The sequence below is a fragment of the Indicator indicator genome, chromosome 22 (genome assembly GCF_027791375.1).
Source record: "Indicator indicator isolate 239-I01 chromosome 22, UM_Iind_1.1, whole genome shotgun sequence".
In the NCBI taxonomy this organism is placed as follows: Eukaryota; Metazoa; Chordata; class Aves; order Piciformes; family Indicatoridae; genus Indicator; species Indicator indicator.
This window is the reverse complement of record NC_072031.1, coordinates 5,347,059-5,484,793: the sequence shown is the minus strand read 5'-3', so window position 1 is coordinate 5,484,793 and position 137,735 is coordinate 5,347,059. Positions and strand designations below refer to the sequence as shown.

Genomic DNA, 137,735 nt, shown 5'->3' with positions numbered 1-137,735 from the left:
CTGTGGAAGCAGCCAGATGCTCTGTCACTGCACCAGGGCTCCAGGCTTTTCATGCCAGCACCCTGCCTGTAGTGCTGCAAGCCCATCCCTGTCCATTCCTGTCCCATGGGTGGCACAGCACCTGCCCACAGCCCTTGGGCTGGCCAGCCCCAGCACTTCACAGATTCTGCTCTCTGCCCTTCATGTGGCAGATGGGAGCCCATCACCCAGCCCCTCTGTGGGTAGCTGGTGCCACATGCCAGGCACTGATGGAGCCCCTTGTCACTCTGTCCCATCTCCCTTGCAGGGACCCTGTGATGCTGGGGGGGGGCCACAGTGGGATGCAATGGAGTCCTCCAACCCACCCATCCCTGCACCAGAGCCCTCCTCTCCTGCTGGTACCTTGGAGCCACGCTCTTCACCCAGGGTAGGCTGTGATTAAAGAATGATTCATGTCTCACATGCAGGGTCCTTCCAGCCATCCATCTCCTGGATGAGTTTCTCCAGCACAGAGGGGAGTAAATCAGGGGGCTGGCGGTGGGCCCAGCCGGACAGTGTCACCCAGGGCCTCCCCAGGGGTGATGGAGGGCTGCAGTCAGGGCTGCGGGGGGCAGCTTCTGCCCAGCAGGGATTGATCATTCCCCGAGCTGCTGACACAAACACAGTTCAGGGAAGCGGTGGCAGTGTAATTATTCTGCAAACATAATTAGGAACAGATGTAGTGAATAAGGAATACTAAAATTTATTTATTTCCCTCTATTCTCCCAACTCCTGCAGCCCATTAAAATGTGTTATGATGATAATTTGTCAGGAAAATGACAACATTTATTAATGCATTAAAGTTAATTCCTAGTAAATTAGTAATTGGCTAAACAATGGCACTCAGATTACAGTCCTGGGGCTTTTAGCAGGAGAGAGAAATGCAAGAGGAAAACAATTTGTTTTCCATGGCTTCTCCCTCTCTCCACCACAGCAGCTGCAGCTCGGGGCAGCCGGGTGGGTGAGCTCAGCTGGCCACACTCCCAAGTGCCCAGACTGCCAGTTCAAGCTGGGCTGCCAGTTCAAGCTGAGCCACCACTTCCAGGCACATGCCAAGGCCTCAGAGATGGCTTCTCAGTGGGACAGGAGCACCAGCACTGGAGCAGAATATGCTGGGGCAGCTGAAGGGCTATTCCTGAGCCTGCAGGGATGTGTTTCAAAACATCTTCCAAGGGTATGGCAGCAGGAAGCTTTGGGGAAGGTGAAGCTGGCACTGGATGCAGCCCAGCAGGCAGCTTCCCTCCCTTCTCCTGACCAGTTGTTGATGGGGATACATCTGACCCTCCCATCCTCCCATTAGATGCTGGGGACAAGCTCATCACCTTTTTTTTCCTGAGTTGGCACCATCTGCTCAGTGCTGGCACTGCTCTTCTCTCAGAGCTGCCAGCACCAGGGATGCTGGGGAGCATGTCAAGCTGCCAGCACTGGCGATACTGGGGAGCAGGGAGAGCTGCCAGCACTAGTGATACTGGGGGGCTGTCTGGGAGAATGAGACAGCACCCAGGTAGACACAAGGTCTCTTTGCCCTGCCAAGCCCACCTGGCCATCCTGCTGCCAACAGGCCAATAGCACAGGAGCGGCTGGTGGAAAGTGACAGGGATTGTGGCAGAGGGCCTGGGGAGCTGCAGAAGTGCTCAAGTGAAGGAGAAGGAGGTGGCTTGGTCATGGTCTGATAGTGCTTCCTGACGGATTTGCTGTCCCAGAGGCTCCAGCACCTGGCAGCTGGACTCAGCTTGGGGACAACTTCTCTCAGCCCAGCAGTGGTGGAGCATGGCACACACCTCCCTGTCCATGGGGACTGGGAACAGCAGGGATCCCACTGGAAGTCCCAGTGCAAAGTTCTTTCCAATTCCTGAGCCCATTGTGGCAAAGCCCATCCCCAGCTGACTGCTGATGTATCGACTGAAAAACCCAAAATGTTGAAACCCAGAAAATTAGGCAATTTTTCATGTACCCAACTGGAAATATTTATTGCAAAAGATAAATGCAAACTCACATCGGCAGCATTGCTGCCGGCTGCCGGGGCCCTTTCCCCTGACTGCAAATGTAATCTTAGCAGGGTTGTTTGGGATTTAAATGTTGATGTCATTTCTGTTTGAACGCAAAGAGCTTCAGCTATTCGTTAAGTCCAGCTCCTCCAGCCCTGGCTTTCCATCTTGTTTATTATACAGAAAATAACCCGGTGATGTATGAGTCATCTGCCCGGCGCTGGGAAGGGAATTTCAATTACACTCTTTCTTAAAACATTCACACAAAGGAAACTCACGTTCTCAGGAACGTTTGTGACGTGCAGCCTGCAGACCCAGCAAGAGGGGGCCTGGCTGAGGATTCCTCTCAGCACAACCTCAGCTCACAGCAGCAGTCAGTGAGCCTCTGAAAACAAAATGCTTTGTCCACACCTTGCTTGCCCTGCCAGTAGCAGCAGGGGAACAAACATCAAAGCCCTGTGCCAAGCACAGTTGTCACATCCACCCGCAGCAGTCCTAGGGCAAGGCATCCCTGGAGCCTGTCTGCTGCTCACTCCCCTTCGGACCCACTGCTCCTCCCTCCCAGCTGGCACTGGTACAGAAGGCAGGCAGGGAAAGGGAGGTGGGCATGCTGGGACCAGGGCATGGGGCACTCACAGAAGCTTTTCCTGATCTTGTCTCACAGAATCCTAGAATGCTTTGGGTTGGAAGGCACCTCAAAGCTCATCCAGTTCCAACCCTCCTGCCATGGGCAGGGACACCTCCCACCAGCCCAGGTTGCTCAAGGCCACATCCAACCTGGCCCTGAACACCTACAGGGAGGGGGCATCCAAAACCTCCCTGAGCAACCTGTTTCAGTGTCTCCCCACCCTCACTCTAAAGAATTTCTTCCTCATCTCCAGTCTCTTTTGCATTGTCTTCAACAACAACAGCAGCCCCCAAACACTCTGTTCAGTTCATCTGAAGATGAATTCTGTGAGAACTGCCCCTGTTTTCCTGGTTAATTTTGCCTGCTCTTGGTTTTGTCCCTCAACCATGCTGCAGCTGCAGCTACCATGGGGACACAGCAGCTACTGTGGGGACACTGCAGCCATGAGCAGCAGGTTGGGTGGGACAGCTTGATCCCTTGTGCAGACAGCCCACTCCCTAGGGGGACAGCCCAGTCCCCAGAGACCCCACTCCTGCAACCACTCCTTGCTCCTGAGGAGGACACGGCAGCAGCAGGCAGGCACCGCAGGCCCAGGTGTCTGCTAACTGATTGAGAGTGACATTTGACTTTACCACATAATAAAAGTTCCCACTTATGACCTTTTCTACATTTATTCCACACGCTCCAAGATTTCATTCAGAAAGGTCACCAACGATCTTTCATCCCCAGCAGCAGTGCACAGATGCTATATTTATCATACAGGACTGGCATTCCAGCTTCAGATGGTGCCAAACCTGGGAGATGCTGAACAACAAGGTTGCAGAGGTGCCTGTGAAGGCAAGAGCCCTCTCTTCATAAATCAGTTTCCCTGGCTGCTAATGCCTCCTGCCCACTGGTGAGCCCATGAACCACCACAGCAGGGTGGGGACACCAGCTGTGATGGGGAGCAGAGCAATGTGGTTGAAGGCCACAGATTGTGCTAAGAAGGGACAAGCAGAAAGCCACATCAGGGCTCCAGTCACTGCCAACACCTGAGCCACCTTTCCAGCTTGGGTCTTCTGTATGGGAAAGGGGCTGCTCTGCAGGGCCACAGGGTCCCCAGGCAGGCTGGGGACAGCAGGTGCCACAGCCAGCTCCACAGCCTGTGCGTGTCGCCAGGGCAGGATCGCTGCTGGGACACCACCATCACCCAGGCCACTCTCCAGTCACCAAGGTGGCTTCTTTACCTCTGTCTGCCCCCTGTGAGGTCCGGAGGAGGACACATTGGGCCTCTTCTCTTAATTACAGCTGTTTCCCCCGCCGGTGTGCCTTGTGAATCACAGACACCTCGGCTGAGTAGCCCCAAGGGCAGGACCCAACGAGCCAGCACTTAGTCTTGGCAGCAGCAAGAGGCAACAGGCACAATCAGCAGCAGGTAATCGACCTCCTCTAGTGAGAGCACCAATCACAGCCTTGGATTTGGGCTAAGTAACAACTTTCTCCAGCTCTTTTATTCCACTCATGCACAGGGACTCATTAAACACTCCCCACCCCACCAGCTGGGGCGAGAATGGGAGAGACAGATCTGAGTGAGGTTTTCCACATTTGATGTGCAAAAAAGTTCATGAAAAGGCAGAGGTGACAAGGGTCTGAGCAGTGCACCTCCACGTGCCCAACCTGCTTATGGTTAAAGCCAGGCCATGCCACACTTGTTGGTGCCCCAGGGCCTGACCAGGGCAGCAGGAGCCATTCAGGAGGGCAGTGGTCCCACGGCAAGCTGGGACTCTCCATCTGCTGCTGAGGAGAGGGGTCTGTGCCCATGGTGAGGGCAGCTGCAGGCAGGACCTCCAGCAAGACCTGCTGGCCAGAGCCCTGCTCTCCACCACGACCCCTGGAGCGGTACCAGGGCGATTTCCTCGAGGGCAGGAGGCTGCAGCAGCACAGAGCTGGGCAGGGCAGGCAGAGCGGTCTCTGTGAAAGTCCACTGCTCCCTAGTGTTCAAAGCACAGCACTTGGCGGGCAAGAACCTCAGTCAGGAGCAGAAACTGCTGCTGCAGGAACCAGGGCATTTGCTACAGCCCACGGGCCTTGGCCATCCCCACCCCAGCTCCAGGGCTGCAACTGCTGAGGGATCAGTTTCAAGAATTTATTAGGGACTCTCATGGTCACCCTGTGCCTATCAGCAAGAGCTGAGGAGTACCACACCATGCATTGTGCCTATTTCTGTTGCATCTCTCTGACAGTACAAGTGGAAAAGGCTTCATTTTGCACCAGGGTGGGTTTAGGTTGGACACACGGAACAATTTCTTCCCCAAAAGGGTTGTCAAGCCCTGGATCCAGCTGCCCAGGGCAGTGGTGGAGTCCCCATCCCTGAAGGGGTTTCAAAGCTGTGGAGATGTGGTACTGAGGAACATGATTTATTAGTGGTGACCTGGTGCTGGCTTAACAGTCAGGCTTGATGATCTTCTAAAGCTCTTTTCCAAACAAAACCATTCTGTGATTCTACAACCTCCTGCTCCGGCCACACACCACAGTCACTGCCTCACTCTGCAGGTGACCCACTGCAGCTGTGTCCCCTTGAGCAGCAGCTCTCCAGCTGAAACCATGATGGAGTTGTTATTGCCAACCCGGGCTGGCTGGACGCTCTGACCATGCTGGGGTCTTGGTCAACTTATCCCTGGGACCAGTGAATACAGCTGTGACACACCTGATGTAGGCAGCTGGCTGTGCTTGCTTGAGGGAACAGCCTTCAGTCAGTGGGAAGCCCTGGTGGTTTGTTAGGCACCAATGGCTTTGGAAGTAACAAGGAAGAATGAAGGGGATTGACTGAAGGATACAGAAATCAATAGCCCTGAAATATTTCATCCAAAGCCTCCTCCATGTGACTGCAGAAAATGTAACATCTAAATCAGGTTCCCAGATGGCCCAGGAACCAATATAAGTTGTGTTCCTTGCTAGTCCCTCACACTTTTAGACGAGCTGTGATTTAAAGGGGTTTATGCTGAGAACGAAGGTGCTGACAGGTGTGAGCCCATGGGGCTCCATGGCTCTGGCTCCACGGCTCTGCGGCTCCCTGGTTTCATGGCAGTGGTGCCTATGCCCAGTCTCCAGCCCGAAAAGCAGTCAGAAGGCTCCTGCTGCTGGGAGCAGGGGTCACCCACAGGTCCCCTCAGGAGCCCCAGCTTGTCTTCAGCAGAAGGGCAGCAATCATCTTTCAGCCAGGCCCCAGAGAACTTCACAGAGAAGATGCATTTAAAATAGTTCCCCTAGGAATTCTCTGCCTCCTAGACCCCTCTTCTGTGCTTTGCCAGGCTCCCAAACCTATGTTGTGTTTTTCAGGGCTCTCATACCCTCTCCATTCCTTGCAGGGCTCTCAAACCCTCCCCGTGCCTTGCAGTGCCCCTGACCTCACCTTGTGCCTTGCAGAGCCCAGAGCAGGCCAGCTCCTGGCTGTACTGCTGTCATCTCCCCAACGTGGTGCTGCTGCCACCTTTCCTCATGGAGCCTCTCTCAGTGAGCGCCAGCAAGGCAGAGCGAGCACCACACCATCCTGGCCTCCAGGGGCAGGTATGGTCAGGGCTGTAGGTATGAGCCGTCCCACACAGGGGGAGGACCAGCTGAGCTGGGCAGTGATGGTGCCCGGGCAGGAATCCCCATGCTGTAACCATGAGTCATAAAAGGTCATGGAGCAGGAGAGTGGAGGTGATGGAGGACACTACAGCCCCATCCTGGCTCTCCAGATGAACTGGTATCAAAGGCTCACGAAAGGCAGAAGTGGTGGCTGGCAACAAGAGCCCACCACGGCCAGACCCTTAAACCTGCAGACATCGTGCATCCCCACCCAGCCCCGCTCCTTGGAGGATTGTGAGGGCTGCATGATGATGCTCTTGGTCTCCGACACCACCGTGTGGCTCAATGGGAGCGATGCCACGGACCAGCCTTGGAAAAAAAATTCCTTTGAATACACAGACAAGGTGAGAAAAGACCTAGAAAATGTCAACAATGGGTTTGTTCTTTCAAAACACAGCAACCAACAAGAAGAAAAATCCAGCCAACACCGTCATTCCAACCCCAGCGAGCCATTCCCAACCCCCTCAGTCTCGGGAACCGGAGGATTCCAGACACCCAGCTTCCGTTGAACAGGCATCAGGGCTTGAAGCAGAGCTCTCGTTTGGTCAGAGCCCATCTGCAATTTCACAGATTCAGAGTCATTGACTGCACTGGGCTGGAAGGGACCCTCAAAGGTCATCTTGTCCAGCTGCCCTGTAGGCAGCAGGGACACCTCCACCTAGATCAGGCTGTGAAAATCTGAGTGAATTCCTGTGTCTGGGGCAAAAAGAAAGGTTATTTTATTTTTTTCTTTTCTGTTAACAACTGTGATTGCTTTATAAATTTTATAGCTTAGCTATAAATTTTAAAGCTTAGAGTTTTATAATTTAATAAAGGCGGTGGTATTTGAGGGCACTCTGCAGTGGCTAGAGCTGGTAGCGGAAAGGTTAGGGAAAGGCAGTGTCAGCCGGGCTCGGGACAGAGGGCGAAACGCGGTCGCGGCACGGCCCCTGCCGGCCGCTGTCGTTGCCTCTTGTGGCCCGTCGTCGCCAGCCAATGAGAAGTGACTCCAGGTCAACTTCCGGCTACAGTGTCCTGGGAGCGGAAGTGGGTGCCCGTGGCTCTCGGGGACGATGCCGCTGCACAAGTATCCGCCGCGGCTGTGGTCCGCAATGCGGTTGCGGGAGGGCATCTGTGCGCGGCTGCCAGAGCACTACCTGAAGGCGCTGCAGGACGACACACCGCCCACTGCTGTGCACTGGCGGCCGCTGGGCGTGCGCTACCGGCGGAACCCGCGCACTGGGGAACGAGAGCGCGTGCAGGACGTGCCGGTGCCTGTGTACCTGCCGCCCGCCGCACACGAAGGGCTCTGGGGCGGCGAGGGCTGGATCCGCGGCTTTCGATATGCGCGAAACGACAAGGTGAGCACTCCGGTATTTCCGTACCGCAGGCTGGTGATACCGGGCCGGCAATGCCTTGTGGGGGGAAGTGACTGGGCGACTAGGGCCTCCTGGTAGTGGCCTCTATTCTCCTCCTGCGTTGTGGGGCCGCGCCTTGAGGGGGCTTTGATGCAGCCTCAGCCTGCTGTTGTGAGCAGCAGAGTCCCTTGGGGAAGGTGACAGCCCTAGGTGCTGAGTGCCAGTCTCTGCCCAGCTTTCCACCAGGCTGCCTAAGATATGGAAGCCGCAGCTCTTCAACCGGCAGTTCTACAGCGAGATCCTTGACACCACAATGACCATCACTGTCACCATGAGGACGCTGGACCTTATCGACCAGGCCTATGGCTTTGACTTCTACATCCTCAAGGTGAGGCCCTGGAGCAGTTGGGACTTGCTGTGCTGCAGCCTCAGCAAGGCAGGGCTGCGCCTGTGCAGCCCCTGACTGGGGCCTTGCAGGTGTCTGCTGCTTTGAATGTATCAAAGCTTCCAGCCTGTCTTTCCCCTTGGTAGTAAAGTTCACAACCGTAGTCAAATTACTTCCAGAACAAATCCAAGGGGTATTTCCTTTTTCATAATGTGTGTCCTGAGGACTTCTGTAGTGCATGGCTAAGCTGCCAGTGTTGTCTGCCTGCTGACAGACTGCTGTGTTCCCTAAGAGCTGGTCGCAGTGCAGTTTCACATCAGGCTTTACTTCCCCAGACCCCAAAGGCTGACATGTGCTCCAAGCTGGGGATGGATTTGAAGCGAACCATGCTGCTGCGGCTGGCACGCCGGGATCCTGCTCTGCATCCCGATGATCCAGCCAGGAGGGAGGCCATCTACAATAAGTACCAGGTGGGTGCCCAACCTGCAGCTGCTGCCCTGGTGTCTGCAGTGATGTTTGCTGCTTGTCCAGATTGATTAAGCCTAAATCAGCTTGTCACAGCACAAACCAGGGTTAATGCTCCTGTGTTTTGGGTTTAGGGCAGAAAAGATCTAAGCCTCACTTGACAGGTTTTTTTTTGTCTCTGTGCTGTCAGTTTCTGTACTGATCATTTAGGAAAACAAAACCCTGTCTTTCTGCTGTGATTGAGGCCAGTGAAGGTCTGCACTGGTAGGAGGTGGCACTTCCAACAGCAGTGAGAATTTGTACTGCTGCTGCAGCAAGGAGCCCAGGCAGCCTGTGTGCAGTGTAGTTTTGTGCAGCTGGTGGTGGCTGTCCAGCCACCCATGGAGCTGTGCTGAGGAGCAGCCCCAGAACTGCACAGAGGAGGGGCACAGCAGTGGGCACAACTGATGAGAGAGAGCAGGATGCTCACTGAAGGAAAAGAGAGAAAGGAGGTGGACTGTGGGTGCTAGAAGTGAGGAAAGAGGAGTTTAAGTAATATTTCTACTGAACTGCACATTTGTGTGAGATGGGCAGAGAGAGGATTTGCATCTTGGTCACCTGGTAAGACTGTACCACCTGCTGCTGCTTTTGTCACAGGAGTTTGCCATCCCAGAAGAGGAAGCTGAATGGGTTGGCTTGAGTTTAGAAGAAGCAATAGAAAAACAAAGGCTCCTAGAGAAAAAGGTGAGTTCCTGAGGCAGTGCTTAGCACTGAGGTGTCTGAGCTGCATCAGGCTGTGTGTCCAGCCGGGCACCCCTGAGCAATGGAAATGATGCTCTAAAACTCCTGAGCAGGCACGAACTGGCTTAAATTTGGTTGCCCTAAATCTGGGCAGCTTTGCATCATAAACCAGAGAGATGTTTAAGGGGATGGCTCCTGACTCGTGCCCTGTTGTGTGAACATCTTTGCCTTTGGTTTCCATCTACTATACCTGTGCTTTGGCCCACTCTGTGACCTTGTGTCACTGCAGCTGACTTGTTGGGAGCAGTCTGTGGAAGAGGGGGCACCACAGAGCTGCAGGGTTGGTGGGGTCTCTTAATGATGTTTCCCCCAGATCTGTAGGCTCTTGTGGCTGCAGCAGGAGGAAAGGTCAGGAGCACAACTGTGTGAGGTGGTGCTGGGCCCTGAATGCTGGGGCTCCAGCTTCTTCAGGGGCTGTGTGCTTCAGTGCAGCTCTGAGGGCGGCACAAGGAGGGAGGGAAGCATGTTTAGAAGGAAGAGGATCCCTGGGACATGCCTGATGATTCTCCTCTACAGGCAGAAGTGGGAAAACTGATGAATGTCCCACAATGAGGCAGGGGCAGAGGGCTGAGCAGCAGCTGGGTCTGGAGGTATGGCACAGCAGGTTGCCTTGTTCTGACCCCAGCCCAGTCATGCCTTCCCCTGGCTTTAGCTGTTAGCACTCCTGCAGCACTGGCTCCCTGGGCTCTCCCTTAGGCTTCACCTGTTGCTGCTGCTCAGGCTTTCTCCTTTGAAGTGGTTAACCCTCTGCTTTGTTTCAGGACCCTGTCCCACTCTTTAAGGTGTATGCTGAAGAGCTTGTCAATGAACTAAAAGAGCAGGCACTGCAGAAGCAGTAGAAGAAAAAATGCTTGGAGCAAAACCTCAGCTGCAGCTCAAGTTGTGGACTTGTGTTGGGTCTGTCTGAGCCACGTTGTATGGAAGAGTGTGCCCAGGAGGGTGTTGTACTTACTGAAGTCCAACTAAACAGCCTGAATTCAGTGGGGAGCCATTCCAGTGGGCTATGGAAAGAATTTCTGTCCTGTGGCATCTGAAAGCCTTCCTGTGAGACTGCCTTAGTGTGGTTCTTTGCCTGTACAAGTTGTGGGCTGCTGCTGAGAGCTCAGTCACAACATCCAATGAAATGCTGGGACTAGCAGTGAGCTGTTCTCTGGTGCTCATTGTGTTAGAGCAGGGCCTGTGAGACACAGTGGTGGTGTAACCTAGGCCAGTCCCCAGCCTTCTGCTTCAGAGACAATTGTGCCCCAAAAGCATGACCCCAAACCCTCCAGCTCAAGAGGTGCCCTGCTGGCAGATGGGGCTGAGCTCCCCACCTGCAGTCCCTGCCCATAGAGCTCACTAACTCCTGGGGTTCAAGCATTGTTTCTGCTGGGGACTTGTAAATCTCTTTGTTTTGTGAAAATGCAGCTGCAGTGAGTGGTGCAGCTTTTGCTTCTGCCTGCCAGCAGGAGCTGGGCTGAAAAGCATTTGCCAGAATGAACCATCATGATGTATCACTGGTGTCATCTTGAGGCTTCCTGGTCCTGCAGTGGGTTTCTGGCTGGAGAGGAACCAGCCTCTCCTCCCCTTCCCTTCAGCTCTGAGGGGAGGGACGAGCACAGGGCTTACAGGACAAGACCCATTGTGAGCCCTGTCTCTGGATTGTTGCCTGCAGAAGAGATTATTGCCTTAGCCATGTCCTGGGATGAGACTTGCTCCCCCTCTCTAACACATTAGGTCAACTGCACTGCCTCAGTTTCTGAGCCACAGGACCCATGATGAGGGAGAAGCTGGTTTTGTAGAGCAGTGTGTTGCTGGGTCCCTCTGCACTGGAAGGCAGCAGGGCCACTGAGGAGCAGAAATTCCCAGTGCCTTGATGTCTGCCTTAAAGATCTGGGGGAGAGGTGCTCTGCAGGGAGTGACTGGGTGGGCACAGAGCCTCTGCAAGGCCATGCTGGGTGGCTGGGGATGAGGAGGTGGTTGAGGTGAATGTGATCTAAAGGGTAGTGGCCCATGAAGAGCAGTATTCTCTGCTGTTTTTTGGGGCCAGGAAATGACCTGGAGCCTTTTCAAGGAGTATTTTAGCCCTCAGGTGAGTGTAGCAGAGCCATGCAGCCCCCAGCCAGTAGGGAGGGTTTGTCAGGGGCTGCCAGACTGAGGCTGTGCTGTCTGTGCACAGGCCAGAAGGCTCAGCACTGCAGGGGACAGGCTGGGTGGCCAAAGCTGGAGTGTTTCCAGCCTGCCTGTATGTCTTGGCTCCAGGTTCTCACCAGCAAACTGGCACAGAAGGTCACATTTGCCTAATTAATGATTTTGTAGCTAGGCCAGCACAATGGCATTTGCTTATCTTCTCCCTCTTCTGCAACTGAGCTGAGTGGGAAGCTGCTGCCCAGCTCCTGGGGGACCCTGACACTCTGCCCTCGTTAGAGATAATTAGCTGGGACAAGCTCCTTGTTTGACAGCTCTGCTCATCATTAGGGCCAGCACAGCTCATGCATTTTAATGCAGCTTAGAGCAGAGCTGCAGACCCTGGCTCTCTCCTGGCCCCTTCCCTAGTTTCACTGGAAGCTGCTGGTGTGGGACTGGCTTCTGGGGCTGCTGCAGCTGTGGCAGAGTGTAGCTGGTGCCAGCCCAGACCCTTCTTTCAACCCTGGGGGGGTCTCCAGGATCCCCACAGCTCACTCTTTAGGGGTCTGAGCGGGCAGTTGCCAGCCCCTTGTGTCTCAGGGGTGGCCTCAGCTCTGTGTTCCACAGAGCACCCCTGGTGCTGCCTGTCCTTGAGGCTGTCCTTGTTCATGCCCAGTCTGCAGGACCTGCTGGCTTGGCCAGGTTTGGTGGGTGACCAAGGGTACTGGGAGCTTCTGGGCAGATGTGGGGGAGAGCTCCTGTCCCACTCAGGGCTGGGAGTGCTAGTGGGGGCACTGCAAGAATACAGCAGGGGCTGCAGAAGCTTCTCAGTGGGGAAGCTGTTGGGAATGTGGTTAACCCTGACTTCTGACTTGGAGCCCTCCATTCTCTCATCCTGAGAAACCTTCCCCTTGCTCCTTTCCCTATCCTTATGTTGGATGTGGCCAGGAGCTTCCCCCCAGGGACACACTGTCATGGAGACAACTCAGCTGATGTGAGGAAAACTGGAAACTCCACTTGTGAACCAGGGGAGCTGCAGCTTCAGAGAAAGCAAAGTTGAAGCATGCAGGGCTGGCTTGTCCTGCTAGGCAGAGTGGCAAACATTTCAAGGTGTGCAGCCTTTAGGGTGGTTTGGGCTACAATACCCCCAGACAGGTACCCTGAGAAGGTGGAGGAGCTCAGGGCCTGATGTTAGATGTGTCCTGGCTTTACACCTGCTCATTTGCAGAGCTTGGTGCTGCTTCTGTGGTGTTTTTTACCTGTCTAGGTCAGTTCAGTCTGGCAGATACCAGGTTCCTTTGGTGCTCCAAGGGGAAATCAAGGGAAATCAAGGGAGCTAGTAGTTTGCCATAAAAACCTCTTCCCAGGAAGCTACAGGTGCCACAAACCCATGGGTACAAACTGGGTACTGTCAGCTGGAGGCTGCAAACCCACCCTGGGACAGGGTAAGGGCCTGGCCACTGAGCACAGCTCTGAGCTGAGTGTTGCCTCAGGCTTCAGCAAAGGTCACCAGTCTGGTTCTGGACCAAGGCCAGGTACTGTGTGTCTGATGCCAGCCACCACAAGGATCCCAAGCACCACTGCAGCCTGCATGGCAGATGCCAACCTTCAGGCTGGGAGCAGAGACCCAGCAGCTTGCAAGTACCTGACTGCAACCAACAAGCTGCCAGAGAGCTCTGCCTGGGGTCACCTTGAACGTGGCAGCTTAAGGCTGGGGTAGTAGTGGAGGCTTCTCAGGAGGGGAAGCAGTGGGAGGGAAAATCCCAAGGTAAAGCAGCAGGCCAAGGTTTGTGCTGGTCTCTTGAGTCACATCCCAGCCAAGGTGGCTCCCAGCTGCTGCCTTGACTGCAGAGCCAATTGATGTTATTTTCCTGCTCAGGGGCTGCAGCTGGGGGGTGTGTGGGGTGGGATGGCTTCTGAAAGGGCAGGAAAGCAGGGCTTGTCCTCCAAACCCAGCTGCAGCCTTCCCTCCAGCCCCAGGGGTCCTTGGCAGCACAGCAGCACAGCCCTGAGCCCAGGCAAGGGAAGGGCTCGAAGTGTGCCATGTGTTGTGCCAGGGCTGCCCATGGGCTGTGAGTTACAGATGCTGAGGGCTGTTGCAGCTGGGGGAGTGTGTGCAGTGCTCACCACCACCCTCCAGCTTTGCACCCTGCTCAGGGTTTGCTTTTTGGTGTTTAGAGGTTAATTGAAATGGGAGCAAAGGTTCTCATGGGCTCTGCCAGTAGGTAATATCTGTGACCTTCTGGGTTATGAGGACCAAGTTGGAGCCTGACTCAGAGGGACACAGGGAGGGGCAGGAAGCCATGTTTAGTGACATGGCTGGACTTGAGGGAAAACTTCTTCCCCAGGTGGGTGGACAGCTCTGGGACAGGGTCTGGAGAGGTGGTGGCACCTCCACCCTTGGAAGCTTACAAAAGGACAGGGTGAGGTCCTGAGTGACCTGCTCCCACTTTGCAGCCAGACCTGCTTGGAAAAGGAGGTTGGACTGGAGACCTGCAGAGGTCCTCCCAGCCTCACTTTTTCTGTGATGCAGTTCCTAGTAGCTACTCCACCTTGTGAAGCTCCCTGCAAAACAGCCATCATCTTGAGGAGGGGTGGGGGTGAGTAAAGAACTGAAAGAGACCTTCTACCAAATGCTGGCTGGAGGGGAAGGGTGCTGTCCAGGCAGGAGGAGATGGACTCTAATACTTCTGCTCCCTGCCTGTGCTGGGGTGTGAACAGTCCCCATCCTGCCTGAAACTCTCTGCAGTTATATCCTGTGCTCTCCTTTCTTCCATCTGCCAAAGGAAAGCCTCCAGAGATGGCTGCAGGCAGGGGTGGCAGGATGGAGCTGCTGGCTGCAGGCAGGGGTGGCAGGATGGAGCTGCTGGCTGCAGGCAGGAGGGGCAGGATGGAGCTGCTGGCTGCAGGCAGGGGTGGCAGGATGGAGCTGCTGGCTGCAGGCAGGGGTGGCAGGATGGAGCTGCTGGCTGCAGGCAGGAGGGGCAGGATGGAGCTGCTGGCTGCAGGCAGGAGGGGCAGGATGGAGCTGCTGGCTGCAGGCAGGAGGGGCAGGATGGAGATGTCCTGTGCTGTGCTGGTGTTTTGTAGCTGTCGCTGGATTATTCATCCCTGTAAGCAGCAGGCTGTGAGACCAGCTGGCTGGTGGGCACTCAGGCTGGATTTTCACTTCTGTGCCTTCCTTCTAGCTGCTGTTTAATCCTCCAAGGTTGTCCTGTGAGATGTTTTTGCAGCTCCTGCCAACCAGTCCTCACCTTCTCACACTGATGAACCAGGTACCATCAGCCAGCCCCATCACCTCCCTTTTCCCAGTGGCTGAAGCAGCATTAGGCTTTGTGAAGAGTCCCTGGGGGCTGCCCTGCCCTGGCCACTGCTGCAGAATGCCCACTCTGTGCTTTAATCAGCTCTGCAGTCACATCAGCTCTTGCCCACTTGTTCCAAGGCATCTTAATGTCCTCGAGAGCTCTTGATAAGGACCTCTCCGGAATGTGTTGTGGGACCTTCCCAGCAGGGTGTGAAGTGACTCTGACCTAGTAGCCCATTGCTATCTATATGTCAGCTCCTTTTATTCCTTAGGGTGTTGCCCATCAACTTCTGAGGCTGGTCAAGGACCTGAGCTCAGTTAAATCCTTCCTTTGGAAAGCCATGCATGGGTTTGGGAGGTTTCAAGTGGTGAAGAGTCTTTACTCCTAGCTTTAAGCTGCCTTGCTCCAACTCTGGGAACTGAGCCTTGCCACACTCTTGCTCCCAGAGCAAGGCTTTGTCATTCCTGGTGTTTTCTGCTTTCTCCCTATAACCTCTCAGTCTGTTTAAGATCAAGCTTCAAGACTTGCTGGAAGGCTTATTCTCTAGAAGCCATTAACTGTGGCCTTCTCTTTTTGCAGCAGTTCTCTACCACAGTTTTAAAATGTGGGACAGGAGCTGGGTACCAACACCAAAACATAGGGGGAAATCTCTGTGGGTGCAGGTGCCAGCCTAGCAGGCTTTCACCTGGCCAGGTGATGCTGGGATGTGCAGAGCTGGCTCCTACCCAAGTGCAGAGGTGGGAAATTGCCTGTGTAGAGATCCCCTTGTCCTGCTCAGCTCTCCTCCCCTCCTTTGGTGCCAGACTCCTCTTGCTGTTACTGATTTTCCCCTTTTCTCTGTGTGATATGCTGCAGAGAAAGGAGAATCCTGGCCTTGCAGAGCTCTGGGGAAGGGGCTCTGCAGAGCTGAGCTGCTCTCTGCAGCAATGTGTGAGAAGGTGGAGCCCTTGTGGAGGGGCCAGGAGGTTCCAAGTGATAGGAGAGGATGGCAGTGGTGGGAGGAGAAAATGGAAGGTGATGAGACCCTGGTGAGGGAGCTGGGACAGTGGGCACAGGATGTAGCTGACGGGCACATGTGGCTAAAGCTGTGATGGCTCAGGAGCCTGAGAGTTACCATGGGAACCGCCAGAGGATGCTCGGGAGGGCAGCGCAGCTCCACCAGCCTGGCTCCATGGCTTCTGTGGCTCTATGGCAATGATGCCTGTGCCCAGGCCCCAGCCCCAAGTGCAGGCAGAAGGCTCCTGTTGCTGGCAGCAGGGCTCACCCACAGGGGTCCCAGCTTAAGCAGAAGGGCAGTGACCCCCTTTCAGCCAGGCCCCAGAGCACTTCACAGAGAGGCTGCAGTTGGAACAGAGAAAGCACAAGTAAGAGAGCAAACACAGCAGGACCAGAGCGTGGTGGGACCTGCAGCCTCACAGCAGCACCTGGGCTGTGCTGAAGCTCCCAGTCTCAGGCTCCCAAACCCTCCCCATGCCTTGCAAGGCTCCTGACCTCACCTTGTGCCTTGCAGAGCCCAGAGCAGGTCAGCTCCTGGCCCCATGGCACAGCTGGTGCCGTGCAGCAGATGCTCTAGAGCCAGCACTGTGCCACCATCCCTGGGGTGGCTGCATGGTGTGGAACTGCTCACTGCCCTGAGGTCTCCATGTCCCCTGCTCAGCTGGCTGGTGAGTTTGTTGAAGTCAAGCCCTCCCAGCCACCTCCAGCCTGTTGACCTGAGTGTGGGCAGCAAGAGCCCAGCCCTCAGTGCCTCCCTTTGCTCCCCCCTGCCCCCATGCAGGCCATTTGCCTGGCACTGGGACTAGCTGCATCAGCAGTGGCTGCTCCAGGCACCAGCCAGCCCCTTTGCCCAAGATGCTTCACTTCCTGGAAGCCTATGGTAGCAACACTGTGAGCAGCCCTTGGCACCCCAAGAGGGCTGTACTGCTGCCATCCCCCCACCGTGTGCTGCTGCTGCCACCTTCCCAAGCTGGCTGCTCTTAGAGGCCTGGTGTCCCCTGTGCTCCCCCAGGCAGGGTGCATTTACTCAGCGTCTGCTTCCAGGAGCATCTCTGCTGACTCGCTGTTGCTGGCCTCCCTTTCCTGGCTCTCCCTGTAAAATGTGATGTGGAAAATTGTTGTCACACCTGCCAGGCTCCAAAGTGCTCTTTGCAGGGGCAGGAAGGTAGAGCTGCATGAGGATCAGTTCATCCTCCAGTTCCTTCACAAGCCCTGGAGGTGCCTCCTACCTTGATTTCACACTGTCATCTGTTGTCACCTCTGTCTCCTCTGCTTCCCAGTAAGAATGGTGGAAATCCTCCAGTTCTCCCATCAAAGCAAGGACCTCAGGAAGCATCTCCTGTAGCTGCCCTGATGGACTCCTCTCTCTGGATGGCAGTGAGGAGGGAACAGGAAGATGACCTTGGCTTCCTTGCCCTTTCCCTCAAGCCCACCCTGCTCCTCCTCTCAGCCTGTAAGCTCCCTGTTTTCCCAGGATTTCTCCAGCCCTTAGATTCTTTCTAAGACCACTTTCCCCCCATTTTCCTGGAACTGCTGACTGGGGCCAGCAATGACCAGTGGGGACGGAAGCACCCTGCAGGTCCTGTGTGGGTGTGCCAGCCAGTGAGGCTGAGCTGGGTGCCTGGTTGCTATTCTCTGGCTGCAGCATCCATCCCTGGATAGTGAGAACAGAGCCAGGACCAAAGTCACACCTGCCTGTGGGACCCACCTGACGGCAAGCACAAATCCTGGTCCGTGCTCATGTGTGTGGTGATAGGACCTGTGCATGTTGCTCTGTCCATCATCATGAAACACCCTTCAGGAGTAACAAGAGGCTCCATGTCTTGAGCAAGGCAGAGCAAGCACCACACCATCCTGGCCTCCAGGGGCAGGCATGGTCAGGGCTGTAGGTATGAGCTGTCCCACCCTGGACAGCTCTGCTGGCACATCCTTCAGAGCCAGGGAAAGGACCAGCTGAGCTGGGCATGATGGTGCCTGGGCAAGCATCCCCACGCTGTGACCATGAATCATAAATGGTAGCCATGGGGCAGGAGAGTGGAGGCGGTGGAGGACACCACAGCCCCATCCTGGCTCTCCAGATGAACTGGTGTCAAAGGCTCATGAAAGGCAGAAGTGGTGGCTGGCATCAGGAGCCCACAACGGCCAGACCCTTGCACCTGCAGATGTCATGCATCCCCATCCAGTCGTGCTCCTTGGAGGAGGAGGATGGTGAGGGCTGCATGACGATGCAGGAAAGGCATTGTGCGATGGGGAGAGACTGGTCAGGGGGGAGGCACCGCTTCCTGCAACAGCCTTCAAAGAGTTTTCCTTAAGTGGTGCTGCTCCTTAGGGCTTCTTCCTCTGGAGAAAAAAAAAAAAAAAAAAGAAAAAGAAAAAAGAAGGGAAAAGAGGTGCAGAGGAAGAGCAGTCCCTGGGTGTGGGATGAAAGCAGCCCTGTCTTGACTATTTACCCAGCAATTATAAGTAAATCGGTGGTGCCTAACGGGGCTGGTTGCCATAGTGACGATGGGATGGAAGGACCAGCATTTGGTCCTGGCCGCAGCCAATCAGGCTGGGAAGCCCAAGCTGCAATATAAAGTAAAGATTCCCATCTTCCAGCCACGCACTTGCCAAGAAAGGGAAATAGGTTCAAGAGTCTGGGGGGAAAAAAAAAAAGTGCTGCGGCCGGCGGCAGGCAGGGCGGCTGCTCCCGTCATGGCGGACTGCGAACGCCCGGGCAGGTGAGAAATCCCAACTCCCATCTTCCCGCTCATTGTTCTCCCGCGCCGCGGCCCCCTCCGCCGCCCCACCCCACCCATGCCGCCGCCCCGACCCCCTCGCCCCAGCACCCACCATGAACCCCCCCTTCGGGCGAGAGACAAAGAGAGGCGGTGGAAAAGGCTCCACCGTCCTCCCCAAATGGCCATCCTAGGCCTTTCAAATCAAATTTCGCAAAGCAGCTTCATCAAAGGCCCCCAGCTGAGAGCCACGAGCCCCATATTCCTGCTTCCCCCCCGGCAGGTCTGGGTGATCCCACAACAAAGTCGGTGTGGCTCCAGAAGTGTCTTTGCAAAAAAAAAAAAAAAAAGAAAGAAGAAAAGGATAAAAAAACCCCAAAAAATCATAGAGGGGGCAGAGATGGAGATTAGAAAGGCAAGCGAGAAAGAGCGGCGCCTAAATTGCTCATCGTGTCCCCATCTCATTACTGGCGACTTCTGAGGAGGGATATTTCCAAAGATTGCTATGAAAGACTTTGAATGGAGCCCCCCCGGATGAGATCAAAGCCCCAGGGCTGGGACACCCGGGTGTGCTGGAGGAGGGGGCGAGCAGTGGCCGCGCTGCAGGATGGTGGGGGGGAGCCTTCCTCCCCTGCCGCCGCTGCCCTCCATGTTTCCTGGTGGTGCTGCTGCTGCTGCGTGACCCATCTTGCAATGGAGACCAGGGACAGCGGCCAGATCCCAACGGCTGAAGCCAAGATGAGCAAACTCGGGTGGCTCGCGGTTCGGCAATTCTCCCCAAATTGGTGATTAATGAAGGAGGATATTCCAGCCAGGACCTCTCCAGACACCTCGAATTGCAGCAAGTGGTGTCCCCACCACTTGAGTCCACTCCTTGGGTCTTCCCTCTCACACCGCGGCATCGCCAGCCTGGTGAGTCACCAGCAGAAGGGCCGAAGACAAAGGCAGGAGGGCAGAAGTTGTGCCACTTTCCCTTCCCGCTACCTCCCTTCGAATCTGGGCTGTTTTCTGCTGCTTGGTGACAAATTTGGCTGCGGGTGTGGGCTGTGTTCCCAGCGCCGGCAGCCGGCCGCCCCATCGGCAGCACGGCCACAAAACTCACAGATGGTGAAATAAGGGAGTCGTGTAGGGTTCAAAGAGACCTTCTATGTCAATTGTTATATTATTAGGTAAACTCCAAGAAGAAAATCTTTTAATCCACTGTGGCTAATCCAGTCCACTTTTGTTGGCCAGGACATATTCAGCATCAACAAAAGGCTCTGGCCGACGGACAGCGGCATACATAATGGATTGATAACGGCGGGAGCTGGCGCGGCGGCAGCGGGAGCCCCTGCCCGGGGCAGCGGTGGGGGCCAGCACCAGGCTTTGCCCTGCTCCTATCAGTTGGATTTTCATTTCAAAGAACCCGGCCAATATCTGCACCGCACCGCTCGCCCCGTGGAGCACAAAGAGGGCAGGGATGCTCCCAGCTCCAGCCAGCCCTGAAAACACACCAGGATCCCACCAGGGCCCTCTGTCCTCACCTCCCCCCGAGGTGGTTGGTGGCAGAGAGGGCTTCAAGGGCAGGTTTGTCCCATGCCTGGTTTTGGGGAGTTGGCAGCTTGGGTGACACCCCCCAGAATGGCTGTCCAGGGCCGGTATATCCCTTGGGATTTACACTGGGAAGGTGCAGCTTTCCTGGGGTGGAGGGAAGTCACCTTCCTACAAGGACATGAGAACAGAGCTGCCCACACTGTGCAGGGCTGAAGCTACCGGGGAGACAAGATGGAGAGTGGCACATAGGTGGCACCTCTCCTGTCCTCCAAACCTGGAGAAGCAGAGACCACAGCTGAGGAACCTGGAAAGCAAAAATAATGAAAAAAAAAAAAAAAAAACAGCAGCAAAGGCAGTTGGGACATGAGAAGGACCAGCTGGCCACAGCCTGGCTGATGGAAGGAGATGGGATCTGGAGGGACGGAGCTGAGATAAGTCAAAGTGGCTGCTGTGAGCTGGAGGTAAGCAGGGAACTTTGTCCACCCAGCTCCTTCAGGCAGCAGGTATGGCCTGTCCTGAGCAATGGGCTTTCCCGGGGCAGGGGCACCTGGTCCACAGTTGGGCAGGAAGGGACAGATGGCCAGGCTGGGTCCATGGGCTGAGCTGGTGTCTGAAAAGGTCTGTGAAATGCCTGGTGGGGCAGTGCTGGTGGCCACGGGATGAAGACAGGACCAAGCCAGCAGCAAACTCTGCAGAGCAAGGAATCAAGGTCTCCAGTGGGGTTGAGCTTGTTAAGGCATTTGTAGTCCTCCAAGGATGCCACCAAGTCAAAAATGTCCTTGTTCCTACCATGGGTTGCTTGGTGCCGGTGGCTCAGATGTGGCATGAGGAGCTTCAGTAAGACCATATAAAGGAGATGCAGCAATGGATAGACCAAAAGGATTTGTTCATAAAGCCCAGAGGCCTTGCCCAGGGTTTGATTCTCAGGACAAGAGACAGAAAAGGAAGGCAGCCCTCTCCTGAAGGAGCACCACTAGGTGCTCTCCAAGGTGGGCACACGGAGTTCAGCTGGTAGAAGTGACCCAGGGAGGACATGGTCTCCAAGGTATCTGATTGTTCCTGCAAGCTCTGGGTGAAGCTTTTCTGCTTTCACTGCACTTGCAGGTACTTGGAGTCCTCCAGGACAAGTCTTCCTCAGCTGTGGCTAAACTGACCCATGCTCAGAAGCTTCTGCAGGAAGCAGATGCACATAAAGGACAATTAAGCAAAAAGTTGTGAGTCACCAGCCCTGGGTGGTCCATCCTGAAACCCACCAAGGGAGCCAAGGGATGGGGATCAGGGATGTGGATGCCACCTGTGAAACCAGCCTCCTTTCCAAAGGCTGGAGCCTACCTGATCCTCCCCACCCAACCCAGCCCATTGCTCTGATCACCATCAAGGGCATCCCCTAAACTCCTGGCTGTTCCACATGGCCCATCCAGAGGTTCACCCAGCACAGGAGCTGCCAGGCCAGCCTGATGCATAAGGAGCACAAAGCAGCTGGGAGACAGAGGATGAGAGTTCAGGGTCAATCAGTCCTCATCATCAGGCAGAAGTTTAAGGGGCTGTAGAAATGCCAGGCTCTGGGCAGCTGTTGATGCTGAGTTAAAGATGTTCAGTGTCAGAGATCTGAAAATACGTTACCGGGAAAAGGAAGCCATGGACCTCCTGGACAGGCACCTCTGCTCCATGTCCCACTGCAGGAGAAGGCTAGGATGCCTTGTGGCATGTCCTGGGCTGTCGTGGGACAGCTGCCCACAGGATGGTCATCTCCAGACTCTGGGCACTCAACACCAGCTCATGGCCCTGGGAGGGTCAGAGAAACGTAGGAAGACTCTGATATCAAAGTCCATGTCAACCTCCTCTACAAGACATGTGCTTCATAAAGTGTCCTTGGCACTGGAGAAGCTGCTGCTACAGGAAGATGCTGAGTCCAAGATCTGACAAGGTGTGGTGTTGGACCTCCGCTGCCACAGGATTTCTCGTGCTTTGGCCAGTTGTAACCAGACAAGGTCAGGATGAAACAACATGAGGCCAGAACTGCTCCTGTTTGCCAGCCACAGGCACCTCTGAGGCTGGTCACCATGCCAGCCAACACTTAGCTGTTGAAGGACTTCTGACAGAGAAGATGCATGAGTAAGAGAAGGCCCACAGGACAGCCAGAGTGGGGAATGTATCCTCTGGGAGAAGGCCAGGAGAGCCCAGCATCCCAAGGGCAGAAGGCCAAAGCTGCAGGGACCTGGCTGCTGGCTGCTCCCAGCACAGAGCAGGCTGGAGAACAGGGCTGGTACAAGCACGAGTGGTGTGAAATGGCTGCAGATGGGCAGGCTGGACATGAGAAGGTAGCTCCAGCCTCCATGTCCTGGTGGGGATAGGGGTGAAAGAGCTGGGAAGCAGCAGGGCTTTATGGAGGGCAGCCCAAGGCTTGCTGTCGGGAGGAGATGGGACACAGGAAAGCTTGAGGCACCTGCCCAGCCTCATGCCTAGGTCTCCAATGAATAGTTCCTGCTGTCTCCTCCCCAGAGAAGGAGAGGATCACGGGATGCTCATGATTGCTAGCTCGGGGCACAACTGCTCCCAGCCATCCTGTCCTGGAGAAGTCCTGACTGCTGTGGTTCACCTGCCTGCCCTGGCACCAGAAAGGGAAGAGATCATAGGAGAGAGGCATCTGGGCGTTCACACCCAGGAGCTTCCAAATGGTGAGCATGAGCAGAAAGGGCCACTGGTGGCTCCAGATGCACTGCCAGGAGAGGAACGGGAATCTCATGGCTGACATTCAGAGCCAGGACAGGTTTGCCTCAGATATCAATCAAGTTTGGGACCCCTCCAAAGAGAGAAACCCTCCCTACTTCTCCAAATTTCCTCCCACCGTGAGCTCATTTGTGAGCAATTTCTCCAGTTCTGCATCAGAACAAGACCACCCAACATTCTCCATATCTGTTCCCTTGATGCTGCCAGAAAACCCCCAGATGAGTCAACACCAAGATGCTCTTCTGGGCTGGGGCAGCTACAGGAGACGACTTTGGAGACTCCTCCATAACTGCATGAATAAATGGCACTCACAGAGCACTCCCAGCTCCTCAGCTGTGGCTCAACACAGCGCCAGGTCGCTATGAGGAGCAGCAGAACCTGCCCCAGCCTGCCCACCCATGCAGCCTCCTCCCACCAGCATAGCCCCACCAACCCCTCCACACTTGGGTGTCCCCAGCCAGTCTGCAGATCTCCAGTCATGGCAGAGATAGGACATCAGGAGAGACCATCATCATCATCACTTCTCTGTGCATTTTTGCTCTTCTCTGCAGAAGAAAGCAGGTAAACCCCAGGGTCATTGCTGGACTGGATCCAGCGTCTTGACTCAGCTGGTCAGGACCTCAGCTGACATCCATCAGTGCAGAGTCTTTCTGTTGCCTTTCCTAGGACCTCACTGACCATGAAAGAGGAACCTTGTAGAGAAACCTCCTTTCCCAGAGGTGGTGCAGCCCTCAGGCAGATGACCAGGGATGGAGGGACTCCAAGACCAGTTTGTGTCAAGCCCCAACTGCCTTGGTTGGGTGTTGGTGACACAGCAGAGCAGGGCTCACATCCGTCAGCTTGGCCAGGAGTCTAGGCCACAGGTGGGGAGTTGGGCTCAGGGTGGTTGCTCTAAGGAAGGGCCACCTCACAGAGAAGATGGCAAAGGAGGGCAACTCCCGCGTGGGTCTGGAGGTTTTGGAGGTGCTGCTGGGAAGCAGAAGGTGGGAAAGGGGTGCTGGAGGTTTGAGTCCCAGCAGGGGTAGAGAGTTCCCGGAGGGGCTGTGGCTGTGTTACGAGAGAGCTGCAAGAGCAGGGGGCTCCCAGAAGTGTCCTGCCAGCACAAAGGATTCCCCAGCTGGGGCTGGCTTGTCCCAGTGGCCTGAAGCAGACCTGGTCCCTTGGTGCAGCATGTCTATGAAGGCTGTGGCTGGCAGGCTGTGACTTCTCATGACCACGGCTGTCCTGCCTGCCAGTGGGCAGCCACCAGGAGCCTCCTACCAACAATGAGCTGCAAATGGCTCCCCAGCACAGCTGCTGGCCTGCCCAGGCACTCATCGATGCTTCTCCAGGGCACAGCATCTCTCAGAGGAACATCCTGGTCCAAGGAGCAACAGGCAGAGAAGAAAATCACTCTGGAGGATAAATAAGGAGTGAAAATGTCATGGGGCTTCCCTCAGCAGCTCCTGATGTGATCACGAGGACCCTTCATCCTAGCCCAAGATAAACTTATGGCCAACGCAGCCACAACCTCAGCTGCCGTGGTCACTTCATGGGCTGGGAGCTCTCCTGGAGAAAGACAACAGCGAGTTGAGACTTTAATTGTACCTGTCATGCTTGTGTGTGGGTAAAACCATTTCCAGAGCTTGTCCTGGGTGTACAAATGCTCCTGAGCTGTCCTCGCAAAGCTCACGCTACCCAGCAAAGCTGACCATAAACCCATGGGCCACTAGGTGGACTCAGAATAAACCAGAACTGCAGAATGAGAGCTCCTGACCAGCTTCCACATCTCCGGGAAGAACCTCCTCAAAGTAGATGCACTGACAGTGAGTCTCACCACAGGCAAGGACTGAAAATCCAGCAGCCTGCATCCAGCTCTCCACCACTTGGTCACCAGACATTGGCCAGAACGTTGTCAACAGACCAACCAAAGGTTTCTTTTGGCAGTTCCCTGGCAGAGCTGACCCTCCAGGATGGGTGAGCCAGGAGTGTGGGGATGAACACTTGCTCTCCAAGCTGGACTGCTGATAGGGATCAGATCAAAACAGCCAGGCTGGAAGTCTGCAGGGCTGCAGGACAGACATCAAGGCACCGCTGCATGCTGAGTTTGCTTTCTCCAGCCAGGCTAGTGACCACATCTAAGGCAGAAGATCTGCCCCAGTGTTGCAAAACAGATCTGCTTCAGAGCAGAGCAACCAATATTTTCAGCAGTGTTCCTGACCTCAGCCTTCCCTTACTTCCCAGTAGCCCAGCTGGTTGGGATCACTGATGGTGCATAAAGGAGATCCAGCTCTCCCACTAGCTTCAAACAGGCTGAATTAGCATGGACTGCTCTGAGGCAACCCTGTTGGCAGAGAGTAGCTGTACCAATGCAGCTGTCAGTGATGTGAGCCACCAGCCAGACCCTGTGTTCCTTCCCAGGGATGGTATCCACCATGCGCCCACCTCATCCTGTCCCATCATGAGGACACTGAAGCAGCAGGCTCAGAGAGCAAGCAAATGATGCCCTGGGGCAGGTGGGTGAACCCTGGGTCTGCAGAGGGGCTTGGAGACCAGGGACAGAAATGTCCCAGTGACACTGCTGCTCCCTCCCACCCCGGCTCCATGAGGTGGGAACATTTCTGTAGCAATAATGGCTCAGAGCCCAAGCACTTGGGGATGGGACAGTCTCAGCAAGGTCTGGGCAGAGCATAACCTGCTCCAGACATCTCCATCTCACAAAGGGCCACGATATGAAGTGGGAGCAGGGTTCCCTCCTGCAGATGGCGACCGGAGGGTGTCCCTGCTTGGCTCTAGTCTCTTGCATGCATCTCCTGGGCAGGGCAGGCCCAGCAGGGACGAGCTGACCTCTCTTCTCTCTGCAGAGTGGTGCTGCTGGGATGTGTCTGGACAGTGTCCCATCCCAGGCCTCCCACGAGGAGCAGCAAACTTGGTGGTCTGGAGCACGGAGAAGCAGGTGTGCGGAACATGGCCCCAGAGTGGACCCCAAAGGTGGGTGCAGGAAGGTGCAGGGGGGTGGGGTGCCACCGAGGAGGGCTTGGTGGTGATATCAGCTGAGTGTGTGTACTATGGCTTTTGGCAGAGAGGGTTGATCAAAACCAAGGGATGTTGAGGGGTCTTGGATGTGACAGGGGTCTGGTAAAGTCTCTTTGCTCTGCAAGATGTGGGCAACCCTTCTCCAGCACAGGGGCCAGGTGGGGACACTCAGGTCCTGGCACCCGTGTCAGTTCATATGCTCCTCTCCTGCAGCTCCTTGCCCAGGTCACTTGCTGCTGGGCATGGACTTGGTATCCAGACCAGAGCAAGAACTGGGAGGAGAGAAATTTCTACACAGAAAACTGGGGTGGAACCCCAGGGGTTACCTGGGGCAGCTGGTAGAGAAGTGCAGAGAATAGAAGCCCACGTGAATAAACTGGACTCTGATGCAGCCAGGGGCAGAGGAACACCAGCAGTTAATGTCAGTTGCCATTACTGGTGCTCTGGAAGGCACAAGGCAAGCAGAGCAGAGTGACTACAAGCTGCTGTGACTCCCCCTGGCTGGTCAGACAGGAGGAGAAGGAGGATGAGTGAGCTTTCTTTGTTCAATACTCCAGTACTGAGCCCAAAATGTGCCTTGGCATTGCTGGAGGTGGCTGATAGTCAGGAGAGAAGACAGGGATGGTCTGAGGGCTGCTGACAGGAGAGCCACGGGGTGTTGGGTGATCAGCTCATACAGAGCAGCCTCTCAAGGCATGACATGAGCTCATCCACACCAGCTCTAGGTGTTCTGCAGTCTGCCAAGAGAAGGTGAAGCACAGCTAAGGGAAGAAGGCTGGTGCCAGACCAGGCACAAGGGGAAACATCAAGTGGGGAACTGAAGGTAGAATGAGACCCTGAGAATAGGTTAAGGTGCTGGGATGCTGCAGGGGCTCAGGGTCATGCACAGGGGGCTTCCCTCTGCCATACAGGCATCTGAACCACCATGAGTAAATGCTGGCAGCAGCAAAAACTGCTGCTTGAGCTGGCTCTGGAAGGAGGCGACCCCAGCTAGAGGGCTGGAGTTTTCTTTATATTTGGCATGAGCAGTAAAACCTCTGCCACATCCACCCACTGCAGCCCTGGCCCTGGCAGGGGAGCAGCCTAGAGACCCCCAGCATACCCTGGGGATTTGCAAGTGAGCACCCACATGGGCAGGAACAATTTCCACTGGACCAGGTTGCTCAAAGCCCTTTCCAACCCAGCCTTAAACACTTTGGGGGATGGGGCACCCACAATTTTGCTAGGTAACCTGTTCCAGTGTCTTCACCCTCATAGTGAAGAATCTCTTCTTCACACCTAATCTAAATCTCTCCTCTTCCACTTTGAAGTCATTACTGAGATCATCAGAGTACTCCCTGCTCAAAAGTCTGTCCCCAACTTTCTGTTCAGCCCCTTTCATCACTGAAAGGCCACCAGAAGGTCTCCCTGGAGCTTTCTCTTCCCCAGGCTGAACACCACCAACTCTCTCAGCCTGGCCTCAGGGCAGAGAGCTTCCAGCCCTCCCAGCATTGCTTTGGCCTCCTCTGGCCCTGCTCCAACAGGTCTCTGCTGTACTGAGAACTCCTGAGCTAGCCCCAGCATTGCAGGGGAGTCGCAGCAGAGTGGAGCAGAGGGCCAGAATCCCCTCCCTGCCCCTGCTGCCCATGCCCTGGGGATCAGCCCAGGATATGGTTGGCTTCTGGGCTGCAATCCAAGAGAGAGCCATCAGCCTCCTCTTCCACTCCAGGACATTTTTTCTTGGCAGCCCATTCTGCCATTGCTGCTCACCCAAACTCCTGCCTCAGAAATGAGGGTGCTCCAGGCACAGGAGGGGAAGCCATACAGATCCTTCTAAGGGCAAGCTGCCCTTGTCTCCATCAGCCATCACTGTCAGAACTCATTCTTCAGGGTATTTCTCTTTGTCTTCCAATTTCCAAAAAGTTCTTTAACAAAACCGTAATTCGGCCGCACTTACGACCCCGCAGGGTCCTTTCAGATCGCAGCCCAAGGTTGAACAGCACCATCTAGCGCACTTCATGCCTAAACCGCCCGCGCCAGAGGGACTTCGGCTCTTACCCTCCCATTCCAAGGCTATGCTGGGTGCCAACAGCCCACTGGCTGTCAAACGTCGGCACCAGGGCTGTCCCACTTTGCTTTGGGGAAGCTGGGGAGTCACTGCAAAGAGGAGAGTTAGCTGCAGATGAATACTGTCAGTGCTGAAGCTGAACTGAGCCTTGGCAGAAGTGATGCTGGAAGGCTTGTGGCCCCTAAGCCAACCTGGCAGGGAATTCACAGGGCTACCAGAGAACATCCCTTCACAGCTCTGAGAGATGGGAGTGAAAGGCTTGCAAGGGGGCTCTGTGAATCCCACCACACAGCATGGTGTGTACAGTCCTGGGCTGTTTGGATACTCCCCCAAACCCTCTAGACCAAAGCCCGAGAGCAGTTCATATCTCACTAGATAGTGTTCCTGTCTCACTAGCTTTTATTGACTCTTCCAGGCAGCAATGAATGTGTGTACTAGGAGCTGGGAAGGGTCTGGCAACCCAGGCTTGCATGGAGACCAGCCTCAGCTGCAGGCTGTCACCAGATCTGCACCAAACCACTGCTGGCATCTTGGCTGTGGCATGTATAAGGCAGGGTCATGCTATGAAGTGATGGGGAAGGGAGAAATGGCAGTTTGGTTAATTGGCCTCCACTCTTCACTGATAGACCTTTCAGGGTGATTCCTTCCCTGCATAGCCAGGGATGCTTTGTTTGTTTTTTCACCTCTTTGATGTCCTCAGATAAATCTGGGAGTAGCTGGTGTTGGCCCTTGGCAATGTGCAGAGACCAGGCTCCTTGGTGTGGGTGAATGGAGGTGTGAAAGGCTTCAGAGGGAGCCCAGGGTTCTCCCAACCCCTCTTAGCCCTGATAGAGGACCAGAAAATGGTGAGGCACCAGCACAGCTTGGCATCAGCCTACATAGCTGGGAGCTGCTGGGTGCAAGAGAAGCCCTTGGCACTTTCTCACCACACCAGGTCCATCCAGCCCCGAGGAGCAGTAAGCAAAGACAAAGGAAGGGTGGCAGCACGGGGGAGCCATGCCAAGCCTCAGCATTTCAGCCACCTGCAGCCTCATGCACCCAACTTCATCACCTCCACCCCCTTGGTCCCCACCCTTACCACGGAGAATTCTGGCTCTGGTTTCTCACATGAATTCAGCCAAGGCCATGAAATCTTGCTGGGCCTTCCTCTGGGAGATGAAAGGCACTCTAACACCTGATCATCTCTTATCCATGAAGTTGCTTAAGTGCTATAATCAAAGCACCTCTGGGCTCCTTTGAACAAGCTGAGAAGACTACGGTACTCAGGCATCCCCCTGCAAGGCAGGGGTCAGCTCTAACTCCTTTCCACCTCCTCTCCAATTTCTCAGCATCCTTTCTAAATGCAGATGCTGAAACTGCTCCTTCTGTAGCACCTAGCCCCATCCCAGCCAGAACATCCCTGCAGGGAGCCTGCTGCTGTCCCTCCTGCCTCCTAACCTCTCCCCGAGCCCATACTCGCAGGGTGTGGGTTTCCAGAAGGGCTCAGTGGAGGAGTCCTTTTGCAGCTGCTCACATTCAACCGCATTTCATTTGCCCAGGACTCAGCTTATGAAGCTCTCTACAGCTCTCTTGACCCCGTCCGTGTCTCCTGCCCCTCTCATTTCCCTGGCCCCAGCGTTTTTCTCAGCAGGGCTTTTTAATCTATTTCTAGACCATTGATAGAAATGCTGAATAGCGTTGGGTTTCCCATCCAAGGCCTGGACACCCACTGAGTGTGCTCCCATTCTGCAGGGATTCCCCATTGATGGCTGTCAGTTTGCCAGCTCCCGGTCCCTTTAAGGTGTCCCTCTTGATGTTGTATTGTGCTAATTTTTAATCAGAATACTGTATGGATTAAGTCACATGCCTGAACAGAGTCCAGGTCTATTATTTCTATGCCATAACCTTTATCAGCCAAACTTGTAATCTCTTCAAAGGATGACATCAGAGTTTGACAAGAGCTATTTTCCAGGAACTAGGCTGATTGCATTAATTATATTCCCATCCTTTAATTCTTTACCAGCTGAAACCCACATCAGCTTTTCTATTATTATGCCTGAGATCAGTATTGCACTGTTACATGTAAATCAGCTCCGAGCATCATTCACATGAACGAGCACAAGGAGCCACACCATCCTGCCGGGCTCTGTGATGGGGTGGGAAGGGGAGCAATGCTGCCTTGGGTGGACTTCTGTGAATTTTGGAGAGCTGTGAAAAATGAGTACTTCCAAAAGTGTTCCCTAAACGCATAGGAACAGGGACATGCAGTAGAATGATTACACCCAACCCCAGAAACCGTCCCTCTCAGAAATCTGAGTAATTTCTGATTTTGAGAAGGGCTCTCCTGTGGCTTGTTTGCATGCTCAGCGTTTGGGATGGTACCCAGGGGTCTGCCTGTCTCAGTCCCTGGGTTCTCGGTACATCACCACTCTCCAGGGAAGGAGCAAGCTTTGCATATCCCTGGCGTGCTACTCTTGTTCAATCTCTGCATCTGGTAATCCCCTCCTTCTTCCCGCAATGTCCCCTGTCACTCCAGAACCGCATTGCAGTCCCAGTGCTGGAGTACCCTGCCTGGTCAGAAGCCCCGCGGGGTGACACACGCTCCCTCCATCTTTCTCCGTGCTGCTTGGCTGTCTCAGTCCATACAGTGCCACCTCTTGGCCAGTCCCCTTATCTCTCCCTGCCGCAGAACTGCCCCGCTCAAAGGAGCCGAACACGCTGCGGCTTCTAAACCAGCCTAGTTGTTCTTGGAGCCCAGCGCTGCTGCTGGACCTGCCACCATGCTCCTCCACCCCCAGGCCCACTGGTTTGTGGTCTTTGCTGGGCACAGCTTGGCTGAAAACGCTGCAGTTCGATTTTGAACAGGGCAGTAGAGGCCCATGGTGCCTTTGAGGGTAGCTGCCTTTTCCCTGGTGATCCAAGCCATCTCCTCTGCCAGCTCTTGGAGTCCTCCAAAGCACGACCCTCTCCCCAGACCATCTCCTGCCCGCGATAGTCGGAGGAGCTCTGCAGGCTCCTTCTGGCCAGAGTGAAGGAAGCCCTGGACCTGCGCTGCCCACGAGCCCCCAGTGCCATGTCCCAGGCCCCTTCGCCATGTGTGACTGCTCCTCGGGTCTCGAGGCCTCCTGGGCCGGGCCCCGCCGTGAGCCTCCCCGCCGGCCTAGCAGTGACCGCGGGGTGCCAGGGCTGCGGAGCGCTTGAGCTGCGGGTCCCCACGCCCGCCCGGACACCGCCCCCAGGCTGCATGTGCCCCAGCACCGCCTCCGCCGGGTCGGGCCTGGCTCTGTCGGGCCGGTCCCGCTCCGCCCCCGCGGCCGGCCGCTGGTTCCGCAGTACCGTCCGGGGGCGCGGGGGGCGCGGCTGAGCCGCTCTCCCCGGCGCTGGGAGGGAGGCAGCGGCGCAGGCGGAGCGGAGCGGTGCGGGGCTCGCTGCTGCTGCTGCTGCTCTCCCTTGTCGCCGCCACAAGCCAGCGGCCGCGGCCATGGGCGTCCCGGGCCGGCCGCTTTGTGCCGCCGCCCCCCCGCCGTCGCCCGCCGCCCCGGACCGCCGTTGCTGAGCCGCATGGGCCGGGCCCCGCGCTACCGCCGCTGCTGCTCCGAGCGGGTGAGTGAGGGAGTGAGCGAGGAGGCGGCCCCCAGCGCAGGCCCTGCGCCGAGGCCGCGCCGGAGGCCGCCGCCGGGCGGGAGGCGCGGGGCCGCGCCGGGCGCCGCCGAGCCGGTGCTAGGCCGCCCTGGGCGCGGGGGACGGGCGCAGTCTGGCGGCCAGGGGTAGGGCCGCGGCGCGGAGGGCGAGCGGGGCTCGGGGCTGCGGCGAGGGTTCGCCCGGGTCGCCTCCCCCGAAGTTGCCCGGGGGCGGCTTAGGGGCCCCGCGAGGTGTCCTGTCAGCCCGCGGAGCCTGCCCCGGCCCGCCGCCTCCTGCCCGGCGGCTCAGAGCGGTGGGGTCCCGGCCGTGTCGGGGGCGAGGTTGCCGCTGCCCAGGAAGCGGGAGGTTCCCTCCGGCTAGAGGGGCGGCCGTGAGCCGATGACCCGCGGCTGGGCGCCTCGTTCGTCCTCGCCGGCTGCGGCCGGAGCTCGCCTGTTCTCGGCGGGCACCCCGCGGGGCTCCCCCCGGGCCAGGGCGAGGAGCCAGCGCCGCCTTGCCGCAACAATGACTGACATGGCTGTGGGGCGGCTGCCCCAAGGGGCGAAAGAACTGCCCCAGGGGGGGTCTCCAGCGCCCAGGGGCAGAGGTCTGCCCTGAGGGCCGAGGGAGCTGCCCCAGGCGGTCCACAGCATCCGGGCAGGAGGAACTAGGGACCTTTACGAGGGAGGTGAATGCGAGTCCAGAGCTCATCTCCGTAACCGGGGTGCAAACAACCTAAAAACGCAGCTTGGTGAGAGAAGCCAGACCCGCTGCGCGGTGCCAGGGCAATGGCTGCGTGCTGCGGGTGCCTCGGACCGGGTGTGAGGGCAAGGATGGCTCCTGCGGTGCCCGGCAGCGAGGGCTCATGAGGCCTGGCCGGCTGTGCCTGGTTCCCTGGGGCTGGTTTGCGGTGTGCAGGTGAGCTGTAAGCACAGGCACGGCAGTGGCGGCGGTTCTTGGTTCATTAGGGGAGAGAAAATGGGTGAAATACGGCAAAGCATCTTAAAGACATGTTTGGTGGGATGGAGTGAGCTTTGAGAGTGAGGCCATGCTAAAAGGTGTGTTTTCACATGCCGCTGAGGTAATCCAGTGCAAGGAGTAATTCATCAGGCAGCTGGTGCTCTGCAGTACTCAGGGCTTCAAAGCTGTTCTGTAGAACAAGACTTTTGCTACTGTCTTTAGACGATGAAGTTACTTTGTTGAGCAACAGAAGTAGCAACCCAGAGATCGTCCTTCTCTGCCTTCTCCTTCCCCACACTTCCCATCCTCCATACTGACTCACTGCTCTTCAGAAACGTTGTACTTGATCAGATTTCCTTCTCGAGGTGGTTTTCTCATCTTCCTTTGATGACCTGAGATTTTCCCAGGCTCGCGGCATGCAGTGCAGTTAGCGCAAGTGAACCTTTTCTCAATGTGTTGCCTACAAAAACGGGTGCCAGAGCTGAGCTCCTGTGCTAACATGCCCAAATGAAGCAAGAATGCAGTCCAGATGCCCAAAATATTGGGGTCAGCCATGCATCTGGATTCCCCTAGAGCCAGACGAGGTGATGCAGCGTAGCTCTGAAACACAGAGATCTGTGAGGAATGTGGCGCTGCTGTGTCACTGGAGCTTACCGAAGCCACCTGTGTTTGATTAAGGTGCAGTCTCATTTTCAGGACTAACTGGATATTCTTTCAAAATATTTCTTACAAGCCTTAAATTCCTGTTTGGGGATGAAAATTTGTTAGCTTGGTCACCAGATAAAAGCATACTGCCTCAGTATGACCTGGTACTCATGCTGTCTGGGTAGGCTGTGCAAAGGAGTTGGTGGCAGTGCAGCTGATGGCACTGTCCTGTGGCACTGTGTGGTACCTGAGTGTGGATCTTTTGGATGCAGAGACTGCCAGATCCCAGGGTTCTGGAAAACCGCTGCTGTTCTGGTGCAGCACCAGCTGTATTCTGATGCTGAGTGCTGGATGTGAAGCTTTGGGATATCCTGCAACTGGCATTCTTGGAGGGTGCCTGGTTTGAGCCCAGCTCTGCACACTCTGAAGTTGCCAAGACCTTTGCCATTGATTCTGCTGGGAAATAAGTGTCAATACAGTCATGGTGCAGAGCAAAACCATCAATCTCAGGGTGTTCGTTGACAGTGATACTCATTTTTTCTTTCATCTCTTTCAGCCATACAAACTTGTTCCCATCGGAGCTACAAATATTGGTGATTTGAGATTTGAGCTCATCCCACACTGTTCTTGCGTGAGCAAGGACCAGAAAAATGAATATCCAGGGGAAAGGCTTCCCCTTGGACCTTGGAGGAAGCTTCACTGAAGATGCTCCAAGGCCACCAGTTCCAGGTGAGGAGGGAGAACTCGTGTCCACAGATCCCAGGCCAGTTAGCCATGGTTTCTACCCCAGTAAAAGTGATGTGGTTAGAAATGAGATGTCCACAGCGACACCAAGGCGCTCCGATTTGGATTTGGGCTACGAGCCTGAGGGGAGTGCTTCGCCAACTCCACCCTACCTGAAGTGGGCTGAGTCGCTGCACTCCTTGCTGGATGACCAAGATGGTATCAACCTCTTCAGGACATTCCTGAAACAGGAGGACTGTGCGGATCTGCTGGACTTCTGGTTTGCCTGCAGCGGCTTCAGGAAGCTGGAGCCCTGTGCGTCCAACGAGGAAAAAAGACTCAAGCTGGCAAAAGCCATTTACAAAAAGTACATCCTGGACAACAATGGCATTGTGTCCCGGCAGATCAAACCAGCCACAAAGAGCTTCATTAAAGACTGTGTCATGAAACTGCAGATTGACCCCGATATGTTTGACCAGGCCCAAACAGAGATTCAGTGCATGATAGAAGACAACACCTACCCCTTGTTCCTGAAGTCCGATATTTATTTGGAATACACAAGGACAGGTGGGGAAAGCCCAAAAATTTACAGCGATCCGAGCTCAGGGTCTGGGACCGGTAAAGGGCTGCCTGGTTATCTGCCGACTCTGAACGAGGATGAGGAGTGGAAGTGTGACCAAGAGGCCGAGCCCGAGGCCAACAGGGACTCGGCGCCTTCCAGCAGGCTCACGCAGAAGCTGCTCCTGGAGACAGCCCCCCAGCGCGCCGCCTCGGCACGGCGCTACAGCGAGGGGAGAGAGTTCAGGTGGGTGAGCGCCCAGCCAGTGTCCCTTCTGCTGGCTGCCTCTGGGGAATGGGTTGGGGACCTGCTGTGGGTGCAAGGTGATGAGAAGCCCTGGAGGACCTTGGGTGGAGGGGACCATCTGCATCGGTACGGGATGACCTTGCTCAGGCACTTTGGTGCAATGCAAAGCTTTATATGAAAGCAGTCACAGGTGTTTTAAGGGTGTCTTGGGTCATTCCTGTCTGATGGCCCCAAATCATCCCTGCAGCAGGCTCCTCATCTGGAAAAACTGCTTCTGGATGTGGTCTGAAGGCAGGTAGGGCTTGGCGGGCAGTGCAGAGCCGTGGGCAGTCCTCGTGCACGCGCAGGTGGTTGAGCAAGCTCCAGGTGCAGGCTGGCCGTAGCCAGTCAGTGTTCAGTTACTGGCAAGTACAGCTCATGGTAAAACTTCCCTGTGTAAATGCACTGACTGGAAGCTGGGGGAGATACCCTCACCTTGGGAGTGTTTGTGCAAGGGAAATGGGGTCTGCAGTGCTCCCTGGTAACGATACTGCTTTCTGTATGAGATTCCCAGCACTGCATTCTAGTGGTGTCAAAGTCAGGATTCAGCCAAATCCAGTTAAAACCATTCCCTGATGCAGCTTTTCCCTTTATCAAAGCCATTGCTGGATTTTTATTTTTAACTGGAGGAGTTGCAGAGTTTTGCAGCCTGTTTATTTTCTGGGTCCCCCACCCACTTCCAGCCAACATGGATTTTGAAACTTGCTGAGACCTCAGTTAAAATTCCAGACAATTAACTTAGCAGGGAGCTCCGTGGGATCAATAAGTGTGTGTGTGTCTAACCCTGGCTGAATCAACAGAACCCAGCCAGGACACATTCCTACTTTTCTCTCTCTTTTTTTTTTTTTTTTTTTTCCCACATAAAATCTCCTTGTTTTAAGACCTGCTTAGGCTAAAATCTGACGCTTTGTGAAGATTATGAAATGAAGTAGCTAAACTGTCCTCTTCAAAGCCTCCTGCCTCATGAAAAGCATTTCTGTGTTTAATCTCCCTCCGCCGTCCCTTTAGGCTGGCAGCTGGAAACATCTCACCCTGTGTTAGGGCTCGTTGCCTTTCAGCTGCTGAAACGTTTTGGGGTTGATTCTTGGGGTTTTTTAATAGCTTTTGAGGAGGGGATGTTGTGTGTAAAACACTTGGGAGGGGACGGGGGGGTGAGAAAAGAGGAATTCATGTGGACTCCTGCTGTTTTAATCCAGAGTCAGAAAAAAAAATATCCCAGGGTCTGGGACTTTCCCAAGGAGTTAATAAAAACCTTGAAGGTTTCCTGAAGTGCGTTTTCAGGGTGCGTCCCGTAAGTGAAGGGTTAGAAAAGGCTACAATTTGAGGATCTTTCTATTTAAGCACTGATGGCTTTGAGATTGAAAAATAACTTATTTGAGGTTCAGCTGTGTTTAGTTTTTAGAGCAGGTAGCAAACTCTTGCATACAGCACTGTGCCTCTTGGCTCCAGCCTCAGGAAAACAGGCACTTCACCCATCCTCTGAATGTATCTGTGCCAGGTTCTAACCTGGTTTAAGAAATGTGTGGTGAAAAAGAAGCATTTTGGAGTAGAATTCCTCAGAGTCCAGACTGGAACAATATGAAATAAGTCTTTACCTGGGGGATGGAGGTCAGAAGCAGCACAGAGCTGTTAATTGTAGTGTCCAACAGCCTGTCATTGTGGCTACCGACTCTCTGCTGACCTATGGGGTAGGGAGGAGCAGGACTATTCACCATTCTCCCCAGAGCAGAAGTCACTGCTCAGCCTGTAGGGACTGCAGTGATTTATTTGATTTTTCTTTTTAAACGTTGCTATGTTGGCTCCTTTGGCATCTAGAGCATTGCCACGGAAGATGCTGCCAAACTCTGTAATCTCTGCCTTTTTGAATGCTAAAAAATCTGCTGAGATACTAAATTTCTGAGGCAATTGTTCCTCTTTGTGCAAGACTGTGGCTGAATCGCTTCCTGGGTGTCCTATAGCAAAGCTGTCCTCAATAAGCTGCTTTTTAAGCTGTAGCATCTTTATCCTGCAGACTTTATTTGTTCGTTTACTGTCTCACCTTAGTGTGACAGTAGCTGTGCTGGAAGCTGGTGGAGCAGGAAGCAATAGCTGTGCACAGCGTGGCTAGATGATCTCCAGAGGTCCCTTCCAATCCTCCCCCATTCTGTGATCCTGTGATTTGAAAGGCTGGGTCCCAATTTATTTTGCAAATTTCCACCAGCTTTTTTGTTTTGCCTAGCGTGTAGAAGAATTTCTTGTTTCTGTTCTGGAGGGAGTGTTGAAATCAAGCTGGTTTGCATTCTCTCTGAGGGCCTGTCTAATCCCAACATTGAACTTCTATCCCTTGACTTCCACTGAAACCCTACAGAAGGGAGTCTGAGCAAACGCATCAGAAGTGGCAAATGAGCATCTTGAACAGGCTCCAAATTTCTTTGCGACAGAAGGTTCATAAACCTCCATGCAGCAGCTCTGCTCTCAGGACAGCAGACATACAAGTTCCTGCAGGAGCAGAAGGCAGCCTTTGCTCCGTGCTGGCTGCTCTGAAGGTGTGCACATGTCCCTGTGTGTCCCAAAGCCAAAAGCATGGCTGTTCGGTGCCATGTTTCTGTGTGCAAAAGGCCAATAGTCATCATAGTTAGGCTCCTGCAAATTAATTGGACGTTGATTATGGATCAGTGAACTTCAAAGAGGGTAACCCCTGAAGATCTCAGGCATTGACTGGCAGCTTCCCAGAGTGACGCTGCAGTGGCTGAGGGTGACTGCAGTGTTCAGTGACCCGCTCCTGACACACCAGAGCTGCCCCCGCGCCTCCGGGAGCAGAACTGAGACCTGCACCTGACAGCAGCCCAGCCTGGAGAGCTCCAGGAAGCCACAGGTCCTCCAGAGCTGAGAGGTCGGTGTTTGATGCTGAGGGGCCACGGTTGTGTCTTGCCAGGGTGGGTTTCTTTGGTGCGCTCTTGAGCTCTGTGTCAGAAGGAGCTCCCTTCCCATTTCTAGAGAGCTGGAGAGCAGCTCTCAGGTGTTGCCTTTGCTTTCTTCCTGTGATGGGAAGTGAAGTGAACTCATGTCATGAAGTGCACAGGATGTAGAAAGGAGACACTGGTGATGAGAGGACACAGGGTGTTGGGTGAAGTCTCCAGTTTTTGGGTACTGAGGATAGTTGTGGTGGAGCTTCTGGGGATGGATGGAGACATTTTTCTCAGTGGGGGCTTAGGTGTAGCATGGGTTTGTTTTTTTAAAGGAAGCTGTCTACATGATCCAAGCTTTAGTTTCCACAGGGCTGAGCTGACTAAGCTCATGGTGTTTCACAAGGGTTGGTGGTTCAGATGAAAAGGATGGGTGATGTGGTTCTTTGCCAAGGGTGGTAGAAACCACCGGGAGAGTCCTTATGCTTGTGCCCATGTACCAGCAAGCTCTCTGGACATGTGTGAGGGCAACTCTCCACAAAACATGCAACCAGCACCTCTTCATAACAGGGTGTGCAGAGCAAGCACATGGAGAAAAGCTAAAGGAGCTCTAGAGGGATGTGACAATTGGTCTGAGGAGCTGTGACATGCAGAGGAGTGGTGTAGGCTGGCTCAGGGAAGATGCAGGATCTCTCCATTGCTTAGGCAGCAGTCACAAGCAAGGCCTGCCTCAAGAAGTTGCTGAAATTTAGCTGGCAGACCTAGTTTTGAGGTTTGCTGCTTTGTTCATAATTAAATATTAAATTGCACACTTGTGACTCAAGACCCTGTGGTAAGGAATCTGTGTTAATTGTGCCCAGCAATGCCCAGGAGAACTGGGCATGCAAAATCCCCAGTGCTGATGCAGGAGCAGTTCTTAGAGAGTGGAAGGCTTCGTGATGTGGAGAGGCAGCATGGTGCATAAAGCAACAAAGCTGGTGAAGGGGCTGGAGAACAGGTCTGGCAAGAAACAGCTGAGGGAACTGGGGTTGTTTGGAGAAGAGGAGGCTGAGGGGAGACCTCATTGCTCTCTGAAACTCCCTGAAAGGAGGCTCGAGTGAGGTGGAAACTGGTCTTTTCAGATGAGAGGAAGTGGCCTGAAATTGCACCAGGGGAGGTTTAGGTTGGGCATGAGGAAAAGTTTCTTTGCTGCAAGGTCAGAGATTGAAACAGGCTGCCCAGAGAGGTGGTGGAGTCCCCATCCCTGGAGGTGTTCAAAAGAAATGTGTGGCCATGGCACTTGGGGACACAGTTTAGTGGCCATGGTGGTGTTGGGTTGATGACTGGATGATCTTTTCCAACCCAAACAATTCTCTGATTCTGTGATCTTGGAGCTCTTAGAGCTTCATGAGAGCTTGTTTGCTGGAACAAGTCAGCTACTGAATGTTAGGCCCATGTGCAAAGGTGGAAAGAAAAGTTTTGGGTAGTGTGAACTTGGGTTCAAATTGCTGGGGCTATGCATCAGTTATGATCAATAGAAGCCTACCTGCAGCCTGTGCTGAGCTGTGGCTCTTTCCAGCTTTAAAGAAAGTTAAGTTCTAGAAGAATGGTTTAGGTTCTGCATTGTTCTTGAGAGAAGTTAGTGAGTGTGTGGAGGTGGGGCCTGGTGCTGGTGGTGGTGACTGGAGCAGTGTAAGGGACACAGGACCAAGAGTGGTGGTGCTTTGCTCAGAAGTTCTGCCAGCCTTCTAAAGCTGTCCTTAAGCTGATGAACCTTTTGCATGGAGTGGAAAGGATTTGTGCTGCTGCCTGCCAAGCTTTCAAATGGATTTCATTTGAAGAATACCTTTTGTGCCCCTAGCTTTGCCTCTACACAAATCAAGATGAAGAAGTGGTGTATTTGTTGTTTGGTTATGGATCAGTGCTTTGGCTTCTTTTTAAAGACAGGTAGTTAAGCTTTTAGCACTCCCTTGATAAATGAAGAGTCTTTTCTCCCCTCCTCCACCAACAGCCACCTTATTTCATGTGGGTTTTATTTTGCTTACAGAATCTTTCCTCCTAAGAGCACAAAAGGGAAGTTCCCTTGGTCTTGGAGAGTTTTAGGCTAGACACAGCAATAAAAAAGTCTTGATGAGGAGTGGCAATGCAGGCCAGGAACATGTCACCAGAGAAGAGGGGATCAGCATCCCTGGAGGGCTTTGAGGCTGGGTTAGAGCCATGGCCCATGTGGTGCAGTGCTGGTGATGGTCCTGTTTTGATGTGCACTTACAATAACGGCATAAATCATGAAAGACTTTGAGAACCAAGCTGGACTGGTTTGGGTTCTGCCTGATTTCAGATAGAAGTGGGTGCTAAAAGGCTGAGTGGGAGCTGAACCAATCTAAAGACACTGAGAAGTGTACCCAGGAGGTGGGCAACAGGGTGGGCACACCTTGGTTTTGATCTGCCCTTCAAGCTGCCTTTATGTTTTAAGCGTTTCTTTGTTGTTGCTATAATGGACTAATCCCTTGAATAATTAGTTAGCACTGGACGTTTTAAAATGACTGCCTCTTGGATGTGTTCCTTTAATAGTCTGTTAGATCCTGGATTTATTAACTCTGGAGACAGGCTGTGAAATCCTTTTAGGCCAGGCTTTCTTGGTGGAAAATGGGCTGAAAAGGCTGGGGGATGCTGGGGGAGCACATGCTGGCCTGGTGTTGGGGTACAGCCAGTGACTTCCCCACCTTCCCAAGCCATGCCCAGTCCTCCCTGGCTGCAGTTGTTAGCTGCAGAAGGGCCTCCCTAGGTTTGGGGCTGCAGAAGGTGCTCTAAGAAGTTACAGCAGTGGCTGCATGGTACAAAGCCCCCTGCCACCACGGTGCCGTGCAGTAGCCTGCATTTAAAATCAACCATGGACCTGATGTTACTGCAATCAGTTGGAAAACCTGGGTTTGGAGGTGGCTGTTTGTGTAGTGCAGAAAGTGCCTGTGTTTTAAGACCTCAGAAAGGAGGTTCTGATATCCTAAATCAGTTCCTGGAAATATTATTGGATTATTAGGCTCATCCTTAAATCCATTAAGCAAATTAGAGTTAATCAGGCAAATAAAAGCAGGCAGCTCTGTAGCAGGGCCCTGTCTCCTCAGCCACAGGCAGCAGCTGTAGTCGTATTTTAATGTTCCGTTTGTCAGAGGATGGATTCAATCACTTCCCTTCCTTATGTGGAGGATTTGAAATTAGAAACTGAGGTTAATTATCTGCATTAAATGAAATCTGTGAAGATGACAAAAGCAGAAACCTCCCCGATTTGGCATGGTCTGTTAAGCCAGGCAGACTGCCTCAGAAGGAGAGGGGTTATTTTCCCTGGTTTTGTTCCAACTGAAGGGGTTTAGTCACAGTAATTGAAATGATTAAAAAGTCAAATTGCTGGGGAAAATAATTCTGAGCATCTTTCTGAAAACCTCTGACACTTGGTGGAGAGCAGAGCCTAGCTCTGCCTGCAGCAATCAGCACTGGGCTGTCCCAGGCTGGGTGAGGTCACTTGTCCTCGGTGCCTTGTTATCAGCCTCTTCCATGGCAGTGGGATGTCACAGCTCTGCTGCTAGGTTGGTGGAGGTGATGTGGGAGTGGAACAAGACCAGAGGAGAGCCACACTTCTGAGTACATCAAATATAAACCAGATCCAGCCCCATCCGTCCTAACACCAGTAATTAGCTAATTACTGCCTGCATCGCTTGGAACTGCAAAGGTTCTGCAAAGAAGACACTTTTGGAAACTCACCATCACACACAGTCACAGACTGCATTGGGCTGGATGGGGCCCTCAAAGATCATTTTGTCCAACCCCCCTGCACTCAGCAGGGACACCTCCAACTGGAGCAGGCTGCTCAGGGACACATCAAGTCTGATCTTGAATGTCTGCAGGGCTGGGGCCTCAACCACATCCCTGGGCAACCTGTTGCAGTGTTTTTCCTACTGAAGAAGATCTGTGTATTACCTCCTTAGATGATCATTTTAATACCCATTTAAAGGTATAAAAATTGCAACTCCACAGTAGTAATTGTAGTGCTGGTGACCCAGGACCTGATGCAGAACTTCCTTCTGATGTGCAACCTAAATCTGCCCTGCTCCAGTTTCAAACCACTGTCCCTCATTCTATCACCTCAGGCCCTTCCAAACAGTCCCTCCCCAGCCTTCTTGTAGGTCCCCTTCAGATACTGAAATGCAGCTCTAAGGAGCTTTCTCCTTTCCAGCCTGAACAGCCCAAATTCAGCCTGTCTTCACAGGAGAGGTGCTCCAGCCCTCTGAACATCTTGGTGGCCCTGCTCTGGACCTGGTTCAGCAGGTCCATGTCTCTGTTGTGATCAGCTGGTTTGGGGGCAATTTATTTGTTCAGAGGCTCAGTTTTTTCCTACTGCTGCAGAATTCAGACATGAGCTGCTCTAGGAGCTGCAGCACCGATCTCTGCTTGCCAGGGGCAAAGGTGCCCCTTTGCTGGTACACTGGCACCAATCAGCCCAGGAAGGGTCTGACTCTTACGGAGATGCTGTTCTGGAGTCTTCTCATTCCCCTCTGCCATGTGTCAGGGTGAGCTGCTTTGCCTGGAGTCATGCCTCAGAAATTGAATTGCAGCAGGCCGGGCTTGTGTGTGAGAGCAAACCCACCATCACTCACAGCCCTCATCTGGGCTGTTGCTGTTGTAAGGCAGTGATGAATTTAAGTAGAACTGTTGCAGTTTTAAGTCAGATTATCCAAGTTCTGTAAAACCCACATGGAAATTGGATTTTATCTTTGAAGACTCCAGAATACACTTTTGTTGTAAGACCTGGAGTTGTTTGGTCCTGTGGTCCCCAAGACACAACCTGTCCTTAAAGTACCAACTTTTAGAAGGTTTTTAGCTGATCCAAGAGATGAACAGCTTCCCTCTGTTCTAATGAAAACAGTGGAGGGAGGGAAAGCTGTAGCTCAAGGAAAAAACTCTTTGAAATACCTCAGTGAGACATACTTGTTTACAGCAGGGGACCTCATGGTGGTTGCTGAACCAGGGGGTCTAATGGCCAGGAGCTACTTGGTCACATTCTTCCTCTACTCTCGCACCTCCACATATTCCCTGTCCTTTTGTAGACCAGAGTCTCAGTCCTCTCTCCCTCTCCATTTTCTTTTTTTTTTTTCTTTCTGGAGGTAAAGTTTTTTGTTCTTTACCTCTAGCCTCTGCAGAAGAGTGCTGGTGCTGGAAGGAGGAGAGCACTAAGAGCGTAGAGGTGGGATTGTCCCCTTCCCAGCAGCCCATGTTTAGGGTGGCTTAGCTCTGCTGACAATTCATGCCTTTGGTATTCCAACAGATTTACCCTTTGCAGCCATCAGTTTTGGTCTTTTCTTGGCTGCCAAGCAGTGTTTTAGATGGGTGAGATTCATCTGGAAGAGGGGCTTCCTTGTTCTGCCAATGCTGCCAGCCTGGTCCTGGTGGTTGCTCCGGGACCTCCAGCTAGTGCAGGTATTCATGTGGGATCCATCCTTTGGTAGCTGAGGATTTCTCCAAGCAAGCAAAGAACAAGTTTAAACTGAGTAGTGGGAGAGTTCCTGGGAATTACAGGTAGGATCCAGGGAGAGAGCTGTAGGGACTCTGAATCCAGCTGTAGCCACTGGGTTTGATCAACTTTATCCTGGCTCTGCCCCATGGAAGTGAGGACTGCAAAACCATTTGGCACCAGACATGCAAATGAGAGACTGCTGCCCTCGAGGAGCCCAGAAGAGGAATCAACAAATAGAAATTATTCTATTAGCAAGGGCAAAGTTCACAGGTTAACCATCATGTCAAATCAGTGAAGTACAGCCTTGATCTCCTGCACAAGGGCTTTATTGTCCATAACCAAGAGTGCCTGAGCAAAGGCAGCAAGTTCTTGCACTTCAGCATTTGCAGCGTACTGAAGAAAGGGAAGCTCTGTGCAGACTGCAGCACAAAATGCCTCCTTTGGACATCAGCTTCGTTCCTGCTTCAAAAGATTATAACCCATGCCCTTGGAATCTTCTTGCTCTCCTTAGGGCCCTATCCAGACTGGATTTCCACAGGGCGTCTACTTCTCAAAGCTAAGGAGCTTTGTCTCTGTGCTTTGAATTTATGTGACTGTCAGAACATTTCTTTCTTAGGAAATGGAAAATAGGCCTTCTTGAGCAAGGCCACAGAAGAAGGCTGTTGGGTATGCTGGCAACTTCAGGTGTGTGCAGCATGTGTCTTCTGCTTAACCTGCTAGTGCTGGAGGAAGACCATCACCCCAAGTCCTTTGTCGCTTGGTCCATGGCTCTGCCAGGAAAAAGAAGGGGCAGAAGCTGCTGCCTTAGTTATGGATGTGTTTGTGTTTCATATGTCTTGGAGCATCTGCACGTGCAGGGAAACTTTGTTTTCCTCTCTTGGGAAAAACTCCTTTGGAAAGGCTCTCCTGACCCTTTTCAAGACGAGCCAATGCTGGCAAAAATAGATGAGCTTGAAAGGGGAGGGAAGTGAGCGGTGAAGGCTGTGTGGATGTGTCACTGCAGCACAGGATTTGTCACCTTGTAAAGCAGCACTGCAGTCTTCCCCTCCAGATACATGTGGTAAAGTTTGTGACCCAGGGTGATTTGAATGCTGCCAGCTGGGGAAATTGGCTGAACTGGGGGCACTGGAGCAGGCAGAGCATTCTGCTGTGCCTAAGTGGTGGGTTTGGATCTTTCCCTGAAGAGGCTGAAGGAGCCTGTTGGAACTGATCCATGAACCTTCCTCATAGAGGGAGGAAGCTTTCCGTATGGGCATGGGAAAAACTTTCCTTTGGTAATCCTGGCGATAACAGGTCACAGCTTCACCCGGTGTGTCTTGCACAATAACTTGTGATCAGGCACAAGTGTCTATTTTAGAAAGGCATCCAAGTGAGGGGAGGTCAGGCATCAGCTCTGTTATCTCTCCCCGTGGTTAGTGACTCTCACTGCTCCCAGTCAGTTAGTTCCTTATTGCTCCCCTCAGTGTTTTCCAGCTGGGGGGTTCTGGTCCTGTCCTCACTGGATTTAGAGGCTCCTAATACATTTGCATGTTTGAAACCCCTCTGAGTAGGTGTGAGTGTTCTGCTGTGGCAGCAGCTTTGTTATGGAAGGCTCCGTGGTTTTATTGGACTCTTCAACCCTCCAGCCAACTGTTAAACAAGCTGAAACTTGTCAGGGTTGACAAACCTCCACGCTGGTCTCAGACCTAACCTACCAGTTTAAAAGGCAGTTTTCTTTTGTCTGCAGGTTTCTGGGTGGGGACCATCGGGCTTCTAAGGGAAATTAACTGGCAGCCTCTCTTTCCCTGCTCCTGCCTCAGATTGGTTCAGTTTTGTGTTAACTGTTCTGTCCCCTCCAAAGGCCAGAAGGCAATGCCAGCCTGTGCTCTGGTGTGCTGCTGCCCGAGGTCCTCTGCTGCACACCAGGAGTGCAAGGAGCTGGGCATGTGTGGTTCATTAAAAACAAACCAACTGCACATTGGTGGAGATAAAATGGAGAAAGTTGTTGGTTTTTTTTTTTTGGGGGGTGATTCATCCATAATTATTTAAAAACACCTTGAATTTATTCTTAAAGCTTTGGAGGAGAATTCTTGCCAGGCCGTGGTGTTTGTGCACCTGAGTAAATGCCTGCCTCAGCAGTTTGTTGGTGTCAAGTGCTCCAGATCTAAATCCCTTCAAAACTAAACCAAGCACCTTTGTCTCTGCAGGGTATTCACTGGCAAAGTGGAATCAGGCATAGGACAGGCAGGCTGCTGAGGCTCACACCATTTAATATTTTTTTCATGCAGGTTTGCTCTCTGGAGGTTTAGATGGCAAAGGCTGAAGCAGCTGGATGACCCAAATGTGCAGATGGGACTGATGAAGTGGTTGAGGAGCAGCTTTGTGTGACCACAGCCACGTCAGCCAAGCTAGGGGCTCTGTCTGTCCTCCTCTTCCATCCCTCCAGTAGTATCTGTTGTATGGATCTTATCAGTGCTTGGGGATCTGCCAATGCTTAGAAATATATGAAGGGTGGGGGCAAGAGGATGAGGCAGACTCTTCTCAGTGATGCAAAGCAACAGGGCAACGGGCAGTGAGCACAAACTGGAACCCAGGAGGCTCCATCTGAACAGGAAGGGAAACTTGTTTGGTGTGAGGGTGCTGGAGCCCTGCAGCAGGCTGCTCATAGAGGTTGTGGAGTCTCCTCTGGAGAGATTCCAACCCCTCCTGGAAAGCTGCTGTGGGTGCCCCTACTTGAGCAGGGGCATTGGACTGGATGATCTCCAGATGTCCCTTCAACCCCCACCATGTTGGGATTCTGGGATTGTGGTGGTCAGAAGAAGAGGGGGGGAAGTTTCCTTGAATGAAGCAGGCTGGCAATGTCTGACCTTCAGGGCGTTGGAGGGTACCATACTTTTCCTCACTGGATGCCACTGCAGCTTCCTGCCCGCCATGGGCAGTGGTCTACTTTCCAAGCCTGCAGTGTTCAGCAGCAGCAGCAGAGAGGGACATTCTTCACAAGCTGCTCTCTGCCATTGCCAAGCAGCTGGGAATGTTCTATGTTGACCTGGCTGCAGATCTTTGGGGGTTGTTGTCATTTAGATGCTAACAGAACAGCCTGCCTGACTCCCCAGCCCAGGTAAGCACCGGCACGGGGCAGGGCTGTGGCACACGGGGCAGGGCTGTGGCACACAGGGCCGGCAGGGCAGCAGCACCATGCTGCTGGCACCACCACACCACCGCTGCGCGCTTTCGTCAGGCTGAGGATGCGCTTCTCTGCCTGTGCTGCCTTTGGCTTTGCTCTGCTGCAGCAAGGCCAGGAGATTAGGGGAAGGATCTCTGAGACCCACATCTTGAGTTGTGACTCCAATCCAAGCATTACCCATGCCCTCAGTCCTGGGGACAGTTTGTCAGCTCCACCACGCTGCTTGACTGGAAGGGATAAGAAAAGCTGGGGAAGGCCAAAACTGCAGTGCTTGTTCTAGCCCCTCTCCTGCTGCCTGCAGCTGCAGCTTCAGTCAGGAGCTCAAGGAGATCTTTCTGATCCTGCAGCATCCTTGGCAGACAAATCACTTGGCCCCACACTGATCTGCTTTCCTTTCTTGATGCAATGCTGGAGCTTCTCTCTCTGAGAGCTGTCTGTCCCTTGCAAATGTTGTTGACTTGGCCACTCTCAGGCTGGGGGAGGTGGCTTGCTGAAGCTTAGTGCCCGAGTTGTTATCCCACTGACTTTACAGTGACCACGATGGCCTTGCAGTTCTCCAGTGCCTGCCCACAGCTCTTCCACACATGCAGAAGGGCAGATGCATCCTACAGCTTACTGGATTTGCCTCCCCAGTGGTAGGATACACTTCAGAGGCAGCAGCTGCATGAACTCAGCAAGGTCATCTGGGTTTTGGTCCCTGACAGTGATGCCCTGAGTCATCTCTGCATGGATTGCTCTCTTTCTCACCTCATGGAGGTTCTTCTGTCTGGAGCCATCAACCACATTGCCAGCAGTCAAGCTACAAGCAACCCTTTTTCTTTGTTAATTGCTGCTGTGGCTTGGAACCAGCTGTGTCAGAAACCCTCCCAGGTAGCCCATCTTGGGCTGTGGACTTGGGTGTAGTGTGTTGCCTCAGGTGGTACAGAGCAACATAATCCTCTCACCAGCTTTGGAAATCATACTGGAAGCCTGAACTGAGGAAAGAAGGTGGGACTGGAGCCAAACCTCTGCTTCAGATGGGACAGTAGTGGCAGGAATACCTATTGTCCACAAAGGTGTTGCCAAGCCACAGAAGGCAATTAGCAGGGAAGGAAAAGGCACTTCCCTTAGAATTTGTATTTTAAAGATAGTTTCTCTTTTTAAATGGAATGTAGCACATGTTGATGTATCCAGAGGCAGCTTGGGGATTGTGAGGACAAGCAGCTAGAATCATCCAAGTTGTGTATCTGGGGACTTGCTGAAACAGGCAGGTTTGGCTCTGTGCTGAGGCTGCCCAGTGTGAGCAGGGTTTGTAACATCAGGGTCTGGCATGGGGGAGAAATGAAACAGCCCTGAGTGTGGGGGAGAGGTCTCTGTCCTACCCTTTTGTTACTACTGCTCTTAAGGTGGAAACAGTTTGAAACTAAATTTCTCCTCCTTTTTGGGCCACCTGTTCGTGTTGGAGATCTGAACTCTGTAAAACTGTCACCCACTTCCAGTCTTGAAAAGGTTTTCTTGAGCTCTCCCTGCTGCACTGAGTCCCCCTGCCCAGCTGACTGCAGCTGGGGGTTGTGCTGGTGTTCAGCTGCTGGATTTCACCTTTCCTGTCTCTCACTCTTTTGCAGAGCCTTGGCCCAGGCTGCCCAGGGAGGTTGTGGAGGCTCCTCTGGAGAGATCCTAAAGCCCCATGGACAGTGTGATCCTGGGCAGGCTGCTATGGGTGCCCCTGCTTTAGCATGGGGGTGGGACTGGATGATCTACAGAGGTCCCTTCCAACCCCCACCAATCTATGGTTCTGTGATCTTAGTGCTCAGTGCAGCAGTTCCCTCTGTGCTGCCGTATTTTGAGTGTGAATTTGGACACAGAGCAGGATTTCAGTGGTGGGGACCTCAGGGGTGGGAAATCCTTAGGTGCAAGGGTGAACATGGTGGAGTTGGAGAGCAGATGGCACTGCCAAGGGAGGGGAGGGTGGTGGAGAAGCATCACATGCAATCTATGACCTACAGTGTTCTGGGCTTGAGGAGATGGAGTAGAGAAGAGCGTAGATGGTGTGGCTCCGTGTTGGCTGGGGATCTGTTGATGATGTGAGCTGTCAAAAGCTGCCTGAGGTCAGGGTGCCCTCCAAGTCCTGGAGGAATGGCTCATGAGCACTTTGCTGTTCCTCCTGTCTCCAGCCTCCCATGCAGACAAAACAGACATGTGTCACCTGTCCCAAGCTCTTTCAAGCACTTCTTAGCTTTCCTTGTGTTAATTCTTCCTCCTTGCTCTTCCCATGGTCCCTATGATGCAGGATCAGCAAAGGCTGTTTCAGTATCTCACCACAGCTGATTGTGACATTCCCTCTCTCACCAGATCTCCTAAAACACTTACGGTCTCACAGGAAGTCTGTCACCCCATGCCACCTAACCTGCTGTTCACAGCAGCCCCACTTCAAACTGGAGTTTGGACTGCTCCTCCAGAGGCCCTCTCTGGTTTTAATCCTTAACTAATTAAGTGCCAAGCAGATCCTCCTCTGTCACATGCATGTCTGAAAGACTTAATTAGCTTTTGTGCAGCAATGAGTCCTGCAGAAATTCATACCTGTGTAGGTGAAGTAATGGCAGCACTGACAGCTGGACTGGTGGCCAGGAGACAGGGAGCCATCACTGCAGAGAATGGTGAAATGCAGCAGGAGAGCCCTAAAGCCCTGCTCCAAGCCATGTGAGTGAGGAAAAGCTTTTTTCCTTCCAAAAAGCCTGCACTGAAAATGAGGGAGGAAAGTGCTGTACCAGAGCAGCCACCTACACTGGACCACATCCTTTTCCATCTCTCCTCCTCTGCTCCTCAAGGGCTGTGTTTAACTCTCCTGTATAAAAGGTTAAGCTTTGAAAATGAGCAAGATTTGTTCCTTCCCTCTCAGTCACTTACTGCTGCAGTGGTTCCAGAGGAGGCCACAAAGATGGTCAAAGGGCTGAAGCACCTCTGCTGTGGGGACAGGATAAGAGAGTTGGGGCTGTTAAGCCTGGAGAAGAGAAGGGTCCAAGGAGATCTTAGAGCTGCATTTCAACATCTGAAGGGGACCTACAGGAAGGCTGGTGAGGGACTGTTCAGAGGGTCTGTGGTGATAGGTTGAGGGGCAGTGGTTTGAAACTGGAGCAGGGCAGATTTAAGTTGGACATCAGGAGGAAGCTCTGCACAGGGAGAGTGGTGAAATACTGGAACAGACTGCCCAGGGATGTGGTTGAGGCCCTGTTCCTGGAAACATTCAGTGTCAGACTTGTTGTGGCTCTGTGCACCCTGCTGTAGTTGGAGGTGTCCCTGGGTTAGGCAAGATGGCCTCTGAGGGTCCTTTCCAACCTGATGCATTCTGTGATTTTATGAGTCTGTGATCTAAAATCTCTTCTATTAGTGGTGGTGAACTACTTCTTGCAGCATGATGACCAGATGTCCTGCATCTCACCTCCAAGGCCAGTGGAGGTGGGAATGGGCAATGCACTATTTTTAGACCTCAGCAGTGAGACATTCCAGGAACTCCTGCAGGATTTTTCAGCATCGAGTTGGAAGATTTTGAGCACAGATAGGGAAATGTCATCTCTTGTAAATTGCTCTAAATTACCTGCAATTTGTTGGGAGTTGCCATTGGGAAGAGCTTATTGCAGCTGGAGATATTTGAGGAAGCTTTTGATTACCCTGAGCTTGTAAAGTGTAATTGGCTATTTCTTAATTGTTGTCCTGTGTGAGGTATAATTAGCTGCAATGCAGAGCTTTTGTTTGTCAGTGCCACAAACAGGAAACCAAGAGTGCCTGATTGAGATAAGTTTGGAGACTCTACCATGCTTGTCACTGAATCAGGTGACTGGTTTGTACTGGGACTAGTCTCACCTGTGAAGTCCTGGACGCCTTCAAAGATCTTGGAAATGTTAAATACCATCTTTGTGTATCATTGTGCAGAAGTCTGGCTTGTACTCGTCCTTCAGACAGCTCCTGTCTTGGTGAGGTGGTGGCATCTCTTTAGCCTAGCTGTGAAGATTCAGGAGGGATAGGCTGAACTGGAATGAAATGCTTAAGTGCAGTTAATCAGAAGATGTGGTAGAGCCTGCTGATGTTCATGTCTCTAGAGAGAATTCAGTTAGCTAAAGCTTAGCAGCCTGAAGGAAGCCAAGAGACAGAGAATCTCAGTTTTCACTGGTATATGATGGCACCTGGCTGTGGAGCAAACAGAATGGGGTCATATTGGACTTGGTTCTGCTGTGGACCAAAAGCATGTCTTACCCCTGCCCAACATGGCTGCACAGGGACTTGCTCCTCGTGTCCCTCTTGCTGCCACTGCTCATCTGCCCTTGACCCAAGCTGTGCTGGTGTTCCTCTAGGACCAGGGCAAGTATGGGATTGTGGGTCTAGGATGCTAGAGTGACTCAGTTGGAGGGGTCTGTGTTGGATGGCCAAGGGCTACCTCTAAACTCGTGTCTCTCTGGGTTCATGTCAAGCTTTCATTGTCGCCATCTTCCCAAGCTGCATCTGTCCTTGGAGCATTAAATGTCACTGACTCATTGAACTTAGCTGGTACCAGGAAGTTCTTTGCTGTAATTCTGGGTGGGTTTCATCTTTTACAGCAGCAATAGAAGTGTCAGGCTGGGTTTGTTCACCTCGTCTTCATCTCCACCCAGACTTGACTGTGCTGAGCCCAGGTGCAGCTCTGGGGAGGAGCGGAGCAAGATGTAGCCTAGATTGATGTGGCTGGTCTGGGCTTTTGCGTTTGGTGTAAGGGGTGGAGAGATGGAAATGGAAAATGAAAAGCCCTCTCGTTGCCCACTGCAGCCATGGGAGATGCTGTGCCACGGCAGGATGGTTTATGGTTTGAGAGTTGGACTAGATGACCTCTAAAGGCTCTTTCACCTCAAAACGTTCTGTGATTCTATGGACACCTCTGCTTCCATATCTGGGAGTTCACGTGTACGCATTCTTTTCCTTACATGCAGTCTGGAGATTTAAATTTCCTCCTCACTGTGTCTTTAGAGCATGACTTAGAAGCAAGAACCACCTGAGAGCATCCTACAGGGGCTCCTAGCCAAATCTGATGCCCAAAGCAGCAGCACAAACTTCTGTTGGAAGAACTTCCTGAACCAAAACCTTAAAATAACCCTCTTCTTCTTGCTAACCAACCTCTCCACAAACACAGAATTGTTTGGATTGATTTTTGCTCTTTTGGTGGGGATCTGGTGCTGAGGAGTTCCCAGGGAAGGCTGTGAGTCAGCACAGCCAACAGTGGCTCCATTGATAGCTGCAGGAGTGCTGCTCGGCTCTGTCTAGGCATTGTTGGTGCTTGGCTGCAGTGCTGGGGCTCCCGGGGCAGGCTCAAACACCTCTTGCCAGCCCTCAGAGATCAAACACTCTGAGTCAGGCCACAGAAAGTCATGATAGGGCACAAATTAATGATTTTTTTTTCTTTTTTTAAATTAAGTCCTGTTTTGAGAGCAGAAGGGAAAGGCACAGTGGGCTGCATGAGACCTGCAGCTCATGTAGCATTGCAAAGTGACTTTTCTTCTGCCTCCCAGGCTGCTTCAGGGGAAGCTCTGCCTAGTCCCTGCTCCATTCTGGGACAAGGGACTTGCCAACTTTCTCCTCTCTTGATATGCTCTCATTTCTCACCTCTCTCCATAAGGATGTGAGGCAGAGCTGGAAAATAAACACTTAGCACCCACACACCGCTCCTGAGTATTCCCTCCTCTGGCTGGTTTTCAGCTGAAAATGCACACAAGCCACAAAGCATTTCAAGAAGGGCTTTAATTCATTCTTTTTTTCGTGTAATTTTGGTCAAGGTGGGAGAAGGCAGGAGATGGGCAGGTGGTGGGAAGTGGGGCTGTGCTGCAGACCTGCTGCCAGCTTTCCACTAGGTTTTCCCGTCTCCTTTTCCCAAGGTTTGGCTTGATGTCAGAGATGGAGAACCACATCCAAGAAGCCCACAGCTTCCAACAGAGGTTTGCCTATAAACCAAACCTTAAAGGTCATGGGCATGAAGGACCATAGCTATGAATGTACCAGCTCTTCATGCCAGGACCAGTATGGCATGCCATGGCTTGGTACCATCCCCTGGGCAAGAGAGGGTTACAACGGTCACAGAAGACCTTGAACTTGGCTTTGGTCTATTAAACTGCAAGTGCCACACACCTTGATACTTCAGGCCATGCTGCCCCAAGCTCTCTTCAGGTGCTCTGAGCATGTGGTACTCACCTCCCATCTCACCAGGCACCAGGAGCCGGCCAATTTCCAGCATCACGCACAATCTCAACTATTTTATTGCTTAATTTAGGCCATAAAGTCCCTTTGATGTGTTGTGTAATGCAACGTTCCTGCTGAAAAAGTGGGTGGAGTAGCTTGATGGTATTATAAAAATAAATAAACTGCCTGGCAGGATTTTGAAACCACATGGTCACTGCTCTTTCTCCACAGATAAGGTGGTTGTTGAGAGAGAAATCTTGCTTAATATCTAACTTTGGGTGATTTATTTCTCCAGAGTCCTTTCATCTCCAGCATGTATTGGGTTATCTGTGACTTCTGATCTGATTGTTTTAAGCATGATCAAAGGAGCCCAGAGAATGCTCTTGCTTTTCCCACTGCTGTTTGTCCAGAGCATGACATCACCTGTTCCTGCTGCTCCCCACTGCTGCACCAAGTGGCTGTGGTATAAATAGAAAACAGAATGGACTTGTAGGGGTGATGAAATTTGTTCCACTTGCCCAGTAAAAACAGAGTAAACTCCACAAGTGCTTTCTTCACGCCCAGCTCTCCCTTGGCACGGAGCAGCACGGGCTGAAGGCGCTGCAGTAACTGGAGCAGGGCGTCGAGCCGGCAGCCCTGGGGACCGTGCTGTGAGTCCACGGGAGATGGCAGGCAGGGAGCAGCCATGGCTGAAACTGCTGGGATTCTTCCCAGGCTATGCAAAGAAGACTTTGACCTTGTGGGGGTGGTCTGCTGCAATGGGCCATGGCAGGATCTGCACGGAGAGTTGGTCTCCATCCTTGCCCAGGCTTGGCGCTGCATGATCCCTGCTTGTGTGGAGGGCTCTGCCGCCCCAAATAAACCCCTCCATTGACAGCAGCTTGGGTTTGGACAGTCTGAAGGAGGTAGATCACAGGGCCTCACCTAGCTGCTGCTCCACAATTCAAACTGCATTTCTGGAGGTCAAGCAGCTCTGATTCATGGTGGAGGTCCAGGAGATGCCAGTGAGGATGATGGGAGCTGCATTTCTCACCCAAGCAGGATGCTCATTTTTCTGACATGTCTCAGTGCTTCACCCCCACCTAACCTCAGCACCTGGTGGAGGACAGTTGTCCTCTCGGCAGCTTTGCTGTGCCGTCATCCACAAACCTCTGCCAGCCTCTCTGGGGACACTGAACAGCATTTTCTCTCCAATTGTGTAATTGATTAACATATTTAACTTGGAACAGCCTGTGTTTGACTTTCAGTTCCATGCTTCTCTTGCAGATCAGGAGCATAATCTGAAGGACTGAAAGCTTCCTGTGCCAGGCTGTAGCTCTTGGCCTTAAAAAAACCCAATAATTAAGACCAAAAAAAAATTCCTCTCTCCTTCCTGACCTTGCCTTGACACACCTACAATCCCTCATGGAAGTCCCACCCTGGGTAAACAGCCCAGGTTTGTATTCAGGGGAGAACTGCCCTGCACTAGAGGGTCAGGGAAAAACATTGAAGATAAGGAGTGGGTTTATCTGCAGCAATTAGTCCTCAGTGCTGGGCTCTTTGTAGATTTTCTAATTGGCTTGGACCTTGTTCCTCTGCAGCATGTGGAGACTGCAGGAATACTGAACCTGCAAAAATGGCTAAAACTTGTTTCCCCCACTGAGCCCCTGGCACCCTGCTGGCTGGGAAGCAGAAAGCCACCAGCATTTCTGCCCTGCCATTCCAGTAGGATGAGCTCGGGGCCATTCTCTCCCCATTGTCCTCCAGGTACTGATGAGCTGATATGGTGAAAGGTTCTGCCTATCCATCATTAAGCTGCTGGTGGTTCTCTCTCTGTAGCCCCCAGGCCGAAGGAGCAGGAAGGAACTGAGGAAGGGACTGAAGTATGGAGATTTCCCTTTGGTTGTTGTCATGGTGTGGGTTATGACCAGGATCTGCATGGCTTTGGCAGTGCCAACTGCTCAGGCAATGCTGGGTCTCCTCTTGCTGCAGCCATCACCCTGTGCAATGGGGAACTCCTCTGAGCAAACCCAGCTGCTCAGTTTCTTCTCAGTGAACCAAAGGAAAATGAGTTTGTCCCTCAGCATTGAAAGCTGTGCAGCACCAGCCTGGGGTTGACTGAATCTCTCACAGCTTCCCTGTGGGGTGCTGAACAGTGGCAATGGCTGTAGTTACCTGGCCTTGTCCTACCCACGGGTCTGCTGCTGCTGGCCAAAGCAGCCACGCTGAGCCTGCTCTCCAGAGACTCAGCAGCAGTGGCACCTCGTTCACCTCAAGGTCGTTTTGCAAAGGTTGTTGTAGCTGAGGCACTTTTGTTGTTTGCACAGTGGTGGTGTCTGGAGGCCCCACTTACTGGGCTGGCAGGGGAGGGCATTGTGGTTTGCAGTAGGGTGGGGATTCTGCAGCCCTCGAGGAACAGCATCATCCTCAGTGATGTTTCGGCTCCCTATTGTCATGGCTGGATGGTAGGCAGGGATGTCTATCTGCAGCAGTTGGGAAGCTCCTCTACCTCTGAGCCCTTGGTGAAGGGGGAAAAGGACTGGATTTTGGTCTGTGGACTGATGAAAGATGAGCTCAAGTGGCCTCATGGCCGCTTCATTGCTGCAACTGCAGGTCCTAGAAGCGTCCAGTTCGACTCTGCGAGATGCTCAGTACAGACCCGTACTGGAACAAACTGCATCTGCCTGAATTTCCCTGTGGGGATGTTGGGGTTTAACCTGGGCAGTGCTCCTTCCACAACAGAAAGTTGTATTTCAATGTGGTATGCAACCAGCTGGGGTTTTTTGTTCTCCCAACTGTCTTATGCAGAAGCACTTCAGGAGTGGCTTCAAACAGCATCCAGAGGTGTGAATTACAGCTGATGTAATTAATGTGTGTCTGCGGGGCTGGCCCCTGCAGTCTAGATGGCCTGTTGGGTTGGCAGTTAGGAAGAACAAAAATCTAATCTTGGAGAAGATTAGGAATTCTCTGACAAAGGTTAAGCCAGGGCGCTGCTGCCTTGTTTGTGCTGGTGTCCTGTGGCAAATCTGCAATTGAAGCCATGAGCAGTAGGCAGGCAGCTCCTCATGCTGGCTTTAAAGCAGCAGCATCTCTGCTCACCTCCCTGGTTGTTTTGCAAAGCAAAGTATTAAAAATGGTTAAGCATAAAACAAGCTTGAAGCAGCTCTAGATCCTAAAGTCACTGCAGGGGTGCCCATTGCAAGGACAGTCGAAGCTGGAGCTGGCTGTGTGACTTTTGAAGTCTCTCCTTCCCAAGCCTACTCCATGTTGTCCCCTGTCTCTTCTGCTCCTCTGTTCTCATCCCTCTCATCCTGGGGTGAGTGAGCAGCAAAGACACAGTGCTGGAAGTGAAACAAGGATGGAGGAGGATGGACCAGCAGGCAGCTCTGAAGGGGGAAGCCAGCCCTGCCTCTCCAGCCGTGGTGTGCCGAGCCCCAGCCCAGCTGCAGCAGGATTTAGTCCTAGCACACTTCCATCCACCATGCCATGGCAAGCTTCCCCAAGCAGCAGTTTCCACTTTCCTCTTTGGTGTCTATTGTTTTGTTATTTGGGGAACTGGAGCCACAGTCCAGCATTTGAAACATGGTTAGCATTAGGAGGTTGTCTGCTTTCACGTTGATCTGAGCCTGAGCACATCTTCCCCTGGACATCTCGAGGGGGCCGCAGCTCTCCAGTAGCTCCCAAGCTTGGGCAGCAAGGTGGGCTTGTGTTCTGTGCCAGAAGTCTGTCCCCTTGAGTCCCAGCAGAGCTTCAGGGTGCTGGCTTGGGCTAGATCAGGCAAAGACTGACTTGGTCGTAAGTAGGTTTGCAAAAGAGAGGGAGGCTGGCTGAGTGCTGATAGTTTAGATGTAGTCATTTAATGAAAAGCATCAGGCATAGGCTGCCTTCTGGGCAATTCTCATTGTAATTTCATGTGTTAATAAGCTGAGGCTCTTCAGATGGAAAATGTATCTCCAAGTTGCTTTAAGTATTTACTAGCATGGTAAGTTGAAGACACATGTGAAGGAAAGGGCCATCTGATGAGCTGCTATTGTTCTCTTAATTCAACCCAGGGGTGGCTTTGTGTTTGCTAAGGAAATGGTGCAGTGTTCCCTGCAACACGTTCTGCATGTCCCAGCTAGTCAGGAGCAGTAAAACCTTCTTTTATAGCTTTAGAATGTTACCTTCTCAAGCATGGATTCTTTTAGAGACACCTCCAGGGTTGGCCTTGGCACACTTGAGCCCACAGAGGTGGCTTTGGGAGCTGCCATATGGTTCTAGCACACTTCCCTCCTTTCCCTTGGTACCTTGGGCTCTTGCTCCCTGCAGGCAGTGTGTGCACCTCCTCACCTAAAGGGTGCTGTTGGAAGAGAAATGGAGATGTGCTTCTTGGACTACATCCTCTGTCTTCTCCCCACAATGTTTGGACAAGCCCAGGGTGCTTCTCCTGCTGGCTCAGAGTGGGTTCAAAAGTGTCTGCAGGTTCCATAGCCCTATCAGCAGGGCTTTGGAGACTAAAGTGGTTGTGGAACGAGCTTTGCTACTGCATGAGCCACGGAAAGCTATAAACAGCCTGGTGGTTTCTCTGAGCATTCCCTAAGAAAGAGGGATGAAAAGCAACCTCCTGCCTTAGCACAGCATCTCAGAGGGGGGCTGCTCTCTGCAGTTGGCTGGCAGTGGTCCTCCAGGAGCCGTGTCTGAGCTGGGGAGGGAATCAGTATGCATAGTGCTTTCTCCCTTTCCTTGGTACATTGTTTTTTTTGAGGACTGTAGGGTAGAGAGGATTAGACCAAGTTCTTAGAGGAGGAGAACAGCCAGCAGGGGATGGCTGGTCATTTCTGTTCCCTTTGTGGCACAATCTCTCCTTTGCTACTTGTAGGGACTCAGGAGCCTTTGTGATGTTTATTAGGCTGAAAGATTTGGAGGCCTCTGCTGTAGATAGCTCTCCAGCCGAGAGGAGAATCTTAAGACACTTGTGATAGTGTGGCCAGAGAAACTTCAATAAATATTTAGGAGATGTTAGTGTTTGGCATTTGTCAAGAATGGTTTAGCTGGATGAAGTCTTTAGTGGGAAGGGTGGAAGTCCAGCTGAAATGACAGAGATGTGCCGGAGGGGGCTGGCGTTGGCACATCTTCCACACTTCAGGGATTAGAAGGAATTGTGCAATAGCAGCATAATGGTCTGCAGAACTGGCTCATTTAAACTTCAGCTGCTTTTGTTTAGGAGATGGACTTAAAATCTGAAACTGGGTCAAAATCTTTTCTTGCTCTAGAACTAAAAGTCCCACACATTTCAGACTTGTGTTTGAAGAGGCAGTAAGGAAGAGTCCTTACTGCTGTTCAACCAGTCCTCCTGGAATGAATTTCAGCCAGGCAGGCAATGTTGGCCTGTTAATTCTTGGGATACTGGCACTGATCAGGATCAGAAAAGCTTTTCCTACAGCCTGATGGTCACTGACACATCTTCTCCTGCTGATTGAATCAGAGTCCTTGGTCCTCTTTAGGACTGGTGGAAACATCTCCTGCCTAAAAGCAGCAGCTGAACAAGCACCACAATGGGGCTTTCCTCACTCCTCTGCATTCTTGCCATGTTTTCAGTTAAGGTCAGTTGTCAGAGTGGCATCACTTCCAACTTGCCCTGAACTGCCAGGGACACAAAGTCTTCCTCAGTAGTCTTCCTGAAAATGAGCCCCAAATCTCTGTGAGCAGTGTTCTGAGAGATCTTGTGTCTCCATATCTCCCCAGAATACCCTCAGAATGTTTTTTTGTCTGCAGCTGAATTTCCAAAAGTATGTGAAGATTCTTCTTTCTGAGGGGCAGCTGCTCACAGACATGCATGGCTCCCTGTCTCCTGGGGTTGCCCCTAATCAAGGAAATGTGCAGATATTTCGTTGTCCCAACCTGTTCCAAACTTTTCACAGAGAATACACCTTGGAGGGAGTTCTGTGAGGTTGGCATCAGGAAAGAGCTGCTTGGGAAAGCCCTCTGCCTTGCTGCTGGAGAAAGCAGCCTGATTAATTATTCTGATTTCTCATCTGGACTCAGGCAGACATCCACTGGTAAGACTGGGAGCACTTGGAAGTTGAAGGTCAGAAATTATGGCCCTTCATCAAGCAATCCCACCTGGCTGTCAACCTGCTGCTTTCAGGCAGGTAACAAAATAGTCCTGCACATGGAGTCACCAAGGGTGGAATTCATCCTTTGCTTTATTGGTTGTTTAAAGCTGCCCAGCAGACACATCTGCAGCATGCAGAGACATCTGTTACCATCTGCAGCAGGGGAGATGATGCCATTGAGCAGCTGCTGTGTTAGCAAACAGCTCTTCCATGGCACTTAGATGAGTGCGGTATGTCATCCATACCCCCACAGTAACACATCCCAGCTGAAAAGATGCTGTGGAATTCGTGTAATAGAGGTAAAAGCACAAATACCTGCCTGGTCCAGTGGATGAGAACCAAGCCAGAGAAATTCCATAAGGCAAAAATAACAACAAAGCCCAGCATGGTTCTGGAAGTCAGGCTGCACTTCGTCTGAAGTGGAAGAAGAGAAAACAAGCACTGGACTTCCCTGAGCAGTAACCATACGGTGTGGTGGGATGGACTGCAGGTGTGTATGGACTGTTTGCATAGTTCAGCCTCCCAGTGGCTACCCTGGCACTCAAGCTTTCATCTGCCCTCTGCTCTGGAATTTAGCTGGACCTTCTGGTATTGCAGTGACCCAGAAGTTGCCATGTGAGCTCCTGTGCAGTTTGCCTGTGAGCAGCTCCTTTAATTATTTGATTATTTTCATTCCCTGCCTCATTCAGCTGTTTTCCACTACATTTTAATGTCCATTTAAATGAAGTGAGCTAGTTCTTGCACCTTGAACTATTTAGTGAATACCTCTGGAGATGTTGTCTGGAGTGGAACATGCCCAGTGTGGTCCTTCTAGTTACAATCAAGGTATGGGCAATGAAGAGGCGTTGCTGACTGATCTATGTCAGCTGCTTTGGGTGCTGGTCTCTCTCTCTCTCTCCCTGCTGAATTCTTTGCCCTTGATTTGCCACTCAGCCACTAACTTTAGGTCTGTTTGTTGAAGTCCAGCCTGAGAAGCTGAATCTGCTGATCTGTCATTTTTCAGTAAGACTTCGTGTGGCCTCAGTACAGTGATTGATGGCTTCCAGGTCTGCCTGGACATGTAGTGTTCAGTGACTGTCTCAAAACCAGGACTGTGACAGAAGACTTCATTCTGCACCTTCTAAGGAAAGCTTCCTGCAACCCTTACTCAAAGGGAAGGCTGCTGGAGCACCTTCACAAGCCTGCCTTCCCTCTATGCCTGTGTTCTGGGGACAGCAGCACATTAGCTGCTGTCAGGCTGCTACTCTTTAAAGAAGGAAAAAATAACTAGGAAAGGAAAGATCCTTTTTAACAACATCTGCCTCCCTCAGACAGGAGTCTCTGTGTGGTTCATTCCTTCTGCTTGTTGTTGCTACAGTTCTTCAAGGGATCTGTCATTGCTGTCAGCCTCTAATGGACCTTCATCAGAGCATGACTCAGTGCACCCTCACCTCACCCCAACCACTGTGTTCAGTAGCCAGGTCAGTGTGAGCTGACAAGGGAACATCAGATTGCAAGCTCCCAGAAGAGCCCAGGTTAGGATTTCTGCATATGCTTGTGGTGCTGACACCTCTGCAGAGCTGAGCAGCAGGTGACAGAGCAAGTTTAAAAGAAATGTATAGCTTGCCAGTATTTTGTTGTTGCTACAACCTGCCTTTTATTAATGTGATCCAACAAGTGTCCTTCAACAACTTTCTCTTGGCAGCTTAGGAGACTCCAGAGTGAACTGCAGGAGAAGCTGTTTCACAATGCTGCACTTCTGAGACCTACTTATCTGTCATGAGTGTAGGCAGCTGATACCTGTGAGCTCCTGCTCATTATAAAGCACTGATTGGAGGTCTTCTGGCAGGGGGATCTTCTTTTCTGTCCAAATCTAATGGTCTCTTAACTTTAAATGTGTTCCCAAGATAGAAGTGAAGTTAAATCAGGCTTTGCAGGAATTTTTAATGCCGAGGTATGAAGCATCTCTGTGAAAGTCTTTAGCTTGACTGAGATGTTTTTTCATGTGCTGCCAATATTTGATCCCACTTCTTGACCTTTAATATACACAGAGAGAGAAGATTAGGATGTTTCTAATCAGCTGAATCTCCCCTCTGGGAGCTCTATTTAATCCTGCCTCTCAACTTTATCTCTGCCAGCCCTTGCCAGCCCTCCATGTGTTTGGTTTGGTTACCAGCTGAGGTTGGAGTTTGGTCACCTCAGAGGGCTCACTTGGGGTTTATTGCATCCTTTCTGTAGGAGTTAAGGCACCAGTGAGAGGCTCTGCTTTGGAGGCAGACCTCTTTGTTTCATGTGCATTGGTGAGACAATCCTGCTCAGTGAAATAAAGTCTTCTTTTGAATAGGATTATTGCCAATCCTCCCCACCTAGTCATTAGGAGGGCTTCTTTGAAGGGCCTCAGGAGCAAACCTGGGTGGTTTTGAGGTGCTAAGTCAGGGCCCTCATAGAAGTTCAAAATACTACATCAGCTGGTTTCTTCTGCCACTCAGATTTGTAATTTCATTAAAGTACCAAATTTGTTGGCAGTAAATTGGTGATGAATATTGAGTTTCATGCTATTGTTTTGATGAGGAGTCAAGTGAGGCCAGCGAGTCTGTGGTGGTGCAGCTCAGCTTACGCTGCGTAGCAGCAGGCAGTCTAACAGCAAAGCTGCCACCAGTCCTTATACAGTGGAGCCCCTTGAGCTGCATTTTCCCTCTTCCTTTCAGCCCCCAACAGCTTCACTCTTGTGACTTCCGGATCAGGAAATTTATCCCTGAAAACATTCAGACAGCAGATTGCAGCACTGGGGTTTTTGCCTGGCAAACCTCGTTGATCTAAGCAAAGACTGAGCTCAGGCACTCTCTTGTCCCCTTCGATTTTAGTGGTTCCTGTTCCCCAGCATGGTCCACCATGTACCTGTCATTGTCCCTGCCCTGTCCCATATTCTTGAACAGTGCAGAGGCTCTGTATGTGCATAGGAAGGAGGGGAATGATCTGGATTCATTGGCCAAAGCTGGATGCTATGTTCCTGTCCAAAAACTTACTCATGCTACCGGCCCTGTTCTTAAGTTTCTGAGCTTGCAAAGAAATCTTTTTGTGATTTTTTTTTTTTGTAAGCCCTTTCTTGTTGAGCAGAAATTTTGGCAAAGAAACATTGAGGCATTGGAGAATCCCCAGTTCTGCCTGGTTGTGCCAGGCCTTCTCAGATCTTTCCTTGGAACAAGCAGGCCAGAGGAAATACTTTCCATTTCAGAGAAGCGTGGACAAACAATGTTGCTTTAGAGGGAGAAGAAAAGCAGCAGACGGAGCTGGAGCACTGAATCCTGCTAGCCAAAAGCATGCTCCTGCCTTTATCCAATCATTCCTGGAACACAGTGTTCTTATTGTACTCCTCCTCACCCTGCTCAGTGCCTCTCCTCAGGCTCAGGGCTCCGAGATCCCCCAGCCATGATGCCGAGGGCTTTGGGTGAGGTAAAAAAATCATCCAGCACATCTCAGAGCTGGAGCCTCTCCCTCGCCTGGCGTTAGGTGAATGTGTGTCCTGAAAACTGGGTCCCGTTAGAAAGGTTCCTGCTGTCCGGAAAACAAAGTACTCACTGGCCTGGTTTAGTCATTAAGTAAATTTGTGGTTTGGTTGAGATGAAAAATAATGAAGAAAAGCTGTGGAAATCCCAGGATTAATTTGATAGTTTGCAGGCAGAAGTGTTTTTAAGTGGAGCTGCTTCCTTCTGTAGGCTCTGAGCAGTCCCAGGTACAAACCTGGGCTCCCCTCGCTGCCCTGCCTCAGAGGCAGGCATTTGGAATTCATTGGTTTGACAAAGGTCCTCGCTGTGCAGGGGAGGGGGCTGCTGTGGGCTGGAACCTGTGTTTCATAAGTTATGTGGGCATCTGCACAGCCAGCCCACAGCTGGAGAGCTGGGAGCTGCCTTTGGCTGCTGGTTCCATCAGCTGAGGGAGCAGCACTCCAGGCCCAGGCAGGGCAGAGCAGGCAGTCACTCACTTGGTATCACCTGGAGACTTCTGAAGGCTGGGGCCTTGCTGGTGTTTTCAGCATCACCCCTTTGGGGCAGAACCATGTCCTCCACTGCTTCTTCCCATCTCCTAGCTTCCCTGTCTGCCTCTCCAGGCGAGGGGAGCGTGGGGCAGAGGCAGAGAAGCCCACACAAAGACCTCCATAGTGTGGTGTTCCTCTCCACCCACCCCAATTTACCTGGGAGCATCACACAGGGAAGCAGAGAGCTGGGAGCTGGCACTGGCTCCTCTGTGTGCTCATCCAATTGACCATAGATGTGTGTGTGGATAGAGTCACTTGCTGTATTATGCAAGTGGCATTTTGGGCTGAGAAGCCCCTTAGCAGAGCAGGAACCTCCCACCTGTCAGCTTGGTGCTGAATTTTCCACAGCTCTCAGTGTAAGCAGGGGAAGGGGACTCCGTTATTGACCCTGTGTGCCCATGTCCACACTAGAGAGCCAGTGGCCCCAGGGTAGCACATTTGGAATGTCAGCGAGTGGGGGGTGAGGACTTGGGTTTCACTTGTTTCAGGGAATTTTGCTCTGGGATCTTCTGACCCAAACTCTCAGGTAGCTGGAGCAGACTGGGAGGGTGCTGGGAGCATGGCAGCTCCTGCCTAGGGTTGGGAACCTGAGTTCCAGGGCACACTGTGAGGATGATGTAGAGAGGCCCTGTGGTTTGCAAAGGTTTTTGTCTCTGTTCAAGCACAATATGACGTTAAAGCACATTGGTGGTGTTTCTCCTCTGACTTTACTCCTTAGGCATGTGACCCTGGGCAGGACCTCTCCGTTCTGGAAGTGTCAGGAGGTTTTGGTCCTCAGATCAAGGTCCTCCCTCGGTGTTTGGGATGTATTTTGATGTCAGTTACAAACTCAGTTATTAAAGCAGCTTCTCTTTCTGGCAGTGTGGATGTTCAGCACACCCCTCTGCAAGCTTGGTTCTGTTCCTTCCAGTAAAATCACAGAATCGTGGAATGGGTAGGGTTGGAAGGCACCTTAAAAATCATCTAGTTCCAACCCCCACTGCCATGGACAGGGACACCTCCCACTAGACCAGACTGCTCAAGGCAGTATTAAAGATAATTCTCCTGTGGTGCACTCTGTCAGAGACTGTGATATGGAGGCAAGCATGGCTTGTGGCTGGTAGCAGTGTACCCTGCATCCAAAATGAACACAGGAGAGGCTTTCCCTGGGTTTGTAGCTTCCTAAGTCACCACAGAGGCTTTTGAATATCTGATGGAGCCAGGCTGCTCCAAAACAGCAACCAAATCATGTCTATAATTAGACAATGAATGCAACTCAATAGCTTTTATATCTTATAGCAAATGTCCCTATGTAATGCCAACCTTTCATCATGGATGAGGATTCACATTAATCATGGTATCATTAAAAACCCAAACAACTCTGTGGGGGTCTAAATTCAGACTGATGAGTTGAAATGAATCTCAGCAGATACCTGCTCCTGTTAAGATTAGGAGCACAACCTTCTGCGATGTTTGCTTGATGTCAGGAGGATAGTCCAAGGGCTCTGCTCATCCATGAGCAGACTTCATGGTTCCCTTATTTTCTCTTCTATTTATTGTGCATTGGGCTATTAAATAAATGGGGGGGGGGGGGCCTCAGATGGCCTTATTATAGGGAAGACATGCATTGTTTTAGAGAAGGGCTTGACTTTGTCGTGTGTCCATTTTCACAGTCTTGATTTGAAATCTTTAAGCAGTGGACAAAGCATTACACTGGGGCAGAAAATGAGCACAGCCTTGGCTCTGCAGGGAAGGAGGAGCTCTTTTATAGCTGCATAGGCAGATGAAATCTTGAGGGACTTGTTCTGCAGTTTCCTTGGAACATGGTGGTTGCATTCTGTTGCCTGAAAGCTTTTCTGAAGAAGGTTGGGGTGGTGATAAGACAACCCAGCCACAATATGTAGCTTTTATTTGCTTCCTCAGGCAAATTTCCTGTATTTCAGCTTCATTCCTAGAACCTGACAAATTCTAAACCACTTTTCTCATCCACCTTGCTGTAACTCCTGATCTCTAGGTTCCATTTAATTCATCTTCTGTACCTTAGTCCTGCCTGGGAGTTAGAATGTCCTTGGTAAATGCAAAGGAGTGAGGAGCTGGGAACTCTTGGACTGAGCTTTTGTAACTGTACTTTAATACCTCACAGTAATTACTGCAGCTCCCCATAAAATAATCTCTCTGCAGTTCCAAAATGGGGTTGAATGCCCTAGAATAAAAGAGAAGAGCCCATATCTGTGCTTCTAGTTACATTGTTATTTATTTCCCTTCTGCCTCCAGCGTGGGAGGATGAATGAGCATGGACCAAGACGGAGCTTTGCAAAGGCAAGCAGAGCTAAAGAGCGTCGCCTTTTTCATCAGCTTTTAAAAGCCAGGCTGTAATCATAAATTCCCTGATAGCTGGAGCATGCAGAAGTCATCTTTAAGCCTACAAGTGACAGGCTGCTGTTGCTTTTCAAACTTCAGATTTCATTTTTTTGTAAGACACAGCTTTGATCTGGTTCCTTTGTAATGCTCTGCAGAGCGCCGGGGCCGCCGCACTTGCCGGCTGCAGGGCTGGAAGTGAACTTTGTTGGCAAGAGCCATCTGGAGGCCTCAAAGAACAGATTAACTTGTCCAGGATTGATGTGATCTTTGAAGGAGCTGCCCTTGCCTAGAACATGTGTGGTTAGCTCAGTGTTGGCAGTGATGAAGTTGAGGTGCACAGCAATGTCTGAGTACCCCAGAAACTGGGAATAGTTTTAAGTGGAGCAACCCCAAGGATCTGCAATCAAAAGATCAACTAAATCCCCAGGTTCTACCTCTTAGGCAGACTTTCCATCTTCAGGTTAAATCCAGTCAGGAGTAAAGGTTTTCAGCTGTATGTCTTCACAGACATTTTGTTCTTAGCTCCAAAAGTTCGTGATGGTGTCCCAAAGCTTTCACAGTGTTCCCCCATGTATCTCTAATAGTTTTGTGCCCAGTATGCAACTTTTATGTTGGTTGTTGGTGCCATGGATTGGAGAGGTAGACTTTTTCTGTTCAGCTTGTAGATTAGTGTCAGAATCCTGGTGGATGCTGCTCTGATCCCCTATTTAAAGGTGACCCTGCCACTCAGGCACTCTTGGCAGCACAGTCTCTTGAAACATCCTGCAGGGATTTGCTTCGGGTCCTGTATCACAAGCTCACATCTGCAGCCTTTCATTTGCTTGACTGGTTGTGCTCATGGAATGTGGTGAAGGATCTGACAGTTACTTGCATGTTGGGATATGGGAAGTAAAGGAACTCTGCTTGTGTCTGGCCAGCCAGAGACTCAGCAAGCTGCCAGGACAGGGCCTTGCTGGAGAGGGTACAGCAAAGGGCTACAGAGATGCTGAGGGGACTGGAATATCTCTGTGATGAGGAGAGGCTGAGAGAATTGGAGCTTTTTAGTCTGGAGAAGAGCAGCCTGAGGGGGATCTGATCAATGTTTCAAGGGTGGGTGTCAGGAGGATGGGACCAGGCTTTGTTCAGTGGTGCCCAGTGACAGGACAAGGGATAATGGGCACAAACTTGAACGTTAGAAGTTTCATCTAAACATGAGGAGGAACTTCTTTAATTTAAGGGTGGTAGAGCACTGGAACAGGCCTGCCCAGAGAGATGGTGAAGTCTCCATCTCTGGAGATGTTCCAAAGCCACTTGGATGTGTTCCTGTGTGATCTTCTCTAGGCGACCCTGTCTTGGCAGGGGGGTTGGACTGGATGATCTCCAGAGGTCCCTTGCAACCCTCACTATTCAGTGATTTTGGAAAGTTTTTGTTTCCCTGGGTGGAAGTATGTAGCTTTTTGAATAGAATTTTTTTTTTTTCACACTGACTAAATGGGGAGATGTCAAAATAATGAGCTGGAAGGATGTCTGTGCATTGAACTGCGTCCTCACAGTCATGAAGGCAAAATCTGAGAGGTCTTTTCCAACCTAAACGATTCTCTGATTCTCTGACCAGAGACACCTAAGAAAAGTAGTCCTTAGTTTTGTTTTCCTCCTGTAAATGAGGCTCTGCAAAGAATCCTCTTGAGAAACACAAGAATGCCAAAGTTTGAACTAAGTTGTCAGAAGCTGGTGTAAAAAAACAGGGTGGGAGCACAGAAGCTCAGTAATGAGGCTTGCTGAGTTGCAGCTCTGGTCTGTGATGTCTGGGCACCATCCCTCAGCTCAAACATCACACACCAAAAGAGGAAAGGAGCCATCATGTTCTACCATGAGGTTCCTCACTGCTGTGAAGGCAGCAGGGTGTTGCAGCTGCTTGACCTGCCATCAGCTTTGGTGAGAGATTCTTGAACTTCTGCAGAGCCCATTGTGGGGTGTCCTTCCGTGGAACTTGCCAGCATCCCCCCATCTCCTGCAGCTGGGAGCTTTCCAAGGCAACTTACAAAGTTTGGGTGGTTATCTGATGCCTCATGGCTCAGGCTTGTGTAGAAAATAGTTTCCTCTCATGTTGAATATGAGCTGCTCTCCCAAGCTGTGCTGACCATGGGTTCAGAGCCTGTCTTGAAAGGAACTCTGCTGGCAGTGCTGGTGAAGGGGAATGTCAGTGGAATGCCTTGGAGTTTTGTGGTTGTCAGCTTTATGAGCCTTTATCTCTTGGGTTTACCAATCTGGTGTCTCAAACAGCTGCTTCCTTGATAGTGCCAGGGTCTGGAGGTGCCTCGCTGTGCCACCAGCTAGTTTGGAGATGCACTTCCCTCAGGGTCAGGCAGGTGGGAGACGTTGGCAGGAGGAGGACTGCCAGGCTGCCTGGATTCTAGCACCGCTTCAGTTCGTCTGAGTAAAACTTTTCTTCCAGAAAAAGTCAGTCATAAAGATTTGATGATAGTGCCAAATGAGGATGGTAGCAATGACAGCTGGTGGATCTGATCTGTGTCTGTTAGACTGGGAGCTGCTCCAGCCACACTGGAACTGCTAGCAGACCTGGGAGGACCATGGCTCTCAGACCTGCCAGTGGAGTGTTATGCAACTTATTGCCTCCAGCGAAACTTTTAATTCTGCAGGAATGAGTTGCCCAGAGGCCTTTCACCTCCAGGGAAGCTTCCTCCTTGTTTTTTTCCCATGCTTGCTGAAGAGTATCACTGAAGAAGGTACCTAACTGCTGAGAACCCAAGGGAGTGCCACTTGGGTTTGGCTTTGCAGGCAGGATCTGTGAGGTCTTCCTTCCATTGTGGGTGCTGATGGTGCAGCAGCTGCCCAGGATGTGCCAGTCCCAGGTTTTTTTGCACAGAGTGTCATATGTCTGGCCAAAACTGGGGCACTGGCATCTTTGACTTAATGTGGAAGTAGCCATCAGGTGAAGTTCTGTGAAAGACACTGGGCATCCCAGGCTGGAAGGAAAAGCATGTCCTTAGAGATGCAGTGGGAGCTCCAATTGAATGGGGCCTCACCTCTCTTCTCCCTTTCATTGAAGCTCCAAGAGCTGCTGGTGCTGGTGTTCAAAGTGCTGTGTACTGGTCTTGATTTGGAGTGAGAGATCTGAAGATGAGATGCAGCTGAACAGTGTGCAAAATAAATCCTGAACAGGTATAGGACCTCCCTAAGGAGATGCTTGCTGGTTTTTTTTACCACAGTTTTGACCCTTGTCCTCCTGACCAGAATTGAGAGTGATAAGTGGAGGGCTTTATGCAAAGACAAGGCAGCTGGTCAGGTTGCCCTGCTCAGGTCGCTGTGATCTCTGCTGTAATTGTTCCCTATGTGATTATTTTGAGGGCTGAGCAACTGAGGGCTCAGAAGAGCCGTGCAGCTTTATTTCCACCATGTGTGAAGTGCTCTGTCTTTGTTTCAAACCCTTCATCTCTTTCTGTCTAACAAAAGTAAAATAAAGCAGAATCCAGAAGTCTGTCGGAATTATTGTGCAGTCGGACTTTAAATGTTCCTCTTCCCTTTTATCGCCTTATCAGCGCGTGGAGCTCAGCCTGTGAGGTTCGGAGCTGACATTTCAAACTCTTTCTGAGTGTGCCTGGAGCCCTTTTAAAGCCACCTCCCCTCCCAGATCAGAAGTGACCATTTTTTTTTTGTTAGACTCCGTGTTCCTTTAATGTTTTCTTCCTAATAGATGTTGAAAGAATTCTTCAGAGGCACAGCACAAAACATTCAAATAGTGACAGGAGCCAGCTGAAGAGAGCTGTCAGGGAGGGGGGATGTTGGGAGAAGGATTGAATACAGATGGGTTCTCCAAAGTACTGGAACCTGTTAGGATTGCTTTGAAACCCTGCACAGCTTCCACCTCCTTACACTTACCAAAAGTTTATATTTGCATTGATGTATGAGAGGCAGAGCTGAAATGACCTAATCCCTCTTGTGTGCATGCTGAAGTGTGCAATGCTGGCTACATACAACAGTTGTGACCAGCCTCTTGCCTGAGTCCTCACTGGAAAGCACACTGCAGCACAGTCCTCTGGAGAGGCCAGGGACTACCCAGCAAACATCTGCTTGCTCTTGGTTCCTCCAGCCATGGCAGATCCATGCCTGGACAAAGTCTTCAGATGTTCACTGCTGCTCTGGTTTTGTGTCAGCAGCTACAAGGGAGAAATTGGTTGATCTGTGCATTTTCATAGAATCCTAAAATGACTCGGGTTGGAAGGGACCTCAGAGATCATCCACTGCACCATGGGCAGGATTGCCTCTCAACGAGACTTCGTTGCCCAAGGCCTCATCCAGCCTGGCCTTAAACACCTCCAGGGGGGAGGCATCCACAACCACTCCAGGCAACCGATTCCAGAGTCCCACCACCCTCCTACTGAAAAACTTGTTCCTAAGATCCAGTCTAATCCTTCGCTCCCTCAGCTTCAAACCATTCCCACTTGTCCTGTTGCCAGACACCCTCATATTTTAGTCTCTATATCACAGAGCCTTCTGAACAGACTGCTCCAACAATCCCTCTTTCAGAGAGTCCTGGCAGAATGTCCACTGGAGTTGGTGCTGTATTTTAATTGGGTTATCCAAAAAGCATCCTCCTCTTTGCCACAGGGAAGGCCTGAGCTGTCCATTATTCCTGCCTCAGCCCCCATCACACATCTGTCAGACCAGCTGTGACAGGAGGGTTGCACTGCAAAGCACTCTTTGAGTGTTCAGAACTGACCATTCTGCAGGGGAAGAGCTGCTATGGGGGGCTGCTAAGGTTCGCACCTACTGGATCTTGATTTTTGGGGTGAACGTGTTCGAGTTATATCCAGCCTTAAATATTTGCCCTAGAAAGCTGTTCTGAAGTCTGATGGAATATAGAAATGAGGCTGCTCCAGTGCACATTTACAGGGACAAAGTTTGTGTGATAGAAAGTGTCTGTGGTGACTCGTCAGCTGTAAGCGTTCACGTCCAACTGGCTCTGTGTTGTCCCTGAGCATGGAGAACCCTCACAAGGCTCCCTTCTCCTCAAACACTCATGGAAAACCTCAGCTGACTCAGTTTTGAATGCTCCTTGCACCACTCTGCAACTCTGCTGAGCTTCACCATCAAAGGAGAAACGACTCAGAGGTTTTGTTGGTTTGTGGCAAGCAAAATCTTGTCTTTCTTTGTGAGGAGGGTGATTTGTTTAACTGTCCCCAGTGGGGCTTTTCTTGGTGACTGATGAACATACATGATCCCTTGTGTTGGTTCTGTGTCCAGGAGCAGCAGGGCAGGGTGAGGAGGAGCTGTGTGAGTGGTCTATTGGCTGAAGGCTGTAGCCCTGTCGAGTTCAAGTTTCAAAATACTATGGTAATGCCTCCACCCTTCTACCCCATACCATATTAGAAATCATTCTGAAAGCCACCTCGAGTGGGTTGTTTGCTGGTCCTAGCTCATGGTGTGGCTGTCTTGTGGTTGTTCCCTGCACAAATATGCAGGAGCTGCCAACTCTTCCCTTTGCTGGTGTCTTCCTGCCCTCTGGTCCTTTCATCTGTGCACTTCTCATGGGTTTCCATGTCTTATCTAAATGTAAACTCAGCAGGGCAGGGACTGCTTCTGTTGTCTGCAGGACTTTGACCGCTGCTGTGCAGCCAGAAGAGCTTTTTCCAGCAGAACAGGGAAGCACAAACTCTGTAATATGTCCTCCTCTGGAGGTGTTTGCTCCAGGTCTGTTGCAAACCACAGTAACCAGGTGCCAGTTACTGAGTTGCTGTGTAAAAGATCTTGCTGATGAGCTTCATGATCTGAATTCAAACAGAGCTCTGACTTTCAGAGCTGGTATCAGAGCTTGGAAAACCCAGGGGTTCATCAACTTCAAGGTATCTTCCAAAAGCTGCTTTTCAAGCAGAGGGGTAGGCAGGGAGAGCGGGGGATTAAATGATGCTGTGTCAGTGGGAACATTTCAGCTTGTTCCTCCTTCTGGCAAGACTGCAGAATGACTGCAGTGACAAGCAGACGCCTGCATGACCTGACCCTCCTGTGGTGCAGCAGAGCTGGAGGCTCTTTGGCAGCAGTGGCAGGCAGTGTGAAGAGCTCTTGCCTGCTTGTTTCACAGGCTGCTTCACCCTTAGCGTAGGTCTCCTCCTGAGCAAGGAGCTCCCTTCCCAAGCAGCTCACCCAGGCAGCCTCTTTTCCTGTCATTTGACTGAAGAGAAGGAGGTTGGGCTGCTTGCACAGGTACTTGAACAGCCTGTCTGAAGGACAGGGCATGTGGCTGTGTATGAACTGGCCTCCCTAGGTCCATGGGCAGGTTGTCCACTGGAAGAGCTGCTGTGCAGATGGTCCTTCCTAGTGGGATCTGCAAGTGTTTGATGAACCGAATGTGACATTGGAGGTCAGCTGCAGGTACTGTCTCCAAGCAACAGCTGCTTCTTGCTTTGCCTTCCTCCCTTGGCAAACACCTTGGAGTAAAGATGGAGAGGCAAGCATAGAACGGGTAAGCTACACGTCCCTAACAGCTGGAGGAGCAGGAGTCAGTTCTGACTAAGGAAAGTGCTGTTTAAATGTCACTTTTATCTGTCCTGCCTTGCCCATGACAAGGTCAAGCAGTGAGACCACAGGCACCATAAATCCAGACAGGATCTGAACTTCCTCCATCCAGTCTTGTTCCCTCCCTTCTTCATCCCTCAGTGTCATCGTCACTACTCCATGGATTCCCTTTTTCTTCCCCTTACGAGTCAAGTTGTTCATGGTTCTGTTGGTGCAACTTAGCATGAACACAGCTTACTCTGTAGCCTCTCACCACTGCTGGGGCTCCAGGCAAAGTTTTTCTGCCTGGTGATGCAGAGGATGGTCATGGTTCTGTCTGTCTCATCTGACTCTCCTTTCTCCTGCAGGCATGGGTCGTGGAGAGAGCCTGTTAACCCTTACTATGTCAACACAGGCTACGCTTTGGCCCCAGCCACCAGTGCCAACGACAGCGAGCAGCAGAGCATGTCCAGCGATGCCGACACGATGTCGCTGACAGACAGCAGTGTGTAAGTAACTCCAGGCTGCTGGGACACCAGCATGTGTGTTCATCAGTGCTGCAGTCATTGTGTTGGTCTGGGGGAACCCAGAGAGGTTTGGGAGTCTCCTTCTCTGGAGACTTTCAAGACCTGTCTGGATGTGTTGCTGTGTGACCTGCCTTAGGTGACTCTGCTGTGGCAGGGGAGTTGGACTCAGTGATCTCCAACGGTCCCTTAGAACCTCCACCATTCTATAAGGCTTTAGAACCTCCACCATTCTATAAGGCTTTGCCACAGCTGACTAGACCAAGGCTATGGTCATTCTGACTTCCTTTTCAAGTGGGGTTGTTCTGTCACTGTGCAGGCCACCAAGGCTCACTGGTCTCGGGAACATCTGCAACAGAAAATTCTTTGAGTGAACTCAAAACAAATGGTCCTGCAGTGCTTCTTGCCAGGTACAAGAGCACTGGGAATGTTGGATGGCTTTGTAGTAAGTGGTTTGAGAGAGAGCAAGCTGGTCTAGTGGAGGGAGTCCCTGCCAGTGCTGGGGGGGGTTGGAACTAGATGACCTCTGAGGTCCCTTCCAACCCAAATCATTTTATGAATCTATCTTCTGAACAACAGGTAGAGATTTCTGCTTACTTGAGTACTTCTGCTTTTGAGGGTTTTGCTGCCAAACTGTTCCTGGTCTGTGATTGCTCTGCAGTAGGATTGGTGTCTGACCAGCTCTAGTTTGCCTGGTGAGCCCTGCAGTTCAACACAGCTTGTACCAACAGGCCCCCTCCAAATCTGCTCTGCATTTTTTCTAGTTCTGACAGCACCCTGGATCTCACCTATGAGAAGCCTTAAAGGTAGTCTGCAAAGGCACTAAAAAAGGAGTTAGGAGGTTTTGTGGTGACTGCATCTGTAATACAGGGAAAAAATGATGGAAAATATTCCATGTTTGGTCTGTTTTTAGTAGTGCAAATGCAAAGTGTCTCTCTGTAGGGCAGGACCCCTTGATTGTTCCATTGAAAGCTGTCAGGTTTACAGATGGAGGAGAGATTTTATAATGGCAATGCTGCAAGCACAGAGCCTTCCAGGAGGCTCCTGTAGTGATGCTGAGTGTCAGGAGCTGTCAGGCCTTGGTGGAGAAACTTCCCAGCCCCTCTCAGGTATTTTGTTAAAGGGTGCTGCAGCTGTTCCCCACCTGTCCTTGGTTAATAGAGTGAGCTGGTGACTGTGGGACATAGCCAGGGGGCTTCCTTGACTGCTGTGAGCTGGTAGCATGCTGCTGTCTGGCTACATGGATACTTGGAGCTGTTTAAGAGCAGCTCTTGAGACCACCATGCTCCCTGGCACCAGCTCCTTGCTCCTTACCTGTGGCATGTTGCAAAATGGAGGAGGTAGACCTTGGCCAAAGGGGCATGGGAGGTGGAGAATGCCCCTGGGACAAAAAGCTGTAGAGGACCACTAATGAAAGGCTGCATTTGATAGAGATTCAGCTGCTTTACCACATCCTTCTGCTATTCTCCATCAATTTATACGGAGGAGTCCTCAGGAGCTGGCAGGGGTCATGTAACTTCTTGTTACCAGGAGAGGCAGATATAAGAACTCTTCAGAATTAATTAGCTTGTGCCCCCCTCCTTTCACACAGCCCCAGTGGGCTCATGGCCTTGCCCTGATGGTTTTACCCACAAGAAGCTGTGAGCGTTTACGCCTGAGCTCTTCACCCTCCTAATTTTTCTTGCAGTAGCCATCGTTTGTTTCTTTCACAGGCAGAATCATTTCTGTCTGCCCATCCTAGGCACTCTTTTTCCTTTGCTCCTTTTTTCCTTCAGGCATTTTATCCTTCCTATGCCTACCTTAGGCTGTTTCTAGGGCTTTAATTACCCCCGATACATGTGCTGCCTTCTGCTAATAACTAACCCAATCTCAGTGGGTCGTTTAAGGCTCAGAAATCAGAAGGGTGAATCTGTGATCTGTGATCTTTCTTCCTGTGCACCTCAGACTGGCTGCATGCAGATTGATCTGGATGTAGAGCCCTGACCTTTGGCTTACAAAGGCTCTGTCTGTTTCCAGCACTGGCTCTTCATTACCCACTTTAAAGCTCCAGTCCCGGGTTTTGTTCGGGTTTTCCGTGCCGTTGCTGAACCTCTCTGCCTCCCCACTTTCAAAGGGATTTTTGCAGAATTGCTCAAGGCAGCAAAAATGAAGAAGAACCAGACGTGAGCTGAAGAAGGGACTCCTGCTGCTTGACAAGACTTGCATGTCTGGGAGCTTCGAGTTCAGGCCTCCTCTGAGGAAAAGGGCAAGGAAAGCCTCATTTGCTGACGAGCAAGGTTCTTCCTCTGGCTGCTGTTTACATCCAACAGGCAGGCTTAATAACAAAAGGCTCCAGCACCCGCTCCAAGGCAGAGCTTGCACCAGGTGTGATCCCAAGGCAGAAAGCTCCATGAGCCTCCAGAAGAGGAGAAGGTGTCCAGGCAATCAGGATGCAAATGCTGGCTCATTGAGGAGCTCCAATAAACTGGGCAGGCATGCAGGGAGCACTGCTGGGTGCAGCAGGTGCTCAGCCAGCAGTGGCCATCTTGAGCTGAGCAGACACAGCTTCACAGACTGCACTGGGCTGGAAGGGACCCTCTAAGGTCATCTTGTCCAACCTCTCTCAGTCAGCAGGGACACCTCTAACTAGAGCAGGCTGCCCAGGGCCACATCAAGTCTGATCTTGAATGTCTGCGGGGGTGAGGCCTCAACCACATCCCTGGGCAGCCTGTTCCAGTGTCTCACCACTCTCTTTGTGCAGAACTTCCTCCTGATGTCCAACCTAAATCTCACCTGCTCCAGTTTCAAACTGTTGCCCCTCATCCTATCACCCCAAGCCCTTCTAAACAGTCCCTCCCCAGACTTCCTGTAGGACGCCTTCAGACATTGAAATGCAGCTCTACAGTGAGCAGTTGCTTGTACTCTGATGTACTGCAGTGGTCACCAGCTCCTTTCCAAGCTTTGGTACTGTACTGATCACGGCAGAGAAGGGTTTGGATGTGGCTGCATGCACAATCCAGACCTGAGTAATGCTCTGACCATCTGGCCTCCTGAGCTGGGCTGAAGGGAGACAGGCACAAGCCTTCCAGGAGCGCCCAGGTCTCCAGAGTGATTTAAAAAGCTATTTCTGTGCTCCCAGCTATAAGCACACTTGCCTAAAAGACAAACTTTCAACTGGATGTCTTTCCAAGCACTGGTAAATATTTTTGTAATGGTTTGAATTTACAGAACCAATTTGTTATCAGGCCCTGCTGCTAGAGGAGTTTGCTTTTTGAGTGGTTTAAAAAACATTGCTCTTAAATGCTTGTGCTCCACTGATTATTTTTCAGTCTTCCTGTGTCATACAAATTCCTCTGCTCTTGTAGGCAAAACAGCCCTACTCCTCTCTGCTGAAACCTGTTTTTACAGTCAGCATGGCAGCTGTGTTGTTTTAGCTGGTTTGTGTGGAGGCAAGGTCTGGAGAGGACATCGTGAAAGGCTCTGGTGAGCACTGGCCCAGCAAGTGTGCTATGGCCACAGGTGGGGCTGAGTCACTCACTGCTGGTGTTCCATGGTGGGTCAGGGCTTTCGGGCTCTGCCCCCTCCCTGGGCTGTTCAGAGCCTGCCCTGAGTGTTCATGGTGCAGCCCTGAACTGCTGCTGCTGTCCTGATAATCCCCACATAGGGACAGCATCTTTCCCAAGTGGAGGAACCAAACCAGCCCCAGAATAGAGGTGGCTGTTCCCCAGAGCAGCAGAGGTTAGGGCAGTGCTTACCCCTTCAAAGCACCTTTCAGACTGAATATTGTTCCTCAGGTGGCTGCCTGTGGCCAGAGCACCTGGTGAGTTTCCTGGCATGCTTCTCATGTGAGAAAGGCCTCTGACAGTGCTGCTCTGATAACAGAATAATTGTTAGCAAATAGCAGGTTTGCTGTGGGTTTGTGTCCTGTCCTCCCTGTGACCAGGGATCCAGAGTGACCTTGACTGCTGCTTCATTTGGACAAGTTCAACAGCTTTTTAATGTAGAAGATCCCAAATGGTGACTTCTAGCTTATTGGTTTGGTTTGGAGGCTGTCTGCAGAGGAGCAAAGACAGCCCTTGTAAGAAGAGTGCAGCTGCAGAGCCACAGCAACACCTCCCTGCCCTCTAGAGCCTCTTGCAGGTTGGTTTGGGGAGGAGAGCAAGCCCCCATCTTTCCCCATTATCATTAAATAAACCATGGCAAGCCTTTTGCTCCCACACAGAGCTTTCTGGTGCTGAAGAAAATCCCCTGAGGAAACAGGAGAAAACAGCTTGGGAAAGTTTTCTTTTAAAAGTAAATGTGCTCTGAAAAAGTTTGGATTTTTTTTTTTTTTATATATATATATAGAGAGAGAGAGAGAGATATTATTTCTCTATCTATTGAAAATCTCCCACAGTCAGTACCTGACAAAAGGAAAACAAAAGTATGGGATTGGTTTTCCTTGCTTTCCCCCCATCTATTGAATGAGGTTTTGTTGGGATAAAATTAAAGTGCTTATCTTTGAATTTGCTTCCTCTGGTTGAGTTGGCACAGCACATTGAGCGGAGGAATGTTCCAAGTTCAGAGGTGGCATTGGGGAATCTAGTTAAAATGACATCAAAGGCAGCACAGCGGGGCTGAACATGTGTTTGAAGGCGGATAGATTAGAGGCCATTATCAGCCCTGCGCTCCTGTGCTGGGAACAAAAGTGGCTCTTTCCGCTGGGACTGCTGCTGGGGAGAATTAAAAAAAAAAAAAAAAAAAAAAAAGGGGGGGGAGAAAGAAAGAAAGAAAGAAAAATTGCAGCTTCTAACAGAATGCTGCTTCTGCTGCAAACCGCTGCGTGGCTCCGGCAGGCCACTGGTGTCCTGGCAGCAGGTTTTGTGTGGTGCTTAACAGGAGATGTTGTCTGTTGGTGACAATCAGCAAGAGCTAAAATAATCCCTCAGAATTTGTTTATTTTTCTTTTAAAAATTCTGAAAGCCCAGCGTGGTGGGCTTGGAAGGGACCTCTGGGGATCATCCGGTCCAACCCACCTGCTCCAGCAGGGGCACCCACAGCAGCTTGCTTGGGAACACAATGACTAGGTGGGTTTGGAAGCTCTCCAGACAAGGAGACTCCACAACCTCTCTGGGCAGCCTGCTCAGGCCTCCAGCACCTTCACACCAAAGAAGTTTCTCCTCCTCTTCAGGTGGAAGCTCCTGGGTTCCAGTTTGTGCCTGTTGCCCTTTGTCTTGTCGCTCACCACTGGGCAGAGCTGGACTCCAGCACAAATTGCCCATTGTTTTGTTGCCATCCAGCCTGTGATGATGAAACCTTTTAAGTGTTGTGACTCTTGAAGTTACTTCTCAAACAGGTCGGTCCTTAATGACAACAAAACTGCCTCATGGAAGCTGTCAGAGTCACAGTGCTTGGGGACACCATTCCTCTCCCAGAACGTGTCACTGCCAGGCACAGCGGAGGTGATGCTCCCGCCACGTTCTTCCTCCTTCTGCATTACCTGCAGCCTCCAGCCAGAGCTGTAATTAGCTCAGCTAATTTTCCCTTGTCTTATTTTCTGTCCTACTAAAAGCACCTGCCATTAACCATGGGGTTTGTTTTCTTTTCATGGTGTTTCCTTTTGAATGCCTGGGTTACTGCATGAAACTGCATTCTTCTGATGTCATTTGGTGATGGTTCCACCTGCACCCACATTTCCAGGGAGCAGCAGGCATGGTGGGAATGGGATAAAGAGCTGGTGGTGACTATCCCCTCACAGGCTAGTGCCTGGAACTGGGGTGGGTTGCAGGCAAAATGCTGCAGTGAGTGATGTTTCCTTTGCCAAATGGCTTTCAAAACAAGGTGGAACAGTTTGGGGGTTGTTCTGCAAGGAGCAGCTGTGCCTGGCAGTTGGGGAGAGGGTGCGAAGTGCATTTGGCTTGTGCAAACATCTTGTGATTGTGAGATGTGCTGGGATGGGCTCTTTGCACTACTCAGGGAAGGACACAGCAGGGGTGTGTGGAAGTGATTTGGTGCTTCAGCCAAACCTAAGCCTAAGCCCTCTGGTCGCCTCCACGTGTCTCTGCAGCATTGCCCAGTGGTGACTTGTGCTGCCCTGGGGAAATTTGCAAAATAAACTAGGAGAGTCCCAAAGTGCCAAGCTCCAGGCTGCCATTTGGCTCTGCAGTGGCTGATTTTTCTCACAATCACCCTGTGTCACCAGGACATGGGGTCACCTCCTTACCTCGTGACTGAGCTCTGCTTCCCTCACTCTCTCCTCATCCCCAGGTGCCACCAGGGTGGTCAGCAAGGTGACCAGATGCTGAGAACAGAAATGCATTTCCTTGCTTGGCCTGAAGTCATACTCGGCCAGAGATGCCATCAGGGGTTCTGAGTGAATCCTGGTGCCTCTGACCCCTGTCACTGGGACCCACATGCACCCAGTGCCCATCTTTGCAGACGCACTCAGCAGAGCAGCTCTGCACCATCCCTCAGCTCATGGCAGTCAGGGACCTGGCTCCCAGTCAGTCAGACCAAGGATTATTGCTACCATTGTCCCTCCCACTGCAGAGACTTCAGTCACCAGCTCTTGCAGTAAGCCCAAAAACCTGACCAGAGCTGGCTGACTTGGGTCATGCTGCCCATAACTTCACTCCCTAACCTTGTCCAGTCTCATCTGGGCAGAGGGCTAGGTTCTTCCACACAGGAACTCCAGTATCAAGCTCATCATTTCTGACTGAGCTAGAGATCATCTTAAGAGCAGCAGAGCCTTCCCTTTGATAAGCCATTTGAAGAGCTGTCACACTCTTACAAATAGATACCTTGTTCCCCAGGCGAGCTCCCCTCAGAGATGCTCACTGAGCTCCCACTCCTCCACCTGGGCTGCCCAGTGGTTCACTGTGTGCTCTTTTATAGGAAGCACCCCACTATAAAAGGTACCAGGATGTGGTCCAAGTCCTTCTCCCAGGGCAGCAGTCACAGGAGTCCTGCCCCTGGCAGATGCTGTGTAAGCCTCTCTGGCACCCCATACTGGAGTGCTGCTGGTGGAGGGACCTTGGATGAGCACCAGTGCCATGAAGGTTCCTCTTGCTCTGCTGCACCCTCCCTGGGCATGCAAAGCCTCAAACATCAAGGAGTTTCCTATCTGCTGCTCTGCAGCAGCAAGGCTTAACCCAATGCTGTGTGTCAGTGAGAGGCACTAAAGCAGGACATGTTGTTGTTGTTTTCTTCTGGCAGAGATGGGATCCCTCCGTACCGGCTCCGCAAGCAGCATCGCCGAGAGATGCAAGAAAGTGCCAAAGCAAACGGACGAGTGCCACTACCTCACATTCCTGTAAGTAGCACTCTCCCCTTCCCCAGAGGCAGATATGCAAAACACGTCAGCTCTCCAGCATAGAGAGCTCTGCTGCAGTTTAACCCATCCTTGTATTCAGGTGGGGATGTTTTAAGACCAAGATCCACCCTGATAAGAAAGAGCTTGGTAGGCTTCTGCCAGGCTCATCAGCCAGGTGTGCCCAAAACGTGTTGCTTTTCTTCACTGCTCAGGCAGTAGCTGGTGCTTTCTCCTGGAGGAGAAGGAAAACACTGGCTGGCGTCTTCCTGAGAGCAGGTTATGTGTCCTGGGGTGAGCTGGAGGTGTTTGTGGAAGGTGCAGTAGGCGATTGGACATGGAGGCTGATGAAGCTCTCAGGCAAGGTCACCTGGGGAGAAGGGCAACTGTCCTGAGCAGGCAGCCAAAGGGAGGCAGAACCTGTCCTCTAGGGCTCAGCAAAGCCTGCCTGGGGACATGAGGCAGGAGAGCAAAGCAGGTGCAGGTGTGAGTGTTTCATTTGTCTGATGCTGTCTCCCCAGTTGCTCCAGGTCAGCAAACAGCTTCTGGGAGATGAGCACAACCACTTGAGCTCTACAGCACCATCTGCAGCTCTGCCTGTTAGTCTTTGCTGTTTGTATGAAGTTACAGGTGACATTTAATGTCTAGCAGGGAATAAAGGTGCTTCTCTCTCCTTTGGACAGCTGGACTCCAGCACAGATCAAATAAGGAGGGGAAAAAAAACCCTCCATCTGCTTTTAGCAGAAGTGCCTTCAGACTCACCACAGCTGTTTTCATCCTGCAGCTCAAAGCAGCACAGCAGCGGCAGAAATGCAGCCTCGTTTTAATCTGATTTAAACAACACACACACCCCCCCAGACCACCACTCTTTGTTTCGCCTTTTAAATTAGATTATTTTCCTGAGATTTAAGAGGGTCTCCTGTGCTTTGATCTCTGGCTTGACAATGAAAGCCTGGCTGTGGACGTTCCCTGGCCATCCTTGCTCAGTCACCTCTCCTTTCACAGTGTGGCTGCTGTTGAAAGGCTGCCGGTTGCCTTTTGATTGTGCTGGATGCTGGCTTTACTGTAAGCGTGGCTTTGTTAGGGTTGCAGTCTGAAAGCTTTGGCCTTTATTATTTCTTATTCTTGTTGTTGTTGCTGTTCCCCAACAGTGGGGAACTACTGAGTGAATATTCTCTGACTTCAAAGCTTGTCAGTGGCTTTACCTCTTTGGATAAAAATAATGGTGGCTTTCTGTGGATTGTGTGCACTGGCAGTGCATGGCTGAACTGCAGGTTAGCAACTCAGAGTGGGGAGCATTAAATATGTATAGTGAGCTCTGCTTTAACCAACTTCCATCTGCCAAACACTTCTTTTGTTGCACTGTATAAGTGTCATTGCAGCAGCAGTTCCTTGCAGGCTAATTAGTTTTACTTAGCATTAAATTTTATCAACCTTTTTTGGAAACCAGTTTAAAAAGAGGAGGGTGGAAAAAAAAAGAGGTTTAAATTGGCCACCTGCTGCTTATAAATTTTTATATTCTCCTACTTATCTCCACAGCCTTTTAGAATTACATATTCCTCTTAAACTACACACAAATGCTTCACAAAGATTTTTCTGTGAAGCAGCCACTGTTCCCATTAGGTTCTGTGCTGTAATTTTTTAGTCCCAGGGAAAAAGGCATCTCGATGCCTGTTTGTATGGGAGTGGAGGGCTGAGGAGCAGAGTTAGTTCTAGTCCTTCTCCAGGGAATAAAAGTTTAGTTCAGACACTCTGGCACCTCCTGCCAGCCAATTACTGACACAGAATTGGCATCAACTTCAGAGAGGCACTGCTGTACCCTCGCTTATCAATCAGCCGAGCAGGGAGCAGGTAATTAGCCAAGGTGTTGTGACAACAGCAGTGTGAAGCGCTGCACAGCCAGTCTCCTAAACCCACCTCTCTCTGCACGCTCGCTGAGTTGAGCAGCCCTGGTTAGCAAGGAGCTGTGCGATGCTCCTGCACGTGGTGCTTCCTGCAACCCAGGATGAGGCTGCCTCACAGCCCATGGCTGGAGCAGTCCCTGTTGTGGTGTCAGCAGGCTTCAAATTGTGCAGCATGACTCAGCTGCAGCCTCTGAGCGAAAGTCTTTATGGACCCCTGTCTAGGCAGTGCAGCCAGAGTGCATTCTGACAGCGCTTGCAGAACGCCTGGCAGATTCTGCTGGCGATAGCAGAGAGCCTCCTACTTACAAAAAGTCACCTCAGGGGTCGTTTAGAGACCTAATGGCATGGCCCTGCAAGTGGGCTGTTAGGCAAAGCTCTGGAGGAACTTCTCTCACTTTTAGCAGCCAGGACTGCTAGTGACAGTGTGCACGCAGGAGCCTGCTGCCGGCCGTGCTGCCCCCACACAAGGCAGGCATGGACTGGCCATGCAGGATGTCCTGCTGTCCATTTGGCACGTGGATGGCTGTGTTCTGCACCTTCCAAACTCACAAGCTCCCCAGTGCTCTAAGCTGTGTTTGGGGAGATGGCGCTGTGCCCAGGAATGCAGTGGGTGAAGGCCTAGCAGCAGTGAGACCTTTGTATGTGCGTCTGGCAGGAGCCCATTACCCAGCCAGTCAGGGCTGTTTTTCATGTGGTTTGCCATCTCTTTCTTGGACCTGAGCAGAATCTTTTGGAGCACCAAGGAAGGAAGGGCAAAAGCCCAGAGAGTGCAGGTGGTTAGGGACTTGGTTCAGTGGTGACCTAGCAATGGTTGGACTTGATAATCTTGATGAGAACAGGCTGAGGGAGCTCAGTCTGTTCAGCCTGGAGAAAAGGCAGCTGTGGGGAGACCTTAGAGCAGCCATGCGGTACCTGAAGGGAGCTACAAGAGAGTTGGGGAGGGAGTTTTTATAAGGGTTTGTAGTGCTAGGACGAGGGACAATGGGTTTCAGCTGGAAGAGGGGAGATTGAGCCTGGAGATTAGGAAGAAATTCTTTAGAGTGAGGGTGGTGAGATACTGGAACAGGTTGCCCAGGGAGGTCGTGGATGCCCCTCCCTGGAGCTGTTCAAGGCCAAGTTGAGCAAGCTGGTCTAGTGGAGGTGTCCCTGCCCATGGCAGGGGTGTTGGAAGTAGATGATCTTGAAGGTCCCTTCCAACCCAAACGATTCTATGGTCTGTATTTATCCTGGCTCAGGCATTCATCCATTCCCAGGAGAGGATGGGAGATGCTCCTTTTTTCCCAGCAAATTCTCCAGTATTATGACATGGGACTCCTTGTTTGATTTGTTTAATTGCATAAAGAAGCCACTTTGGATGTTCTTGCTGTAGCTCTTCTTTCTTGCCCCACAATTAAGGAAGCTGCAAGGTGGCTTCTATAGTAATCTTGGGTGGAACAGAAGGTTTGGAGTTACCTCTCTGCTGTGCTGTGTGAGGAGTGTGCAGGAGGAGCCCTGGACTCGTGCTGCTGGCTAAGTACAGCTAGAGGAGATTTCTGTGGCTTTGAGTTGGGAAGCTGCTCAGAATTTCCCCCACAGCCACTTGGTGCTGTTGTCCTTACACCTTGCAGCAACAGGCTCCTCACTAAGCACTGTGTGCTGCTGAGGTGGATGCTGAAATTCAGCTCTCTGTGAGCTGCCGCTACTGTCTCTGGTACAGAAACACCATTTGTGGTTTGAAAACATGACAGGGGAATGCATTTATCTGGGGCACTTTGGGGTCCCAAAGGTCTTCTCTCTTGTCTTCTTTGGCCTGCCATCTCCCTTTCATTGCTGATCAGAACATCAGCCATCAGGAATCCTGGAAGCATCAAACCTTCTGCAGTGTTCATCAGCCTCGTGTTGTTATTTCCCAACACAGAATTCTTTGGCCCGCTTGGGTCTTTCAGAAGAACCTTCCCAGACAGGTTGTGAAGTCTCCTTCTCTGGAGACTTTCAAAACCCTTCTGTATGCATTCCTGTGTGACCTGCCCTAGGTGATCCTGCTTTGGCAGGGGGTTTGGACTCTGTCTCCAGAGGTTCCTTCCAAACCCTCACTGTGCTGGGACTCTGGGATTCTCTGGTGATGCTTCCAGAGATTCCCCAGCACAGACTGACCCAACTGGAGTAACTAAGGTGAGTAGGTGTGTGTGAGTCCTCCCTCAAAGTGACAACATCTCTACTACACACCTGACTTGGAGAGGTTTGTCTGGGCGTCCTCTTTCCACCCTTTGAGGCCCAGATACTCCTGTTGCCTCTATGGGAGCAAAGCAAGCACAGTCCCCCCAAAGTGGGGTTTGATGCCAAAAGATCTCATCTGAAACCTTTCCTTGGTGGTGATGTGCAGAGCTGGTGCCAGCTGGGGAGCTCGTGGGGGTGGCTCAGCTTCCAGCTGCAGCTCTGTGTCTGCCAGCCTGGCCCTGCCAGCTGCCCTGGCTCTGCCCAGTCAGTGAAGCCTCTAGGTGAGGCTGCAACTGGCCCTGCCCCTTTGCTGACCCCTGTGTGCTCTCCCCGCAGCGGACATACCGAATGCCAAAGGACATCCACGTGGAGCCAGAGAAGTTTGCTGCAGAGCTGATCAACCGCCTGGAGGAGGTGCAGAGGGAGCGCGAGGCGGAGGAGAAGCTGGAGGAGCGCCTCAAACGCGTTCGAGCGGTCAGTGACCTCCTCACCTCCTCTGCCAGCCGGGGTGTCTGCCTGCTGTGTGCCACGGGCAGCTTCTCCTGCTGTGGAAGCAAGTGGGGTGACCACTTCCCTGCTTCAACAGCCATGCTCATCACTTGCATGGGGACTTCTAGAGGCTCCTGTTGCCCCAAAAGCATCCACAGTGCTGTTCCCCATCCATGCAGGGCTCTGTGATCTCCCTGCTTTGCGATACCAGCTGTGGCAGAGCAGTGCCCACTTCTGCCACCAGTCAAGGGCTGTGGATGCTCTCCATCCTCTTTTCTGGCACCCTCACTCTCCTGAGCAATTTCTTCCATGCAAGCATGGGGACCTTGTAACAGGAGTTCTCCTTCCCCTTTAAGGTTTCCTGTGGTCTCAGTTTCCCCCACAGATGATAACCAGGTGACAGGTGATGTTATACTTGAAGGTGTCTAGCAGGCTGTTTTTACCTCAGCCCAAAGGGTTCTGCCCATCAGTGCCTAGCACAGCCCTAGAAAAGGTGGAACTGATCAGGTGTGGAATCCAAACACCATTTCCTGGGCAGAGAAGCAGGCTGACTCCACATGGGTGGCTGGAGAAGCTCAGCAAGCTGTGCCCACTGGGAGCCCTGGTACCACTGGGAGCCCTGGTACCACTGGGGCCCTTCACAGCTCAAGGCCTTGCTAGATAAACTAAGGCAAGCATGAGGCCTTCAGCTCCACAACAAGCTCCAAAACAGAGAATGAGGTCTTGGTCACACAGAGTCAAAGATGATAGGAGTTGGAAGGGACCTCTGGAGGTCATCCAGTCCAACCCCCCTCCCAGAGCAAGTTGCACAGGGCAGTGTCCAGGTGGGTTTTGAATGACTCCAGAGATGGACACTCCACCACCTCTCTGGGCAGCCTGGTCCAGTGCTCCACCAGCATCATCTAGAATTACCCAGGTGAGACATAGTCACACCCAATCTTTTCTTATAAGATGCTGCAGCTTCTGGGTACCTGCACATCTCGTGCTGGGGCTACAGAGAGTTTTCAAGGGACACTACAGTGTCACCCTCTGTGATGAACAGGTGAGTCCCTGCAGCTGGTAGCTTCTGTGGCCCTGAGGCAAAGGCTCTGTGCTCAGTATCCTGCAGCACTCCTTAAAGCAGAGGTGTTGGCACCTGTCCTGCTTAGCTCTGTGCTTCCAGCACAGCTGAGCCACAGGGACTCAGGGCAGACCCTCCAGCCCCACTGGAGTGTTTGTAAATATTCATCTAGAAGCTCTTTAAACAGAGCTGGAGGTTGTGGTATTAGCCTTAAATCAGGTCTGCTTTTCAAATGCAGAGAGGTGAGGATGGCAGAAAGATCTGGAAGGCTCCCTCCAGCTCCAGGGCTTGTCCAGCAAGTTCCCTGCCAGTGAAGTGCTGGTTTGTGCTTAGATTCCTATTGCTCTGGAGTGGCTCTGTTGTCCTGTCTTGTTACCTGGTGCTCTCTGGATAAAGCTGATGTAACCAGCAGCATTCTCTGCTACCACAGCCCTAGAGGACTTCTCCTCCTCCTCCTGTGCCTCCATTGCAGCCCCAACCTGTCCCAGACAACATTATCCCAGTCCTCTGCCTCCTTGAAGAGGCTGCCAGGAGTGATAGCATAAAATCAGTAAATACCTACAGACCATAGAATAAATCTTAGGTTTGTTTGAACACATTTTTATGTGACTTAATCTATTTTTAAGCCCAGGACTCCCACTAATGCTCTCTGTGAAACCTCTCTGCTGTCTGCAGAATGTGTTTCACTGACTGGCTGGCATCTGGCATTGGCCTTTCAGGAAAAGCTCAGAGTAAGCAATTGTAGCTTTTTTAGGTCAGCACTTCAGGTGCTGGAGCTGGTGCTGTCAGCCAGAGGAGAGCCTGAATCCTGAGGAATCACAGGGCTTTTTTCTAGGACTTGAACACCAGGACTAAAGGGTGACTTCTTCCTGGGTCCACATGGCTCACTGAACAGCAGCAGAGGGAAAAGCACCAACCTTAGTCACACTCAGCAGTTAGCAGCTTAGCAGAGAGGCTGGAAATATTTAGTAAAAGCTAGGAAAAAAGAATTTCTCTCCCACATGCTGAGCTGCCTGCAGGTTGCTTTTCAAAGCCACATCATGCAGTAACATGGAGAAGAGGCATCTGATTGGAAGCCAAATGCCTTTGACTGAAAAGACTGGAAGATTTCTGGGCTTCAGGGAAACCAAACTCTGAATTCATTAATTATTCTGAGCAGCTTGGGGGAGGATTAGAGGATATCTGTGTTCCTTTATTACTTTTGGAGCCACCTCAGCCTCATGTCCATGCATGGAAGCTTCAATATCAGATCATACAGATCAGTATTGAATCACACAGCTCAGTATGAGATCACATAGCTCACTATGTGATCCCACAGATCACTCTGTCTTTGTCTGAGCTGAGCACATTGAAAATAAGGCCAGAGAAGCAAAGCCAGGGCTGAGATTGTCACTATTTGAATATCAAACCAGAGAGGGAATGAATCATTTGCATGATGATCACAAAGCACTCAGGGTTGGGTGAGTTATGCTGCTCTACCAACCAGTAACAGTCTGATGAGTGGCACTAGGAGAAGGCAGAGCAGGACAGTGAGGTGTCTCATGCCTGCAGCTCATCAGTGCAGATCTCAGCCTCCTAATTCAAAGGGCAGGGCACCCCCGACCTTGCTGGAGAGCAAAAATAGCTCAGCAGGCAGTCGGCAGAGTTGAACCCGCACTGCTCTGACTGCAGCTGACCCCGGGAGGGGATGGGGGAGGTTTCTGGTGATGCTGTGTCAACAAAGCACCATCTAGTGGTTATGGCACCCGGGGCTGCCAGGCTTTGCCCAGCTCACCCTGAGAAGATGCCCAGATGTGGATCTGCAGCCCATACCACTCCTGTGGCCAGGGAAGTTGAGCTATTGGAGGAAGCTGCACCCCAGCCCTGCGGATTTCTTTGGTGTTACGACCTCCTGCTTGTGCCTACTTGGATCTATCCTTGTTTTGTCTTCTGTTGTTCTGCCTGTGCCAGCTGTGGGTAGGGTGAGGGTGCTGGGTGGGCAGAGGGGTTCAGATCTCCTGCTCAGTGACACAGATGAGCTGAGCCAAGACAAACCAATGCACCCCTCTCCTTCCTTCGCCCACCCTGATCTCAGTCTTGCTGCAGGGCGAAGTACCAAATCCAAGTTACTGGCAAAATAGAGTTGCAGGCAGCCAGAGGCTTTCCCAAGTCCCAGTCACCCATTTGCTGGACCACCCTGGGTTGTCAATCCTATGCCACCCTGCTGTGGTGTGAGAGCAGAGCCAGGGCTCTGGGCTGCAAGCAGAAGGGACATGCTGCCAGTCCTTAGAGGTGTGTGCCAGAGTCAGATCTTGCCCTGAACATCAGTTGGTGTTCAAACCCAAGAGTTTTCCAGAAAATAGGAGAACCAGCCCTAAAAGGCTCCCAGGGGCTGAGGCACATCATTAGGTTTTTGTAAACTGCTAATAAGAGCTTACCCCATAGCAGGGATTTAGTCAGCACACGCCTCGTCTTTCTTGTCCCTGTGCTAGGTGCCCAGGGACAGTGCTTGGCAGCCTGCAGTGCTGTGGCTGGAGATGAAAGGTGGCTCTGAAGTTCTTCAAAGCAATTTGTTAGAGAGTGGTGTGTCCCTTCCAGACATGGGCATCGTGTCACCTCCCCAGGCGTGCGGCACCCACGCCTGTGGCACTTTCAAAGCCTGGCATTGTCCCCTGTTGAGGTTTGAGCCCCCAGGAGTGACACTGGGAGGAAGTCTGTTATTTGCTTTCCTGCTCTGTGGTTGGCAGCTGAGGCTTTGAAGCTGGTTAGCAGTGATGGATGAGGACACCCGCCAGGCAGAGCTGGTGGCACTCGGTGTTTTCTAGCAGATGCATTTATCTGGCAGGGGTACTCCACTGCAGCTGAGTTCTTTACTGTGCCAAAGGAGGAGAGCAGCAGGATTAAAGGACTCACTGGAATCCTGCTTATGTAATTAAAAAAAGTAGGAATCCAATAAAGAAACTTCATAAAGATCTGAGTTTATGTTGGAGTGTAAAGGAATTTGTCAGCATCAAAACTGTGCCTGTCAGCGTGGAGGAGTTTTGTTTATCCTGGCAAGGACTTCAGAGTTGCTGACAGCATGTCCTGGACACTTGTGAGCTACCAGAGCAAGTTCCAGCCCCTTCCTTTATCTGCATGAAGTGGCTCCCTCCCGCCTTAGCATGCCCAGAAGAAATCAGTGTTTTATTTTCAAAACTCTTTCTGCTGCTGTTGACCTTCAGTTGCTCCCTCCCGGTCCAGGCCCACTGTTTGTTGTGCTTTGGGAACTGTCATTGGGGTGGGGACCCCCCCCTGGTCTCACCTGACTCAAAAAGTGTTTTGCCACATTTCCTGCATCTTTGGGCTTTGATGAACTTTGCAATGGTGCCTTGCCAAAGGCTGGTAAGGGGCTACAGGTACAGTGCAGTAAGTTGTTTCTGCTGGTGGTTGTTACAGAGCCACCTTCCAGGGCTTGGGGAGCTTTCTCATGAGGTTCTGCTTGCTCACATGTCCAGCTGAGTTGTGACATTTAGCAGAAGAAGCTGCATCTGTGAATGCTGGTTGTGATGTGTGGGCTGCACTTCAGAGGTTGCCTCAGTCTCTTTGGGAGACCTTTGTTAATGGTAGCTCAGAAGGCAGGTACAGAGACCTAAGCAGCACTGCTTGGTGGCAGCAAGGTGACAGCCACAGCTGGAACTGCACACAGTCAGGTTGAGCATTAGGAAGTTTTCCAGAGGAGGGTGGCACAATCTGGGACAGGTCTCCAGAGGATCAGTGTGGATCCACATCTTGAAAATGCTCAAGATCTGGCTGGATGGAGTCAGGCTGGACCCCTTCAAGAGTTGGCAACAGCCCTGCTGCAAGCAGGTGAGACTAGGGACCCCTTCCAGCACCCCACTGCCATTCTCTGATTGCCCTTTTTGCTGCCTTGCAGGAAGAGGAGGGTGAGGATGCAGATGTCTCTTCTGGGCCCTCAGTCATTAGCCACAAGATGCCTTCTGCCCAAGCCTTTCATCACTTTGCTCCTCGTTACTCTGAGATGGGCTGTGCTGGGATGCAAATGAGGGATGCCCACGAGGAGAACCCCGAGAGCATCCTGGATGAGCACGTGCAGCGTGTGATGAAGACACCAGGCTGCCAGTCCCCCGGGCCCGGCCGCCACTCTCCTAAGCCGCGGTCCCCCGAGAGCGGCCACCTGGGGAAGCTGGCAGGGACACTGGGCACCGTCCCTCCGGGGCACGGCAAGCACGCAACCAAATCAGGAATGAAACTGGATGCAGCTAACTTATACCACCACAAACACATCTACCACCACATCCATCACCACAGTGGGATGAAGCCAAAAGAGCAGATCGAGGCCGAGGCCACGCAGCGGGTGCAGAGCAGCTTTGCCTGGAACGTCGATCCACACAACTATGCAACCAAGGCACGGAACTACACTGACAGCTTGGGCATGGCCCCTGGCCCCATGGACTCCTTAGGCTACAGGTGAGTTGAGGCAACACCCCACAGGAGCCCCAGAGCCCTGGCTTCTCTAGGGAGCTCTGTCACAAATGGGCTGTGGTGGTTGAACCATGTTTTCTCGTGAACATGGCTTAAGGGCCTCTCACTGCTCTTCGCCATGCAGCAGGAGTTGCTGTAAGCATAAGGCTGTGTCCTGGGCAACAGCAGCTGCTCTCCTAAGGTGTCTCTGAGAGGACAAAAGTTGCCCTGCCTGTTCTGAGGCCTAACCCATTCACCAGAAAGGTTCCTTTCTCTTCCTGACAATGTGATGGACACTGCAGTGCTGCCATGGCATCCTGGCCCTAGGGGACATTCACCAGGGTAGGGACTCTCTGCCTAGAAAAGGCACTTGGCTGCCTTATGGGCTTTTGTCTGTTTGAATTCCTCCATCCCCTCCATGCCAGAGGGGCATGTCCAGAGGACAAAGCTCCTCTGCTGTGGACTTTGCTAGTCCTGTTACTGGATGACTGCAAAGGTGAGAGCAGAGCTCAGGATTGCCCAGGATGAGGATGGTGATGGAGCAGGTGCAGGAGAGAGTTGTGTTCCCCGAGGCTGTGGGTCTGGGGCGATGCTTTGCAGAGTGCCAGGGGTGGGATGTTTAGTGAAGGCAGGGGGCTGGGGCTGCAGTGGGCAGGACCAGGTTTCTGGAGTGGGAGGCAGAGTGCAGAGGCAGCCATAGCAAACTGCTCTGCAGGGAGGAAGAAGCACCTACATCTGCCCTGCTTCTGTGGCAAGGGGTTGTTGTTTTGACAGAGCATGAGCATGGCCCTGCTGGGTCAACCCAAGGTCTCATCTAGACCCAGGACTTCTCTGCAGCACCAGCTACAGCACATGGTTAAGGGGGTTGTAAGAAGCACTTTCGGAGCTGTCCTCTCCCTGGCACAAACTCCCAGGTCCTGGCAGTGCCCAGGTCAGAGTGTCACAAGACAAGTGTTGCCATCTGAACAGTCTGGTTTGTCAGACAAGAGGCTCCTTGCTGAGCCCAGCTGAGCTGCTGTCCCCCAGCGCCCCACAGCTGCAGGGTGGTTCCAACCTGTGCAAAAAGGCTTTCTTCTTGTTTGCACTGCTGCTGGAGAATTTCATCTGATACCTGCTGTCCTCATGGAGGGGAAACAGGGGAGTTGTCAGCTTGCCCTGCCTTTGTAGATCTTCAGCAACTCCTCTCCAGGCTTTTGTTCCCAGCAAAGCTGCCTGAGGGGCTGTGACTGCTCTGTGCTGTTAAAGTTCTTTTTCCTGTGCAGAAGCAGAAGGAAGGAGGACCTGGGGAGTAAGGCAGGTGATGAGGGTGGTGCAGGTCCCATGAAATCACAGGCTGTGGTACTGACAGGCCAGCATGGGTGGATTCTGTGTGGCCACCTGAGCATGGGGCTGCCCAGCTGGGCACATTGGCATGCATGGGGGTTCTGTAGGAGCCTTGGCTACAACCCTAAGCATAGCCAGAATGTTGGCTACTGCCTGGTGTCTGTCTGGCCATGGGTTTTGAGGTGCCTGGGCTTCTCACAGCCTGAAGTCAGCCCTCTCCCCAGGATGTGATCTTCCACCGTGGTGGGAAGCCTCGGTTCAGATGGGGGTGAGAAGTGATTGCTGGGTGCGGCACATCATCAATCTGGACTATCAGTGAGTCTGGGGGTGATGAGAAGGGTTCAGGTCTGATGGATTGCAGCACCAGGAGGAACTTCATGCTCTGAGCAAAGGGTTTGACACAACCCTTCATGTGGCAGATCTGCTGGGCTTTTTGCCACGTTGTTGTGGCTCACTTGGCCGGAGGAGAGATCCCCTGCACGTGGCTGGCTGGATGAACCTGCTGTGCCTAGGACTAGCCAGTCTTGCTTTTAACCTCAACCATGCACAGCTGGTTCAAGCTATGGTAGAGCTGGGGGCTGCAGAAGGAAGCCAGGACCACATCTGCAGGGCTGACTGCCTGGAGACAAGAGATGTCCGTCCTGTGCTGAGGGCTGCAGGGGGTTGGCTCAGGTAGTGCTAATGTCTCAAGCTTTGTCCTTGCAGTGGGAAGGCCAGTCTGCTCTCCAAAAGAAATGGTAAGAAGACTGATTCAGGGAAAAGTGATGGTGCCAACTATGAGATGCCAGGATCTCCTGAAGACGTGGAGAGAAACCAGAAGATCCTTCAGTGGATCATAGAAGGAGAGAAGGAGATCAGCAGGCATAAGAAAACAAACCACGGGTAAGGGCTGGCAGGGTAAGGGGTCTTCATACTGTTGTATTGCACCCTCTGCCAGTGGTCTGCCTGGTTCTGGAGACCCTAGGAAGACAAGAATCCACTAGGCCCAGGGGTTTGAGACCCTTTGGAGACTTAAGATTGCCCTATAAGGGCTGTTTTTGCTGAAGGATGACTTGTGGCCACAGGAGGGAGGTCACAGCCCCAAAAGACTCACAAGTTGCCACTGTGGTTCTGAGGTGACTGAAGCAGCACACAGTAGGCAGGCAGTGGGTTTGCTTTAACCTTTTGCTGTGGGTAAATGCCTGGGAGCCTGCAAAGTGCTGGTAGAAATGTAGGACCTGCTGCACTGAGTAACCAGCTGAGCACAGTTCAGAGCTGCTGAGTGGAGCATCCTCTGGGATGGCCTTGCCTGCCTAGAGTGGAGCAAAGCACATGGCTGTCTCAGGAACCTCTCTGGAGTCAGACAGATCTTCAGACACCAACCCTCAGGCATTGTTGTGTCTCTGGCATAAGCTGGTGCTTGCTGCATGGTGCTGAGAGGGATCTGGGGTCTAATCCCCCCTGACACAGCTGTGCTAGTGGCTGAGTGCTGAAACTGCTAGTGAGGTCTTCTCTTGCTGGACAGTAGAGACCAGGGTGAGCTGGGACTGAGTGCCAGGGCCATGGGCAGTGTGAAGTCAGGCAGCAGGTTGTGCTGCTGGAGCTGGGGAAGGAGGAGCACATCCCTGCAACATCTCTTTCCCTGGAGATGCCAATCAGCAGCTCATGGAGAGGCTCCCAGCCTGTGTCATCAGCACATGGCAGAGCACCTTCTGGCGGAGTGTCCCAAACAGGGCAGCTGCCTCTTGGTGGTTTTATTTGAAGCACTGTGCACTTGGGGAGAACACTTAAGGAGGCCTGTGGGCTTTGTGTCAGGATTAGGTCACTCACTGATGTCTCAGGACTTGTCCTGAAATCACCTCTAGAGGTGGATGATGCTCCCCTCTCCCAGTGGTGCCCATGTCCAGCTGCAGAAGCAGTAGGTCCATCTAGGAGACTTTGTGCCTGTGCAGAGCAGCTCTGCAGTCCGTGTCAAACCTTTGTCTCTGTGTGCAGCTCTTCAGGTGCTAAGAAGCAGCTGTCCCATGACGTGGGCAGACCTCTCTCCATTGAGCGACCTGTGGCAGTGCATCCCTGGGTCAGTGCCCAGCTCCGGAACGTCGTCCAACCTTCTCACCCCTTCATCCAGGATCCTACCATGCCGCCCAACCCAGCCCCCAACCCTCTCACCCAGCTGGAAGAAGCTCGAAGGAGGTTGGAGGAGGAGGAAAAAAGGGCTGGAAAACTCCCTCCTAAGCAAAGGTACAGCAGTGGTGTCTGTGATGGGAGGGAGCAGGGAGACTGCCCTGAAGGTGCACAGCTGGAGCTCACATCCATGTCCTCTGCTCTGGTCTCCAGCTCCCAACACCAGCTGGATGGACTCACATGCAGGGATGAGAGAATTGTGCCTCTGATATGGTGGTGCTGATGCCAAAACTCGCTTTGAGGGATTTGTGGTTTGTGGGTGGAGAGGCTGGAAATGCTCCTGGAAGGGTGGGAAAGGGGCTGCTGAAAGCTTGAGGAGGAACTGGGCAAAGGGAGCAAATCTAGAAGGACATGGCATGGGAGAGCTCTCTCCCTGGTACTCACTGACTCTGCTCATTCCCAATGACCTCAGGGGTTGGTGCAGGAGTAGAGTTAAATGCAGCAGCAGCAGCTGTATTGGCTCTTTATCTACATCTCCTGCAGGCTTCCAGCAAAGGCTGCTGGTGGCACTGGGTGAGAGCAGTGCCCTGCAGTCCTGCTGCGTGGCTGTATCCTGGTCTGTGACTCAGCTAAGTGCCTGTTGCAGCGCTCCTGCTCCTGGGTTTTCTTGCAGGAAACATTATTTGCAGGGCACATAGAGCTCTCAGATGAAAAGCCTGTTTGAAGTGCCAGATAATTACTGTTAACAGCTAAAAGCACTCTGGCCATTAAAAACCTTTCACAGCTTTATAGCTGTCTTCTGAAAACTTGAAACTTTGCAGCCTGACTCTTAGAACCACCCCTGTAATTTCAAGAAGGAGCTCTTGTAATTGTCAAGCTCCAATTATTTTTGCTTGCAGTGACCATGTGGCAGACTTCTGCATATTTATAGCAGAGCACTGACTGAAAGCCAGGTAATGAGAAGGCTCTCCCGTCCTCAGGTTAAGGCAGGTTTATTTGATCTGCCTTCCAGTGGGTGTAATTGGATGAGGTTTATTAGTAGGGTCGTTCATAGTCCTACTAAATTCATGCACCTTCCCCAGAAATGCCTGGGTGCAGGTGCACACTTTGGAAACACCACCCTGGGCTGTGTGTACATGCAATTAATGCTCTAATGGTAATGAGGTGTGTTTTGTGAGCGCTGTGCTGAATGCTATGCAGACAGCCTGAGCAATCCCAGCTCTTTATGAGGCCTGCCTCTTCTCCTGCTGAGAAGGGATCCCTCAGGCCTACCCCATGCAGGGAAAACCAGGGAGCCACCTTCTTTGAAAGGGAACTGCTCATGAAAAGCAAATGTGCCCAGGTCCAGCAGAAGGCAAGAATGGATGCAGTGACCCCCAGGGAGCCAAAGGTACCCTGGGTGTTGGAATCTCTCTGCTGGATTTTGGTAGAATTGGGTGCTCCAGCTGAAGCATGCCTGAGCTAGAGAGCTCCTGCCATGGTTAGCACAGGAGCCTGCCTGAAAATAGACCCAATGACTCTTTAGAGAGCAGAGGCAGAGGGGGGAGCTGACATGGAAACACCATCTGTGATTTTTTTCAGTCAGGAGCTGTGACAAGCTCTGGGAAATGGGAGCCAGTGCCCCAGGTTTGTCAGCAGCCTTGGGGAAGCTCAGAGCCTGCGGCGGGGAGGTGGAGGTGAGCCCAGGGCTGTCCTTGAGGCGCCAGCTTGGGCTGTCTGTGGGAGGAGAGAACACTGTGCCAGCTTGGCATGGCCAAGCTGACCTTGCCAGCATGGTTACCTGGCTCACCAGCAGTGCCCTTCTCCACATAACTGCCCACTGCCCTGCCTGGGGGCCCAGCAGCCCCACTCCCTCCCCACCACTGCCCTGCAGCTCCAGTGCCTGTTGTCCCAGCACTTACACTGCATTGCAGAAGAAGCCTTTCCCTGCCTGTTCCATGGTATTTGGAGGGACATGGATCTCAGATCTTGCAGGTATTGCAGGATTAAGTGTCTGGTGCTGAATAACCTGCCGTTCCAGCACTGGTGTCCCAGTAACCAGCAGATTCCTTCCATGCACAGACAGGTTTTGAGACATTTGCTGTAGCTCAGTGTCACCATTCACTTGTGTTTGCAGCTGAATGGGGTGATTAGCATCAGCTTTGCAGAGAAAAGAGCTTTCCAAGCAGAACATGAGCACATCTCAGTTTGGAATTCATTGGGTTGGGCCAAGCCTTGAAGAGGAGCAGTGCTGGTGGCTGGGACACCTTCTGAAATTGGATGCATTTCAGGCTTTCCAAGGCTCTCCAGCCCCCGGGCTGAGTTGGGTGCTTCACCTCATCACAGTGAGGTGGGATTGGTGCTGTAACCCAGACTTATCTTCTCTGTCACAGCACCACAGGGTTACATGGTGAAGAAATGAGGAGTGGTCAGCAGGTGCAGTCAGAGGAGTACTGCCAGTGCCTCGCAGTTTGTGCTTGTGGCAGATGCAGCAAAGGGAGGTGATCTCAGCAGGGGCAGGGTGGTGGCACCTGGCTGTGTTTCTGGGGTCGTGCTGTCACCCAGGAGATGGGTGCAGGTGGAAGGTCTAATGAGGCAGGGCTCAGAGACGATCTGGTGTCCTGCTGGGTAAGCCATGGTCTCAAGAGATCTCCTGGCGGTGACGGCAGCGGGGATGTGTTGTCTCATTCTCCCTAGAGGAGCTCTTGCAAAATGACATTTTCAGTGCTTCTACATTCAGCAGCTGTGCTCAGCCTGCTGGGCATCAATGGCTGTGGCTGGGCTGTCTGTGTCCTGCTCCTGCTGCACAGCTCCATCTGACCCTGCTGTGACTGATGGCAAACACAGGGACACCCAAAGCGGTGGGGCTGGCCTTAGCCCAGCTCTGCAAACCTTCTACTTTTAGGAGTTATTTGGGGCAGTTTTGGTGGGGTTCAGTCTCTTCTCCAAAGGACAAGTGACAGGACAAGAGGAAGTGGCCTCAAATTGCCCCAGGGGAGCTTTAGGTTGGCCATGAGGAGCAATTTCTTCCCCAAAAGGATTGTCAAGGCCTGGCCCAATCTGCCCAGGGCAGTGGTGGAGTCCCCATCCCTGGAGGGATCTCAAAGCTGTGGAGATGTGGTGCTGAGGGCCATGGCTTAGTGGTGACCTGGCAGTGCTGGGGTAAGGGTTGGACTCCATGATTTTGGAGGTCTTTTCCAACCAAAAAATTCTATGGTTCTGTCACTTTGGGCATCATTTTGGGGCACATCTCTGCTCTGGAAAGAGGTGAGCACTGGAGCTGGGCTGAGCACATTCAGAAATGGCCTTTCAGGGATCAATGACATGTCAGGAGGAGGGGGAGGAAGGCTTCCAGCCACCAGCACAGTCCCCCTCTAGCTTCTAGCCTGACAGACCTTGGGGATGGCCTCTGCATCTCCCAGGCAAAGGCAGCCCTGAGGGAAGAGGCTGTGGTGCCTGCACAGGGCACGTAGTTGTGTCCCCACGTCCCCAGGCACACAGCAGCTCTCCTTAGTCACGACTTGTGTCTAGCAGATTGAGAGCTGCTCTGGGCCTCTCGGGTTTTCCAAACCCCTTCAATTAACTTCTGGCTTGCAGGGTTCACAGAATTTGCCTGAATTTATGACCCATTTTTCCTTTAAATGCCTCATTTTTTTCCTTCCAAGGATGACTCAATTCCTCATGTTTTTCTAGCTAAAGGGCATCCTGTGCTTTGATACGGGCATGGGAGAGGCTCTGAGAGTTCCCCTGGCACCAGGAGCAGACCCTTGTCTCTGCATCTTCTCCAAAGGTCTCCCAGGCAGAGCAGGCACCAGGAAGGTCGTTCAGTTGAACTTTAGACCTCTCCTGCCTTTGGAAAGAGGGGAGAAGACTTTGTCTGCTCTGCAGTACCCACATGTATGTGGACATGCCCTTCAAAAGGTGCTCTGCCTGCCAGCCACTGTTGAAAGGTTAGGGCCAGAGTCACTTCCAAGATTACCTCATTGCCTGGCAAACTCTGGGGTTTGTAGCAACTTTCCAGCCGTGTAAATACAAAATCCTCTATTTTTTACCCAGCCTGCTTTTTAAATATTATTTTAAAGCTGCCAATTTTGTTTTACGTGCCTTTGAAGAAGAGGTTGCCTCTGGCTTGGACCACACATGCCAGGGTAGCAGTTTGTGTAGGCTGCTCCTGTGTTTGTGCAGTGTTTACAGCACCCCAGAGGAGAGGCTGCACAGAAGGGCAAAGCACCCCAAGCTTGGTTCTTGCTGCTTTTGTCTGCTGCTGAGTTAGGGTCAGGACCAGGCTGACACCTTCAGTATAGTGATGGCACCACGTAGCAAGAGACCAGAGCAACCTCCCCAGCCAGGAGAGCACAGGAGCTTGGAAGTCACTGAGGTTTGGGGATTGGCAGCTGCCTTGTCACTCGGCATGGATGGGATGGGCCCCAAAGCCTCCAGGGTGCATCCTGCTGTGAGCTTGGCCCCCTCCAACCTCCGTTGTGGGGAGCAGGAGCAGCCCTGTCCACACAGCCTTGCAGGTGTGGGTCAGCAGAAGCTGTGCTGAGCTATTTTGGCCACAGCAGCAGTAATCCTGAGTGGTCTGAGTGGTGGTGTCCCCAGGCATGCATCCAGCCCTGCCTGCTTGGTGTGCTCCAGGAAGGTGCTGATACTGACCAAGGTCTGCTGGTGTGGGCTCGGGATGCTCTGCAGTGCCTGGAGCTTCCCAATGACTCCCCAAGGGAGGACCATGCCCTCTCAAAGCCTGGGGACAGGTTTCTTCAGCCCAAAGGAGCTGAGGTAGAACCTGCACCTTCCTTGCAGCAGCAGTCTGGCCCCATCCAGCCTTTCCAAGTGCCATTTACTCCTTCCCCAGTCTCAGTGTGCAGCTCCATGCCAAGGGAGCTGGTGGGCAGAGCAAAGGTTGCTCCTGAGGGCCTTACATGCTAACTGGACATCTCCACCCAGGCTCTGCCCGTACTGCCAGCTGGGCTGATACTCAGCAGGTCACTTGTGTTTTGGAACAACAGGTTGAAGCCCCAGAAGAGGCCAGGCAGTGGCACATCCCAGCCGTGTGAGAACATTGTGGTCGCCTACTACTTCTGTGGGGAGCCCATCCCCTACCGCACCCTTGTCAAGGGGCGCGTGGTGACGCTGGGACAGTTCAAGGAGCTGCTGACTAAGAAAGGGAACTACAGGTAAGGGCTGTCCCTGCCTGGGCTGTGGTGCCAGCAGACCCCTGGCAGATGCCGCTGCCAGGAATCAGTGGTGGTGCCCCCACCAAGGCCTGGAGGCGATGGAGGTAGGTCAGGGGCTCTTGAAGGTCCTGACAACCTTCCAAGAGGGCTCCAGTTGGGTATGCTGCAGCAGGGCTGTGACAGTACAGCCAAAGCTCTTGAAGAGGCAGGTTACAGGGACAGGGCAGGTTGGGTTTTGTCTTGCAGCATGATTTGCACCTTCCAACAGAAGCTGCTGAGCTGCCCTGCAAGGCCTTGTGAGGTCCTGGGCTGATGAGAAGCATCAGCCAGTGCTCAGTGATGCTGTAAGGAGCACTCTAGTTTCCAAAGCTGTTTTGTCCCCTCCCAAACTTTCCTCCAGTGAGGACAGGAAGGCTGAGTCCTCCTGGAGTCCCAGCATGGCCAGGCATGAGGTGCATAGCTGTCCAAGTCTCCTTTCCAAGTAGGAGCTGCCCTGGGAAAGCCTGCCTAGAAATGCTCAACCAGCATGGGTGCCTTCAGCCACTTTTGAGAGAGCTCTGGGTGGGCTTGGATTTGGGGCTGGAGTTCCTGAACATGCCTGCACACATCCTGATCACTGTTTTTTTCAGTGGATGAGGGCAGGGGCAAAGGTGGGACCCCAGATGCCTCCGTGTCTGAGGGAGCTGCTCCACATCCACTAGAAGCTCAGGGGTTTGGAAGGGCAATACTTGGCTTTGGGGCCTGTGGTGCTTCTGTGACCACTCACCTACTCTGCTCTTTCTCCTCTCTGCCCCCACGTTCCTGGGCTTCAGGTATTACTTTAAGAAAGTGAGCGACGAGTTTGACTGCGGCGTGGTGTTCGAGGAGGTGCGGGAGGATGACACCATCCTGCCCATCTTCGAAGAGAAGATCATCGGCAAGGTGGAGAAGATTGACTAAGCTCTAGAGCTGCCAAGGCATGAGGACAGGACTGTGAAAGACTCTGGGACCCGGAGGAGAGGGCCTGGCGCAGATGCTGGCAGCGCTGCTGCTGGCAGGCACTGGGCGAGCCCAGGACAGAGGGCAGCAGCCTGCTCTGCTCTGGCACGGACCTGGGCAAGCTCCCAGCTGCTGGTGGACGTCGTCTCACCTGAGGGAGCTGCTGGTGGGAGCCTGAGCTCCCTCTCCATGCCGAATTTAAGTGTAATGTAGCATTGTACAGTGCATTAGAAAGTGTAATATGACCTTGTTTACTAAAGCTGCATATTTTTGATATATTGTAATAAAAGGAGAATATTTCCCATGTCACAGTGCTCTTATGTCAGTGTCTAACCTGCAGGTACCGCACCGCCAGTTGCTTCTCGCCTCCACAGCCCCTTGCCCAGGTGTGCCCAGACCCCTGGTGCTGAGCTCCAGCTTTTTGGTCAGGGGACTCTTAGGAGAAACATAAAAGGGACAGGACCTGCTTAGACACTAAAGCTGAGGGGGGGAAAGTGTCTTTTATGAGTCCTGTGTCTTCTGTCATCTTTTGTGTCTCAAAGAGGGCAGCACAACGGCACTTCAGCCTTGCTGCCAAGTGCAATGAGAGTTCTTGATGCCAATCTGTGTACCCCAGATGTGTACAGCCAGGGCACCCCATGCAACAGCCAGTGCCCTGGGAATCCTCCTGGGCTTACTCAGACACAAGAAAGCTGGGAGCTGTGCTGGTGCTCCCACTGCCACCATCAGCCCTGCCTGTTCCCTAGCCCTGCCCTGTGCCACCTCCTTCAGAGACCAGCCCTTGCCCACCCACAGCAACCAGGGCAGCCACCAAAGCCAAGGGACTTCATGGCAGTGCTCACCCTGCCTGGTGCTGTTCTCAGTGGCACACTAGAGCTGCCAGGGACCCAGGGGCACCGCCTGTGGTAAACGTCACCCAGTGCCTTCCAGACACAGGACTGTGACTTGCCTGCTCCCCTCGGGCAGCCCAGCCTGGCCAGGAGTGGTTCTCCACCCGGGGCCGGTGTTCCAAGCGTTTCTCAGCCCTGTTTCCCGAGGGTGTGGTGCTGGTGAAGCTGTGAACGTGCCTGGGATTTCCCTCTCCCTCTTTTTCTGCAGGGGTCTCCTGTAAATATGTCCAGCGGCCACCAGCGCCATCAGCTCTGCGCTCTCTGTGCTGCCCTTGTAGAATGAATGTCTCAGAGGTACTTGGATAAAGGAAATAAAAGCCCAGCTCCCTGCCCCTGCTGTTTGCTTCCTTCCCTGCACAGCCATCACCTGGGTCCCCGGGGCAGGGCAGGTGAGGGACATGGGCACAGGGTGGGGCTGGGGAAGCTGAGAGCTCCCTGGAGGAGTGGCCAAGCAGATCCTGGTTCCAGGAGACCAACACACTACCTGAGGAGGAATTGGCCTGGGTCTGGGAGCAGCAGGCCCAAGGGAGAGGGATGATGCCAGGGTTTGGAGGGGACATTGTAGGGTCCCAGGGACTGTGAACCATGCCTAAGAGGATAATGTGGAGCCCTGTGTTGGAGTCATCTTGCTTTCCCTGTGCGATCAGCCAGCAGGTAAACAGAGGTTCTCCCTGTCTAGTCTGTTCTAGGGAGGCCACAGCTTGAGTAATGAGTCTAGGTCTGGGCTCCCCAGTTCAAGAGAGACTGGGAAATACTGGAGAGAGTCTAGTAGTGGCTACAAAGATGCTGAGGGGTCTGTAGCATCTCCCTGAGGAGGAAAGGCTGAGAGCCATGGGGCTGTTTAGCCTGGAGAAGAGTAGCCAGAGGGGATCTGATCAATGCTCAGCAAGAGTTAAAGTGTGGGGGGGGCAAGAGGCTGTGGCCAGACTCCTCTCAGTGGTGTCCAGAAACAGGGCAAGAGGCAGTGAGCACAAACTGGAACCCAGGAGATTCCATCTGAACCTGAGGAGAAACTTCTTTGGTGTAAGGGTGCTGAAGGAGGCTGCCCAGAGAGGTTGTGGAGTCTCTTTCTCTGGAGAGCTTCCTGAGCAAGCTGCTGTGGGTGCCCCTGCTTTAGCAGGAGGCGGTTGAACTGGATGATCTCCAGAGGTCCCTTCCAACCCTCACCATACTGGGATAATGTGATCCCTGGGGCTGGGATGTGATTGTGGCCTGGGATGGGAGGGCTGCCTTTGGGCCACAAAGAAGAGACCCCAGCTGGTCCCACATCGCCTGCACCCTGGCAGCTCTGCACAAGGCCCAGTATGGAGACTAGTAGGCTCCCCCAAGGGCTTTGTCCTCTGCAGCCTCAACCACCCCATGTCATCACAGGGCTGTGTGGATGAGCAGAAGACCCCTGGCAAAAAACCCTCCATGGGTGCCCAGGGCCAACCTGCTCTGGCGTTTTGCAGGCTCTGCCCATCCTTATCCCTGCTGTGTCCCTAAGACGCGTGGGTACCTCCCCAAGATGTGCACCTCGTGGTGCTGTGGAGCTGCAGACAGACCAGAGCCTGCACCTTTTCCAGGTCGTTTATCACAGCAAGAAGGGCAGGGCTCAGAGCTCATCCCAGGATTCATCCAGCAGGGCAGGGCTCGGAGCTCATCCCGGGATTCATCCAGCAGGGCAGGGCTTGGAGCTCATCCCGGGATTCATCCAGCAGGGCAGGGTTCAGAGCTCATCCCGGGATTCATCCACCACCAGTGTGCTTGGCTCCCCAGTGCTGTTCTCAGGGCTTTTGGACACCTGGAGAAGGCAGCAGTGAGACAAGGATGGACTCACACCCTCCCTGCCTGCCCCCATCCTGCAAGATCTGTCCCCTTACCCAGCGGGGTCTGGGAGTGCACTGGGGTGGGTGGGAGTCCCTGGCCCTCAGGTTGGGGAATGTCACTCACCACCAGTGGCTCCTCAGGCAGTGTCCCTCCATTTTCCAGGAACTTGGAGAAGGTCTCCACATCTCTGGCACTCTTGTACTCAACCATCTGGAGCAGCAGGATAGAAGGGAGATGAGAGGTAATCCTGTCCCCCTGGTGCTGCCAGAGCCAGGCTGGCCCCACAAGTGCCCCCACCTACCTTCCTGCCTGGCCCTGCAGGGAAGTAGTGGAGGGTGGGGAAGCCACTGATGGTGATGTTCTCCAGCTCGTTGGCTGTAGAGTCCAGCTCAGCGATATGTCCTCGTGGTCCTTGTAGCGCTCACCCAGCTCCTCCCAGGCAGCTGCCATCGCCTGGCAGTGGGAGCACCACGGCGCATCTGTGGGACGGGCACAGTGCTGAGGTATGAGCCAGGGGACTGGGGCTCTGCCAGTATCATCGCATGGAGTCCCCTGGGCACGGGCCAGTGACAGTGCTGGGGGCTGTGGCAGCGCTGGGGGCTGCAGCAGCACTGGGGGCTGCAGCAGGAGGGGTCTGAGCCTCTTGGCAGAGCTCAGGGAGGCCCACAGGCAGACCCACACTTACAGAACTTGACAAAGACGTTCTTGGTCTCATCAAAAGCCACCTGCTCGAAGGTCTTCCCCACCAGGACTTTCACAGGCCTCTTGTCCCAGTCCTCGGGGGGCTCCGCACTCATCAGGTGGGGCTGTGGGGACAGCCAGGATGGCCACAACCCAGGCTGAGCAGTGCTGGGGCCCATTGTGGCACAGTGCAGGCTGGGGCAAGGGGCCCTCAGCATGCAGCCAGGGCTGCTCCTTTGCTACCTTTTGGACCACCCCTTGCCCCCTGCCACCATCCCAGCTCTGTGTGTCTCCACATCAGAGGTCTTCTGCCTGCCTCCTTCCCATAACAACCGCTCCAAATCCTCAGGCCTGGCAGCAGAAGCTTCAGCAAGTAGGGGATGGTGTTCCCTGCACAGCTGCCATAGTTAGGCTTCAGAGTTAACAGTCCACAGGGAAGCATGCTGGGTGCTCCTGGCACGGTGCTGCATCCCTCACCTTCACTTTGCCATCCAGCACCGCCTGGACAAAGCTTCGTATGGCAGTGTCCGAGAAGGAGTCCTGCTCCATCTGGTACTTGCGATTGTTCTCCATCTTGACCAGGCGCAGGGTGGGGGCATCAGCTGGCGTCATGCCAAAGAAGGGGAGGACTTCAGCACCATATCCAGTCACGTCTACCACCACGAAGAGCACCTGGGCAGGGGACAAGTGACACTGAGGCTGTGTTGCTCTTTGGCCACCTCCCCATGTCCCTGCCATGAGACCTCATCACCTTGCCCCGGAAGGTGCCAGCAGCTGCCCCGAATCCATCCTGCAATGCCAGCTGGTCTGATGATGACTTGTTGAGGAAGAGTATCATGTGGTGGGGGATCTTGACACCAAAGATCTGGTTGGAGGTCTGGGTAGGAGGAGGAGGAGTGTTGGGGCAGGAGAGCCATGGCTGTCACAGAGATGGAAATGTGGGCAAGAACAGGCTGTACCTCACTGCTGAACTCCATCACCAGCTTCATGCTGTGGATACGGAGCAGCTGGGTCAGCTCCGCAGCGTCCATTCCCCGGGTCGGGTCCACAGGGAAGTCTGTCCGTCCCTCGTCGAACTGCCAGGGTGGGGGCCAGTGAGGGCTGGAGGAAGGCCAGGCTGCCCCTGGCACCCACCTGCCACCTCCTCACCTTCTTGAAGAGGCAGACAGTGTCGTCCGACAGCCCGTACTCCTGGAAGAGCTGCTCCTCCGCAGCCATGCCGAAGGGTATGTCCACCATCTCGCTGGCCACCTCAAGAAACACCTGGGCTGCTTCACCCCCCAGGTCCTGCACAGCCACACCGTGAGCAGCCACAGACACCACCATGGCCACAGTCCAGCCCCCACCCAGCCCCAGCCCACCTTGAAGAAGCCAACGACCACCAAGTCCTGGGAGCTGACGAAGGCGGCAGTGGTGTCGGTGTCCTGCAGCAGCGTGGCGCTGGGGCCGGCCCGACGCTGCATCCAGCGCACGATGCCCTGGGCGTCCATGCGGCCTGCCACCCAGACAGGGGCCCCCACCATCACCCCAGCCACCAGGCTGCCAACCCCACCAGGAGCCATCAGCCCCTGACCACCCACCCACCATCACCATTGTGGCACTGTCTTCCATCACCCCGTGCACCATGGCCGTGCTGTCACCTGCCACTACCACCACCCTGTACTCCCATCAAGACGTTACCACCCTCCCTTACCATCACCCCTGCCACCTGCCCTCATGCTCCAGCCCACCCCAGCACCCCGCATAGTGTCTCCATCATGGAATGCCACAGCCCTACCAGTGTAGTCCACAGGGTTGGTGCGGTTGCCGTCACGGAAGAGCTTGAGCGTAGGGTAGGAGGTGATTCCAAACTCGCTGGCCAGGGCTGTCTGTGCCGTGGCATCCACCTTGCCCAGCCGCACCAGGTTGGACTCATTCCTCAGTGTGGTGGCTGCCTGGGCAAAGTTGGGGGCCAGCCGCTGGCAGTGCCCACACCATGGTGCGTCTGTGGGCAGGGTGCAGCATTGGTGGTAGGGCCAGCCCCAGGACAGCTTTGGGGTATCCCAGGTAGCCAGGGTGGGCTTGGCAGGTTAATGAGGCACATAATGGCTGCTTGAGCCTGTTGAGAGCCAGCTTGTGCTCCTGCCCAGGTGGCCTGCACCAGAGCCCATGGCTCACACCCCCTCTGTGTGTCTGTGCCCCATGTCCCACATCCTCTGCCTGTGTCCCTGCTGAATGTCCCTGTCTCCAGCCCCTTGACCTTGCCCATGCCATGCCCTGTGACCTTGCCCCTCTGCCTTGCAGCCTTGCCCCTGCCCACTCCCCCATCCTGTGTCCCATTTGTGCAACCAAGCCCCTGCCCACCCCCACGTACACCCCTGCCCATGCCCCTGCCCGCAGTGGGACACTTACAGAACTCCACCAGCAACAGCCGATGCTCACTCAGGGCACGAGCAAAGTTGTGCTCGTGGAGCACCAGGACATCATCCTCCTCCTCCAACTCATCGGAGAGCACTTCCTCCTCCTCCTCCTCCTCGGCCACCACCTCCCTATCTTTCTCCTCAACCCCCAGTGCTGGGCACAGCCATGCCAGCGACAGCACAAGCAGCCAAACCACCCGGGCCCCGCAGCCCCGCATGGTGCTGGTGCCAAAGCTGGTGCCCAGGGGAGAGGACGCAGATAAGGGCCCCAGGGCGGGTGGTGCCAGTCCCCTGGGGCTCGTGGCCCTCCGCTACTGGCTGCCCAGCACCACTGATAAGCAGTGGCACCAGGTGGCCATTTTCCAGCTGCCTGTCCCTGCAGCATGACGGGGATGGGAAAAAGGGTCTGGGTAGAGGCGATGGGGACACAGACAAACAGTAAGAGACCAGTCTGTAGGATTTAATGGCGATGGAAGAGCACAGCCTGCGACTGGGCGGGTAGGCGGGCACGGTGCCACCATGGCAGGGTCATGGCCGCGGCCCCAGCGATGGGGACGTCGCAAAGAGCAGGCGGGCATCAGTAGTTAAAAAAAAACAGCAATTAAAAATAACTTTGGTTGCAAAGACCACAGCCGCGGGCACCCGCTCACCAAGGAATCCCCACAGCCCCCCACGCAACCCAGGCAAGCGCAGCGGTGCCAGCGAGGAGTCCCCCAGGCTGGCAGACACCGTGGCCCCGAGCCGGCAGGGAGGAACAGGGGTGAGGTGGGGGGTCAGTCCTCCCAGGCCTTCTTTATGCAGAGGCCCCACTCCCAGGAGAGGTGCTCTGTCTTGTCATCATCGGTGACAAGGGAGCGCACGCGGTAGCTGCCCCGTGCCAGCCAGCCCCGCGGTGCCTCCTCCGCCGGCGTCACCACCTCATACTCCTCAGCCCGCGGCGCATAGCTGCCCACCATGAAGATGTCACGGTCCACTGGGAGAGAAGGGGAGAGGAGGGCTGGCTGAGTGAGACCAGGGTGGCATGGATGCCACCACCACACTCCCCGCACCCCAACCCCACTCACCAGGCCGGCCCCGGCGGTAGGTGAGGTGCAGGCACCGCAGCCCACAGACAATCTCCCTGTTCACCTGTGGGCAGAAGGCAGGGGGGGCATGGGTAGATGTCCAGCAGCATGGTGCCACCACTGCTGCCCTGAGGATGTCTGGCCTTGGAGTGGCACCCACAACTAAAGCCCTTTCCTGAACCCACCCAGGAGATTGAGCTTCTTGGTAAGGGCTGGGCAGCATCAAGGGCTGCAGGAACCCCCAAAAGGGGCAAGGACTCCAAAACGGTAGGAACACCACACACCTGCCCAAGAGGGGCAGAGACCTCCAGGGACTTCTGAGAAAGACAGAAACCAGGCAGGGCTGGGACCTCTGAAAGAGGCATGGACCTTGAGGTGGCAGAAGCCCTCAAAAGGGGCAAGGACCATGGATGGCATCACCCTGGTGATGCTGGGGACAGTAAGGCTTTCCAGGGTGGAAAGGACACAGGAGAACAGGGACCCGAGTGGTCAGGGACATCGGGCTGAGCAGGGGGGCCCTTAAAAGGGGCACAGACCCCAGGAACAAGGGGCAGAGAGCAGACATCTCAAGCTGGCAGGGAGCCTGGGGCAGCAGAGACTGATAGGTAAGTCAGGGACATGTGGGAAAAGGGACCCATGGGGAGCAGAGACCTCTAGGGGCAGGGACTCCAAGGTATGAGAGCAGCAGGGCCATGCCCAGCCAATGGGGACAGGGCACCACGCACCCAACTCACCCTGAAGGACACCTTCACCCTGTAGTCCACTCCCTCCTTCAGCACAAAGGCCTGGCCCTGGAGCACCTCCAGGTCTCCTGCACAGGGAAATGGCCCATCAGCCCAGCACCCTTCTCCTCGTCCTCCTCCTCCCACAGGTACCCTCACCACTCACCTGTAAGGTCCATGGTGATGGGTCCAGGAGCCTGCTCACACATCAGGGTGAGCTTTGTCACTTGCACGTTGGGAATGCTGGCATCTAGGAACAAGTGGCAGGGCACAAACTTAACCCACCCGTGTCCAGCCCCTTGGAACTGGCACCTCCATCCCAGCACAGCTGGAGGGGGCTGCCCATGCCACCTGTAATGATACAATGGGTCACAATATCCAGAGAGGGGCTCTTACGAGCCAGAGTGTGCTGGGTGGTCCAGGCAGGAGGCATCTCAGGTCAGCCCTAGCACTGGCATCAACACCTTTGGGGTAGGACCACGTTCAATGGCCCCAGCCACAGCTACCTCCTGGGGTTGAGGTGAGATGATCCCTGGCTCAGGAGCAGCTCAGGGTCGGTGGGGAGGAGGAGGCAGCACATGCAAGCAAAGACATCCAGCCCAACCTACACTCCCTCAGCAGCCTGCACCCCACCAACCTGCACATTTTCCCCCTAGGCTGCACACCCACCATCAGGCACCCCTCTGGCTTGCACGCATCTCACCAGCTGGCACATCCCCCCCCAAGCTCCCTGCACCCACTAGGGTGCTGGACCCATGGAGCTCCCCTCCCCAGCTCAGGCACTGCAGGTACCAAGGGCAGCACCAGGTTGGGGTGGCTGCTGTGGAAGAGGGGGCACTGTCTGGGCACCCAGAGTCATGCCACCACGGGCCCTGCAGCTGTTCACTTTGTCTGTCATCCCAATGAATTTCCCGGTCCCTTGTAGCTGTTCCTATGGAAACTGCAGTGGTGATCCCATATCCATGGCAACCGGGGTCCCCAGGCAGCCATCACCCTCTCAGGGGGATGCCAGGGTCCCCACACAGGTGGGAGGCACGGGCAGCACCCACAGGGAATGCCAGCTAGGATGTGTCCTCCCTGCTGGGGATGCTCTGCAGTGCTGGGGAAGCCTGAGCTCCCTGCACCCACAGAGGCTGCATCACCTGCACCCCAATGTTACCAGGGTGCTGGGGTGCCAGGGTGCTGGGGTGGATGCCAAGCCTGGCAGGCAGCCCCCAGCCTTACCCAGGACAGCAGGAATGGCACCCAGCAGAGCCTGCTTGTACTTCCGCAGGCTCTCATCACCCGGGTCCAGTTCCTGGATCTCCTGCAGGCTCTTCTTCTCCGGTGTCTTATACGCCAGGGCCACGTCGGCATCCTCCTCCTCCTCCAACGACAGCGTCACCCCCTCCTTGTCAGCCATGATGTCTGCAGGGGACAGGCAGTGGCAGTCCTGGGGACACCCAGGGGACACCCCCACCCCCTGACAGGCAGGCACTGGTGGGCTGGCAGTGGTTGAGCTGGCAGATGCCATGGATAGGTGTGGGCAATACCCCGTGGGCAATACCCCATGGGCAACTGAGTTGTCCCCCTTCTTGGGGCTGTGGGGACACCACCAGGCTCTGTGTCACCAGGGCCTAGTGGCACATCTGAGACCTGAGGCGTTGCCACCAGCTGCATTTCCACGCCAGTCACGGAGCAAGGCAAGCTGGTGCCTGTGTGGTATGCACAGTCTGGAGGGGGTGTTTGCAGCCCACCATGGCCCACGTGCCTTTTGCATCCTGTCACCCAGAGAGGTCCTTGTCACCACCCCACAGCCCCCTTCAATCCTGCTGGGTAGCCACCAGCCCCATCTACCACCCTAAACCCAAACTGCCAGTGGCTGCAGAGATCAAAAAGCAGCTCTGAGGCAAATGGTGGATCTTGTGGGTACCAGGCAGTGGGGGGCACAAGGGTGGGTGATGTCTCCACAGCCCCTGTCTCTGCCTTGACTGCTGCTTTGTCCCCCCATATCCATCACCCTTCTGACTCCAAGTCCTGAGCTCCTCAAAGCCCTTGGAAACCCCATCCCTGAGGACACACAGGGGGCACAGTCTGGGGTAGGGGCCACAGGGCCAGCTGTGTGGATCCCCAGGGTAGCAGTGGTGACCAGGGCACAGAGCGGTGGCCTTGCTGCACCCCTGGGTGCACCCTGGCAAAGGCCCCTGCAACCCTGGCAGTGTGTGGCACCCAGCCACGCTGGCTCCAAGCTCAGGGATGCATCTATCCAGGGGCTCTCCCAGCCCCACAAGGGTGACAGGACAGGGTGACACGTGCTGGGTGCCACAGAATAAGCCACCCCGTGGCAGGGGCGGCTGGGAGGGCTTCCCCTACCCCACGCTATGCTCTGTCCCCCGGGGCCTGGGGCAACACTCGCTCACGAACGCCCTGGGTGCCCGGGGTGCCGCTCACCTGTTGGAGACCCAGGGCGATGCTCCCCCCTCTCCCGGGGCACCCCGGCGATACCCTCTCACCGCTACTCACCTCGGTAGCACAGCGCCAGCCAGAGCAGCTCCAGCAGCTGCCCGCCGGCCTCGCACACATCCAGGCCGAGCATGGCTGCGCCGGCCCAGCGTCCCCGGGGCCGGGCGGGGCGGCCGCTACCGGGGCCGGGGCGCGGCTCTGCCGGTGTCGGCGGCTCCTCTGGGGCCAGCGGCCGTGCTCCTCTCGCCCGCTGCCGCCGAGCTCGCCGATGCCGGCTGCTCCGCTCCTGCCCCAGTCCCGCTACTCCCCCGCTGCGCTCCCCGGCGCTGCCCGGCGGGGCGGCGGCGGCGGCGGCTCCCGCAGACGCGGCGGCTCCGTTGCCCGCCCCCGCCCGCCCCCGCCCCTCGGCGCCGGGCGGCTCCAGCCCCGCCGCTCATGGGCGGCGAGACTGCAGTGAGCTCATCGGCCGTGCGTGCCCGCCCCGCGCTGCCCGCGCACTGCCCGCTCCCTGCCTGTAACCCCCAACGTAATGCCCGCACTTCACCCTGCACTGCTCGCACCCTGAATGCGCTACCCACACGCTGACCGCAACCTGCCCGTACCCTGCCTGTACCCTGCCCGTGATGTCCGCACCCGGCCTGTAACCCCAATGCACTGCCCGCACTTCACCCTGCAGTACCTACACGCTGCTCGCACCCTGCCCGCGCCCGGTCCGCACTGCCCACACCCTGTGTGCTGCTTGCCCACATCCTGCCAGCACTTTGCCCACGCTGCCCACAAGCCCTCAAGAACCCTGCCGGTACCCTCAATGCACTGCCCGCACCCTGCCCGCACACTGCCCGCTCAGCCGCTGCAACAGCTACAGTGGTTCCCCCTTGTGCCTACACCGGGCAGCCACTGGTTCTCCCCGGGGCCAGCCCTACGCTTTCCCGGCCCGGTGCACAGCCACGGTCCCGAGCGGTGCGGGGTCGGAGTAACTCGGTCAGTGCAGCCCAGCGGGCAGGGCGAGGGCCGGTGCCGGGTTCCGGGGTCGAGACTCGGTGGTGCCCGGCGCAGGGCGGGGCGAGGCCGGGGGCGGGGCCCGGGACGGGGCCGGGCGGGGCCGGGCGGGGCCGGGATGAGCGGCGCCGCTCGGGGCGCGCTCCGGCGATGACCATCGGCGGCCCCCGCGGCCGGTTCCCGCGCCTCCAGATGCCCTGTCTGCGTAAGGTGAGCCAGGACCGGCCCACGAACGGCTGGCACCGCGCCGGGACCGGGCGCTGTGGGCAACAGAGGCGGCCCGGACGACGGGCACCGATACCCTGGGGACCGCGGGGACCGGACACTGGGACTGCAGGGACCGGGGACGGGACACTGAGGCTGTGGAGACTGGGCACTAGCCCTCTGGGGACCGGGAGCCAGGCACTGGGACTGTGGGACCAGGCACAGGCACTGCACTGGGCAATGCAGGCATCGGGCACTGGGCACCACCGGGGGCACGGGCGTCGGGATCGCCGGGCACCGGCAGCACACAGTGCCCGGAGTGACAGCGGCACTACCCCGGCACCGCTCCGCTGGGACACCCACGGGCAGTGCTCCGGAGCTGCGGGGTCAACCCGTGCCCTCCGGCCCAGGCTGCCGCTCCAGCGCCAAAGATGACCCAGGAATGCCCGGCGGCTGGGTGCCCCAGATCGGGCTGCAGGATGCCTGGCTGGCCCTGCTCCAGGCACAGGGTGATGAGGTACGGCTACGGGGTGCCAGGCTGTGCCCGGGCTGAGCACAGGGTGCCCTGCGTTGGGGTGGGGGGTGCCACGTTGTGTCTAAGCTGGGCATAGGGTTCCCTGTGTCTGGCTGAGGGTGCCAGGCTGTGCCTGAAACTAGCACAGAGTACCCTGGGCTGGGGCAAGGGAAGTCAGGGTTTCCCTGGGCTGGGCACAGGCTGCCTTGGGTCTGGGCAAGGGAAGATAGGCTATCCCTGAGCTGGGCACAGAGTGCCCCAGGTCCAGCTGCGGGGTGCCAAGCTGTCCCCAGGTTGATCACAGGGTCCCCTGGGTTGGGGTGGGGGGAGCCATGCCATGCCCAGGCCTGGCGTGCCCAGATGAGGGGGCTGAGTATGGTGGGCATTGCCTGGCAGATGGAGAGAATGATCGTCAGCATGCAGGACCCCGACATGGGCATCAAGATGAGGAACCAGCGCCTGCTCATCACTGTCATCCCCCATGCCATGACAGGTGGGTCCCTGAGGTGGAGTGGAAGAGGTTGGTGGGTGCTCTCTGGGTGGCCCTAGCACTGCACCCAGCCCTGTGGCACCCCATGCTGCTTGCCTCCCCGCACTCGCGGGTGTTCAGCACTGCAGCTGGGATCAATTATGCATCGGCTGAGCAGGGCGGGCACTCGCCAGGGCAGGCAGCCCAGCATGTCCTTGGCAGGGCCCTCATCACCCTGCGTGACCCCACCATGCCGTGCCAGGATGCCCAGCCTCTGCACCTCCCTGTACCCAGTCTGGAGGAACCCCAGCTAATGCTTTCTCGGTCCCCAGGGAATGACATCGTGGAGTGGCTCATCCAGAAGTACGGCATCTCCGAGGAGGGTGAGTGCCCTGGCACGGGCAGTTGTCACTGGGGGGGCAGCCGGGGCTGCTAAGCCACCATACCGCCCCCTGCTGCTGCTCCCCCCAGAGTCGCTGCACCTTGGAAACCTGATTGTGAAGCATGGCTACATCTACCCCCTCAGAGACCCCCGCAGCCTGGTGCTGCGGGCAGATGACTCACCCTACCGCTTCCAGGTACACTCCACCCGTGGCATGGGCACTGCTCTGGGCTTGGTGCTCCCCTGGCTTGGCACTGTGGCACCACATGGTGTGTGCCTCACCTCTTTCCCCCACAGACCCCCTATTTCTGGACCAGCACCAAATGGCCAGCCACAGAGCTAGATTATGGTAGGTGCCACTGTGCCACTGGCACCAGCAAGGGCTGCAGCCCCTTCCTGACCCACCTTGAGATGCCACCACTCCTCTTGCAGCCATTTACCTGGCCAAGAAAAACATCCGCAAGCAGGGTGACCTAATTGAGCACGAGAAGGTGAGTGGTGCCCTCCCCATGCCTGTGATGAGCTGGAGGGTCTCAGCTCACCCATGGGGGTGCAGGGGCAGCAATGGCACCCTGAGCCAGACAAGAGGACAGCTGGCATGCTGTGCCCACCTGGGTGACGCGGCTGCTGCTGCTCTCTAGGACAACTACAACCTCCTGCACAAGCGGATCAACCACACATGGGACTTCGTGGTGATGCAGGCACGAGAGCAGCTCCGGTGAGTGTGGGCATGGCCCTGCTGCACCCCACTGGGGATGGAGCACCCTCAGGTGCCAGGGAAGGCAGGGTGCCAGCACCTCCCCACTGCCTTTGCATGGGCAGGGCAGCCAAACAGCGGAGGAAGGGCGACCGCATCGTCATCGACTGCCAGGAGCAGGCCTACTGGCTCGTCAACCGGCCCCCGGTGAGGATGGGCTGAGGGAGTGAGGGGTGCTGGGCTCGTGGGTGCAGCCCTGGGCACAGGCCTGGCACTTGGCACAGCGCAGGCCCAGAGGGTCCCATCAGCCCCCAGCATGATTCTTATTGCAGCCAGGAGCCCCCAATGTGCTGGAGCAGGGTCCCGAGCGCAGGAACAGTCACACCACCCGTGTCCAGCTGGTAAGCGGGGGCACAGGCACCCCTGGGGCTGCCAGTGGGCACAGGATACAGCCACCTGTGTGTGCCCAGCTGCCCCAGTGGGTGCCTGGCCATCCCCCACTAGGCCATGCCCACATTGGAGCGAAGCCCATCTCTGCTAACATCTGTGTGTCCCAGCTGAGCTGGGCAGTCCACATGTGTCACCCATGCTCCTGCCACCTCTCTGTGCCAGCACCCTAATCCCTGTGGGAACCCTATGTTGGGCCCTTCCCTGTGTCATGATCCCACTAACACTGCCCTGGTGCCCCCTGCCCCAGGCTCTCCTCACTAACTACCTGCTTTCTCTTCTCTGCACCATGTTCCATGTCCTCTGCCCACGTAAGTGTCACTAACCTGGGGCTGTTGCCATGCTGGGGTCGGGGGGGTCAATACCAGGCTTCTGCCCTGGGCTGTGACGGCTGAGCTAGAAGTGGGTGGGGATGGGCCGGAGACCACAGGCATGGTCACAGGGTGCCAGGGCAAGGAGGGGTACTGGATGCTTGGGTCCCTGCCCAAGGTGGCAATGGCAGGGCTGGTGGGCATGATGCCCTGGCCCTACCGTGTCCTGACCCGACTCTGTGCATCTCTTGCAGACCAAGAACATGGATTACTACAAGCGGGAGGTGAGTGGGCTGGGGACTGGGGGTGGCTTCTGGGGACAGGGGCTGCCGGGCACCCTTGATGCCTGCCCTGTGTGCGGCCCCAGATCGAGTACTGCAGGAAGGCCATGGCCAGGACCAGAGTGAAGTCCTCCATCTGCCTCGAGGGGTGAGTGGCCAGTGGCTGCCCTGGCTGTGGGAAGGATCTCTGTTGGGGCGTGGGGGCACCTGCGCCCCTGCAGCCAGCCGCTGGCATGGCATCACCCATGCTGCCATCACCCTTGATGGGGAGCAGATGCTGAGCACCCCCCACCATCCTCCCACCATGTCCCCATGGCTGCTGGGGCTGGTGGCAGTGGTGAGCTGGTGGTGGTGGTGAGCTGGTGGCCCTGGCCAGCCCCAGCTGCCGCTCCTGGCAGGTACATCAAGTTCAATGAGCAGTACGTGCCTCATGACCCCATCATGTCTGGCTGCCTGCCCAGCAACCCCTGGATTACAGATGACACCACGTACTGGGCCATGAATGCCCCCACGTAAGCACTCATCCTCCCCCACCAGCACCCCACCCCACGGGAAAGCTGCCCACTGCCCACCCCAACAGCAGTGTTGCCCTCAGGGTGCCAACCCCCACGAAGCTGCGTGTGGAGCGCTGGGGCTTCAACTTCAGCGAGCTCCTCATGGACCCTCTGGGCCGGGCGCAGCTCCTTGAATTCCTCAAGAAGGAGTTCAGCGGTGAGCAGTCCCAGCTCTGCATCCCCTCACCCACTGCTCCATCCCAGCACCCCCACACCCACAGTCACCTCCTGGTGCCCCCAACTCACTACCCTGGCCCAGCACCCCCAGACCCACCCCCATGGCCCAGTACCACCTAATCCATTGTGCCGTCCTGGCAACACCAAACCCACTGCCCCATCCTGGCAACCTCAAAGCTACCATGACATCCCAGGACCCCTCGACCAACCAATCCTGGCAGCCCTTGACCCACTAGCACATCCTTGCACTCCTTGACCCACTGCCGTGTCGCAGCATTCCTGGACCTACCACCCACTGCAGCAGCTGGCTCCATCTTAGGCTCAGCTGGCTGAGCTGTGAGCCAGCAGTGATGGCCTGGGGGCCTCACCCCATCCTCAACACTGTGTCCCCCCTCCCCAGCTGAGAACCTGAGCTTCTGGGAGGCATGTGAGGAGCTGCGCTATGGGGAGCAGTCTCGCATCGATGAGATTGTGGACTCTATCTACCAGTGAGTGCTAACGTGGTGAGGGGTTGGGGTTTGGTGGGGACCAAGCCACCATGGTGCTACATGCTGCTGAGGAACTGGATGCTCACCAGCAGCTGACTCCCCAGGCAGTTCCTGGCTCCTGGGGCCACGCGCTGGGTGAACATTGACAGCAAGACCATGGAGAGGACACTGGAAGGCATCAAGACTCCCCATCGCTACGTGATGGATGATGCCCAGATGCACATCTACATGCTGATGAAGAAGGTAGGGGAAAGCAGAGCTGGGCCGGGCTGGGCTGTGCAGGGCAGGTTTGGGCAGGAGCCTGATGCCTCTGCTCTCCTAGGACTCCTACCCACGGTTCCTCAAGTCAGACCTCTACAAGAACCTCCTGGCCGAGGCCATCATCCCTCCAGAGACCAAGAAGCAGCGGTGAGAGCAGGGGATGCCGACCGGGGTGGTGGTGTGGTCCCCACCAGCGCTGACCCCACTCTGCCCACAGGGTTTTCCCCTTTATGCGCAAGCAGCGGCACTCCAGCCCCAGCCCAGCACTGCTCCTGCCCGCGGGTGACACTGAGGAGAGGAGCAAGAGCCCAGCAGCAGCCCCTGTCCCCGAAGAGGAGAGCTGAGGGCCCTGGACTCCTGCCAGCACGGGAGACCCCTTGGGCTCAGTCACAGTCCCCCCAGCACACCCCGGCCCTGCCGGCAGTAGCACTGAAGGAGAGAAGCCATATGCCCCCCTGGCAAGCTGTCAGGGCCGAGCTGGTCCCCAAGCAGCCCCAGCTCACATCCCCCCACCCACCTCACCCTCAGGGACCCTGCACCCAGCCGGCCTGGTGCTGGGTCCCTGCCTCCTCCCACCCCCCAAGCACAAGACAATAAAGCCCCCGTAGGGGAACACTGTGGCTCCTGTGGTTTTCAGGGAGGGGTGACCAGGGCAAGGGGTGCACCTGGTGGTGGGGCTGGATTTTACCCTATCCTCCCTTCCTGGGCTGGCAGCACCCTGTCTTCTGCCTGCAGCACCCAGCAAGGGTACAGACCCCAGGGATGTGTGCCCATGGCACAGCCACCACACATGGCTCTGATTGCTCCAAGAGGCTCCTGGTACAGCTGAGCTGGCACACAGGGCACTCAGTTGCCCTGCTGTCACTGGTGTGCCCGCATACAGCCCCCAGGGAGGACAAAAAGGCCTTTTGAGGTGAGCCAGAGGTGCCACAGGTCACCGTGCCTGGGATGCAAGGGTATGGGCAGGCAGGGAGTGGGGCTGGCAGCTGGGCCACTCTGCCTGCCCATGGCCATTAATCTGACCAGAGGTCGAGGATGGCACTGCAGGATTATTCCCTGCCAGGGAGCCAAGCCCAGCTGGGGGAGGATTAATGCTGTGGTTATATAAAGGAGAGGGGGGCTGGTGCTCACCAGCACTCAGCCTTGGACCCCAGGGACAGAGCAGGCAGGGGGTATACCCAGCATGCAGCAGACTAAGTGGTGCCAGCCCTCACCCTGTGCAACGGTGTGTGGCCACTTGGGCTGCTCAGGACTGTGGCATCCTGCCCTGTGCTGCTGCAGAGCTGGGGACCCTGGCATTGTGCAAGCAGATTTCTCAGCTCAGTGCTGGGGCACAGAGGGGTCGTGGGGCAGAGGAAGCTGCAGGAGCCTCAGTCACAGGATGGAGCTTGGGAGCCCAGTGCTGGCAGCCACCAGGCAGTGACAGATGGTCCCATGCTCCAGGAGAGAGCGCCTGCCACGCAGCTCCCTCCGGCTTGATTCCAGTCCAAGCCCCGGCATGGGATTTTCATGCTGATGGACTGCAGCAGGAACCCAGGGTGTAAAACCAGGTCACAGAGCCCCGGGTGGGGGGCTGGGCTGGCCCAGCCTGGTTATCTAACTGTAGCCTCCCGCCACACTCCCATCTCTGTCACCTGCTTTAAGGCAGAGCCAGACCAGCTCAGCCATCAAAGCATCACCAGGACACCTGGATCCTTCCCATAAAGAAGGGTTCCTGCCTTCAAGAAGCCACACAAAAAGGCTGCCAAAAAAACCTCCCCAAGTCCTGCATAACCTCAGCTGCAACAAGCAAAGCCAGGCACCATTTACAAACAATGCAAAAGAGGATTTATTGGAACCATCCCAGTTAGACCAAGTCCTACAGGGCACAATTTGCAATAAGTTAAAGATCCAAACCAAACAGTCTTAGTGTCAAAAACCACACCAACACGTGACACAGTGATAGATGCCATCATCACCCATCTGAGTTATTGAATCAAGGCACAAAGTCATTCATTAAATACAGCAAAAAACAAACCAATGATGCAGAGAAAGAAGCTGGAAAGAAGGACTTGTTTTGTTAGGAAGGTGCTGGTTTGGCACTGATGCATTTAATTGAGCTGCCACAGGGAAATCTGTGTTTCCAAAGTCTCTGGAAACATGAATGGACAATTCAAAGCCAGAAAAGCGTCCCCAAAGCCAAAAACCCAGCTCTCCTGAAGAAACATTCAGTGTGCCTAAAGGTCAGGACTGGGTGGGGACTGGAAGAGGCAGAGTGTTAACACAGCAGGCTCATGGTGAGGGCACGGCCTGGGCACCTTGCTCCCTGCCAGGGAAAGCTTGGTGGGATAGAATCCACACCAATGTTCAGGTCAGACCTGCACCTAAAGCTGGGGCTCCCACTGTCCAGATCTCTGTTCTGCCAGGGTTCCCACTACCCAGCACTCTGTTCTGCCCTGGCGAGCTGAATCTGGCCCTCACAGCTCACTCCTCAGGTGAGCCAAGAGGTGACTAGAGCCAGAAGACACAGCACAAGAGCCTCCCTGCACCCCCAGACTCCCCCAGAAATCAGCTTGGAAGGAGAACAGAGGGGGAAATCCAACATTTTGCATCCAGGGTGCTTTGGAGGTTGTGAAGTGCTCTCCTGGGAGAATCCCCAGCTTCCTGCATAGCCTGGATGGCCCAGGACTCAGTTCTTCCAGCAGCACTCTCATTCCATACAGCTCCCTTGACTGCCCAAGCTATGGGTCACAGGCAGAGGGCACCCTTTGGGTCACAACCAGGCCAGTTGGAAGCAGGAGATAAGGGTCCAGCCAGACCACTGATGTTGCAGCTCATTTTGCTGCACAAGTGGGAGAGCTGAAGCTGTGTGCGTGCCCTGGGTGATATCAGCTGCTCAAGCCAGGAGCTGCCCTGCAGCAGGTGAAAGCTCAGCATCACCAGAAGTGATGCCCAATCTTACCCAAACTGATACCCAGCCACAAGTTCCTCATCTTACAATATTTTCACACACCCCGAGCTGAGACTAGGTAAGGGAAGGAGGAACTGGCCAAGCCCCCTCCCAGCACTACCAAACTTGAGAGGTTATTTCTGCCCACCAGTTAGGGGTGGGAGGAAGCACAGCCCAGCAGTGCAGGGCCAGGGCTCATGTCCCAGCATGGCTGCTGTGGGCACTGCAGTTCTCAGGACTGAGCAGCTGATACAAACCATTTTCCAGGCTTTCCACCTTGTTTCTACAGCTCCCACTGGTGCCCACCGAAGAACGGAGCAGAGCAAATGTGCCACAGTACCAAAGTGACCAGGGGAAACATCAGTCTCACCCAGCAATCTGTCCCATTCCCTCAGGCTACCAGGCTGGACAGAGAACAGCTCTTGCAGATCCTCACCCAGCACCACTCCAGTTCCCACGGCAGGGAGGCAGTGCAGAGGTCTCTTGTAAGGTGTGCTGCAAAAAGGCCTTGTGTGGTTTCCCTGCACAGCTCATGTCCATCTTGCAGCCTGACCACTTCCTGGCAGAGGGGATAACACTTGGAGAAGGCTCCAAGGCAGATGCAAGGCTGGATGAGTGTTTGCAGGGCAGCTGGCACTGCCACTCAGGTACAGACCTTCCCAGTGCAGCAAGCCCAGGAAAGGTTAAAGTGTAATTATACTCTGAAAAAATGTTCTAGATCCTCTGGCACCTCAGAACCAGCATGAGAGGTGGTGTCTGTACCAGCAGGGGTGAGCCAGCCTGGGAATCAGGATGGTTTCCAGATCACCTACAATCACATTTGGGGCAAAGAGGAGCACTGATGCTAACTCAAGGTGGGAGACCAGCTCCCATTCTGTGTCACCAATGCTGCACAGCCTGTCTGAAAAAGCAGCAGAGACAGACACAGGTAGGCTGGTGACTACTGAGTAGGGCCCATGGGGCTCTTCTGAGGAGAAGAAACCATTTTTTAAGTAGAATGACACTTTACCCTGCACTCTGCTGGCCCAGGTGACCCCCAGCCACATCATCTCCACCACGGCTGGGGTCTACCACTACACCTCTCTCCATGACTGCCAAAGCAGGGGCCCAAACCCACGAGAAGAGCAACTGCAGATCCACCCGCAGCCAAGTGCCTCTGCCACAGCCAGGAGAGCTGACTCAGGAAGGAAATCTAACATCACACATCCAAGCTCCACTTCTCACACAAGCACCCAAGAAATCAGTATCTCCGGCATCCCCAGCGAGCACGTGTTCTGCTGCAGCACAGCTGAGCCAGCGCAGCTCTGCGGGCACAGAAGGACAGAGGGGGAAGCCCTCCTCCCCGAGCTGACAACACTTCAGTTGTGGCCAAGCACTGAAGTCCCATCAGATCTGAGGATGGATGTACTGGCAGCTGCCCCTCACAGCCTGGGCATCCCCAGACACTGGAGGTGTTTCCCTGCCAGCCATGCTTTGGTTTGTGGATGGAGAAAGGCAGCTTGACTCCGTGAGCTGGGCTGGCAGGGGAGAGGCAGCCTGGAGATGCCCGGCCCAGGGTGGCCTCTCCCCATTCCTTGGCAGGCTCAGGCTCGGCTCTGGAATCGCATCCTGTAGAGGCGGTCCCGGACGTACTGCTCGCTGTCCACAGCCACCTGGTTCAGCCAGATCACCCTGCTCTCAGAGACATCCTCCTTCAGCTTCCTCTTCATCAGAGACACAGGCCCCGGCTCCTCGCTGGCCTGAGGGCCCCTCAGCAGCACGTAGCAGGCATGGCGGCTCCGCTCGAAGAGTGCAGCTGGAATGCAGAGCAGAGGGAAAAGCCCAGCCTCAGGTCTCTGTGTTCAGACTGGCCACCAGACTCAACACCATGCACCCAGAGCCCAGGAGGTACCAGATGGCCAGAGGCCTCCTGCACCATCTCGCGGGAGGGCTGGGAGAAGAGGACTTACCTTCAAAGGCAATCACTTGCTCTGTGCTATTGCGGAGCTCCAACAGGACATTCGTGTAGGAAGGATGGAAAAGATACAGCTTCTGGAGAGGAGCTCTGGATCTCTGCAACCAAAAGGACTCCATCAGGACAGGGACCCACATGTCATCGCAGAGCCAATGCCAGCACCAGGCTCAGCTGCTGCCCATGTTCCACAGAATACATCCAGTGAGGTACCTATCTAGGTTGGCCCAACTCACCGCAGTTCTTACTGCTGTGTGCCTTCCTCCCACCCTGAGCTCCCCACACAGAGCAGCTCTGTCTGCTACAGGCAGGAGACAGATTTTTGCCTTAGGGCTGGTGGAGCCAGTGAGGAAAGTCCAGGAAGCTCAGCTGGTACCTGGGCATGCTCCAAGACACAACCTGTCACCGAGGCTGCCTGCCTCAGTTCCGCAGCTGTGCTCTGCATCCAGGCTGCCAGGGACAGCCCTGGGACATCACTATGTGCAGTACTGCCACAGAAGGCTCCCAGTCAAACAGCAGCAACACCAGAGGTACCAAACCTGCAGCCTCTCACGTCCCCTACAGCCCCACACCAAGGCAGGGCTCTGGGCAGCGCTCTGACTTTGCTCATACAGCCACTACTTAGCAAAGCTGAGGATGACAAAAGCTGCTGTGCCACCACCAGGTGCTAGCAGGGACACTGCTACAGATGTTGTGAGGGCCCAGTAGAGACCAGACCACATGCAGAGATCTGCCTGCTTCTAGCAGACCAGACTGGTCAGCAACCACAAAGGCAGTGCAGGAGGCTGCAGTGTCAGTGGCATGGACAGATGTCAGTGTGAATCCTGGGAGAAGGTGGCAGCTCCACTCAGTTCTGGCCCAGAGTCTGGAGAAGAGCAACCACTCAGCAGCACTTCTCACCGTTTCGTTCCCTGGTGCCTGGTATTCACCCCAGATGAGGAAGGCAGACCGGTGATCAGCAGTAGAAAGTGTGGCTGGCCCAGGGCTCTCTGCTCTCGAGTTCAGCTTCAGGTCCCACTGGACTGCACCAGAGCCACTCTCAACAATCATAACCTAGCAGGGAGGAATGAAAAGGAACTCAAATCAAAGAGCTCTAACAAGCCATGAGAGAGAAGTCAAGTCAGCTGTCTCTCTACCACACTGTCTATGGGAACAAGTTTCTGACACATGGGAAGATGAGGAGACACTTCAAGCTGAGCATCACAGAGCTGTGAGGCCTGGGGCAGGCCACGTCAGAGCACAGTCACAAGTTCTGCAGCTATTTCAAGGGGTTCAGAGCTCCGTCACTGAAGCCTCTTGCTGAGAAGAGAATTAAAGTGCCTGAGCTGCCTTCAATAACCTGTTGAAAGAGATCCTTTCCCAGCCTAAAGCTTCCTAAATTCAGCCAGAGGGAACACATCCCCCCAGCTGTCCTCGCCTCAGTGCCTGCTTGAGCTGCGACACGCAGAGAGAAGGGAAATTAAAAGGAAGAGATTTCAAACCTTCTTCCTGTTGGGGCTGATTTCACTCTCAAGGACAATACCAAGAACATCAGGTTTGAAGTAACCAAGCAGCGGCTCCCTAAGGGACAGAAAGAAAGGGGAGAGATCAAAACACACCCTGATGGCCTGGGGACACCTTGTTCCTTCAGAGCAGCCTCAATCCTCCCACCACCCCCAGGAAGAGACTTGACTGCTGTATTAGGTGAGCCTGGTACCCCTCCCAAGCCTGAGCCCAGTCCTAGAACGGCCACATCATGGCAGGCACAGGTGAAGAATCACAGCTTTGGGCTCCTCCAGTTTGAAGCAGCACCTGATATTTGCTAGTAGAGGCCACAACACACTAAGCAAGGTGCAGATGTGACCACAGAGCAGGATCAGCAGGATCCTGTGTTTGAAATTAAGAAAACAAAACAGCAGCTGGGAGGACACTGTCAGCCTGGCAATGCCAGCCCTGCCCCAGATGGGTAACACTACCTCACAACGTGGGACACGTTGAGGCTCCACACACTCTGGAGGCTGCGTGTGCTGATCAGTGTGGCCATCTCCGAGCTCACAACCAAGATGTTCTCCTGTGTCTGCCCAGGGATCTTTGTCAGGTAACGAATGTCTGCAGAGCTGAACAAGGACACAAAATGATTACCTGAGAGCCCTGGGGCTGTTGAGCCTGGAGAAGAGCAGCCCCAGAAGGGATCTGAGCAATCTTCAGCAAGAGATAAAGGCTGGGGGGCAAGAGAATGCATCCAGACTCTTGTCAGTGGTGCCCACGGACAGGATAAGGGGCAATGGGCACAAACTGGATCCCAGGAGGTTCCACCTGAACCTAAGGAGAAACCTCTTTGATGTGAGGGTGCTGGAGCCTGGGAGCAGGCTGCCCAGAGAGGTTGTGGAGTCTCCTCTGGAGAGATCCCAAACTCGCCTGGCCATTGTGATCCTGGGCAACTGCAATTGGTGGATGATCTCCAGAGGTCCTTCCATGCTGTGATTCTGTGATTATGCTTTCTAGACTGTGGATGGTTTCATTTGGGGGTTTTGGTTTTGCCCCTGCACAGTAAACACAAATAGGAAACCCAGCCTGGCTTCCCTCCTTTCCTGTGAAACTCTGACCAGGCCATCAACATCATCCCTCTCCCCAAGCTTTGGCTCTGCTCCTAATCCAAAAGTGAGGTAGCCAGTGAAGAGCAAAGCCACAGCAGCCAAGCTGTCAGGAACACCAGTGCCCTCCACCCCACCACCACCTCACACCTGAGAAGGGAGAAGCGGTGTGTGGCATGGTCAATGTTCTTCTCCCACTGAGGATCTTGCTCAAGGCCAGGAAGCTTCATTTCCATCCCAGTTGCTGCACTGTAGAGATCTTTCAGGGAATATGCATAGAGAGAGTTCTCTGTGCAAAAAAGAAAGTGAGAATGAGGGAGCTGAGTTGTCCTGCCCTTCCTCTGAACTCTCCAGAGCTGGCAGATGAACTGTATTTTTAGGGCTTGCATCACAGAATTGTAGTGGTATTTTGAGACTCCAGCCTGCTTTTGAATGCTTTTAACATCTTATCTCCTCATAATCCAACTGTTCCACAGTAATCATTTGCTATAAATGACTATTTAAACCTTACATTCTCAACCTTTTTCAAATGAAATTACCACAGTATGCAACAATCCCTGGCTCAAGCAGAATTCCCCCCCTTCCCTGAATGTCCTTGAATAGCTCTTTGGCAGGTGAAAGCACGACCCAGCCTTTCAGAAGGCAAAGCCCTCTTTCAGACAAGTGATTCCACTCTGCAGGCTGGCCCCAAACACGACTGTACCTGTATAGAAAAGGAAGTATGAGGAGGAAACCAGGTCCAGCCTCACATAGTGAGCTTGGCCATCCACATCCAGGCTGCCAGGGGAGCCAATCTGTTTGCCAGTTTTTCCTGAATGGATGAAGGTCTTAATCTACACAGGGAAGGTATTAAAAAAATAGAAAGGTTAAAGCTGCACCATGCTGCCACTGTTCCAGCTCAGGGGCTTGCCACAGCTTCTGAGCAGCTGGTACTGAACAGCAGCTGAATGGGAAGAACACAGGCTTGGATGAAAAGTCTCTCCCTGGTTTTGGAGGTGTGGGCATGGGTTGGATGCCCCCTTTGCTGTGAATACTTCTGCAAGCTTGAAAACCACTCTGAGCACAGCCACAGATTTTACTGTCTCTGCCAAGCCCTCTCTGCAGGCTGGCACTGAGGGACAGCAAGCCCCAGCTCTGCTCAGGACAGCAAAGATCAATTCAAGCCTATTGAGCAGTGACAGTGATAGAGAGGACTGAAGAGCAGAAACAAAGCAGCATTTGGAGACAGAGAGAAACCTGTCTTCACATGGTAGCTCTGCTAAATATTTCAAGTGTCCTAATCTAGACCTCCCAAAGCTGACATGAGATCAAGAAGAAAAAAAGAGCTGACAGGTTTCTTTATATTCTTTGTGGAGGGCAACAGAATCCAATAAAACATTTCATCCAGGAGAAAAAAGGCTGAAATCAAGATGAGATTCAAATGTCTGGGTAACAGGCATGGCCTGGGGAGAGCAATGCACACCAGGAAAAAGAGAAACACCAGGCAGCATCCACCAGAGATGCTGAGTCAGGCAGGAACCCTCCCCTCTTCCTTCAGAGGCAGGGATTAGGAAAGAGAAGGAAACAGTTGTTCTTAAAGTGCATCTGGAGAGTCTGGTTGGTGAATAAGAGATAGAGTTTGCTGAGGAGGATGAGGAAAATACTGGAAAGGGAGAGCACCATGTCCACCAGCTGTTCCCAGTCTCCTGCACTGGGAGGAGACACATACCAGCTCTGGCAGAGAGCTTCACCTTGCCCTGGTTCAGCAGCTGCCCTGGGACAGTCACAGTTCACACAGTGAGTTAGAATACAAACCAGTTTACTCAGAGTGCTGCTTCACACCTCTGTGTGCTGCTTCAGACCACCGTGCCCTGAATAACATCTTCTGTACCCAAACTGTTCCTGCTGAAGCTTGCAGCAGGCAGGGGTCAATGAGACTCTCAGAAAAAGCTGCCTTCTAAATCCCCTGCACACAGACCCTTCCCCACAGGCTGCTCTAAGCTCTGCAGCAGTGTGATGCAACATTCAGCTTCAGTCCTTGTTAGCAACAAAGCTAATTCACTGCAGGGCTGAATCTCCCTTTTGAGGCTGCCTTTCCCCAGGCTGCAGACCTCCTCTTGGGCTCCCTGTGGCCCTGTGTGATTTCTCAGAAGAGAATGTATTGTTACTGAAGTTGACAGAGTGCTGGCCAAATCCAGAGGGAGGAAGGGATTCCATACCAAGATAGCTAGAGAAAGTAAATGGAAAACAAATCCAAAGGCAGTCTTGCAGAACAGAGACCACATTCAAACATTTCTTGTCTGCCTCAGATTGAAGAAAGTCTTGAGATAATTGGGGTAGCAGAAGCAAAGAGGAAAGAAAACAGAAGAGAAATGTAGGAGTGGATAGAATTTCTGATGACTCTGGCAACAACAAAGCCTTGGACAGTGGAACCCTGTTTGCTTATGGAGGACTCTGGTATGAAGACACAGGGCTCCCACCCCTCCCATCAGACTGGCAGGGAACTGTAGCTTTAAACAGGACAGACTGTGCATGCAGATGATGCTGTACCACTCACACAGGGATGCAGATGTTTTCTATAAAAATACTTTTAGCTACATGACTTTACCCCTCTAAGCCATGGGAAAAGCAACGTCAGAAGGGAAATAACACAACTGGCAGCAACTTCACCAAGTGAACCCCGGTCAGAATTACCCAGCACAGCAACACCAGGAAGAGAGCTGGGCAAAGCAGACCACAGGCAGTGCTATGAGAGGCATCAGGAAAAGGCAGGGGTGGCACAGAAGTGCTGGCTGTCAGCCATGCTTTGATATGAGAGCCAAACATGTCAGGGTTTGTTGCCTTCCACTTCTCTGAGCAGAGCCCCAGAAAAGCACAAGCTCACCCCACCCAGGCTCCCTCCAGGAGCCCTGGCTGACAAGGGGCAGAGATTCCTGAGTAGTTTTTCTCTTTTTTTTTTTTTTTTTAAGCCATAACACTTGCAGGGTGGGAAAGAACCTACCCTAAGCCCACAGAAATAAATCAGAGGCCTTTGGATTCTTCCTCTTAGAAGGCAAGATGGAAATGAATAGCACTGCTGCCAGCCGCTGTGGTTTGGCCACTGGTTTTACCACAGCCTCATGGTGACATACCTTATCTCCTGTAGTGATGAAGATGATCAGGTCCTGAACTCCATCACTATCCACATCTGGAATCACTGACACAGGAGTCAGCACAGTGTAATTAGCTCCAAAGTCACTGGACTGCCTCCACTGAACTTCCCCTGGAAGACAGTTATTGGGAAACGTTCACTAACTGCACTAGCTTGAGAGGCTTTCACCACATGGCTCCTGCAAGTGTTTGCAGCAGCCAGCCATGTACAGCCCATCAGCACCTCAAACCAGGCACATTTATGCTCAGTGAGGCACTCTGGAGCATTTCAAACGAGTCCCAGTATCCACAGTTTCAACTTCTATTGGAAAGTAATTCCAGCTGCCTGCACAAACACACCCAAACCTCCCAGGTTAGATCAACCCACAGGGCACAAGGACAAGCTGCTCTGCAGGTCAGGACACAGTGAATCCTCATTGTGATCTAAAACCTTGTTGCCTTGTATTTAAATTTGAACAGACATCTGAAGACCATAAAGCAGACACACTCTGAGCACAGTCTTGAAGCTACTCATAACAAAACCATTTTTTGTTGCAACTTGCCTCCTGCAGATGTGCCTTTAGATGTTCAGCCACAACTGAGTTCCCATCCCACCCCTCCCTTCTTCAAAGAACATGCACAGCACATTCAAACTTGTTTGTAACTAGATGTAGTAAAGCTTTGGCTTTTAAAACTGGTGTTTGTGTGTGTGTGTGGAGTTTCCCTTCAAGAGCTCCAAGATAGGTGGGTGACTACTTCACACCCTCTGCCCAGGGCTGCTGGCCACTTTTCAGTCACTGCCCAGTGGAATTTGGTGAGGTGCAGGGAGACCACTGGGAGTTCTGCTTTTGAAGGAAGAGATAAGTGATAAGTAGGAGCTCAGAGGGGAAATGCTTACCCTCCCCTTTAAGCAGGATCACAGACAGCAATTACCATTTCAGGAATGCATCTGCTCTTTGTCAGGAGAGCAGTGGCACTGCAGGCCAAGAAATTACTACCTTACCCTGCCTGCTATCATTTAAGGCAGGCTGCATTACCAGCAGGATTTCTCCAAAGCTTTCACTGAAACACTGGAAAAAATACTTGGATTTGTTACTATGACAACAGATGTGAAGCAGAAGATTGCCCTTAGGAAATCATGGGAAGGCAGAGAATTTTATCCCTGATGAAAACAGAGAGGCAAAGGAAGGAGAGGACTGAAGTTTTCAGTAACTATACTCTTGAGCACAGCCCAAAGCTACCCCAGGAAGACCAGGCTGATGGAATCTGCATGCCAGCACACAGGGCTCTGCTCCTTGCTGCTCAGACAGTGGATGTAGCTTTGGAGGAAGCACATCATCCTCTTAAAAGAGCAGTCTGACTTAACAGGGAGACAGATCCAACACAAAGTTTTCATGCTCTAACACCTGCTCCTGAAATCAACCCCACCCTGCTCCAACAACAGGAGATAGGAAGACCCTGTCTGACATCCTTCTGGATGTCATAGTGCCTCCTCAGAGCAGCAGGTCACAGCAGAAGCAAGGCAACAGAAGCCAAGATGGAAATTAGACAAGTGCCCAGACAGCTCATCTCACCTGGGTGAAAGGCTGGGCTCTTTTTGCTCCAAAAGGAAAAATAAAACTGTGATTTACATGACTGAGTTCAGCTATCAAGAGGATGCAGAGACTTTTCTCCCTGACAGACATTCTTCAAGTTGGATTTCTCGTTTATTTGGTGATTTCTCTCACAGAAGCAATTTCATACAAGTGATCATTGTGGACCCCTTTCTGCCCTATCCTTTAGGAGATCAGAACAGGGCTCACAACACAGGCTGCTGGAGAATAAGGATATGAGGGGTGGTGTAACACAACACAGCTGTCCTCTTCCTTGAGACTCTGCTTCTGGCCCTAGCAGAGATGGAGTATGTAGCTACACAGACTTTTGCTTTGACCTGAAACAGCTAATCTTAAGCTATTGTGTCCCAGTTTGCTTGTAAGATAAACATGCAGGAATGTCAGATGTCCCACACAAACAGAATCCTGCCCTCCCACCCTTTCTTTATTGTTTGCTCAGGTCATTTCTTCTGGAGGCAAGCCTTAGCATAACTTGAACCGATAGGAACATTCTATCAGCATTTAAAGATCAAAACCACATCAGCAGCTTTCAGATGATAATCTGCCTGCTTCTCCTTCAGTCTTCCTACAGGCAGAGGCTGGGCAACCTGAGAGCCCTGGAAACTCACCAATCCTCCACCTGGATGAATCATCAAGAACTAAAGGTTGCTCTGACTGCTGTTTCTAGCACAATGTGATCTAACTCAGAGTTTGCCACTTTAAATACCATTTAGCCTATTTAAATACATTTTTATTCTGCTCTGTCCTCCTAACCCCCAGTAAAAGAACTATGCTAAGAAAACCCTTTCAACCTACTTAATCACACAAAGGTATCAAATATGTCAGTTTCTGGGTTATTCACTTTTGTATCTGAAGCAATTTTTCATCTCATGCTTTTTAATTTATCCATGGAACATTTCCTTACCGCATTGTTGCTGTGCCCTGGGGCTTAGCCTGGTTCCCTCTCTCCATGCTTCTGCAATTTCTTTACTGCTGTCTTTAGTTACATGCCTTTGGCTCAGCAGTCACCTGTCTACACTTTGACCTAAAAGCAACCACTTCATTAATAGTCTATAAATAACCTGTGCTAAAGCCTACTGATGAGGGTACTAAGCCATCTGAGTTGGTACAGAAGCTTTCCAGCTCTCTGCTCTACACTTCCATCTGCACTGCAAATTGAAACCTACACTGGCTTTTCCTCAATTTCTCTTGCAGGGTGTGAGGGGTTCAACACCAGATACAAACAGGATTCTAGATATGTTGTTTTCCCTTGGGAAAAGAAGCATTGTTTAGAACCTTGGAAAAAGTGTCTCCCCAACTAGAAATTATTTCAGGCTTCACCAGTGAGGAAGGTTCAACATGCAATCGATGGAGCGCTGCCACTCTTGGTCCTCACCAGGACAGGTTAGATGATGATTAATTTCTTCATCTGTAGGTTCATAAATGAAGGTGGCTTTCCAGAGGAACCAGGAAAAATCCTGGACTACTGAAACTGTTGAGTCCTTAACCTAAGTGCTCTCCTTGATGACTTCAGCATCACAGACCCTTGAACTCCCACTCCTCTTGCTGCTGCAGGCACTCGCACGCAAGAGACTGAGAAGCACTGCAGGTGTAGGTTTGTGGTCAATCCCTGAGATAGGAAGTGACACTCACAGCTAGTGACTGCTTCTCCTGCTTCGAAAGCTGTTGAAATGCTGATCTTGTAATATAGCTGCTGGCATAAAGCACCAGAGCAGAGGCCAGCCTTTGAACAGAGGCTGAGAGAGCAGACATTTCCCAGCGGCCCAGCAGAAGGTTCTCCAGAGAACAAAACCCCTGCACCCATTGTTCATGGACCACCAAGTTATGTCACACTGACATCCCCAGCCTCCGAGGTCTGAAGGTCACCAGGTGAGGTGAGCAAGCAGCAGCATCCCTCGTGTGGCAGCAGGCCCCTGCTCACCTGTCTGCAGACTGACTGCCGTGAGAGATGTTGGCTTCCCCACAACCAGGCAAGCCCCAGCCCCGCCGAGCTGCTGGTTGCCACACTGCAGCCACTCCACGTCCTCAGCAGCAGGCCTCTCCCACAGCACTCTGCCATTGGTGCCAGACACAGCAGCCAGGAAGGCACATGGAGAAGGCAGACCTGAGGAGAAGAGGAGTCAGAGGGACCTTTGCTGCTCTGGGCCACCCAAGAGCTGGGATTCACCCAGGTCCTCTCCCCACCCAGCTAACCTGGTTTTCTCCCCCAGACCCACAGCAGCCTCACAAATTACAGCTGAAAGAGCAATAACAGCCCTTTTACTGCAATGTTTTCTGTTTCTGGAGCAGCTACCTTCATCCAGACAGGATCTGTTAAAGCTGCCACTGCCGTTGCCAGCTTTGAAAGCGAAGATGACATCTTGCACTTTGTCTTCATTCACGTCTTCTATAGCAAGAAACTGGTAGGCCCCTGGAAGAGAAGACAAGCCAGGCACTGGTGAGGATTGCCTCAACTAACAGCAGAGCTGGCTGGAGCACAGCACAAATTCCTCGAGACCTACTCACTGCCTCCATCTCTGACAGCGTAGCATGAGGACAAATTGGCTTTGATGTTTAAAAAAAGCCATCTACATGAGGACAAGGACTGGAAGTTAGTGAAAAGGACATTTTAAACTTGCTGTCCCCCAGAGGATTTCTCTTTTTTTAAAGCCAAGCAGCTGGAATTTGAACTATGTTAAACAAAGAACCAGAGTTGGTGTGGGGTTGCTAATCCCAAAATACACAAATAAACAAACCCAAACTTATGAAACCCAGCCCCAAATATTCCATCTTTCTCATTCCCAGCTAAAACCAGCCTTCTACAGCTCAGAGCAGCAGAACTTGTGATTTCTGTACCCCTGCTCAAAGCTCAGTCCCCACTGGTGAGTATTGGCCCTGCATTTACAGCACAAGCAGCACACTCCCTCTGCATGTAGGACTAACAGAAAGCTCTCCCAGAAGCAAAGGCTGAGCCACCAGGGAGCAGTACCCAGGTTAAAGAAACAACCAAAGCAGCTATAAATATCTGCAGTTTATCAAAACCAACAAGATGCAATTCCTCTTCTTCCATTCCTGCTAGCCAGAGAGGAAAGTCAGGAAGCCATACTGGCAGAGAGAATACCTAACTGTCCCCATATCTCAGCTCAGACTTCAAGGGAACATCTTACAGCCCAAACTCCAACAAAGATTTGCTCCTCCACAGCCTTCCCCAGGTTGTTTTCCCAAACGAGGTCAGCCTGCTACCTCGTCAGAGCTTCAGAGCAGCCTCTCATTTCCCCACTAGATCCTGTAAACACCTCCTGGAAGGCCACTCCAATTATGACGGGCCACTGCTTATCCAGGTCAGGTATTCAGAGCTCTTGCTCCCAAGGGCAGCATCCCTGCAGACCTGGCTCCAGGTCTTAAGCAGAGGTCCACAACCCAAAGTGGTGGCACATGAAGGAAAAGGACTCTTGGTAAGCGCTTGTTTTGCAAGCTCACCTGCACTGTCGTAGTTTTGGAACCAGGTTCTCTCTGAAACTGGCCTCTCTGGGCAAGGGATGATGAAGGAGAAGGCAAAGACGATGATCAGACACAGGAACAAGGAGACGAAGAAGGCAGCTGTGCGCCACCGGGACAGCCGGGACAGCCGTGGTGACTGCTTGATGATAATTCTTCTCTCCACAGAGTTCTCATGGTTCTCCTGAGCTTTTGCATCCTCAGTCTTCAGAGGGTGGATCTCAGCTTCTGAGTCTTTGTTATCCATGGCAGCTCATTCATCCGTATTCAGACAGCCTCCTGCCCTTCACCTGGGAACAATGGGGAGAGAGGTTAGAACAGATGTGGGGATACATCCAAAAACCCATCAAAATCTGCTGTTACCTCCTGATGCTCACGCTGGAAATGGGAAGCGAGCAACCACTGAATTGCCACTGAGCTGGTGTGTCAGTGTGAGCTGAAATTCCCCCCCCACCGACAATAACCAGGCTAGCCCAGTCTGGAAGCAAATGAAAAGCTGTATTTACAAGCAGATGAAATGCAATGAATATGTACAAATATACAAAATTCACAACATTTACAAATATATACAATCAACAGAAAAGCACAACCGATCTCCCTTTGCTTCCCCCACAAGGGGACCCTCCCAAAGGGGCCTCCCTCTCCCAGGAGCTTCCCCCCAGACTCCCCTGGACAGAGAAGCAGAGTTAGTTAAGCAGAAAGTTGTTAACTTAGCTGCCAAGGTCAGTACGTGTTATCTTCAGCCAGAAGAGAAGAAGAAACAGCAGCCAGACAGCCCAGCAACTGCCCCCACTGCAGAACGCAGAATGTGCAGAGTGCCTACTTTGTTTTGGGTAATAGTTCTTAAACATTTCTATCTATCCAATGGAAGTGTTTAGAACAATCAGTATTTTGCTTTCCTACACCCAATAGTGACTTATTTACATTCTTTCACTTTCTCTGTTCTGAACTTTGCAAGGAAAAATTAAAAAGACAGTTTCAAACCACCACAGCTGGATACAAAGCACTGCTGGGGGTCTCCCACATGGAGCGATGGGATGCAGAAACAGCACTACTTCTTCTTCTTCTTCAGAGATCAGCCCTGCTAGACCTAAACAAAAGGGCTACAGTCTCTCTGGGAGCATGGACTGACCAGCCTGGAGATCTCAGAAAACAAACCAAAAGCTCCTTTAGCTGCAAAGACTTCTTGTCACCTCCAGTGTGTGCCAGGCTGACTCCTGGCTGGAGAGGTGAAAGGAAACACTTGTGACCTTTACATCCCAACAGAGGGCTGCTCCCTACTGTAATGAGCGCTTGAGCTTCCCTAGGATAGAAACAAACACCACCATATTCTCTGTAGGAACAAACTGAAGCTATTCAGCACCTTCTCAGATGACAAACCGCTCCACAGGGTTAGTCGGAAGGCAAGGTGGGGGGGATGGGGGGTGACTTCCCTTCCCAGAGGAAAAAGAAGTCACAAGTTGAGCCTAAAATCAGGCAAAGGTGATTTCATCAGAAAGGAAGAAGAGCTAACAACTGCTATTGTATTTTCTCCTGATATAAATCATAATCTTGAGCTACAATAACAGGGAGATTCTGTGCTAAATTGCTATAAAAAGGGGGAAAAGGCAAAGCTCTAGCAGGCTGCAGAAGCCTGTAACCCATTACCCACAACATTCTCCAGAGTGTCTCTGACAGTGCTGCTTTAGAAACCAGCAGAAGGGAAGAAATCAAAATGGACATGTTCCAGGAGTCTTGGAAAAAAGCTGCAAGACAGTGTCCTAAAAAGTGCTATCAGCGCAAATCAACAGCACAACTGAGCCAACGTTCCATGATCCTACCCCAGCAGTCATGTGTCCAGGTTGTCCACAGGAGCATTTCACTTCCCCAGCAGAAAACAGCTTCAAGTCTGCACCAGCACACAAGGCAGAGGGCTGGGGCTGGCACCTCCAACCACAGTGGGGCTCCTCACACTTCACCTTTCAGCCCCAGCTTCATTTCCAGGTTCAAAGCAGCACAAGATGAAAGCCACCCACGGGAGACAAGGCTCCTTTAGGCAGCTGCAGCTCGACTGGACTGCTCACATTCCCAGATTGTCCCTGTTCTGCTGCAGGGAATCACGGAATCCAAGCATGGTGGGGATTGGAAGGGACCTCTGGAGATCATCCAGTCCAACCCCCCTGCTAAAGCAGGGACACCCACAGCAGCTTGCTCAGGAAGCTCTCCAGAGAAGGAGATTCCACAACCTCTCTGGGCAGCCTACTTCAGGGCTCCAGCACCCTCCCACCAAAGAAGTTTCACCTCCTGCTCAGATGGAATCTCCTGGGTTCCAGTTTGTGCTCACTGCCTCTTGCCCTGTTGCTGGGCACCGCTGAGAGGAGTCTGGCCACAGCCTCTTGCCCCCCACGCCTCAACTCTTGCTGAGCATTGATCAGATCCCCTCTGGGGCTGCTCTTCTCCAGGCTAAACAGCCCCAGGGCTCTCAGCCTTTCCTCCTCACAGAGATGCTCCAGGACCCTCAGCATCTTTGTATCCTCCACTGGACTCTCTCCAGTATTTCCCAGTCTCTCTTGAACTGGGAAGCCCAGAACTGGACTCATTACTCAAGCTGTGCCCTCCCTAGGGCAGAGCAGATGGTGAGGAGAAAAACCTTTAACCTGCTGGCCACACTCTTCCTGATGCACTTTGGGATACCACTAACCACCCTGGAAACAAGAGCACATGGCTGGCTCATGGTGAACTTGTCCATCAGACCCCCCAGTCCTCCACAGAGCCACTGTCCAGCAGGTCACCCCTCACCTGTACTGGTGCAGGGGATGGTTTCTCCCCAGGTGCAGGACTCTACACTTGCCTTTGTTGAACTTCATGAGGTTCCTGCTCTGACAAACTCTCAGCCTGAAAGAGCTGCAGAAGCCTCTTCTCTGGGTACAAATCACAGTGGGGAGAGACTTACAGCGAGGCAGGGGTTGAGCACATGAGGCAAGCAGGACAGCCTGGCACACTGCTGCCAAGCCCCACCTCATGTCATGGCCTGCTGGACTTCTAAAGCTGGAGCTATGAAGCACTCACTCCAACCCAAGCACTCTGGCATCTGCTCTGACAGCACAAGATCTCACTCCAGACAATTCAAGCTGCACAGTACCAGGCAAATGCAATTAAATCAATCATGGAGAAGTTGTATCTTGTTCCAAAGACCTCATCTGCCCTTCAAACCAGCAACACAAGAGACACCTTCAGGACGCAGGCTGTTTCCAGATCAGCTGAAGGCATCAGACAAGAGTGGGAAGGCTCCAGATGTAAAGGGGAAGAGATGAAAGAGTTGTGCGTTCAGCTTTTCCCTGACACAGCCAGGTGCCAGCCAGCCAAGCACCCCTCTGTTACCAGAGAGATGCAGCAGGTTCAAGGTACAAGGCTGCAGGCACAGCAAATGATTTACCAGGGCAGACCAACCACTTGCACAGCCACAGGGCAGCAGCAGTGGGTTGCACCACCTCCCCTGTGCTGAGGCAGATGATCATGTTTCTCTGGCAGATGGAACAGATGGTCCTTCTTGAACGCTGCTGTAACCAGTGTCCATGGCACAGGCACCAGCACAACCCCACCACTCTCTCCAGCAAAGCCCTCCACAGCCTCCCACTATGGAGTCAGGAAACCTCACAGGCACAGCTGGGTGCTTCCAGAACCTAGGAGACTTCCCTAGAAGAAGCAAACCCAAGGTCTGTCCCAGTTGTTCCAGAAGGACACCAACTCCAGCCACACGGCAGTCATGTTTTTATGTCTCACTAGGAATGACACCACAGCACCCAGACTGGGATGAGAACCATCAAAAAAAGGGATAATTACCCTGACAGCCCCAGCAACTCCCCTTCTTTTGCAGCAATTGATTACAAAGAGCCCTCAAAGCCTTTGAAGAAATTCTTCCTCTTGTCATTCAGGCTTTGGAGGATGCCCTTTGCACCCCTGCCAGAGCAGAGGCAGTGCTAGAACAAGGACCACAAAGGCCAAGGACAGAGGCTCAAACAATGCAGGAAACCCCATCACCAGCAGCTGCCAGAGGACATGCTGGTAACATGTGAGGCTCCAAACAACAAAGCAGTCTGGTGATCAGCTTAATTGAAGACAAGCAGAAAATGACAGTGTGCCTTTCACAGGCTTTTACTGTCCTCTGGCAGCCAGCTTTTTGTCTCCTGCTGGCAGAGGACAAAAAACAACTCCCTGGAAGTTTAATGCATCGAGGCACCTCATGAGGAGATCCACAGCACCAGAATCCTGAGCTGCTGCATCATTAACAGCCAGACCTCAGAACCAGCACGTGCTCTGCTTGGGGACAGAAGCCTCACCAGGAGAGGAGAGAGGAGAAAGACTTGAAAGGAAAGGAAATCATCAAGCATCACACAGAACAGACTCGAGCTGAACCCACACAGCCCAAGCAGCTGCAGTACAGACATCTTCATGGAATCACAGAATTGTTTGGGTTGGAAAAGCCCTCTAAGATCATCCAGTCCAACCCTGACCTATCACCACCAAGGCCATTAAACCATGTCCCCAAGTGCCACATCTACATGTTTTTTGAATGCCTCCAGGGATGGTGACTCCACCAGCTCCCTGGGCAGCCTGTTCCAAACCCTAACCACATTCGTAGCAAATACATTTTTCCCAATCTACAACCTAAACCTCCCCTGGCACCACTTCAAGCCACTTCCTCTCCTATCACCTGATACTAGGGAGAAGAGACCAACCTCCACCTTACTCCAGGCTCCTTTCAGGGAGTCTCCCCTCAACCTCTTCTCCAGATTAAACACCCCCAAATCCCTCAGCTGCTCCTCACCAGCCCTGTTCTCCAGACCTTTCACCAGCTTTGTTGCTCTTCTCTGGACCTGCTCTAGCACCTCAGTGTCCTTCTTGGAGTGAGGGACCCAAAACTGAACCCAGGATTCAAGGTGTGGACTCACCAGTGCCCAGCACAATTGCTTCCCCACTCCCGCTGGCCACACTATTGCTGACGCAGGCCAGGATGCTGTTGGTTTTCTTGGTCACCATCTCATACAGTTCAATTTGCTGGTGATTCACTTCCATCGCTCCCCAAGCTTTGAAGGCCACTTACTCCCAGCAAGAGGACAAGTCATGAGCAGTCCCCAGTTAACAAGAAGGAGGAACAAAGGCCCTTTTGTCTCCCACAGCAAGAAAACTGCACTCTAGACCAGAGCTTTACTCACCTTCCTGGGGCACTGACTGTCCTCTTGCACTGAAGCTGCAGAACAGACTTACAGACCTAATCTGAACCAGACCAGTGAAGCTGGTGCAGCAAGGGGTTAGCACCAAGCCACAGCTACATCCAAGAGACAAACTGTCATTAACACTCAGCCAGAACTGCCTGCCCAGCACAGAGAACCACAGGCAGCCAGATGTATGAAAACTGATGACAGAATCCATTGAAGGCTCAGAGTAATGAAAGGTTTCACTCCTTTTCCACCCCAAAAATGCTCTTCCTGGAAAACATCTAGCAATGTCCTGTAACTTTGGTTAGGTATTCAGCACACTTGTATCTTTGAACAATGAGATCAGATTCTGACTGGCCATGTTAGCAAGCCAAATACAGTATCTGGCTGGCTTGGTGCTTTTTCATTTGCTTTAAGCACCTTATAGGTTGCCTTCTTGTTGAAGCCTCAAACTGCCAACAGTAAAGACAAAAGAGCTTCCAAGTTTTCCTCTGAATGAGATGTAATGTTCCCTTTGTGGCTGCCCTCCACAACCAGCCTGTTCCATTTTGACCCCACATTCAGCACAGCACAGCAGGCACCTGCTGCAACATGAAGACACTGTTGGGTCATTTTAACCCCTTTTCTGCAGTTCCACAGTCTGGTCAAGAAGAAAAAACACACAAGATTTCCCCCAAAGGAGATTTTCCTTTCCAAGTACAGACTGCAGCTTATACACACGGTTATTGCTTTGCTGGTCATCTGCAGCTCACAATTGTTCCTCCATATAAAGTCATACCCCCAAGAACTGTCCCAAGGAAACAATTCTCCTCTCACAATGGAGTACTTCTGTTCTTGCTTGTGTCCCTTTGTAAGAATAGGGTTTGTAACCCAGACCACACCAGAGATAATGCATGCACCCAGCTCAGACAAACGCCTGATGCTTGTGGTTGTCCTTTCCCCTGCCCTCCCCCTTGCTGTTTTCCCTCTGTTAACACAGGGCTCTCTTCAAAACATCATGTTCTTCTTAAGTGACACTTAACCCTTAGAGGTGGACACAACACTTGCCACAGAGCATGCACAGAATTAGAACCTCCTCCAGAGCACAACCAAATGTCACCTTAGAATATGATCCATTCGACATCTGTTGGAGAAAAGCCTTCTTTTCTAGGTAAGCTTTCATTACAGTGAGGGGTTGAAGTAGACAAACTCAATCTGTACAGCAAAGAGCAAAACACAATCCAGGACTTGCCCAAGAGAGCAATGGGGAAAGCAAAGCTCTAAGCTGAAGAGCAGCATTAAAGCTGCAAAGCTGTGTGGAACCGATGACAGGTTGGGCCAGCAGCACAAACATCTGCTTACAGGCTTGGCTGGATCCGAGCCACTTGCCCTCACCACCTGCTGCAGATCCCTTGTGTCAGCCCCGCAAGCAGCAGCTAGAGAGCTGCTTGAATCTCTCGTGTTACAGACATCCCCACTTCACCCACAGAGCTCCATGTTTGTGTCAGAAGCCAGGGACTTCCCCCACTGCCCGGGGTTTAACACACCAGGGGCCTTGGAGAGACTTCAGTCCATGAAAATCCTTTAGAGGAGGCTGTGGACACTTCATGTAGGTTTATTAAAAAGAAAGCACGTTTTTTAAGTGGGGCACTTCTTCCACAGGTCCTAAATTCTGTGCTGCCCAGTGGGTCCTTCCTGCACAGCCTAGTGAGGTTTATGGCCTTCCTCCAGCTGCTGCTATCCTTGTCAGCTATCTCAAAGAGAAACTCCTTTTCTCTCACCAGAAACTGATTTTTTATTTTCCTCTCTTACACTCGTTCACAAGCAATTCCACCCACACTGCCACACAGAGCCTCTCAGCTGCAGCCTCCACAAGCAGCATCTTGAATGGGCCCCAGTTCTGCCTCAGCACTGGGGAGGGCTGGCTCCAGTCACATTGAGCTGCCCTCCCAGCAGGGCAGGCTGCCTGTTTGACTCCCATCAGTTAGATAAGAGGTTTTTGCTTTCCAAAGTAAGAAAAAAAGGGTGGAATGAGATTGAACACATGAAAGCATTTTCCTTTCTACAAGAAATGCTCTAATTTATGCCTGCAGATGAGGCTTGCGGCCTGCTGAGGGAGAGACACAAATTTGAACCATCTCAAGGAAGACTGCTGAAGGTTCCGTGCCAAGCTCTATGGAGGTGAGAGTTTATTTCTGTTTGATTGAAACACAGACCCACGCTTGCAAGCGCTGTGCAAGCATGTCCCCAGGACTCCCACATAGCTGCCAACCACACAGGATAAACTAGCTCAGATCAAACAGAGGATTAGAGCAACAGGTTACTGCGGCAGAGCCCCAGGCTTTTGCAAATGGGATTAAATTCTTTCTCGAGTGTCTTTTGGGCAATTTCTTGAGCTGATAAACGAACAGTAAACCCTTTCCACCACAGGCACCAGGGCTGGAGAAGTGCACCTGAACAACCGCGGAGTGTCACATACGAGCAGCGCTGCTTCTCAAGCCAGGTGTGGCTGCAGGACAGCGCAGAGACAGTGTGGCGCCAATCCTGATGCTAGCCCCTGCCCAGGCTCCCACTCTGGCACCGGGGTCGGCTTCCGCCGGCAGCAGCTCCCGGG

At 53.2% G+C, this 137,735-nt stretch overlaps 6 protein-coding genes across 8 annotated transcripts; 3 read left to right on the top strand and 3 right to left on the bottom strand.

The window, feature by feature from the left end:
* The first annotated feature begins 7,295 nt into the window (after positions 1–7,295).
* MRPL28 (mitochondrial ribosomal protein L28) lies at positions 7,296–10,582 on the top strand. The gene is made up of 5 exons (XM_054391152.1): positions 7,296–7,583; positions 7,816–7,968; positions 8,301–8,435; positions 9,067–9,153; positions 9,972–10,582. Exons 1-5 carry the CDS (start codon positions 7,296–7,298, stop codon positions 10,047–10,049), a joined length of 741 nt encoding a protein of 246 aa, XP_054247127.1. The 3' UTR covers positions 10,050–10,582.
* Positions 10,583–33,514: 22,932 nt separating this feature from the next.
* AXIN1 (axin 1) lies at positions 33,515–98,504 on the top strand. 2 transcript variants are annotated; one of them, XM_054391070.1, is made up of 10 exons: positions 33,515–34,392; positions 71,431–71,571; positions 78,760–78,856; positions 83,290–83,427; positions 88,395–88,948; positions 90,971–91,147; positions 92,240–92,485; positions 94,781–94,783; positions 97,357–97,524; positions 98,337–98,504. In XM_054391070.1, the coding sequence occupies exons 1-10, from the start codon at positions 33,515–33,517 to the stop codon at positions 98,461–98,463; spliced, it is 2,529 nt and encodes an 842-aa protein (XP_054247045.1). In that variant the 3' UTR covers positions 98,464–98,504. The 2 variants fall into 2 exon arrangements, with proteins under 2 accessions (XP_054247045.1, XP_054247044.1); XM_054391069.1 differs by lacking the exon at positions 94,781–94,783.
* Positions 98,505–101,100: 2,596 nt separating this feature from the next.
* On the bottom strand, positions 101,101–104,499 carry PDIA2 (protein disulfide isomerase family A member 2). The gene is given in 12 exon segments (XM_054391281.1): positions 101,101–101,175; positions 101,325–101,411; positions 101,503–101,600; positions 101,603–101,680; positions 101,887–102,007; positions 102,360–102,554; positions 102,634–102,759; positions 102,842–102,958; positions 103,032–103,169; positions 103,244–103,377; positions 103,660–103,866; positions 104,274–104,499. Coding segments are annotated over 12 exon segments (1,602 nt in total).
* Positions 104,500–105,054: 555 nt separating this feature from the next.
* ARHGDIG (Rho GDP dissociation inhibitor gamma) lies at positions 105,055–108,642 on the bottom strand. Of its 2 annotated transcripts, XM_054391108.1 has the most exons (6): positions 108,570–108,642; positions 107,292–107,474; positions 106,234–106,317; positions 106,080–106,156; positions 105,346–105,409; positions 105,055–105,254 (listed from the first exon to the last, which is right to left on the bottom strand). In XM_054391108.1, exons 1-6 carry the CDS (start codon positions 108,640–108,642, stop codon positions 105,055–105,057), a joined length of 681 nt encoding a protein of 226 aa, XP_054247083.1. The 2 variants fall into 2 exon arrangements, with proteins under 2 accessions (XP_054247083.1, XP_054247084.1); XM_054391109.1 differs by lacking the exon at positions 108,570–108,642 and having other exon boundaries at positions 105,055–105,130; positions 105,354–105,409; positions 107,292–107,469.
* Positions 108,643–110,622: 1,980 nt separating this feature from the next.
* On the top strand, positions 110,623–114,637 carry RGS11 (regulator of G protein signaling 11). The gene is made up of 16 exons (XM_054391066.1): positions 110,623–110,719; positions 111,028–111,078; positions 111,167–111,273; positions 111,375–111,426; positions 111,510–111,568; positions 111,719–111,795; positions 111,900–111,981; positions 112,107–112,175; positions 112,787–112,816; positions 112,900–112,961; positions 113,212–113,325; positions 113,409–113,524; positions 113,945–114,032; positions 114,137–114,275; positions 114,355–114,437; positions 114,511–114,637. The coding sequence occupies exons 1-16, from the start codon at positions 110,623–110,625 to the stop codon at positions 114,635–114,637; spliced, it is 1,353 nt and encodes a 450-aa protein (XP_054247041.1).
* Positions 114,638–118,654: 4,017 nt separating this feature from the next.
* FAM234A (family with sequence similarity 234 member A) lies at positions 118,655–130,191 on the bottom strand. The gene is made up of 11 exons (XM_054391062.1): positions 129,927–130,191; positions 128,761–128,877; positions 128,389–128,571; positions 124,857–124,987; positions 122,450–122,579; positions 121,897–122,035; positions 121,129–121,269; positions 120,655–120,733; positions 120,074–120,226; positions 119,172–119,274; positions 118,655–119,017 (listed from the first exon to the last, which is right to left on the bottom strand). The coding sequence occupies exons 1-11, from the start codon at positions 130,189–130,191 to the stop codon at positions 118,806–118,808; spliced, it is 1,653 nt and encodes a 550-aa protein (XP_054247037.1). The 3' UTR covers positions 118,655–118,805.
* Between the last annotated feature and the right edge of the window lie 7,544 nt (positions 130,192–137,735).

Excerpts from the sequence above, each read along its gene's own strand:
- MRPL28 (XM_054391152.1), top strand. The coding sequence starts at position 7,296 with ATGCCGCTGCACAAGTATCCGCCGCGGCTGTGGTCCGCAATGCGGTTG. Across the intron at positions 8,436-9,066 it reads CCATCTACAATAAGTACCAG|GAGTTTGCCATCCCAGAAGA; the intron begins GTGGGTGCCCAA and ends CTTTTGTCACAG. Across the intron at positions 9,154-9,971 it reads AAAGGCTCCTAGAGAAAAAG|GACCCTGTCCCACTCTTTAA; the intron begins GTGAGTTCCTGA and ends GCTTTGTTTCAG.
- AXIN1 (XM_054391070.1), top strand. The coding sequence starts at position 33,515 with ATGAATATCCAGGGGAAAGGCTTCCCCTTGGACCTTGGAGGAAGCTTC. Across the intron at positions 83,428-88,394 it reads GCCTCAAACGCGTTCGAGCG|GAAGAGGAGGGTGAGGATGC; the intron begins GTCAGTGACCTC and ends GCTGCCTTGCAG. Across the intron at positions 91,148-92,239 it reads CATAAGAAAACAAACCACGG|CTCTTCAGGTGCTAAGAAGC; the intron begins GTAAGGGCTGGC and ends CTCTGTGTGCAG.
- ARHGDIG (XM_054391108.1), bottom strand. The coding sequence starts at position 108,642 with ATGCTCGGCCTGGATGTGTGCGAGGCCGGCGGGCAGCTGCTGGAGCTG. Across the intron at positions 107,475-108,569 it reads GCTGGCGCTGTGCTACCGAG|ACATCATGGCTGACAAGGAG; the intron begins GTGAGTAGCGGT and ends TGTCCCCTGCAG. Across the intron at positions 105,255-105,345 it reads CTACCGCCGGGGCCGGCCTG|TGGACCGTGACATCTTCATG; the intron begins GTGAGTGGGGTT and ends CTTCTCTCCCAG.
- RGS11 (XM_054391066.1), top strand. The coding sequence starts at position 110,623 with ATGGAGAGAATGATCGTCAGCATGCAGGACCCCGACATGGGCATCAAG. Across the intron at positions 113,525-113,944 it reads CCTCAAGAAGGAGTTCAGCG|CTGAGAACCTGAGCTTCTGG; the intron begins GTGAGCAGTCCC and ends CCCCCTCCCCAG. Across the intron at positions 114,438-114,510 it reads CCTCCAGAGACCAAGAAGCA|GGTTTTCCCCTTTATGCGCA; the intron begins GCGGTGAGAGCA and ends CTCTGCCCACAG.
- FAM234A (XM_054391062.1), bottom strand. The coding sequence starts at position 130,191 with ATGGATAACAAAGACTCAGAAGCTGAGATCCACCCTCTGAAGACTGAG. Across the intron at positions 121,270-121,896 it reads CACCGCTTCTCCCTTCTCAG|CTCTGCAGACATTCGTTACC; the intron begins GTGTGAGGTGGT and ends GTCCTTGTTCAG. Across the intron at positions 120,227-120,654 it reads TCAGCCCCAACAGGAAGAAG|GTTATGATTGTTGAGAGTGG; the intron begins GTTTGAAATCTC and ends CCTCCCTGCTAG.